We start from the raw sequence: 144,179 nt of genomic DNA, 5'->3' as shown, positions 1-144,179 counted from the left end.
CAGCTATCGGGGCATTATACTGTATGGGCAAAGCTATAGCGGCATTATACTGTATGGGGCAGCTGTCGGGGCATTATACTGTATGTGACAGCTATGGGCCTTTATTCTGTATGGGGCAGCTATGGGGGCATTATGCTGTATGGGGCATTATACTGTATGGTGGCAGCTAGAGGGCATTATACTGTGTGGGGGCAGCTATGAATGCATGATACTGTGTGGGCTGAACCGGGTGTTTTTTGGGGGCGGGGATTGGGTGGGATTAAAGGCATGGCTTAAAAGGAAACAATGTATGTATATTTACTGAGACTATGGGGCGGGGGTAAAAGAATACCATCTGAAATTCTGTGTATTTTAAATGATGTGAAATGAATGGAACCAGATCTGCATATCATTCCCTATTAAACAAGGCCCTTACATTTTATAAGCAAAACTTTATAGCTCCAATGTTATGGCTGGTTGCTAGTGGGTGGGTGGCAGTTCACAGGTGACTTCGGGCCCCTTCTTTGCCTGGGCTCCTAAAAGTGCTGTCCCGATGGTGCCCTAGTAGCAGATTCACCAGCCTTTTCTGCGCCCCTTCTGCTCACTCTTCTCCAGCCAAACAGACATCTCCCTCCTGTGCCATTTTCCAATGTTGCTGACTGGCTGCTTGCATTTCTGCTGTTGACTGGCTGCTTACATTTCTGCTGCTGACTGGCTGCTTGCATTTCTGTTGCTGACTGGCTGCTTGCATTTCTGCTGCTGACTGGCTGCTTACATTTCTGCTGCTGACTGGCTGCTCGCATTTCTGTTGCTGACTGGCTGCTTGCATTTCTGTTGCTGACTGGCTGCTTACATTTCTGTAGCGGACTGGCTGCTTACATTTCTGCGGCTGACTGGCTGCTCGCATTTCTGTTGCTGACTGGCTGCTTACATTTCTGTAGCGGAATGGCTGCTTACATTTCTGCTGCTGACTGGCTGCTTGCATTTCTTTTGCTGACTGGCTTCTTGCATTTTTGTTGCCGACTGGCTGCTTACATTTCTGTTGCTGACTGGCTGCTTGCATTTCTGTTGCTGACTGGCTGCTTACATTTCTGCGGCTGACTGGCTGCTCGCATTTCTGCTGCTGACTGGTTGCTTACATTTCTGTAGCGGACTGGCTGCTTACATTTCTGCTGCTGACTGGCTGCTGGCATTTCTTTTGCTGACTGGCTTCTTGCATTTCTGTTGCCGACTGGCTGCTTGCATTTCTGTTGCTGACTGGCTGCTTGCATTTCTGTTGCTGACTGGCTGCTTACATTTCTGTTGCTGACTGGTTGTTGCATCTCTGTTGCTGACTGGCTGCTTACATTTCTGTTGCTGACTGGCTGCTTGCATTTCTGTTGGTGACTGGCTGCTTACATTTCTGTTGCTGACTGGCTGCTTACATTTCTGTTGCTGACTGGCTGCTTGCATTTCTGTTGTTGACTGGCTGCTTACATTTCTGTTGCTGACTGGCTGCTTGCATTTCTGTTGCTGACTGGTTGCTTGCATTTCTGTTGCTGACTATCTGCTCGCATTTCTATTGCTGACTAGCTGCTCGCATTTCTGTTGCGGACTAGCTGCTCGCATTTCTGTTGCCGACTGGCTGCTTGCATTTCTGTTGCTGACTGGCTGCTTGCATTTCTGTTGCTGACTGGTTGCTTGCATTTCTGTTGCTGACTGGCTGCCTGCATTTCTGTTGCTGAGTGGCTGCTTGCATTTCTGTTGCTGACTGGTTGCTTGCATTTCTGTTGCTGACTAGCTGCTCGCATTTCTGTTGCTGACTGGCTGCTTACATTTCTGCTGCTGACTGGCTTCTCGCATTTCTGTTGCTGACTGGCTGCTTGCATTTCTGTTGCTGACTGGCTGCTTACATTTCTGTAGCGGACTGGCTGCTTACATTTCTGCGGCTGACTGGCTGCTCGCATTTCTGTTGCTGACTGGCTGCTTACATTTCTGTAGCGGACTGGCTGCTTACATTTCTGTTGCTGACTGGTTGCTTACATTTCTGTTGCTGACTGGTTGTTGCATCTCTGTTGCTGACTGGCTGCTTACATTTCTGTTGCTGACTGGCTGCTTGCATTTCTGTTGGTGACTGGCTGCTTACATTTCTGTTGCTGACTGGCTGCTTACATTTCTGTTGCTGACTGGCTGCTTGCATTTCTGTTGTTGACTGGCTGCTTACATTTCTGTTGCTGACTGGCTGCTTGCATTTCTGTTGCTGACTGGTTGCTTGCATTTCTGTTGCTGACTAGCTGCTCGCATTTCTGTTGCGGACTAGCCGCTCGCATTTCTGTTGCCGACTGGCTGCTTGCATTTCTGTTGCTGACTGGTTGCTTGCATTTCTGTTGCTGACTGGCTGCCTGCATTTCTGTTGCTGAGTGGCTGCTTGCATTTCTGTTGCTGACTGGTTGCTTGCATTTCTGTTGCTGACTAGCTGCTCGCATTTCTGTTGCGGACTAGCTGCTCGCATTTCTGTTGCCGACTGGCTGCTTGCATTTCTGTTGCTGACTGGCTGCTTGCATTTCTGTTGCTGACTGGTTGCTTGCATTTCTGTTGCTGACTGGCTGCCTGCATTTCTGTTGCTGAGTGGCTGCTTGCATTTCTGTTGCTGACTGGTTGCTTGCATTTCTGTTGCTGACTGGCTGCTTGCATTTCTGCTGCTGACTGGCTGCTTACATTTCTGCTGCTGACTGGCTGCTCGCATTTCTGTTGCTGACTGGCTGCTTGCATTTCTGTTGCTGACTGGCTGCTTACATTTCTGTAGCGGACTGGCTGCTTACATTTTTGCGGCTGACTGGCTGCTCGCATTTCTGTTGCTGACTGGCTGCTTACATTTCTGTAGCGGACTGGCTGCTTACATTTCTGCTGCTGACTGGCTGCTTGCATTTCTTTTGCTGACTGGCTTCTTGCATTTTTGTTGCCGACTGGCTGCTTACATTTCTGTTGCTGACTGGCTGCTTGCATTTCTGTTGCTGACTGGCTGCTTACATTTCTGCGGCTGACTGGCTGCTCGCATTTCTGCTGCTGACTGGTTGCTTACATTTCTGTAGCGGACTGGCTGCTTACATTTCTGCTGCTGACTGGCTGCTGGCATTTCTTTTGCTGACTGGCTTCTTGCATTTCTGTTGCCGACTGGCTGCTTGCATTTCTGTTGCTGACTGGCTGCTTGCATTTCTGTTGCTGACTGGCTGCTTACATTTCTGTTGCTGACTGGTTGTTGCATCTCTGTTGCTGACTGGCTGCTTACATTTCTTTTGCTGACTGGCTGTTTGCATTTCTGTTGGTGACTGGCTGCTTACATTTCTGTTGCTGACTGGCTGCTTACATTTCTGTTGCTGACTGGCTGCTTGCATTTCTGTTGTTGACTGGCTGCTTACATTTCTGTTGCTGACTGGCTGCTTGCATTTCTGTTGCTGACTGGTTGCTTGCATTTCTGTTGCTGACTAGCTGCTCGCATTTCTGTTGCGGACTAGCCGCTCGCATTTCTGTTGCCGACTGGCTGCTTGCATTTCTGTTGCTGACTGGCTGCTTGCATTTCTGTTGCTGACCGACTGCCTGCATTTCTGTTGCTGAGTGGCTGCTTGCATTTCTGTTGCTGACTGGTTGCTTGCATTTCTGTTGCTGACTAGCTGCTCGCATTTCTGTTGCGGACTAGCTGCTCGCATTTCTGTTGCCGACTGGCTGCTTGCATTTCTGTTGCTGACTGGCTGCTTGCATTTCTGTTGCTGACTGGTTGCTTGCATTTCTGTTGCTGACTGGCTGCCTGCATTTCTGTTGCTGAGTGGCTGCTTGCATTTCTGTTGCTGACTGGTTGCTTGCATTTCTGTTGCTGACTAGCTGCTCGCATTTCTGTTGCCGACTGGCTGCTTGCATTTCTGTTGCTGACTGGTTGCTTGCATTTCTGTTGCTGACTGGCTGCTTGCATTTCTGTTGCTGAGTGGCTGCTTGCATTTCTGTTGCTAACTGGTTGCTTGCATTTCTGTTGCTGACTAGCTGCTCGCATTTCTGTTGCGGACTAGCTGCTCGCATTTCTGTTGCCGACTGGCTGCTTGCATTTCTGTTGCTGACTGGCTGCTTGCATTTCTGTTGCTGACTGGCTGCTTGCATTTCTGTTGCTGACTGGCTGCTTACATTTATATGCTGACTGGCTGCTTACATTTCTGTTGCTGACTGGTTGTTGCATCTCTGTTGCTGACTGGCTGCTTACATTTCTGTTGCTGACTGGCTGCTTGCATTTCTGTTGGTGACTGGCTGCTTACATTTCTGTTGCTAACTGGCTGCTTACATTTCTGTTGCTGACTGGCTGCTTGCATTTCTGTTGCTGACTGGCTGCTTGCATTTCTGTTGCTGACTACTTGCAGTGAATCTGTGAGAAGATGCTGATAGTTTATCCTTTGGTTTGAAGCTGGCATTATTGGCTCTCCTATGATATTTACCTATGGTCTCTACTGTGCGGCGGACATCATTAACCTCTTCCCGCGCTGCTCCGCAATAGTACGTCCTGCAGAGGGGTTAGTTCCCGCATCCAGACGTACTATTGCGGAGTAGTTCCCGGCGCACACTGTCCTAACGGACAGTGTCCGAGAACCGGGAGGTCAGCTGACACTCCAGCCTTGCCGGTCAGCGGACCACCGCCGCTGATTTCGGCAATTAACCCTATAAATGCGGCAACGGATTGCCGTCGCCGCATTTAAGTGGTTTGAAGCACATCGGCAGCCCCCACGAAGTGATCGTGGGGGCTACCGATGCTTGTCGTGGCAATCGGAGGTCAGACAATGACCTCCGGGTTGCCATGTACGGAAGCCTCGGAGGAGCAGCCTCCTGCCGCTCCTCCGAGACTTCCTGTCAGTGTGACTGTCACGTCACAATGACAGAGTACATTACACTACGTAAAAAAGATAATAAAAATGTTTTAAAAAAGTGTAAAAATAAAAGTTATAAGTTATATAAACAAACACTTCATTTTTTTCCTATAATAAGTCTTTCATTATAGGAAAAAAATGAACACGTTAAAAAAAGTACACATATCTGGTATCACCGCGTTCGTAACGACCCCAACTATAAAACTATAATGTTATTTTTCCCGCACGATTAACACCCCAAAAAAAATCAATAAAAAACTAAACCAGAATCGCTATTTTTTGGTCACCACCCCTCCCAAAATAGAGAATAAGAAGTGATCAAAAAGTCGCATGTACCCGAAAATAATACCGATAAAAACTACAACCCGTCCCGCAAAAAACAAGCCCTTACACCGCTTTTTTAACTGAAAAATAAAAAAGTTACGGCTCTCAGAATATGGAGACACAGAAAAGAAATTATTTTATAAAAAAGAGAGTTTATTGCGCAAACGCTGCAAAACATAAAAAAAACCTATATACATATGGTATCGCCGTAATCGTACCGACCCGCAGAATAAAATATAATGGTCATTTATAGTTCTCGGTGAACGCCGCAAAAAAATAAACTAAAAAACATTGTCAGAATTGCTTGTTTTTGGTCACCCGGCTTGCAAAAAACTTTAATAAAAAGTGATCAAAAAAAATCGCATGTATCCCAAAATGGTACCAATGAAAAGTACAGATTGTCCCGCAACAAATAAGCCCTCACGCAGCTCCGGTGGTGAAAAAATAAAGACGTTCTGGCTCCCAGGAATATGGCGATGCAAAATGTGCAGAGCGTTCTAAAAGCGGGTAACATCCGACACCATTTATCAGTGCGACACTGGCCACACATCTATGAATTATTATTTACCGCATTATTATACCCTCTTATTATGCCCTGATGTTCTCCGCACAGATTACACATGCCCCCCACATTATAAACTGAAATACCAGCGAAACCCAAAACAGAAAAACTACCAAGCAAAATCTGCGCTCCAAAAGCAAAATGGCGCTCCCTCCCTTCTGAGCCTTGCAGCGTCCCCAAACAGCAGTTTGCGCCCACATATATGGCATCGCCATACCCGGGAGAAACCGCTTAACATTTTATGAGGTATTTGTCTTCAGTGGCACAAACTGGGCACAACATATTATGCACTAAAATGACACATCAGTGCAAAATTGCAATATTCACACCATCCGCTGTGCATTAACCCCTTTGAGCACTATGACTTAATAGCACGTCATGGTGCGGGGGTGATGTATGGAGCGGGCTCACGTGCTGAGCCCGCTCCATATGCTGCGGGTGTCAGCTGTGTATTACAGCTGACACCCGAGACTAACGGACAGGAACAGCGATCGTACGGTTACAGAAGCCTGTAAGAATAACAATATACTGCAATACATTAGTATCGCAGCATATTGTACCCGCGATCCAATGATCGCTGGTACAAGTCCCCTAAGGGGACTAATAAAATGTGTAGAAGAATTAAAGTTATTAGTAGTGACAAAGAAAAAAAAAGTTAAAAAAAACACCTTTTCTCATTTTTCTTCAAAAGTAATGTAAAAAAATAAACAGAATTGATATCGCTACGTCTGTAGAAGGTCGAAATATTACAATATACCATTATTTAACTCACACGGTGAACACCGTAAAAAACGTAAATAATTTAAACCCCCAAAATCGCTGTAGTTTTCGTATTTACCGCACGGCGAAAGCTGTAAAAACTAAAACCCCAAAAAATGGAATCAGATTTTTTTCCTATAAGTCAGAACGACGGGCCGTGGCCATAGATGTTACACCTACCCGTTTCCAGATCCTTCATTAGCAGGGTTTTGAACAAGGCACCCGAATCGGTCATCAGAGAATTCAGTGACATCAAACAAGAGGTCCGCCAGATTGGCAATAGAGTTGAGCAGCTGGAGTCTGCTCAAACCCATCTCATCAATTACACTGAGGCTTCTACGTCATCTTTTCTCGCCTGAACTCTGTCATTGACTGGTTGGAAGACCAAGATAACAGAGGGCGACGCAATAACTTACACTTGAAAGGCGTATCCAAATCAATACCTGATGAGTCCCTGTATACCTCGATCAAACGAATTTTCACTCAAATACTCGGAGATAACTACCGGGATTAAATCTGCATGGAGAGGGTCCACAGGGCTCTGAGAGCCAAACCTAAGCCCCAAGAACAACAGCCACAGGGCTGTGTGCACACGATCGTGAGTTTACACTCTCTGAAGTGCCGCCGTAATTAGTCTATACGGCGGACTTCAGAGACCCTGACCGCTGGCCGTAAAAACACAGCCAGCGGTCGGGAACCTGCTAAACATAAAGATATTATGGACCAATAGATACATAAGAGCAGAAACAATAAATTCCTTGAAATCAACAGTATAGCTGCTGTACGTGTCTAAAAACCAAAGCAAAGCACAGTTGGCAAGATAATGTGGGATTCAGGGGCGTAGCTAAAGGCTCATGGGCCCTGGTGCAAAAGTTCTTCTTGGGCCCCCCCAATTTCTTCTCATGGTCGACGGTCCGCAGCTTTTAGCTGCATCAATGGGTCTCCTAAGTGACTCAATGATGCAACACTAGCAGCCAGGGGCGTCACTAAGGTCTTAAAATATCAGGGGCAATATATATATATATATATATATATATATATATATATGTATATATATGAGACAGCATATCTATAGCACTACGACCCTATAGATATTGATAGGATTAGATACATTGGCTCAGCAGACAGTATCACACATGATAGGCTTAGATACAGGGCCCGTTCGCTGACATTGCGGTTCCAGCGCTGGACCCCGGAAACGTAAGTATAAGAATTGTTTTGCTTTTTTATGTGTTACAAATTCTTTTTGGGTTTGTGTTTTTTTACAGATTCGGATGTTGGACTACTTCAGATGTTGGACTACTTTGATGGCGCCGTTTTTTTATTCTCAATAAAATGGTTAATGAGGGTTCTGTGTTTTTTTTTATTTCAATAAAATATTTTTTCTGTATATTTGTATTTTTTTTAAACTTTATTACTACTGCCTTCGTAATTGTCGCCCCCACACAACCCTCATTAACCATTTTATTCAAAATAAAAAAAGCTGTCATCGAAGTAGTCCTTGAATCCGACGTAGTCCAATGACCGAACCTGCAAAAAAACACAAGCAAACAAAAAAAACATTAGTAACACACATTGTGGGCTTAGATACAGGGTCCAGCAGACAGGATCACACATGGGCCATGTATCTAAGCCTACCATGTGGTTGGCTTAGATACAGTGCCTAGCAGACACCCGCCGGGACTCCCGCTAATCAGCTATTTTGAAGGGGGAGCAGTGCTTGTACGAGCATTGCTTCCCCTTCATTCCGGTCACTTGTTCACTCTGAGATAGATAGATATGAGATAGATAGATAGATAGATAGATAGATAGATAGATAGATAGATAGATAGATAGATAGATAGATAGATATATCCTTTATAATCAGCAGCTGGAATATTCAAGGCCTCAACGCCTCAGCCTTTGGATGCAAAACTAACGATCCAGACTTCAACCAAAGACTGAAAAATATCGATATACAAATCCTCCTGGAAACATGGACTAGGACAGAGAATGAGTCCCTGGTGCCCACTGGATACAGGGAAATCTCTGTCCCCGCCCTGAAAAATAAACACATCAAGCAGGGCCGGTGTTCAGGAGGAATATTAGTCTGGTACAAAGAGGAGCTCCATGAGCAGATCAAAGCCGTGAAGCGAGGAGACAGCCACATCTGGATAAGAATAGGCAGCTCCATCCTCACCTCTCAGTCTGACATATATCTCTGCGCAACGTACATCACACCGCCAGAGTCCCCGTACTCCAACCCAGACAGCTTTGAGATTATACAAAGGGAAGCCACCCATTTCCAGACCCTGGGCAGCGTTCTCATCTACGGAGACCTCAATGCAAGAACGGGGAGAGATAAAGACTACCTGACCAATGATGGAAACATCTTCATTTTTGGAGCAGAGGCCGACTGTCAGAACTCCCTACAGAAAGAGAGAAACAGCTATGACAGCACCGTCAACAAAAGCGGGAAAAAACTATTGAATCTATGTCGAAGCTTAGGACTCCACATACTGAATGGCCGCACCAAGGGAGACTCTTTAGGAAGGTATACACTAAACTCCCATGTAGGCAGCAGTGTAATAGACTATGCCATCACGAACATGGACCCCGCAAACATTGGCGCACTCATAGTCACTCCACAAACGCACCTGTCAGATCACAACCAATTACTTCTATACATCAAATCCACAACCAAACCATCTGCACAAAAACCACATCAAACCGGCCTCTTCAACCTGCCCCCATCTTATAAATGGTCCAAAACGTCAACTATAAAATATAAAGAGACAATGAACAGACCAGAAGTGCAGGAGATGCTTCACAACCTCTACAACAAGGTGTATGAGACAAGCCCAGGAGGGGTAAATCAGGCCGTAAATGACCTCAATAATATATTTTATACCATGGCAGAGAAGTCTGACCTGAAAAGATGTGACTACAAGAGGCCACAAGAAATACATCCTAACGGTTGGTTTGACCGTGAGTGCAAAGAAGTACGGAAGACCCTAAGAAATGCCTCAAATAAGAAACACCGAGACCCAAACAACAGCGGTCTGAAGGAGGCCTACAGCAACATACAGAGGCAATACAAGACCATCCTCCGAAAGAAAAAACAAAGGCACATCTCCACCAAACTTACCCAACTCCAAGATGCCCTCCATGACAACTCGTTCTGGGAATCATGGAAACACATGGGCAAAAATTGCAAGAAAAACAACCTTCATATTCAAAATGGCAACATCTGGCTCCAATATTTCAGGGACCTCTACAAAGATATCCCGAAAGACGGACAAAGCCAAGAACAAAAACAAATAATATCAAAATTGAAGGCGATGGAGGAAACACTTAAAGATTCTCAAAACCCCCTGGATACACCAATAACACTGCAAGAAGTAACAGAGAGAACCTCAGACATAAGGTGTAAAAAATCCAGCGGTCTAGACGGAATCTCACCAGAAATGATAAAACACAGCCCGCCAGAAATACAGGCCGCAATAGTAAAACTATTTAATATGGTGCTGAGTGCCGGCTACTTCCCGCAAATCTGGAACCAAGGCCTTATAACACCAATCCACAAGAGTGGGGACAGGTACGACCCAGCCAACTACCGAGGGATATGTGTCAGCAGCAACCTGGGGAAACTGTTCAACAGCATCCTGAATAAGAGAATCCTCAGCTTCCTCACCCAGCACAATGTCCTCCACCAAAGCCAAGCTGGGTTCATGCCAAACCACCGCACCACTGACCACATATTCACCCTGCGCAGCCTCATCAAGAGCCACGTCCACAATACAAAGCATGGGAAGATTTACGCCTGTTTTGTGGACTTTAAGAAGGCCTTTGACTCAGTGTGGCACCCGGGCCTATTCCTGAAACTGCTGGAGAGCGGAATAGGAGGTAAAACCTATGACGTCATCAGAAGCTCCTACACAGAGAACAGATGCAGCGTGAAGGTGAACGGGAGAAGAACGGCTGATTTCCAGCAGAGCCGAGGAGTCAGACAGGGCTGCAGCCTCAGTCCAACACTCTTCAACATCTACATCAATGAACTGGCCACAGCTCTGGAATCCTCCTCAGCACCAGGTCTCGCCCTCCATGACACCCAGGTGAAATTCCTGTTGTATGCAGATGACCTTCTGTTACTATCACCAACCGAGAAAGGTCTCCAAGACAACCTGCAAATCCTAGAAAAATTCAGCTCCACGTGGGCACTACCCATCAATGCAAAGAAAACCAACATCATGGTGTTCCAGAAGAAAAACTCAAAATCCCCCAGGCACCCGACCTTCACACTAAATAACGCCACAATCACAGCGACCGACAGGTACACTTACCTGGGCCTAGAAATCAACCAATCAGGAAGCTTTAAACAAGCCATAGAGATACTGAAAGACAAGGCGTGCAAAACGTTCTATGCCATCAGAAGAAAACTCTATCACCTCAAACCACCAGTGACGGTCTGGCTGAAAATCTTTGACTCCATCATCTCCCCAATCCTCCTGTATGCCAGTGAAGTCTGGGGTCCGGACACATACCCAGACTGGTCAAGGTGGGATTCCAGCCCAACCGAAATCTTCCACCTAGAATTCTGCAAACACCTTCTCCAAGTCCATCGGAGCACCACAAATAGTGCCTGTCGGGCAGAACTGGGCAGATTCCCACTACACCTCACAATCCAGAAGAGGGCGCTATCATTCTGGGCCCATCTACACAGCAGCAGGCAAAGTTCCTATCACCATAAAGCCCTGCTACACCAAGGGGTCCCAGGTAAACCAGGCCCCCCAGAACATCTCACCCTGACCCGGCCTGAAGAAAATGTCACTCAGCGCGGCCTCACAAAAGCCGAAATCAAGGAGACAATAAACAAAGGCCAAGAGGAGTATATCAGTGACTGGAGGAACGACATAAAGACATCCCAGAAACTGACAATATACCGGAGTCTACAGCGGGAATATAAACTGGCGCCATATCTGGAGAAACTGCCAAACCCCAGAGACAGACAGATCCTGAGCGGCTACAGACTGAGCGCCCACAACCTGCTCATCGAATCCGGGCGCCACAGACAAACCTACCAGCCCAGGGAGAGCCGACTGTGCCAACAGTGCGACCAGGAGGCCGTGGAGGATGAGGCCCACTTCCTGCTACACTGCTCCAAAGACTCAGCAGTGAGGGACACTCACTTCAGGAGACTCTCCGATCTCTTACCGGACTTCAGCTCCATGGAAGAGGAAGAGAAACTCTACATCCTGCTGGGTGAAGAGGAAACCACAGTGGGCACAGCGGCACAATATGTCACTGCATGCCATAGACTGAGAGAGACATGATATGCCATGGACTTGTATAACCCCGACCCTAGATGTGTCCCTATCCCCAAGCCCTCAGTCCCTATCCCTCATTCCCTTACTTCTTACTTGCTTTGGCAATGCTAATATGTATTTGGTCCTGCCAATAAAGCTTCTTTGAATTGAATTGAATTGAATTGATATGAGATAGATAGATAGATAGATAGATAGATAGATAGATAGATAGATAGATAGATAGATAGATAGATAGATAGATGATAGATAGATAGATAGATAGATATGAGATAGATAGATAGATAAATAGATAGATAGATAGATAGATAGATAGATAGATGATAGATAGATAGATAGATAGATAGATAGATAGATAGATATGAGATAGATAGATAGATAGATAGATAGATAGATAGATAAAGTCCAAATACAATGTCAGCCGCACAGCCTTGTAAATCGTAGGTGGGTGCTGATTCTTTATATATACACATAGATATTTAACATTCTAGTACATATTGTCTTCCTGTATTAAATAGGAGTGATAAAGGTTTTTCCCCTTCACTCGTAAAATTCCATTTCTCATTGTGGATTTTCTTCGCATGTCTATGATTGGCATTTGCCCTCTTCGGGTATGGATAAATGGCGTTCCCTTCGTGACTGCGCATGCGTGACATGCGCAGCACGAATACTAATGCTTCTGACAGCTCGACAATGGTGATTGCAGCACATGTTTTGTGTTTACGTTGGAGCCGGATCCTTACTCTCGGTGAGTCCCTCAAGTGTAGTGATATCTACACATGTGCACGATCCTATCTAATTATATACAATTAAAAGATTGTTAGACTATATAACTTTCTGTAATGTATTATGTTATGTATTACAGTCCTGTTGTGATAGCATCTTTATAGCACATTCCTCACTCATTTAATTTTGCATATATGCATTCACTATATACCTTTTGGCAACCTTATATGTGTTGTTGCATTTTATTGACACTGCTTTTTTATAATATTGGTTCTCTTCTAAATGTGTGGTCATGACATGAATCTGTTCACTTGAGAAAGGCTCCTGTGTTGAGCTGAAACGTCGTGTGTATATGGACCAATAAAGCACCTTTTTCTACTTCGCTTATACCTTGGAGTGCTGCCTGATTTTTGGATCCTAGATAGATAGATAGATAGATAGATAGATAGATAGATAGATGATAGATAGATAGATAGATATGAGATAGATGATAGATAGATAGATAGATAGATAGATAAAGTCCAAATACAATGTCAGCCGCACAGCCTTGTAAATCGTAGGTGGGTGCTGATTCTTTATATATACACATAGATATTTAACATTCTAGTACATATTGTCTTCCTGTATTAAATAGGAGTGATAAAGGTTTTTCCCCTTCACTCGTAAAATTCCATTTCTCATTGTGGATTTTCTTCGCATGTCTATGATTGGCATTTGCCCTCTTCGGGTATGGATAAATGGCGTTCCCTTCGTGACTGCGCATGCGTGACATGCGCAGCACGAATACTAATGCTTCTGACAGCTCCACAATGGTGATTGCAGCACATGTTTTGTGTTTACGTTGGAGCCGGATCCTTACTCTCGGTGAGTCCCTCAAGTGTAGTGATATCTACACATGTGCACGATCCTATCTAATTATATACAATTAAAAGATTGTTAGACTATATAACTTTCTGTAATGTATTATGTTATGTATTACAGTCCTGTTGTGATAGTATCTTTATAACACATTCCTCACTCATTTAATTTTGCATATATGCATTCACTATATACCTTTTGGCAACCTTATATGTGTTGTTGCATTTTATTGGCACTACTTTTTTATAATATTGGTTCTCTTCTAAATGTGTGGTCATGACATGAATCTGTTCACTTGAGAAAGGCTCCTGTGTTGAGCTGAAACGTCGTGTGTATATGGACCAATAAAGCACCTTTTTCTACTTTGCTTATACCTTGGAGTGCTGCCTGATTTTTGGATCCTAGATAGATAGATAGATAGATAGATAGATAGATCGATCGATAGATAGATAGATAGATAGATAGATGATAGATAGATAGATAGATAGATATGCGATAGATAGATAGATAGATAGATAGATAGATAGATAGATAGATGATAGATAGATAGATAGATAGATAGATAGATATGAGATAGATAGATAGATAGATATGAGATAGATTTGAGATAGATAGATAGATAGATAGATAGATAGATAGATAGATATGAGATAGATAGATAGATAGATATACTTTGTCTGTTATGCTAAACAGTCAGGCCTGAAGTGTGATCTTCTATTCCTTTCCCTCTGCACAGGCCACGAGGAAGAGGGAAACAGCTAGAAGCGAGCTGATTGGCTGGACAGCACAGTGGGCGGGCAAGAGTCTTCCCCCTCCGTGCAATGACTATTTCACCGCCGAGCTGCCACCAATGCTTTAAAATACATTGCTGGGTCTCTTTTGTACCATTGTACTACTGTGCTACTGTGGTGGGGGGGCCTGCGGGCCCCCCCTAGCTGGGGGCCCGGTCGCAGTTGCGACCGCTGCGACCCCTTTAGCTACGCCACTGGTGGGATTACATCAGCTGTGACCCAAGAAAAATGCGGTTGCCAAACTATTTTGCTGAGCACATGCAGGACCCCTTGATAAAGCTACAGGCGAAACGCGCGTCGGGGCGCTACTTCACATCTTGGGTCATACTAACACTCTCCTAAATATGGGTAAGTGCATCAGCTAGGCTTAATTAGGTCTTATGTCATATATCTAATGCACTAGTCACTTTGAGTAAACATAAGCTTTTACACTGAGCTTCCTACACTTCGCTTCCGTGCTATCCTTATTTAAGCCTACCTATACTGATGTATCTCGTATTGGAGTTTACATTAATCTAACCTCTCACGCTATATACAAAATTTATGTACATACTTTTGATTAACGTATATATTGGTGATCCAGATACAGATTTGTTTTAGATTCTCTGCTTTTGTTGTTTTGTCGTTATTAATAAAGATTGTCTATTTTTCATACTCGATAAACATGGACTCTTTTGTTCTCTAGTTTATATATATATATATATATATTGCTTCCTGTGTGATTTGTTTGCTATGCTAAGACTAAGGGCCACTTGGGCCTGAAACCGGTCAGTTTCTGTTCTATATGTTGTCCCTGATTTTATGGAACCTCAATAAAAGCTGCATTTTGTTGAAGATATTGATGCTGAAACCTTCTTGCCTTTTCTGCTACAATTTGGTGCAGTCCTGCACCCTCCGCGAGTCAACTTGGTTGGTGAGCTGGATAAAAATGAACTTATTAAGATTCTCAAGTCGGTTTACAAGAAGTGCACATTCACTTGTCTTTTGGAGAAGACGACATTGGGGGAGTTTAGCAAATTTATTACATGGACATCCAATGGGAATAAAGACACGGACACAAAGATGTAAGGGGCAAAAAGAAGATTTTATTTGTAGTTCTAGGAAGTGGTTGATTTTATGTGTTCACAAGGTTATTACTTCTATTTGTGGGGAATGTTATGGCTGAGTTGATCCAGAGGAAGGCGAAAACCCCTAAGAGGAAAGAGCCAATTGTCCTCATGTAAGGGGGGAAAATTCCTTCCTGACCCCAAATATGGCGATCAGAATAAATCCCAGGATCAAAGCCAATGTGTACATCTATCTGTTCTATGTGTCTGTGTCTATACTTGTGTCTATGTGTATATATATATATGTGCTGTTTCTATCTATGTGTGTGTTATCTCAATGTAGGTGCGATGTGTGATACTTACCTGGCCTGTGTCTTACTAGAAATCAGTGAGTTCAGGGATAATAGCCGCTCTGGTAAGATCACTGGTACTCAGCAGGCCCCAGGACTACAATATACGGCTATTTTTCCTGAACTCACCAGGTCTCAGATGGAAAAAAAAAGCACAGGCCACTCCTGGGGGTGTAGAGGGTCTTCAGGAGGTAGTGATGTCTGATGCCAGCCAGAGGTTAGAGGATGGAAAGCCAAGGTCCTGGGGCAATAACATGATGGAAAATGCGGCATATAGATGGTATAGAGAGAGGATGTTATAGGCAAGCCGAGGTCATACACAGCAGAGGCATGGGTCAGGAGGCACAAAGTTCTGGGCAGTAGGCACGGGCTGATCCTGCAAGATGGAACATCACTTCTAGAGATGGAGGATCTTACCGGGCCCAGCTTGGTGATGTGAAGGAGAATCCGGCCACGGGGTAAAGGTGTTTTTTATCCTCCGGCCACTGCAGGTGTTGGTTCTCCAGAACTGCCTTGAATGGTATAAATGGAGGCTGTGCTCTCCTCCCCTCCAGTTCCTCCCAGCCGATGGTGTTAAAGAATGGATGGTCTCTGATGTTCTTATACACACCCAGCCGCTTCTCAGGATTCTTACGCAGCAGTTTTGTTAGCAGATGTTTTAGGTCAGCATTCAGCCAAGATGGAAATGTAGGCTTTGCGGTGGTGATGGATTTGTAAGCCTTTTTAATGCTGGAGCCATCGTAAAATGGGGAGCATCCTGCTGACATCCAAGACACAACAATCCCCAGGCTCCACCAGTCAACTGCCACGTCATAATCCTTTTCCAGAAGCACCTCAGGGGCCATATAATCGTATGTTCCCGTCACTCCATTGATCTTAGTGGAGGAGGTGACGCCATCTTGGGCAAGCCCCAGGTCTATGATGCGGATGTGTCCATCTTTATCCAGCATGATGTTATCTGGCTTTATATCTCTGTAATGAAATAAGACAGATGACACATAAAAAAAGAGAATGGAAAATCAACCCAGTGAGGCAATAATACAGGAGACATGGGATGTACCGCTGCAAAACCAGGCACAATGCAGGACTCTGGGAAAGCTGGGTGCATTATTTACAGCATAGAAGAAAACCAAGAGATGTGGGGAAGTTCTGCTTACCGGTGGACGATGTTGTGTCCATGGAGGAACTGGAGGCCACATACTATCTCTGCTGTGTAGAATCTGATGGGGAGAACACAGTGTAGTATCAATGACATAAAATCATTCTCTGGCAGTTCCCTAATATCATGTTATTATCAGTGTCTGTCGCCACCAGCAGAGAAGAGGCGCTGTTTATGGCAGCCTGTACACCCTTCGTTCTCTGCATTGTTCTTTGTCTGACCTGTCATGTCCTCGTTTTTCCACCCTTTAGTCGGCCTCATGCACACGACCGTAAAAACTCCCGTTATTACGGGTCGTAATTACGACCCATAATAACGGGCTCATAGACTTCTATTGGCCACGGGTACCTTCCCGTTTTCTTACGGGAAGGTGCCCGTGCCGTTGAAAAAGATAGAACATGTCCTATTTCAGGCCGTAATAACGGCACGGACAGTCCATAGAAGTCTATGGAGCTCCCGTAATGACGGGTGGCTACATGTGTGCACCCGTCATTACGGCAGCGTTGCTAAGCGACGTCAGTAAATAGTCACTGTCCAGGGAGCTGAAAGAGTTAACTGATCGGCAGTAACTCTTTCAGCACCCTGGACAGTGACTACCGATCAGAATAAAGAGCAACCTGTAAAAAATAAAAACAAAAGACGTTCATACTTACCGAGAACTTCCTGCTTCCTCCAGTCCGGTCTCCCGGCCGTTGCCTTGGTGACGCGTCCCTCTCGACATCCGGCCCGACGTCCTGGCCGTCCCTGGATGACGTTTCAGCCCATGTGACCGCTGCAGCCAATCACAGGTCAATCACAGGCTGCAGCAGTCACATGGACTGCCGCGTCATCCAGGGATGTCGGGCTGGATGTGAAGAGAGGGACGCGTCACCAAGACAACGGCTGGGTAAGTATGAATTTCATTAACTTTTATTACAGAAAGGGCTGTCCCTTCTCTCTATCCTGCACTGATAGAGAGAAGAGGCTGCCGATTAGTGCAGTGCTATTTTGCCGCCAAAAACGTGCCCGTAAATATGTGTGGAATACGGGTGACACCGGACCCATATTTACGGGCACGGGTCCGTAAATACTGGTGCAAAACGGGTCGAATACGTGTGACACCGGACCCGTATTTACGCCAGTATTTACGGGTGGGAAAAAATACGGTCGTGTGCATGAGGCCTTAGTCCACTATCTTTTCTGTATTGTTCCCTCTGTCTCCTGATCAGTCATTTACTTACCTTACATTGCCGATGTCCAGGCAGCCGCACATTTTGATTAAATCCTCCAGGCTGCCGCCAGACAGATACTCGGTGATGAAATAGGCTCGGTCCTGAGACTGATGTGCGGCATAGAGGTGGCATAAAAATGGGCAGTCTCGGGCCTGCAGGAGTATCCGTCGCTCTCTCATTAAAGTTGCCGCATTGTCCCCTCTTTTGTTGATAACCTTGATGGCCATGTAGGTGTTTTGGCTGGGGACTGATGCCAGGACCACCTGAAGAAAAGAGATGACAAATTATAATTGGAAGTGGTCACAGATGAAATTCTTATACCTTTAGTACATGGGTGATTTATCTGCTGGGGTCTCTGGTTTGTTCTATTGCCTAAGAGAGGGGGCTGGATGGACTGTGTGGTGGTTAGTTAGGTAGTGGCCAGGACACTACAGCTGAGCAAAAGTAAGCAAACATAATGTAGTGTCTGTTCTTGGGTACTTTATGGGGACCACTTTTAGGATTATTTAACCTTACCCATACGACATCGGTATAACTGGAGCAAACTGTATATAGGACTGTGGGGTCAGTGTTCTTTTATAGACCCACATTGGATGTAGTAGGGTTGTAATAAAGGAATAATGGTAATTGAGGGACCCTAATAAAGAATTTACATTGGGACACAGGAGCTATAAGTTACATCCCTGACAATGCACCTTTCCCAAACTCTTCATTCCCTGAGATCATCTCTCCAGCACAGTAAAATACCTCGTTCTAGCAGATGGGACCTAATGTGGAGGCTTATTACAGCGCAGCACTATAGACGGAGTGATAGCCTAAAATGGCAGATAACAGAAAACAATAGATTGCATTCAATTGCACAGCTGAAGTTAGGTACACTGCCCCTTTGACAGGAATTAGGGAGTTGAACACCTATAGAGACATGAGTGCTAAACCTAAAATGCAATAAAAATTACATAATAACAAAAAGAACAAGTTACAGACCACATAAAACAGAGAATGGACAAATATCTGGTCACATAAGTAAGGAAGATGAATGATCCACCAGACCTGTAGCTCAAGTTATAATAGTAGGGGCAGGATGGTACAGCTGACAGTAAAAAAAGAAGAGTAAAAGTAATACATTGTAAATCACTGCATACAAAACCTGCAACCCTATCAGCAATACAATAGTTTGTAGGGAAAGAGCCTCAGAGCAGTAGCCATGAATACCCAGAACACCTAGGAATTAAGGAGTCGTAAAACTTACTTCGCCAAAGCTGCCCCTACCCAACACCTGATGAAAGGTGAAGCGGCTGATGTTAATTTTGGGGTAGGGGCTGGATGTTACAGGGTCCCGGCTGCCACCTGGTCCTGGCTCCTCATCCTCTAATGCTCTGGCTTTCTCTCCTCTCTTCTTCTTTATCTCTATAAATCCACTGCCGTCCTCTTCCCTCTTCCTCTTGTCATCTTCTCTCTTTTTCTCGCCGTCTCCACCTTGTCCAATGCACGCCATTTAATAATATCTCGCAGAAAACAAAGATGTCCGTCCAATCACTGCCGTTGACAGTTGAAAGTAGATGGCAGTTGGCCGTGTGCAGGTCACATGATGTCACAGCAGAACCATGAAACATCAGGTGGCACTTGCCTGCCAGTGGGCCATGTACCTGCTCTGCCATATGCACTGTGATATGGGCATCATGAGTGATAGTCCAGTGTCCAGAGCAATGGAGAAATTCATGGCTGGTTCTTCTAGTGTTGTATCATTAGTAGATGGGGCAGGTGATATGACTTTAGTGGTGCTCATAGTTCATCAGAAACTCTGCTGGAATTTTAGAATAAGTGCAGTTGTGTGGAAATAGAAATGAAGCGTTTGGAGCAATAAACCATAAATTATTCTTGCTGCTAATGACAGAAATAACAAATCCTTGTGAGGAGCCGGAGCCGGCCCACAAACAGCAGCCAGGAACATTGTGGCCTATTAGGCCTTATTGCCAGACCAACACCTGTAAATGGAAGGGTTGCCCTTGGCCCTTTCTGTGATATTGTACAGCAAGTCAGCCATCATCGCCTACCTGAGTCGTATCTTATCCTGTGCCTCCCATATTGGGTAGAACTGAGTATACCTGTAGCTGTGGCATCTTCAGTGCCGGCCTGAAATTAACATTTGAGTTTGCAAATATCTCCTGTCTCCATATCATCTATTCCATGACACAACCTCCACCAGACCCCATACCATCCAGGGCCCCACCTTACATTTCCATGACTGTTAATGGTCAGTACCCGCAGTGCAGATCTGGGTGTACAGGGAGGAGATTTCTGCTTTTTTGGAAGGGAGAAATTTGTTGAAGGAAAGGATTCTATAAAGATTAAAGTTGAATTTATCCACAATGATGTTTTATTCTGAGGTGTGAAATGTTAGAAAGGCTTCATGTAGAAATGTTAGGAGTGATCTTTTTCTACATAACCGGTCATGGTTTGGGTCAATGTTGGGGGTTTTACTAATATATATATTACTGGGGGTTGGAGCTCTGTTCTGCTTGTTGAGAGCTCTGATGCTCCATCTGGCTTCACTACTAACTAGAAGAAATCTGTTGGCCAAGCATGGATGTTATACCATATGATAAACATAAGGGGGAGGGGTGATTGGTGGCGGCACTGCCCTGTATGGCAATAAATATGCATCCAGGTGCTCCGGACAGGTAAACATGTCTCATCCACAGCATTTTCTTGCTCTTTTATCACTTTCTTCAGTTCAGCTAATCGTCTGAGCTTCAGGAATCAGCAAGTCACACAGTGGCAGAAGTTCTAGTAGTAAAATACAGTTTCAGCTCTGTTACTAACACTTTTATAGAGACACTGTGGCTGGTATATGTAAGGGCACTTATGGGCGCAGTTGGTAAAGCTTATGGGGGCTCTAGCTGGCATTTTCAGAAACTCCTACTATATTACGATGGGTAACACAATGGGGTTACTGCTGCCTGGTGAAATATAGTCAGACAGTCCTGCGGTCCGTAAATGGACCGTGGGCTGTCTGCTTATATAAGGTATGTCCCTCGATCGTGTTACAGGGATTCTCTGTGACATGATCAAAGGGAGGACCCCCTCAATCTATCCCTTTGAATGCCGCGATCAGAAATACTATTTAGTGTAGGGACCCATTTGTGAGAGGCACCTTGTCATAGTAGGTGAGTTCACACAATTTGATCAACATGTGCGCTAAGAATCTCACATTTATAAGTATAGTAAATATAGCAGTAATGCAATTTAACCCCTTCCCGACAGCCATTTTTTAATTTAATTTTTTCCACCCCATCTTCCAAAAGCCATTACATTTTTATTTTTGGTCGATATAGTCATATGAGGGCTTGATTTTTGCGAGACGAGTTGTAGTTTTTCATGGCACCATTTATTGTACAATATAATGCAGTAGGGAACAAAAAAACAAATATTTGAGGGGTAGAAAATGAAATAAACTGTGATTCCTGCATTGTTTTTTGTGCTTCGTTTTTACGACATTCACCGTGCAATTAAAACAACATGTCAACTTTATTCTGCGGGTCAATACGATTACGGTGATACCAAATTTATATGTATTTTTCTATACTTTGCTTCTTTTACAAGGAAAAAACAAACTGAAAAATAAAATGTATATTGTTTCGCTAAATTCGGATATTTTTTTTATTTTTCCATCGATTTACCCCTTCAGGACCAAGCTCATTTTGGCCTTCAGGCCCAGCCCAATTTTTTTTAAATCTGACATGTGTCACTTTATGTGGTAATAACTTTGGAATGCTTTTACCTATCCAAGCGATTCTGAGATTGTTTTCTCGTGACATATTGGACTTTATGTTAGTGGAAAAATGTGGTCGATAAATTCATTGCTTCTTTGTGAAAAACCCCAAAATTATGAGAAAATTTGCAAAAATTATGATTTTTCTAAATTTAAATGTATCTGCTTGTAAAACAGATAGTAATACCGCCCAAAATAGTTACTAGTTTAAATTTCCCATATGTCTACTTTATGTTCGCATTGTTTTTTGGACGTGCATTTATTTTTCTAGGACGTTACAAGGCTTAGAACATTAGTAGCAATTTCTCACATTTACAAGAAAATTTAAAAATGCTATTTTTTCAGGGACCAGTTCAGTTGTCAAGTGGCTTTGAGGGGCCCATATATTGGAAACCCTTATAAAAAACCCCATTTAAAAAACGGCACCCCTCAAAGTATTTAAAATAGCATTCAGGAAGTGTTTTAACCCTTCAGGCGTTTCACAGGAATTTAAGCAAAGTAGAGGTAAAATGTAGAAATGTAATTTATTTTGCTGAAATTCATTTGTAATAAAAAAACTTCTGTAACACAGAAAGTTTTACCAGAGAAACGCAACTGAATATTTATTGCCCAGATTCTGCAGTGTTTAGAAATATCCCACATGTGGCCCTAGTGTGGTAATGGACTGAAGCACAGACCTCAGAAGCACCGAGTGGATTTTGGGGCCTCCTCTTTTTTTTAGAATATATTTTAGGCACCATGTCGGGTTTGCAGAGGTCTTGTGGTGCCAAAACAGTGGGAACCCCCCAAAAGTGACCCCATTTTGAAAACAACACCCCTCAAGGAATGTATCTAGGGCTATAGTTAGCATTTTGAACCCACGTTTTTTTTGCTAAATTTATTTGAATTAGTCTGTAAAAATTAACATTTATTTTTTTTCTGAAAAAACATAGAATTTTCTAATTCTTACAAAGAATAAAGGAGAAAAACCACACCAACATTTGTAAAGCAATTTCTCCTGATTACAGCAATACTCCATATGTGGTCATAAACTGCTATTTAGAACCACGGCAGAGCTCAAAAGGGAAGGAGCGCCATTTGGATTTTGGTGCGCAGATGTTGCTGGAATGGTTTTCGATGCCATGTCGCGTTCGCAACGCACTGGAGGGACCAAAACAGTGGAAACCCCCCAAAAGTGACCACCATTGTGAAAACTACACTTCTCAAGGAATTTTTCTAGGGGGTATAGTCAGGGCCGGCCTTAGGGTAGATGGCGCCCCGTGCGAAATTATCTTTCGGCGCCCCACGCCATTATAACAAATGCCCCATAAAAAAGCATAATTCCTCCCCACAGTATAATGCCCTATATAGTGCCCCCACACAGTGTAATGCCCCTTTAGTGCCCCACACACAGTATAATAATAATATTTAATAATGTAATATATTATAACGCCTTCAAGGACACAGTATTTTGTCCTCTAATTGTGCCCACACAGTGTTATGCCCCCTAAGTGCCACGCACATTATATTGCCCCCTGTAGTGCCCCTACACAGTACGATGTCCTCCACAGAGTATAATGCCCCCACAGCCCCCCTAGTAGAAAGTGCTCCCTGTAGACAGTGCCATAATCCCCCACCTCCTAATTGTAGACAGTGCCATACAGCCATCTGCCCCTTGTAGTGCCATACAGCCCCCCATCTGCCCCTTGTAGTGTCATACAGCCCCACCTCTTTCTTGTACACAGTGCCCCCCACCGCCCCCTTGTAGACAGTGTCATACAGCACCCACCTCCCCATTGTAGAAAGTGACATACAGCCCCCACCTCCCCCTTGTAGAAAGTGCCATACTGCCCCCCACCTCCACCTGACAGGATCCTTGCGTAGGCCGGCTTGATCCAGAGATGTCATCACGCCGACTGCGCAGGGATCCTGTCCCTGCGCCTCATAGGCTGCAGGTGCCGCTGTAGCCTGCTACAGAGTTTCCCAACCTTTTCGGACTTGAGCCACCCCTGGAAAAAAATAATTCCTCAGGGCCCCCCTACCAAAAATTGTTTCGAGAAAGACAGAAAATAGCTTAAAATAAGCACTACATTCTTAGGGTATGTTCACACAGCGTTTTTTGTAAGGCAGAAAAAATCTGCTTTTGAATTGACAGCGTTATTTGATGGCGTTTTTTTAGCGTTTTTTTTAAGCCGTTGAAGCGAATGCAAAAGACGCAGCAAAAAAATCTCCAAACGAGCACCACAGCTATTTTCTTCCTACTATTAATTTCAATTGGAGGTCAGAGGTGGAAACCACTTGAAGACCATCAGCCCCCCACTCACAGTAAAATAACCATCAGTCCCCCCATTCACAGTAAGGCTGGGTTCACACACACTATTTACGGACGTAATTCGGGCGTTTTAGCCCCGAATTACGTCCAAAAATGCGGCTCAAAAGCATCGGCAAACATCTGCCCATTCATTTGAATGGGTCTTACGATATTCTGTGCCGACGGTCATTTTTTTTACGCGCCGCTGTCAAAAGACGGCGTGTAAAAGAGACGCACCCGCGTCAAAGAAAAGCCTGTCACTTCTTGAGACGTAATTGGAGCCGTTTTTCCCTTGACTCCATGGAAAAACAGCTCCAATTACGTCCGTAATGGACGCAGCGAAAAGCGCCTGCACATGCCATTACGTCTGAAATTCCGGAGCCGTTTTCTCCTGAAAACAGCTCTGTAATTTCAGCCGTAACGGAGGCTGCCGTGTGAACATACCCTAAAATGACCATTAGCCCGTCCACTCACAGTAAAATGACCATTAGCCCCCCACTCACAGTAAAACTACCATCAGCCCCCCACTCACAGTAAAATGACCATAAGCCCGCCACTCACAGATGCCCCCTGTAGATAGTACCACACAGCCCCCTGTAGATAGTGTCAGACAGCCCCCTTGTAGGTCGTGCCACACAGCCCCCTTGTAGGTCGTGCCACACAGCCCCCTTGCTGCACAGCCCCCTTGTAGGTCGTGCCACACAGCCCCCTTGTAGGTCGTGCCACACAGCCCCCTTGCTGCACAGCCCCCTTGTAGGTCGTGTCACACAGCCCTCTTGTAGGTCGTGCCACACAGCCCCCTTGTAGGTCGTACCACAGTCCCCTGTAGATAGTGTCACACAGCCCCCTTGTAGGTCGTGCCACACAGCCCTCTTGTAGGTCGTGCCACACAGCCCTCTTGTAGGTCGTGCCACACAGCCCCCTGTAGGTCGTGCCACACAGGCCCCTATTGGTCGTGCAACACAGCCCCTTTGTAGGTAGTAGGGATGTCACGATACCTGAATTTGGACTTCGATACCAATACTTCGTGTAGTATTGCAATTTCGATACCAAAACGATACTTTGCCAACAGTAATTAAAAAAAGTTCTTCCATTTTCTGATGTGAAGCGCGTGGTGTGATAAATTTAACCTCCATGTGCCTCAAATTAATAGTAATTAACCCCATCATGTTTCTCAGTCATAATGGGTTAATGTGTGAGGTACATGATGGGGTTAATTACTATTAATTTGAGGCACATGAAGGTTAAATTCATCACACCTCGGGCCTCACATTAATAAGTGAAAAGTTTTTTTTTATTCTTTTTTTACAGCGTACACATCATAAATGACGCCAAAAAATTGTTGTGCAGGTTATTACGGCCGCGCCAATACCGAATGTGTGTATATTTTATGTATTGAGACTTATTTTAAGGTTTATTGTAGAAAAAAGGTGTATGTGTATTTTTGAAAATTTAACATTACTTTATGTTTTTACTTTATTTTTAAACTTTAATATACTGGCATATATCAGAGATATGCCAGTACATTAGCCTGTGTATGTATAGTACACAGGCAGTTGTTAGGACATACCTAAGAATGCCCTAACAACAGGAAATATGGTAAGACGGCCCTGGGGTCCTTCAATGGACCCTGGGCTGTCTGCCCATATATGGTATGGCCCTCAATCGCGTCACAGGAATTCCCTGTGACGCGATCCAAGGGTAATCCCACCTCGTCACTTTCCCCTGTATGCTGCAGTCAGCTTTGATCGCAGCATTCAGGAGAATAGCGGCGGAGATGAGCGGTTTCTGTGATCTCCGCCGTTATAGAGCGGGGCTGCGGCTGTGTAATACAGTCATTGCCCCGCTCCTGACAGAAGTGCGTGCGCGGTCAGCATGAGGTAATGCGGCCGGCGCTGCACTAATGAGACAGACACCGAAGACAGAACACTGGGGTGTTTTGCAGTATGTCCGCCATGTTCTGTTTTCAGTGCCTCCGCTCATTAGTGCAGCGCTGGCCGCATCGCATCATCCTCGCGGCGCGCTTTTGTCACGACTCAGGAGCGGGGCAATGGCTGTATTACACAGCCGCAGCCCCGCTCTCATTCATCATGTATTACTATACTTACCGGTGTGGCTCGAACCATTTGGGGATGCACAGTATCGAAGTTTCGATGCATTGTGCATCCCTAGTAAGTAGTGCCACAAATCCCCCCCTTGCCGCACAGCCCCCTTGTAGGTAGTGCCACACAGATCCCTTGTAGTGCCACACACACCCTTGTAGGTAGTGCCACACAGATCCCTTGTAGTGCCACACACACCCTTGTAGGTAGTGCCACATAGCCCCCGTGTAGGTAGCACTCCCTTCCTGTAGATAGCGCCACTGTAGCTCCCTGTGGCTGGGGATTCCGCTCCTTGACGGAGTGCTTGATGTCTCTCTACATATTTGAACAGTGACATCGGGCAACTAACTCCTGAAGCGGAATCCCTGTCCTCAGCATTGCAGACGCTGTGACCGGGGATTCCACTCCAGGAGAAGCCCCTGACGTCTCTGTCCATTTAGTCGGGGGTGCCATCTACAGGGGTTCTGCAAAAAAATCTCCTCCTCCTCCTCACATCCACTTTGCGCTATGAGGAGGAGGAGGAGAGAAAGCAGTTCCATGGCATTTGTCCAGAGGAGTGTCGCGGCCCCCCTGGAGGGTTCTCATGGGAACCTCATGCTGGGAACCACCAGCCTAGTAGATCACAGAGCAGGGAGATACCTCCCTGCTCTGCTATAGTGTTGAATAGTATCTGCGTCCTTAGCAGGGCCGTATTTACAACTCACGCTGCCCTAGGCACTAAGCCTGAATAGACCCCCATTACAGGCCTATTTAGTTTAGCCAATTATCATGATTCGCAAGTTTCTGACCAATTATAATGATATTTGGTCAGTGTTAACAAAGGAGAAGATCAATTAAAAAAAGGTAATACACCCGGCCGTAGTCATAGCGATGCGTATTCTGTTCTGAGCGTAGCCCGGCCTCCAGGGATGACGAGGCATCCAATGTGACCGCTGCAGCCAATCAAAGGCCAATCAAAGGCTGCAGCGGTCACATGGACTACAGCGTCATCGCAGGAGGCCGGGCTACGCTCAGAGAGAGAGAGAGGGACTACGGCCGGGAGTATTAGCTTTTTTTAAAATTTATTTCTGCAGTCTTTCCGCCAAAAAAACTGCACCAAAATTTGGTGCTGTTTTTCAGGTGAAATTCCCTGCGGTTCTCAGGACGTATACACTGTGTGGTTTTACGTATCCGCCCTGTGTGTTCCTACCCTTATAATCAAGTTGTTCTCCCCCACAAATATTATCACTAAGGGCTTATTCAGACGGATGGGATATATGTCCGTGCAACGCGCGTGATTTTCACGCGCGTCGCACGGACCTATATTAGTGTATGGGGCCGTGCAGACATGTGCGTGATTTTTACGCAGCGTTGGTCCTCTGCGTAAAAGTCACGACATGTCCGTTCTTTGAGCGTTTTTCGCGCATCACGCACCCATTGAAGTCAATGGGTGTGTGAAAACCACGCATGCCACACGGAAGCACTTCCATGTGAACAGCGTGATTCGCGCAACAGCTGTGAAAAGGATGAATGAAAACAGAAAAGCACCACGTGCTACAAACATCCAAATGGAGTGTCATAATGATGGCGGCTGCGCGAAAATCACGCAGCTGCGCATCATACGGGGCTGACACACGCAGCTGTCAAATGCATTTTGCACAGGCAAAACGCCGCATTTTTTGCGTGCGCAAAAGGCACACGCTCGTGTGAATCCAGCCTAAGGGTAAGGCCACACGGAGCGGCCCTGACGCGGTCGCAACGCAGCTAACAACCACGCCGGCACCATGTAGGAGCGGCTGTCCAATACCTCGTTAAGGGGTATTCCGGTTACATTCGCATGCGCACTGCCGCTCCATTCATTCTCTATGGGAGCGCCGAAGATAGCCGAGTGCAGTGTTCTGCTTTTTCCGGCGCTCCCATAGAGAAGGGATAGGAGGTAAGTTGTTGTAATTTGCAAAATCATGCGTCCATAAAGGGTGTATTAATTCATGGCCGCACGATTTTGCAGATAAAGGGACGGTTTACCAGCGTTAACGTGCGGTCATGAATTAATATACCCTTTATGGACGCACGATTTTGCAAATTACAACAACTTACCCCCTATTCATTCTCTATGGGAGCGGCGGAAAAAGCAGAACACTGCACTCGGCTATCGTCGGCGCTCCCATAGAGAATGAATGGAGCGGCAGTGCGCACGCGAGTGTAACCGGAATACCCCTTAACGAGGTATTGGACAGCCGCTCCTACATAGTGCCAGCGCGGTTGTTGGCCGCGTTGCGACAGTGTGAGGGCCGCTCCGTGTGGCCGTACCCTAAAGAATCCTTTCTCCCCATACATAACGCTAAGTTCCCCTCCCCCATGATTCATAATAAGCTCCTACACCACAAAATAAACTATACAGAAGTCCCCCTCCCCACAAAATACATGTATAAAGAATCCCCCCACACTCCTATAGCATTTAGAGCAATGTCCCCTCCCCCACAAAATCGATCTGTAAAAAATACACACAAAGTACCTCTAACCTAGTCTCCCCTCCCCCACAAAATCGATCTTTTAAAAAAAAAAAAACATCCTGTTACACATCACATAAAGCCCCCTCTCCCCCTCCCTCACACAGCACATAAATAAACATATATTAAGCTAAAGCTGTTGCTCTTACCTGACTCCGGAGCTCCGTGGAGGAGTCTTCACTGTGGCAGCAAGCACAGCAGGAAGGAGCTGCGTGAGGTGCTGAGTGTCTGTGAGTACAGGCTGTGCCGATTGGTGGAGCAGACAGAAGCACCTGCTGCTGCTCCTCCAATCAGCGCTCACTTCACGCAGCAGTGCAGAGGGAGGAACATTTCTCCTCTCTTCTGCTCGTACCCACTGGCGCCCCCCTTACAGCATGGCGGCCGGCGCCCTGTGCGACCGCACGTGTCGCACATAGCTAAGGCCGGCCATGGGAAAATCTACTTCTTTTATAAAACAACATAGAATTTTCACATTTTTACAAGAAATAAAGGAGAAAAAGCACCCCAATGTTTGTAAAGCAATTTCTCCCGATTAAGGCAATACCCCATATGTGGTAATAAACTACTGTTTGGACCCATGGCAGGTTTCAGAAGGGAATGAGTGCAATTTGGATTTTGGAGCGCAGATTTTGCTGGAATGGTTTTCGGTGCAATGTCGCGTTTGCAACGCACTGGAGGGACCAAAACATTGTAAACTCCCCAAAAGTGACACCATTTTGAAAACTACACCCCTCAAGGAATTTTTCTAAGGATATAGTTAGCATTTTGAACTCACAGTTTGTTTGCTAAATTTATTGGAATTAGTCTGTGAAGATGAAAATCTACTTTTTTTCTGAAAAAGCATAGAATTTTCAAATTTTTACAAGGAATAAAGGAGAAAAAGCACCCCAACATTTGTAAAGCAATTTCTCCAGAGTACGTAAATACCCCATATGTGGTCATAAACTTTTGTTTGGACACACAGCAGGGTGTAGAATGGCAGGAGCGCTACTTGGCATGCAGACTTTGCTTTTATTAGAATTAGTTAGTGAAAATGAAAAATGTAATTTTTTTCAAAAATATGTTGTTTTAGCTAAAAATGTTTTATTTTCACAAGGGGTAATTGGAGAAAAAACACCACACAATTTGTTACTCAATTTCTCCCGAGTATGACAATACCTTATATGTGGCCCTAAACTGCTGTTTGGGCACATGGCAGAGCTCAAAATTGAAGGAGCGCCATTTTGGCTTTTAGAGCGCAGATTTTGCTGGATTGGTGTACAGGCGCCTTGTCGCATTTGCAGAGCTTCGAGGTACCAGAGTACTTTAGACACTACTGGGAAGTGACCCCATTTTGGAAACTAAATTTGCATGGACATACGACAGGGCTTAGGAGTGAAAGAGCACAATGCGCATTTGAGGCCTATTTTGGTGATTTTCGCAGCATTGGCCCACAATTGCAGGACTCTGAGGTCAAACAGTAAAACAATCCCCCAAGTAGTGACCTCTATTTTGTAAACTGCACCCCTCACGGCAAAGGGGTGTAGCGAGCATTTTGACCCCACTGGGTTTTTATTTATTAGAAATGAACGAACAGCGGATGGTGCAAAGTGAAAATTACAATTTTCCACTGATATGCCATTTTAGTGTCCAATATGTGGTGCCCAGTTTGTGCCACTGTAGACTAATATCTTATAAACTGTTAAGCGGGTTCTCCCGGGTATGGCGATGCCATATATGTGGACGTAAACTGCTGTTTGGGCACACTGTAGGGTTCAGAAGGGAGGGAACTCCATTTGGCTTTTGGAGCGCAGATTTAGCTTGGAAATAGTGCTGTTTGGGGTTTTGCTGGTATTTCAGTTTATAATGTGGGGGCATATGTAATTTGTGCGGGGTAGATCAGGGCATAATAAGAGGGTATAATAATGTGGTAAATAAATAATATTTCACAGATGTGTGGCCGGTGTTGCACTGATAAATGGTGCCCAATCTTATCGTCTTTTGGAACACTTTGCACATTTCCCATCACAATATTCTGAGAGCCAGAACTTTTTATTTTTTCTCTACCGGAGCTGGGTTAGGGCTTATTTGTTGCGGGACAATCTCTAGTTTTTTATTGGTACCATTTTGGGGTACATGCGATTTTTTTATCCCTTTTTATTCCATTTTGTGGCAAGCAAGGTGACGAAAAACAAGCAATTCTGACAATGATTTTTATACTTGTTTTTTTTTACGGCATTCACCGTGCACTATAAATGACATATTTACTTTATTCTGCAGGTCGATATGATTATGGCGATACCATATATATATGTATATATATATATATATATATATATATATATATATATAGGTTTTTTATATATTTTACAGCGTTTGCACAATAAAATCATTTTTTTTTAAAAATCATTTATTTTTTGTATCACCAAAAAAGCTGTGGGAGGGCTTGTTTTTCGCAGGATGGATTGTAGTTTTTATGGGTACAATTTTGGCGTACATGCAAGGTTTTGATCACTAATGTATTGCAGTATATCGTCTTTCTGACAGGCTTTTATTGAGCCCTGCCAGAGGCAGGGCTTAACAGAAGAACCAAGATGACAGACCTGGGTGCCTTCATTAGGCCCCCAGGCTGCCATAGCAATCATCGGCAATCTGTGATCGCATCGCGGAGGGCACCTATGGGGGCATTACACTGTATGGGGGCAGCTATGGGGGCATTACACTGTATGGGGGCAGCTATGGGGGCATTACACTGTATGGGGGCAGCTATGGGGGCATTACACTGTATGGTGGCAGCTAAGGGGGCATAATATTGTATGGGGTCAGCTATCGGGGTATTATACTGTATGGGCAAAGTTATAGGGGCATTATACTGTATGTGACATCTATGGGCCTTTATACTGTATGGGGCAGCTATGGGGGCATTATGCTGTATGGGGCATTATACTGTATGGTGGCAGCTAGAGGGCATTATACTGTGTGGGGGCAGCTATGAATTCATGATAATGTGTGGGCTGAATCGGGTGTTTTTTGGGGGGCGGGGATTGGGTGGGATTAAAGGCATGGCTTAAAAGGAAACAATGTATGTATATTTACTGAGACTATGGGGCGGGGGTAAAAGAATACCATCTGAAATTCTGTGTATTTTAAATGATGTGAAATGAATGGAACCAGATCTGCATATCATTCCCTATTAAACAAGGCCCTTACATTTTATAAGCAAAACTTTATAGCTCCAATGTTATGGCTGGTTGCTAGTGGGTGGGTGGCAGTTCACAGGTGACTTCGGGCCCCTTCTTTGCCTGGGCTCCTAAAAGTGCTGTCCCGATGGTGCCCTAGTAGCAGATTCACCAGCCTTTTCTGCGCCCCTTCTGCTCACTCTTCTCCAGCCAAACAGACATCTCCCTCCTGTGCCATTTTTCAATGTTGCTGACTGGCTGCTTGCATTTCTGCTGTTGACTGGCTGCTTACATTTCTGCTGCTGACTGGCTGCTTACATTTCTGCTGCTGACTTGCTGCTTGCATTTCTGCTGCTGACTGGCTGCTTACATTTCTGCTGCTGACTGGCTGCTCGCATTTCTGTTGCTGACTGGCTGCTTGCATTTCTGTTGCTGACTGGCTGCTTACATTTCTGTAGCGGACTGGCTGCTTACATTTCTGTGTCTGACTGGCTGCTCGCATTTCTGTTGCTGACTGGCTGCTTGCATTTCTTTTGCTGACTGGCTTCTTGCATTTCTGTTGCCGACTGGCTGCTTACATTTCTGTTGCTGACTGGTTGCTTGCATCTCTGTTGCTGACTAGCTGCTCGCATTTCTGTTGCTGACCTGGCTGCTTGCATTTCTGTTGCTGACTGGCTGCTTACATTTCTGCGGCTGACTGGCTGCTCGCATTTCTGTTGCTGACTGGCTGCTTACATTTCTGTTTCTGACTGGCTGCTTGCATTTCTGTTGTTGACTGGCTGCTTACATTTCTGTTGCTGACTGTCTGCTTGCTTTTCTGTTGTTGACTGGCTGCTTACATTTCTGTTGCTGACTGGCTGCTTGCATTTCTGTTGTTGACTGGCTGCTTACATTTCTGTTGCTGATTGGCTGCTTACATTTCTGTTGCTGACTGGCTGCTTGTATTTCTGTTGCTGACTAGCTGCGCGCATTTCTGTTGCTGACTGGCTGCTTGCATTTCTGTTGCTGACTGGCTGCTTGCATTTCTGTTGCTGACTGGTTGCTTGCATCTCTGTTGCTGACTAGCTGCTCGCATTTCTGTTGCTGACCTGGCTGCTTGCATTTCTGTTGCTGACTGGCTGCTTACATTTCTGCGGCTGACTGGCTGCTCGCATTTCTGTTGCTGACTGGCTGCTTACATTTCTGTTTCTGACTGGCTGCTTGCATTTCTGTTGTTGACTGGCTGCTTACATTTCTGTTTCTGACTGTCTGCTTGCTTTTCTGTTGTTGACTGGCTGCTTACATTTCTGTTGCTGACTGGCTGCTTGCATTTCTGTTGTTGACTGGCTGCTTACATTTCTGTTGCTGATTGGCTGCTTACATTTCTGTTGCTGACTGGCTGCTTGTATTTCTGTTGCTGACTAGCTGCTCGCATTTCTGTTGCTGACTGGATGCTTGCATTTCTGTTGCTGACTGGCTGCTTGCATTTCTGTTGCTGACTGGTTGCTTGCATCTCTGTTGCTGACTAGCTGCTCGCATTTCTGTTGCTGACCTGGCTGCTTGCATTTCTGTTGCTGACTGGCTGCTCGCATTTCTGTTGGTGACCTGGCCGCTTGCATTTCTTTTGCTGACTGGCTGCTTGCATTTCTGTTGCTGACCTGGCTGCTTACATTTCTGTTGCTGACCAGCTGCTAGCATTTCTGTTGCTGACCTGGCTGCTTACATTTCTGTTGCTGACTGGCTGCCTGCATTTCTGTTGCTGACTGGCTGCTTGCATTTCTGTTGCTGACTCGCTGCTTGCATTTCTGTGTCTGACTGTCTGCTTGCATTTCTGTTGCTGACTGGCTGCTTGCATTTCTGTTGCTGACTACTTGCAGTGAATCTGTTAGAAGATGCTGATACTTTATCCTTTGGTTTGAAGCTGGCATTATTGGCTCTCCTACGAGATTTATCTATGGTCTCTACTTTGAGGCGGACATCATTAATAAACATTAGTATACAACTAGTACCGGTAATAGGGCATTACTATGAGACTTCAGGAAAAAAAGGTGACCATAGTGTGTGTGTGTGTGTGTATATATATATATATATATATATATATATATATATATATATATATATATATATATATACGTACATACATACATACTATTCCTGTTAATTTAGTAACTGCTCCCTTTAATATCTGGGGAGACATGGGACATTCAGATTACCAGGGGATTATTTGACAGCCCATCAGCAGACACATGATAAATTTTGACAGCCTGTGTTTGCTGCTCCAAATGCAGAATATAGCCTGCAGTAAATACCAGCCTATATTCTGCTGACAGTTTCACAATGAGGGTATATGATGTCTCCACCACTGCTTGCTCCATTATCTGATTGCTTCCTGCTCTTAAAGGGAGAGGTCCAAATAATAGATATATATTATAGAATTGCTCTATATACAATCCTCTAACAGGTGAAGGTTCTCAAGTAGAAATGGCAAGAAGGTTTCAGCATCAATATCTTGAACAAAATGTGGCTCTTATTGAGGTTCCATAAAATCAGGGACAACATATAGAACAGAAACTGACCGGATTCAGGCCCAAGTGGCCCTTAGTCTTAGCATAGCAAACAAATCACACAGGAAGTAATATATATATATATATAATATATATATATATATATATATATATATATATATATATATATACAGCCAATCATGAACAGAGAAATAATCACATGTTCTAAAATCAGGTGTGTGCTAAAAGCAGTTGATTAGAGAAAAATACATATATCAATGTTACAAATTTCCTAGGGAACTAACAGTAAATGTGAGGGACTGTGTTAGAGAAAACAATCTTAATAGAAAAGGATGAGATCTAGTCGGCGGTTTAACCTATTAGGTGCACAGTTGCCAAGTAGAAACATCCAGAAAGCCTCTCTATTCCTGAGTTGTTTCAAATGGTCTCCACCCCTGGAAGAGCAATTAACGCTTTCTATGCCTTGTACAATAAGGGTATGTGCACACGCTAGCTGGCTTTTACGTCTGAAATTACAGACTGTTTTCAGGAGAAAACAGCTGCGTCGTTTCAGACGTAAATGCTCCTCCTTGCATTATGCGAGGAGTCATTGACGCCCGTAAGTTTGAGCTGTTCTTCATTGAATTCAATGAAAAACGGCTCAAATTACGTCCAAAGAAGTGTCCTGCACTTCTTTGTCGAGGCAGTAATTTTACGCGTCGTCGTTTGACAGCTGTCAAACGACGACGCGTAAATGACAGGTCGTCGGCACAGTACGTCGGCAAACCCATTCAAATGAATGGGCAGATTTTTGCCGACGTATTGTAGCCCTATTTTCAGGCGGAAATCGAGGCATATTACGCCTCGTTTACGCCTGAAAATAGGTCGTGTGAACCCAGCCTAAGGGAAGATACATCTCCATTATGACATGATGCGCAATGAAAAGACAAAGCTTAAATGTTGCGGTTCTTAATCAATGCGCCTGATAGATGGCGGCGGATGCGCATTTTGAGACTGCAGGACGTGCTCCCAATATACTGTAGTTTACATTTAGTGCACATGATTGAATAAACCACATATGTCGCGTCACATTTAAACCCTTCCCGACATTTGACGTATACATACGCCAAAGTTGGGTAGGGGAAGTATGGAACTGGCTCACGGAGTGAACCAGGCTCCATACGATGCCGATGTCGGCTGTTTGTTACAGACGACACTTCAGAGTAACGAGCGGCATCGCGCTCGAGCGCGATCCCGCTCGTTTAACTCGTTAAATACCGCGGTCAATAACGACCGCAGAATTTAAACAGTTAGAAAGAGGGGTCGACCCCCTCTGACAGCTCATCGCACCCCCCGCAACACAATCGTGGGGGGACGATGGTTGCTATGGCTGCCTGGGGACCTGTCAGAATCACAATATACTGCAATACATTAGTGTTGCAGTATATCGTGCAAGCGATCCAACGATCGCTAGTTGAAGTCCCCTAGGGAAACTAATAAAAAAAGTAAAAATTAGTTAAATAAAGGTGTTTTTTTATTAGGTAAAATTTTTTTTTACGATAAATAAACATAATTGGTATCACCGCGTCCGTAAAAGTCTGAACTATTACAATATATCATTATTTAACCGACACGGGGAACCCCGTAAAAAAGCAACTATAAAATGGTATTATTAAAAACTACTGCTTATCCCGCAAAAAATAAGCCCTCATACAACTTAATCAACCGAAAAATAAAAAAGTTATGGTCTCGGAATTTGGCGACACAAAATAAATTTTCGTTTTTACTTATAAAAGTAGTAAAATATAGAAAAAACTATATATCTTTGGTATCGCCGTAATCGTATTGACCCACAGAATAAAGTTAACATGTTGTTTTAATTGCGCAGTGAATTCCGTAAAAACGACGCGCAAAAAAACATGGAGGAATCACAGTTCTTTTCATTTTCTACCCCACAAATAACTTTTTTGCCCGTTTCCTAGTACATTATATAAATAATCACTAATTGCCAATAGGCAGAAAACCCTGTTTCCGAACTACCATGAAAGAAGAAAATAAATAGAAATAAAATAAATTCTTTAATGTGCAATATGTAGCAAAAAGGACAGACCACACATGAAGTTAAAATGATCACTGCTTAGGTGCCAGGCTAACGTATGAGAGGTTACTGCACATGCAACAGTGCGACACACCCATAGACCGACGTGAAAACCGCTATCCTAGCAGTCAATGATTAGAGTGTGTACCACAGTATGCCTGGCAAACAGCAGGAATTAAAATATGAGGAGCCCCCCCGACATGTTTCGCTACTGCTGTAGCGTCCTCAGGGGAAATGGGGCTAATGGCGGCGCGCCGAGAAATCTCCTCCTCTTGTAAAAACCTCCTGTGACGCAAACTGAGGTACGTCAGTGTAAACAGCCAATCACAGGAGGCAAACGAGAACCGGCCCCCGGAAGAAGTAAATTGACAAATGGGAGACCATTAGACGAGCCAATCACCTAGGGTAGATTGCGCAAGCGCACATGTACCAATTACGGACATAGTGCAAAATGTCCATGGGCAGTAAATGCATGCTCAGTGGATGCATAAAGGCAGATGCAGATCGCACGTGCGCAGATAGGCGATAACAGGGCTTATAACAAATCAAGCGCAAGGGTCAGGCAGGCAGCGCATGCGCATCAATAAAATATCGGACTTAGCGTCACTGCACAAAAGCCATTGCAAGACACTACAGGTAAGTATTGTAGAATAGATATAGATAGATAGAGTCCACGCATGCGTAAATGTTATTTAACAGGACATAGAGTGGATGGGTTATAGATTCTGCGGACCTGTCCAAATAAGTAAGGATCAATTACAAACTGACTGGATAGTCAGATCAATAAATGTAAAGGCCAGGCAAGCATACCATGCGCTTCCCCACTAATTGCTGTGGAAAACCAATTCTGTTTTTGCGCATGGTACCACATGCCCCAGTCCTTGCAGCATACAAATGCCTAAACAAGGGCACACTGGAATAAAAATTATCTCAGTACAGGCGGTACCCCTAGTGAAGCAAGGGCTGCATTATCTCCCACACAATCTTACTGCTGGTGGAAAGATCAGGGGGGCATCCAGGAACATTTATTATGCGGTCCTGCCCTTCATAAATTCTGAAGGCGGTGGTATATCCTGACCCGCTTTCACACAATTTGTAAAGCTTAATGCCATATCTTGCCCTTTTGGAAGGTAGATATTGGCGAAAGCTAAGTCTTCCATGAAAGTTGAGGAGGGATTCGTCCACGCTTACATTCTGCTCAGGGGTTTAAAGTTGCAGAAATAAATTATTCAGGGAATTTATCAGTAGACTTATTTTGAACAACCGATCACATTTTGCATCGGTACTTGGGGGGGGGGGCTGTGCGTTGTCATTGAAGTGGAGGAACCTCATTATTGTCTCATAACGAGACCTGGGTATTACTGCAGAATACACTGGGGTGGCTTGGGCGGGTCTTGTTGACCAGTAAGACCTAATGGAGGGCTTTTTGACAATACCCATATTTAGGATGAGCCCCCAAAATATTTTTAATTCCTGCAAATTGGTGGGCGTCCAATCTCTGGCATAGGTGGATGAAGGTTTCTGCCTTATATACTGAGCGGCATATAAATTAGTTTTGTGGACAATCATATTTAGGAGGTCGTCAGTAATAAATAAATGGAAGTAATCCATTTGGATAAAATTTGTATTGTCCACAGTTATGCCAGGAGTGGCAGTAAATCCATTGGTTCTAGGGCCAAAAGATGGAGCAGGTGCCCATACGAGAGCCTGAACTGGAGGGACCAGGCTGTCCTGTGCTATAGCGCTACTAGGCCCTGCGCTTCCATGTTCTGCAATTTCAACTGTGTCAGGGATAACGTCCCCTGAAGATGAACCTGAAGTGACGCTGTCATCGTCACTGCCTACAACAGGTTCTATCTCTGACACCATCTCTGATGCGGTCTGGCGTATGCCTCCTCAACACTCAAAAACTTCCTGGCCATAATGTCACTAGCACTAAGGGTATGTTCACATGGAGTTTTTTGCAGGCAGAATTTCTGCGTCAAAATTCCGTTTGGAAGTTTGAGGCAGATTTTCCTCTCCCTGCACGCAGATTTTCGTGGCGTTTTTCACCCGTGGCTATTGAGCGCCTCGGGTATAAAACTCTGCAAAATACGCTTTCTCTGCCTCCCATTGATGTAAATTGGAGGTCAGAGGCGTAAACACATGTCCCTTATTTCAATGGGAGGCATTTTTGGCCCGTTTTTGATGAGTTTTGCGGCGCGGTTACTGTGCCAAATAACTCCGTGTGAACATAGCCTAACTAAACAAACAATTATTTTTTATTCTTTTTTGTATTTTTTTTTTATAAACAAACACAAATTAACTGGTATATATACCTACACTACCGCTAACAAAAAAATACACCGCTATTGCTATATATTATATATATTTATGTGGATATATATACAGTGAAGGAAATAAGTATTTGATCCCTTGCTGATTTTGTAAGTTTGACCACTGTCAAAGACATGAGCAGTCTAGAATTTTTAGGCTAGGTTAATTTTACCAGTGAGAGATAGATTATAGAAAAAAAAAAAAAAAAAAATCACATTGGCAAAATTATATATATTTATTTGCATTGTGCACAGAGAAATAAGTATTTGATCCCTTTGGCAAACAAGACTTAATACTTGGTGGCAAAACCCTTCTTGGCAAGCACAGCAGTCAGACGTTTTTTGTAGTTGATGATGAGGTTTGCACACATGTTAGATGGAATTTTGGCCCACTCCTCTTTGCAGATCATGTGTAAATCATTACGATTTCGAGGCTGTCGCTTGGCAACTCGGATCTTCAGCTCCCTCCATAAGTTTTCGATCGGATTAAGGTCAGGAGACTGGCTAGGCCACTCCATGACCTTAATGTTCTTCTTTTTGAGCCACTCCTTTGTTGCCTTGGCTGTATGTTTCGGGTCATTGTCGTGCTGGAAGACCCAGCCACGAGCCATTTTTAATGTCCTGGTGGAGGGAAGGAGGTTGTCACTGAGGATTTGACGGTACATGGCTCCATCTATTCTCCCATTGATGCGGTGAAGTAGTCCTGTGCCCTTAGCAGAGAAACACCTCCAAAACATAATGTTTCCACCTCCATGCTTGACAGTGGGGACGGTGTTCTTTGGGTCATAGGCAGCATTTCTCTTCCTCCAAACACGGCGAGTTGAGTTAATGCCAAAGAGCTCAATTTTAGTCTCATCTGACCACAGCACCTTCTCCCAATCACTCTCAGAATCATCCAGATGTTCATTTGAAAACTTCAGACGGGCCTGTACATGCGCCTTCTTGAGCAGGGGGACCTTGCGGGCACTGCAGGATTTGAATCCATTACTGCGTAATGTGTTACCAATGGTTTTCTTGGTGACTGTGGTCCCAGCTGCCTTGAGATCATTAACAAGTTCCCCCCGTATAGTTTTCGGCAGCTCTCACCTTCCTCAGGATCAAGGATACCCCACGAGGTGAGATTTTGCATGGAGCCCCAGATCGATGTCGATTGACAGTCATTTTGTATGTCTTACATTTTCTTACTATTGCACCAACAGTTGTCTCCTTCTCACCCAGCGTCTTACTTATGGTTTTGTAGCCCATTCCAGCCTTGTGCAGGTCTATGATCTTGTCCCTGACATCCTTAGAAAGCTCTTTGGTCTTGCCCATGTTGTAGAGGTTAGAGTCAGACTGATTAATTGAGTCTGTGGACAGGAGTCTTTTATACAGGTGACCATGTAAGACAGCTGTCTTTAATGCAGGCACCAAGTTGATTTGGAGCGTGTAAGGCTGGGTTCACACGACCTATTTTCAGACGTAAACGAGGCGTATTATGCCTCGTTTTACGTCTGAAAATAGGGCTCCAATACGTCGGCAAACATCTGCCCATTCATTTGAATGGGTTTGCCGACGTATTGTGCAGACGACCTGTAATTTACGCGTCGTCGTTTGACAGCTGTCAAACGACGACGCGTAAATGGACTGCCTCGGCAAAGAAGTGCAGGACACTTCTTTGCCACGTAATTTGAGCTGTTCTTCATTGAACTCAATGAAGCACAGCTCAAGATTTACGAGCGTCTCAGACGGCTCGCAAAAAGCGAGGAGGAGCATTTACGTGTGAAATGAGGCAGCTGTTTTCTCCTGAAAACAGTCTGCCTTTTCACACGTAAATGACAGCTAGCATGTGCACATACCCTAACTGGGGAGGCTGAACTCTTAATGGTTGGTAGGGGATCAAATTTCTCTGTGCACAATGCAAATAAATATATATAATTTTGACTATGTGATTTTCTGTTTTTTTTTTATATAATCTATCTCTCACTGGTAAAATTAACCTAGCCTAAAAATTCTAGACTGTTTATGTCTTTGACAGTGGGCAAACTTACAAAATCAGCAAGGGATCAAATACTTATTTCCTTCACTGTATAATTACATATTCCCTACTTGCCTATTCTAATATAATAACAGATAGAAAGGTAGATGGATAGATAGAAAAAAATATAGATGGATAGATTGTATAGATAGATAGAAATCTATCTATACAGAGAATGTTTTACAGTGTGACACTTTTTATTCACTGTATTCTTCTGGCAGCAATTCTCTCGAGTCTCTTCTTCTCGTCACACTGAAACAATGTGTGTGGAGAAGAAAAGAGGCAGGAGATTTACTGCCAGAAATGTCAAAATAAAAACAAATGTGATCGCTGTGATTGGTTGTCACAGCGGTCACATGTTCAGGGACCAAAAGATTGGCCCCTGACACTCTGCCCAGTGCCCAGGGCTGTTAGCAACAGCCAGGGCACAGGGCTGTGTGCACGCGATCGCGTGTGCACATTCTCTGAGGTGTCGCCGTAATTAGTCTATACAGCGGACTTCAGAGACCCTGACCGCTGGCCGTAAAAACACAGCTAGTGGTCGGGAATCTGTTAACTCCATCAAATGTCTATTCTCTAGATTTCTCTGGAACTCTAGAAAGCCACGACTAGCACATAGGCACTTAATTCTCAAATCCCACTCTGGCGGAATGGGCCTCCCAGACATTTTGACTTACTATCAGGCTATACACCTTAGCAGGTGGGTTTCCTTAAATAGAATCAGAGACTCGTCCCCGAACCTGGAATCTGAGAGAGCTTTACTTCCTCCAGGTTTACAAGCCCGACTTTGATGTCCCTCTCTAAAAACTGGTCTTGCAAACTCCATGAGCCCTATGATTAAAGGTACCATTTTAGTGTCTCAGAAATTTTTCTACGGCTGTACCCCAATTACAAAAATACTGGCACTTACACCTCTCCACCTACTCCCTATACTCACAAATTGCACTGCTAACCACTAAGCTTTCTGGTCTTCTTTAAAATACAATACTGTAGCTGACACTTTTGGAGATGGTAAAATCCCCGCCTTACAATACCTTTTACCTAAAGATACACACTTGACTTTTCCTTTCTTACACTCCCTGGGTTTCAGAGAAATGAACAGTCTCTTTATGAAGATGTTCTAGGATATCTCAGAACCCTGCTGGCTGGAGACATATTTGTTATTACCTGCTCTTCCTAAAGGCCTAGTCTCTAAGATATACTCTGGCTTGATTTTAGATGGCTCTCCTTCCAAGCCTAGTATAACGGTTCTCACCGGTTTGTTCGTGGATCCTCGGTGTCGTCTGGGAGATGGTGCTTGGAACCCAGGCAACGCTTGGCACAGCGGGTAGAGGCAGTCGGATGGATAAGCAGAAGTCAGGACAGGCAGAAGACGTCGTAACGGGTATGGCAGCAATAGGTCAAGGCAGGCGGCAGACGTCGTAACGGGTATGGCAGCAATAGGTCAAGGCAGGCGGCAGACAAGGATAGTCAACTTCAAGCAGAGGTCAGTATGGGAAATCCAGACAAAAGGCAGAAGGAACGGAAACAGGGAACTAGGGCACAGGGAACTCACGAGGAACTTTGTTGAACAAGCAGGGATGGAAGGGTGGAGGAACCTTAAATAGGAAGTTCTAGGAATTAAGGTGCGACGAGTCAGCGCGCGCGCCCTCTAGTGACTGCAGCCGCACATCGAGGATGCCGACCGAGGAGGTAATGGATGCACTCACCTGACGCCGTCCAGGGCCAGCAGAGCATCCGGACCGGGTAAGTGGAGCTTGGGACGAGCAGCTGATGAGGGAGGGCGCCGGAACCGGAGCAGAGGCCGTGGGAACGGCGGGGAATGGCGTGGCAGCCGTTACACCTCGTTTTATACTAGCCTGGGAGAAGGAACTAGACGTCACCTTTAAGACAATAACCAGGTGGTACAGAACTCCTGATTTTCTGTACAAAATTAATTTGATCCCATCCAACAAGTGTTGGAGATGTAATTCTGACGTTGGTAACATATCCCATATCTGGTGGGACTGCCCCTTGATCAGGCCCTTTTGGGATAAAGTAGCCTACACAATTCAGAGAGTTACGAAACAAACCATCCCCCTTGGAGCTCCGCTTGTCCTCCTCTGGGCTTCATCACAAAACTTCTGGCCGAAACGCAATGATCTGATTACTCAAATGATTACGGTGACCAAACTACTGATTCCACTCCACTGGAAATCGACCGAACCTCCAACTTTCCGTGAATGGTTAGATAAGATGGACTCCATTTGCAGGATGGAGGAGCTCTTCAGCTGGGAACTCAGAAAGCATGTTCTTTATCTGAAGGTGTGGACACCATGGCTAACTTTCCGTGCCTCTATCCCTTCCCCTCCCTGAGCTGCCCCTCATGATCTTTAGTTGGTAGCTAAAATTGAACACCTAATGACTACACGAGTTCCCTCCAAATATGAAGACCCTAATATTATTCCTCTTACTCTCAAACCATGTATTTCATTAGATTTCTCTCATACATTATCTTATGGATTTAATTTTCTCATACTGTAACACGGGTACATTGTATATAGTTACTAATGTTTATATTCTAATGCTTCTCGTCCTGTATTATCATTCTTGCAAGGAACTTCAGCCTGCGTGCCGTAAGCTTCCCCTCCTGTTCCCCATGATCTGTGTAAGGATGTTCTTTTGTTATTCATCTTCAATATAGCAAAGATTTGAGAAAGGCTAGCAGTAAATGGTAGGTAGAGGAGCGTAACTGCAGTAAATAGAATGAGTGCAACTAAGCACTGATATGGCAAACAGCGGCAGTGATACGCTGTGCCAATGACAGTTCACTGAACCATTTCAATACAATTGCTAGCCTAAGGCCTCATGCACACAAACGTATTTTTGTCCTCCCGTAAATACTGATGTAAATACGGGTCCTTGGTCACACGTATTCGACCCGTATTGCACCAGTATTTACAGACCCGTGCCCGTAAATACGGGTCCGGTGTCACCTGTATTCCACCCGTATTTACGGGCATGTTTTCGCTGCAAAATTACACTGAACTAATCGGCAGCCCTTCTCTCTATCAGTGCAGGATAGAGAGAAGGGACAGCCCTTTCCGCAGAAAAAGTAAAAGAAATTCATACTTACCCGGCCGTTGTCTTGGTGACGCGTCCCTCTCTTGACATCCAGTCCGACCTCCCTGGATGATGCGGCAGTCCATGTGAGCGCTGCAGCCAGTGATTGGCCTGTGATTGGCTGCAGCGGTCACATGGGCTGAAACGTCATCCCAGGAGGCCGGACTGGAGGAAGAAGCAGGGAGTTCTGGGTAAGTAGGAACTTCTATTTTTTTACAGGTTGCTCTATATTGTGATCAGAAGTCACTGTCCAGGGTGCTGAAACAGTTACTGCCGATCGTTTAACTCTTTCAGCACTCTGGACAGTGACTATTTACTGACGTCGCCTAGCAACGCTCCCGTAATTACGGGTGCACACACGTAGTCACCCGTAATTACGGGAGCCCCATAGACTTCTATGGGCCTGCCCATGCCGTAATTACGGCCTGAAATAGGACATGTTCTATATTTTTCAACGGCACGGGCACCTTCCTGTAAGCATACGGGGAGGTACCCGTGGCCAATAGAAGTCCATGGGCCCGTAAAAACGTGCTGTAATTACGGCCCGTAATTACGGTCGTTTTTACGTTCGTGTGCATGGGGCCTAACAATGAGGTATTAAAAGCACTCAAGCCCCATCCGTGCCAAAGCCTCTGCTACTGTCTGGACTACCTCAGGTACACTTGTGTTACGAACTTTGTATAGACTTTGCCTAGACTGAGACTTGGCCAGCTGCCACTCCGCTACAGTAGAGCGGTCTAGTGGGTCCACATATCCCTAGATCGTGACGGTAGTGATCCGAATACGTGACATAGGTGCATGAATACAAAAAGAAATATAACAATAACAAATAAACTTCTTTGCAGTATGCAGGTATAGATACTTGCACTGATCTGCAGTGCTATAGTAGTCAGTTGTAGGCTGACTATCAATGCGGTGGGGTGGCGGGGGAAGACTATTGAGAGCTTGGTCATGTTGCCCCTTCAACTGCAATGGTTTGTCAAAATGGCGCTAGTACAGTTTACCGTCAATGGGGTTGCTTTGAGGCGTATGCAGGTGCCGTCTGAGTGTTGCGGTAGGTAGATGGGGGGAGGTTTTAGAAGTTGGATGGGCTCAGGGTGCTATTCCCCACCTCAAAGTTTGTTCGCTGTAAGAGGCAAGGGACATCCTTCAGAACGTCCCTAGGTAGAGAATGAGAGTCCGGTCAAGAGAGTGGGAGACAATGTGTAGGGCTGCAGTGGGGGAGGAGGGGTTCATCAGAGCCTGACAGTCAATAGCCACAAGATGGCCTCCAGTTCCCTAGGTGGCAACTGTGTTATATCCCCTTCAAGCCTTATTTAGTAGTGAGGGGGAACCAGGGACTGAGCCAGCAGATTTTCTGCAATTTGTGTGGCAGATGGTCCTCCACTTACCCCCAGGATGTGCAGACCCAGAGGATCAGCGTTCACTCTGGGGAGAGTCCGGCATGAGGGGAGGCCAGCCAGCCAGAAGGCGTCGCTTTGGTGAGTGCTTCTCGGTGGGTGTCGCGGGACGTATCGTTGGTGCAACTGCTCCAACCCAGTGTCCGCCGTTCGTACGAGCTGGAGTGAGCCTTAGCAGGCGCCCGCGGCACACTTCTGTAAAATCAAGGTCGCCTCGCTAGGCCTCAACGTATCGGACGCTCCGATGCGGGTCAGTTTGGAGTCCACCTGTTACCCATGTCAAAGGGAGTATAGCGGTGTAGGGTATATCACCCCGCAATGCACGGGGGGGGGGGGGGGGGGTGGCAGCAGATTGCTGCTTTTTATGCCTGAGCCACGTTGAAGCACATCCACTCCCGCCAGTGTCATAGCCACATCCCCTGGTTGCTCTTAGTTTTTAACCATGGGGACATATGCAGAGATCAGCTATATACAATAGACCTATTAACCAGGAAAAGCAGCCACCTGCCTAGAAGCAAGCAGTATAACCAACACATATTGCTCGCTCCCAGAAGGTACTATGCCGATTTGTATACAGGGTATAATATTCAACTTAAGGCCTCATACACACGACCGTAGCCATGTGCACGGGCGTGATTTTCGGGTCGGCTGGCCAGCAGCGGAGTGTCATCCGCGAGCCGCCCGTAAATCACGGGCCGTGCACATGGCCGCGGCCATGATTTACTATGAGCCTGGACCGCAGAACACAGCCGTAATAAGACATGTCCGTTCTCCTGGACCATGCACGGACCGTGGAAACCACGGTCGTGTGCATGGCCCCAAAGGAATGAATGGGGCCGCAATTCTCCAGTGGATTTTCGGGGGAATTGCGGCCGCAAAAGCACATTCATGTGCATGGGGCCTTACTCTTCCTGCTGTTAGTTGGCCATTGTTGAATTAAAGAGGCTCTGTCACCACATTATAAGTGCCCCATCTCCTACATAAGGAGATCGGCGCTATAATGTAGGTGACAGTGACGCTTTTTATTTAGAAAAACGATCTATTTTAAACCACTTTATTAGCGATTTTTAGCTTTATGCTAATGACTTTAATGCCCAAGTGGGCATGTTTTTACTTTCGACCAAGTGGGCGTTGTACAGAGGAGTGTATGACGCTGACCAATCAGCGTCATGCACTCCTCTCCATTCATTTACACAGCAGCATCGCGTTCTTACTCGAACACAATGTGCAGCCACATACACAGACATTAACGTTAATCAAGTGTCCTGATAATGAATACACATGAAATCCAGCCTGGACGTCATGTGTATTCAGAATCCTGACACTTCTGGATCTTTTCTGTGAGATTTCCAGCAAGGGAAACGAAATCTCGTTTACATCGTAATCTCGCGAGATTACGCGTGGCTTGCTGGAAATCTCACAGAAAAGATTCAGAAGTGTCAGGATTCTGAATACACATGACGTCCAGGCTGGAGGTCATGTATATTCATTAACAGGACACTTGATTAACGTTAATGTCTGTGTGTGGCTGCACATCGTGTTCTAGTAAGAACGCGATGCTGCTGTTTAAATGAATGGAGAGGAGTGTATGACGCTGATTGGTCAGCGTCATACACTCCTCTGTACAATGCTCACTTGGTCGAAAGTAAAAACACGCCCACTTGGGCATTAAGAAACTCATTAGCATAAAGCTAAAAATCGCTAGTGGTTTAAAATAATTGTTTTTCTAAATAAAAAGCATTACTGTCACCTACATTATAGCGACGATCTCCTTATGTAGGAGACAGGGCACTTATAATGTGGTGACAGAGTCTCTTTAAGTAGAAGGGTTTTCCAGTTTGGATATTCTAGGAGCCTCAGTGATCAACTGTTATCCTTAGGGCAAGTTCAGATGGTGCAAATTTTAATCCTTTGCATTAAACTCCATGGCATGTCTGCAACATAATAGACAAATGCTACAGATATGAAAAACCGCACCATGTCCTGAATTCCAGGAAGATTTTTTCTGCTACATGTGGATTGGGCCTTGAAAATTCTATGCACATGTATTGTACTGCAATTTGCCGTGGACGTCAGAACGTGGCCTTATGGAAACCTGTTGGAATGTGTTATATGGCAGGATGTCTGCTGAAATCAATAAGCATTCACTGATCACTATTGCAGATCCTCGGTAACAAAGGGGTGTCCTGATTGTACAACCACCCTAACTTTATCCTTACGGTTAGAATCCTCTTTTGGTTTTCCACCAAAACATGAACATTCTACTTTGAGTGATAATTGAGAAGTTTTACATCTTCCATCTATTCTTTCTTCTCATCCATCAAATGAGTCATCCTTCATTTGTATGGGGTGAGAAAATAGGGTAATAAAAAACTGCAGCAACACAATACAGGACGTCCTTTACAATGTCCTGTACTCTTTCAATGCACTCCTAAGCGGTCATTACAAAGTTTTCCCAATTATTCAAGTGACTCTGATTAAAAAACAACAACATTTTATTATGAATGAAAACCATAATTTCATAATGGTTGATATCAGAGAGTTGTCCGGATCTGGGGCTCTTCTCTGGTGCAGTTTCCCTATGAACATCAGAAAGCAAATGGTAAAGAACTACCATTCTTCTGAGGAGCACAGACCTGCCAGCAGAGGGAGCTGTGCAGTATACGCGATCCGCTACGGAAGACTATAGGTGTCTCACATTAATCCCCCCCAGCATATTAACCCCTGACGCACTAGAAATCTCTCCATGTACCCACTAGTACGAGGCAACAAAGAGCGGAATAACCTCTAAACTTTAGTCGTGCTAAACACTGCAAACCCGTCGGGTACGGAACAAACGTAAGCGGCAGAGTAGAATCACGTAACAGGCCGATACCACATGACTTCTACGTCATCGTAGCGCCCTTCTAGACCCTGCTGTAGCCCTAAACGAGGCCTGGTGGTCACCCTAAGCGGTTGCAGAGACGTTACACACCACCCTAATCTACGTTATATACGCCGGCCGCAGTTTTATTGCGTCAATCGTTGCACAGCTGGACAGGGAACGCGCGTCCATCGCGTTCTGTTTCCGGTCGGCACATTTTCAATGTAGCACAGCAGCGGGCGGAACGCTTTCCCGGTGACCCTGCTGCGGCTGTCAAGGGCCGAGCTCCGGTTCATCATGGCGACGGTGGAGGAGGGCGGATGGACGTACTGATGACCGTCCGTAAGATCGCCTCGATCTGTACGATGGTGAGTGCCTGAGGCTGGGCAGGGCAGTGAGGTATGCGGGAACTGGTATGTTGGATGTGAGTGAAAACTGTCAGGGGTTTGGGGGCGAGGTACAGGGATGTGCAGAGTAATATGTTGTGAGCTGGCATGTCAGGCACTTGTATACAGGAGATGGAGCGGTCCGGCCGACACCCTCATGTATACAGATGTATCCAGCTGCATAGCACTATATTACTGCAGTTCTCTGCAATCTGGGGCTGTCCAGCTGTTATACAACTACAGCTCCCAGCATGCCCGGGTCTGCCGGAGATGCGTCAGGTTGCAGCCCACTGCCTCTCTATACAGAGTGCGGAGGACTGCGCTGTGAAGTGCGGACCGCACCGTGTGACTAGGTCTCGTCTTGTGTGTCTAATATAAGAAATGTCATATCACGTGACTAACCACGCCCCTTTATGGTTACAAATATGATTAAAGCTTCAGGTGTCATAGTAAAAATGCCAGGTATGTACTGAGGACCTATTTCCAGTAGTAGTTACCCCATTTTTCTGCAGGTCCTGTCACAGTTGGTGGGGGGCATGTGCTCAGGGTGGGCATAAGGTAGGTAATATGAAGGCCTCTCTGGCTGGTCACTCCTGCATCTTGGGTTATGGGCACACCTGCTTCATACTGGCACACTGTGACTGTCCATCCATAATCTGTCCTCTATTAGTGGGGTAGGAACAGTCCATGCTGCCCTGTCCATGTGCTATGAGAGGGCACTATGCATGTACCGGATATCTGCTCCCCATACCGATTTATCAACTGCGGTCGTAGATTTTCAGTTTTTTTTGTGATCTTTTCAAACAACCCCAGGAACGTGTAGCAAAGGGGGAGGGGGGGGGATAACTTTATAAAACACAGGGCTTCATTTATCAAAGCTGTCTAACAGAAAAATGTTATTGCCCGGTGCAACCAATCAGAGCACAGCTTTATTTTCTTTAACTACTCTGAAAAAAAAGTTGCGCTCCTATTGGTTTCTATGGGCAACAATGACCGTTTAGATAAATGAGGACCCCACTGTATGCCTCCATCTATTGGGATGACTAGATGGTCGTAAATTTGTGTAAGATATTCAATGGCCGCCACAGAAGTGACCCCCCGTTGCTGCATTCTCATAGTACTATCGGGAGAAAACATACGGGAATAGTAATATGGATATTATGACGCACATCCTGGAGTCTTACATAATGGGTATATTAATGTTGTGAAAGTATACAGGAATATAATTAATGGAACGCTATAATTGGCGCCTTTTAGGGTACGTTCACACAGTTTTTTGACAGGCAAACAAAATGTACCTCAAAATTCCCTCAGGTTTTGAATTGCCGGGGGTCTGTTTATTTTTGACTTGGGTTTACTGGTGGTCTCTATTCAATGTCGGCTGCAAATTCTCCTAAAGTGACTGTCCGGTGAAGCAGTAAATGTAGATATAGTCGGGGCTGGATAGCTGTATTTAGATCTGACGACCTTACCTCAAAAGTAATCACGGGCACGGTCAGCTGCGGACAGTCGTCCACATCTGCGGGCGGTGCTTTCATTATAAAGTATGCTAGCACGGTCCGTAAAAAGCAAAAGATAGGATATGTCCTATCTTTTGCAGAATGTTTCTACGGCATGGCCACCTTCTCGTAAATATACGGGAAGGTGTCCGTGGACAATAGAAGTGAATGGGTGCGTAATTGCGGACCGTAATTATGGTCCGCAATTACAGATAATTGTTACGGCCGTGTGCATGGGGCCTTAAACTGTCCATACACAAGAAAAGTCAGTAGTTTCTGGTGATTTGCTGACTATCTTGTGGCTTCCCGACTTTTTTTTTTTTTTTGATGGCCGATCTAAACATGGATTTAGATATGCCTGATCCTTTGTTTGGCTGGGTTTGAATGTCGCGGACAAATTGTATTTTTTAGCCGCAAACTGTGGCAAAACTGCCCATTATTCCGCATTTTTGCGAAAATTAGGGCAAAAAAAGCACGATTTTGCCGCAGTCTATGGCAAAAAGAGCATTTTGACCACGACCGCCTTGCGGCAGAACCCAGCCTTGCTACGGCAGATAAACCATTCATTCTTAGGCTGCATTCACACAAGCACATTACGTCTGTAATGGACGGAACGTATTTCGGCCGCTAATCCCGGATCGAATACACTGGAGGGAGCCGGGCTCCTAGCATCATAGTTATGTACGACGCTAGGAGTCCCTGCCTCGCTGCAGGACAACTGTCCCATACTGTAATCATGTTTTCACCACGGGGCAGTAGTTCCACGGAGAGGCAGGGACTCCTAGCGTCGTACATAAGTATGATGCTAGGAGCCCGGCTCCCTGCAGTGTGTTCGGTCCGGGACTTGCGGCCGAAATACGTTCCGTCCATTACGGACGTAATGTGCTCGTGTGAATCCAGCCTTAATGCTGTGAATTGTCAGTCTTTAATTGTGCAGCAATTGTAAACCAAAGTGATTTTTGTCTAAATCTCATCAGTCTAAGATCTTGTTCGGATGTGGTCAATTTGTGTGGAATCTGTGCTAAAAATCTGTCGCGGAGTACAGTAAAATACATGTGAATGGGGTTCTCAGAACCCCATTTACATGTAGCAGATTTTTGTGCTTCCGATTTGCCAATTATTTCATACTCTTCATGTAAATTTTTGGTCCTCTATCGATCTGTGATCTATGTATCAATCTATAGTATTATTTGACAGCCGCTGTATGCTCTCGTCTCTCTGGAGGATCGGTTAGTGACCGCCTCTGCCGTCACCAATGTTGCTGGATACTAACCATTCTATCATCCAGCTCTATGCGTGGTTGAAGCTGCTGAATGCATGTCGTCCAGGAAGGAACACTTGGTTGTAGGTCGCGATGTTTTTTTTTTTTTTTTCTTCCAGTATTTTTATAACAAATTTTAGATTTTTTTTTTTTCTTCTTTACGTTTTATGAAGTGTAGAATACCCTATTAAATAAAATATCCTGCTGCTTCCTACTTTTCAGCTACTGACTCTTGAATTTCTCTTTCTCCCCCCCCCCTTCTCTCATGTAGAAACCTGATCTTGCTCTCATTTACTATTTGTTATTCTATGTCTACACTTTGTTCTCTTGTTTTATACCATACTGTTATCGCCATATTCAAAGTGTTTGGTAATGTGCGATGTCGGAGTAGATTCTCATTTCCGTATTTTTACTGTTTACTTTACAGAATCATTTCATTACGTTTATTAGATTTCATATGTATTTGATCTCATTTTTGTTTTCAGCCTTTACTCTATATCACCCGGTGCAAATAAGAGTAGTCTGGCCAGTTACGTGCCTGTTTGAGGCGATGACTGGTCCACCCCTAAAATAATCACGTATTATGCAGGTTCAGTACGTGAAATTGGAATTTAATGGATGATTGAACATTGTGGGCAATGTGCGCGATATGTGACTGGTTCACTGTAATGGGTTTGTTCACATATCAAAACTTTCTTTGAGTACGGGCCAATATCGTGACGGTCGAAACCCTGCTTGCTCGCGGTGGCCAATGACCACACAATTCTGCCATGTATTAATGGTAAAATCGTACGACCACTGGTAACCACGTATTAGTGGTGTTTCGGCCACATGCTAACACAACTAGTGGGGTTGTACCCTTTGGGTTGTGGATCCCTAGTCTAATAAGTAGATCGCACTGCTGGGAACCACTTCTCCTCTAATTGACTTCCATGCCTTGCATTGCTTATAGTGCAATCCCACAGTCCGCAAGTACTGAGAACGTTCTCAATTTTAGGTATAAGGCCTTATGCACACGACCGTTGCAATTGATCGGGCCGCAAACTACTGATCCTAGTGTCCGTATTTGCCTCTGATTCTCTTCCGCAGCCATTTCGTACGGCAAAATGCTGATATTTTTGCAGAGCCATAGATTTGAAAGGCAGCATGGGTATGCAAAAACTAGTAATTATGGAACATGTTCTATAACATGGAAAACGGAACAACGGATCCGCAAAAAACACTGATGTGTACATGGCCCAATAAATGGGTCAGTGTGCTGTCCGGAAAAAAATGCGTCTAGCACACTGAAGAAGAACACAGTTGTGTGCATGAGCCATTATTATGTTCTTCTTTTTTGGTAAAGCAAACTATTTACTTGCTGCGCCTTGAGGAGACTAGACACAGAGAAGAAATGGAGAAGAGCTAGAACTCATAAGGGAGACATTCAAGGACGAGAGGATGAAAATCGGGTTAGAACAGTATTATTTGAAACAGTCGGCTGCGCTATTGGTTCGGTAAAAAAAACGGATCCCTTTCACAACGGAGACAATCGGAAACAATTAGCAAAGTATCCGTCACCATTGAGATCAATGGTGATGCAAACGTAGGCTATGGTTGACGTTTGCCTTTCCGTTGAGAATTCCCCTGACTGAAAGCTCAGACGGAACCCCTCAACGGAAAGGCAACGCTAATGTGAACAGGCACTTAGAAGTAAGGAGATCAGATGGACTAACCATTAAACTTAACCCCTTGTCGGCATGCCACGTACTATTAGGTTGCTGTCATCTAGGGGAAGTATGGAGCGCGCTCACGGCTGGGCACGCTCCGTTCTCTGCCTGTGACGGCTGTGTTACACAGCCGATGCCTCACTCCAGCGACCGGAATCAAAGTTCGCTATGATTCCACCTGTTTAACGCCTTAAGGGCTTATTTAGACGAACGTGATATACGTCCGTGCAACGCGCGTGATTTTCACGCGCCTCGAACGGACCTATGTTAGTCTTTGAGGCCGTGCAGACTGTCCGTGAGTTTCACGCAGTGTCCGCTGCGTAAAACTCACGACATGTCCGATATTTGTGCGTTGTTCGCGCATCACGCACCCATTGAAGTCAATGGGTGCATGAAAATCATGCGCAGCACACGGAAGCACTTCCGTGTGACACGCGTGATTTGCGCAACAGCAGTAAAAAGTATGAATGAAAACAGAAAAGCGCCACATGCTTTTCTGTTTACAAACATACAAACAGTGTCATAATGATGGCGGCTGCGCGAAAATCACGCAGCCACGCATCATACGAGGGCGACACAGTACCTTTTGCGCGTGCAAAACGCTGCATTTTTTTGGACGCGCAAAATGCACACGCTCGTGTAAATCAGGCCTAAAGAGGCTCTGTCACCAGTTTATAAGTGCCCTACCTCCTATCTAATCTGATAGTCGCTGTAATTTAGATAACTTTTTTTTGTTTTTTTTAAGAAACTTTTATTTTTGACGGAGTTATGACTATTTCGTTTTTATGACAATGTCTTCTAAAAGCCCAAGTTGGCGTTTTTTTACTTTTGACCAAGTGGGCGTAGTAAAGAGAAGTGTTTGATGCTGACAAATCAGCGTCATACATTTCTCTTCATTCATGTTCAGCTGTACTTGCAGCACAGCGTGGTCTCGCGAGATCACGCTGTGCTGTCACTTACTCCCTCATTAACTTTACTGGAGTGTCAGGAGAATGAAAAGACATCACATCCTGGCGGAAGGTGATGTCTGGTCATTCTCCCGATACTCTGGTAAAGTTAATGAGGGAGTAACTGACAGCACAGCGTGATCTCGCGAGACCACGCTGTGCTGCAAGTACAGCTGAACATGAATGAAGAGAAGTGTATGACGCTGATTTGTCAGCGTCATACACTTCTCTTTACTACGCCCACTTGGTCAAAAGTAAAAAAACGCCCACTCGGGCTTTAAGAAGAAATTGTCATAAAACGAAAAATAGTCATAACTCCGTCAAAAAGAAAAGTTAAAAAAAAAAAAAAAAAAGCAAACAAAACTTCTCTACGTTACAGCGACTATCAGATTAGGTAGGAGAGAGGGCACTTATAAACTGGTGACAGAGCCTCTTTAAATGCCGCGGTCAATAGTAATAAAGGCCCCCAGGTCTGCCATCTCTGTACTCATTTGAAGCTCTGTCTCTGGCAGGGCTTCAAAGGAGACTGTCAGTATCACGATATACTGCAATACATTAGTACTGCAGTATACCATGCAAGCGATCCAACGATTGCTGCTTCAAATCTCCTAGGGGGACTAATAAAAAAAATAATTTTTAAAAAAAGCGTTCTAACCCATACACACGACCGTATTTTTCATCAGTAAATACCGTAATTACGGACCCATTTATTTATATTGGCCACGGACACCTTTCAGTTTTTTTACGGATGGGTGTCCGTGCTGAAAAAATTATAGAACCTGTCCTTTTCTTGTCAATAATCACGGCAAGGACTCTCCCATAGCCTTTGGGAGCTTCCGTAAATACGGATGTGCATCCATATACCGTTTTTATTTACGGAAGCGTTGCTATGCAACATGCTGATGACCTTATTTGCATGTTTTTACGGATCCGTATGTACGAATGCAATACGGACGTATTTACGTATGCCCTTCCGTATATACGGATGAAATACAAATGCCAACGGATCCATATTTACGGACAGTATTTCGGGATAGACGAAAATACGGTCGTGTGCATGGACTTTAAAGTTTTTTTTTTTTTTGTTTTTTTTTTTTTATGTTTAAAAAAATTAAGTTAAAATAAAACAATTTTTTTTCCCCTAAAGTAATATTTAAAAAAAATTTGTTAACACAACTGGTATCACAGTGTCTGTAAAAGTCAGAACTATCACAACATAGCGTTGTTTAACTGGCTCGGTGAACGCCGTAAAAAAAATAAAACATGCAAATTGCTGTTTGGTCACCTTAACTCTCAAAAAAATCCCATTTCACCCCACAATTTTTTTACAGCTTCCCAGTACATTATGTGGTACAAGCAATGGGGCCATGACAAACTATAACTTGTCCCGCAAAAATCAAGCCCTCATACGGCTATGTCCACAAAAAAACTAAAGGTTATGGCTTTTGGAAGGCGGGGAGGAAAAAACAAAAAAGAAAAAACTGAAATTGGCCATGTCTCCAAGGGGTTGAAGGAACATTTTGTTAACTTGCAGACAGTACAAGAGGGGCAGATTGATTTGGCGGCAGTACCAGACCATCCGTACAACCCTTATAAAGCATCATTTCAGATCTGACTAAGGCCCCATGCACACGGCCGTAAAAAATCTCCGTAATATGGTCCGCAATTACGAACCCATTCAGTTCTATTGGCCGCGGACGCCTTTCCGTATCGCTACGGATAGGTGTCCGTGCCGTAGAACTGTACCGCAGAAGATACAACATGTCCTATCTTTTGCGTTTTACAGGCCGTACTCCCATACTTTGTATGGGAGAACGGGCTAAAAATACGGGCACGGCAGTGTGCATGAGGCCTCACTTCTTCAGTGGGACTATACACAAACCCTGACTGTTAAAATGAAGCGTGCGTGGCGCTCGACAGTGTCCCACACATTTTGGGTCCAACAGTCGCTCTTTGCTTCACTTGGAGGTCCGAATGCATTACAGTTTATGGCTTTGTCTCTCTCTGACAGACCGTTGGAAATCAATGACAACTTTTACATGTGTCTGATGGTAGAAGTAAGTGGTGTTTGGAATTGGTTACATGTAGGGAGTTCTTGTGAAACTGATTTGTTCTCTCCTCACGCCGATGGTACTTGGCTTAGCACTTGAGGAAACCACCGTCACAAAGTGGAACCGTTCAATATTGAGGCTGATACTGCAATGATTTGCTGGATGGAACCAGACGATCTGTTAATCATAGAGGCCTGTACGTCCCAGCGTTTGAGCTAAATTGCTATGCATTTACTTCAGAGAGGCATGTGAAGGGCACTTGAGTAAGCATTGCTGTTTTCACACATACATTATCCTTAATCCCTAAAGTAATTCTTTCCTTTGGGTTGTGTAGCGAATGACTCGCTGACACGGCATGAACGGCTCTGCAGCGTGATTGTCGGGTACCTCTGTCGTCTCCTTGTTACTGGATCCCCTCACGCCGCTGTCTGCGCTCCAATTGCTTTCATTGGGAGCCACCTAGTGGATTTACTTACTCCTGAAGTACATAATATTGTATTCTTTTGAACATAATGTAACCAACAAATAATGGGTACTGTAAATATTTCAGAAGCAGAATTTTTTTAAATTGCTTTCTTTACACGACTTGGGGCCTGTTCACATCACCGTTCGCTTTCCGTTCCAGGGTTTCCGTCGGGTGAACCCCGCAACGGAAAGTGAAAGTGAAACCACAGCTTCCGTTTCAGTCACCATTGATAGCAATGGTGACGGAAACCTCTCTAATGGTTTCCGTTCGTCCTCATTCCGGCAGGTTTACGGTTTTCCGACGGAGTCAATAGCGCAGTCGACTCCGCTATTGATTCCGGTGTTAAAACGGAAACCTGCCGGAATGGTGACGAACAGAAACCATTAGCGATGTTTCCGTCACCATTGAGATCAATGGTGACTGAAACGGAACCTGTAGTTTCACTTTCCGTTGCGGCGTTCACCCGACGGAAACCTCAGACGGAACCCCGGAACGGAAAGCGAACGCTGTTGTGAACAGGCCCTTAGCGACAATCCCTGTTCATAAGCACATTTGAGTAAGAATAGCTTCAACTCAGGCGGTCTCCTCCAAATAGATACCCATTCATTTGAATCGGAGCCATTTAATACTACTTTGGAATGTATGGCTGGCCGATACCTCTCCCAATCGTATCGGATAAACGCCAGGGGTTTTAAGAGAGGCAGAGTTAGGCCCAGTTTTTTGACGCGTAAATGCGTCTGAATCCGCTCCACAAAACGGCTGAAACCTGCCTGCCATTGATTTGAATGGGAGGCGGAGGCGTTTGTTTTTCCAAAATGACTTCTAGCCACTCGCAGGAAAAATATAGCGGCATGTTTTTCTTGCAGCATTTACGCCTCTGACCTCCCATTGAAATCGATGGGAGGCAGAGAAAGCGTTTTACGTGGCTTTTTTTGCCAGGCAGGTCCAAATTTTGAGGCAGTTTTTTTTTTTTTTTTTTTGCCTGCAAAATCCTCAGTGTAAACAGGGCCTTTAAACGTAGAAGCTATTGTTTCTGCTAAAAAAAACAGAAACCTTACGGAACGGAGACAAACAGAACCATTTGTAACGGAAGCATTACCATTGAAATCAATGGTAATGCAGACGCTGTGACCGGGGATTCCACTCCAGGAGAAGCCAATGGCGTCACTGTCCATATATGGACAGACATTAAGGAGCACTCCAGGAGTGGAATCCCTCCTACAGTTGCGCTCCCGACCAGGGGGCTGTGTGGCGCTCCCGACCAGGGGGAATCTGTGTGGTGGGTTGATGGTCATTTTACTGTGGGTGGGGGGCTGATGGTCTTCAAGTGGTTTCCGCCTCTGACCTCCAATTGAAATTAATAGGAGGCAGAAAATACCTGCGGTGCCCGTTTGGAGCTTTTTTTGTCTGCGTCTTTTGCATTAGCTTCAACGGCTTAAGAAATAACACAGAAAAAAAAAGTCACAACGCTGTCAATTCAAAATTCCTGAAGGAATTTTAAGGCAGATTATTATTTTTTTTTTTAAGGTGTTTTCTGTCTTTCGCAAAACAATTCTTGGTAGGGGGGCCTTGAGGAAGTTTTATTTTTCCAGTGCTGCCTCGAGTCCGAAAAGGTTGGGAACTTTGTACTAGGCTACAGGACCCAGTCGTGGAGCATCTCCGTTCGCCGTGGGAACGGGGCATAGGTGAGTACAGTTTTTGTTTGGGGGCACTGTCTACAAGGGAGAGGTGGAGGACTGTATGGCACGGTCTACAAGGGAGAGGTGGGGGCCCGTATGGCACGGTCTACAAGGGAGAGGTGGGGGCCCGTATGGCACGGTCTACAAGGGAGAGGTGGGGGCCCGTATGGCACGGTCTACAAGGGAGAGGTGGGGGCCCGTATGGCACGGTCTACAAGGGAGAGGTGGGGGCCCGTATGGCACGGTCTACAAGGGAGAGGTGGGGGCCCGTATGGCACGGTCTACAAGGGAGAGGTGGGGGCCCGTATGGCACGGTCTACAAGGGAGAGGTGGGGGCCCGTATGGCACGGTCTACAAGGGAGAGGTGGGGGCCCGTATGGCACGGTCTACAAGGGAGAGGTGGGGGCCCGTATGGCACGGTCTACAAGGGAGAGGTGGGGGCCCGTATGGCACGGTCTACAAGGGAGAGGTGGGGGCCCGTATGGCACGGTCTACAAGGGAGAGGTGGGGGCCCGTATGGCACGGTCTACAAGGGAGAGGTGGGGGCCCGTATGGCACGGTCTACAAGGGAGAGGTGGGGGCCCGTATGGCACGGTCTACAAGGGAGAGGTGGGGGCCCGTATGGCACGGTCTACAAGGGAGAGGTGGGGGCCCGTATGGCACGGTCTACAAGGGAGAGGTGGGGGCCCGTATGGCACGGTCTACAAGGGAGAGGTGGGGGCCCGTATGGCACGGTCTACAAGGGAGAGGTGGGGGCCCGTATGGCACGGTCTACAAGGGAGAGGTGGGGGCCCGTATGGCACGGTCTACAAGGGAGAGGTGGGGGCCCGTATGGCACGGTCTACAAGGGAGAGGTGGGGGCCCGTATGGCACGGTCTACAAGGGAGAGGTGGGGGCCCGTATGGCACGGTCTACAAGGGAGAGGTGGGGGCCCGTATGGCACGGTCTACAAGGGAGAGGTGGGGGCCCGTATGGCACGGTCTACAAGGGAGAGGTGGGGGCCCGTATGGCACGGTCTACAAGGGAGAGGTGGGGGCCCGTATGGCACGGTCTACAAGGGAGAGGTGGGGGCCCGTATGGCACGGTCTACAAGGGAGAGGTGGGGGCCCGTATGGCACGGTCTACAAGGGAGAGGTGGGGGCCCGTATGGCACGGTCTACAAGGGAGGGGTGGGGGCCCGTATGGCACGGTCTACAAGGGAGGGGTGGGGGCCCGTATGGCACGGTCTACAAGGGAGGGGTGGGGGCCCGTATGGCACGGTCTACAAGGGAGGGGTGGGGGCCCGTATGGCACGGTCTACAAGGGAGGGGTGGGGGCCCGTATGGCACGGTCTACAAGGGAGGGGTGGGGGCCCGTATGGCACGGTCTACAAGGGAGGGGTGGGGGCCCGTATGGCACGGTCTACAGGGGAGGGGTGGGGGCCCGTATGGCACGGTCTACAGGGGAGGGGTGGGGGCCCGTATGGCACGGTCTACAGGGGAGGGGTGGGGGCCCGTATGGCACGGTCTACAGGGGAGGGGTGGGGGCCCGTATGGCACGGTCTACAGGGGAGGGGTGGGGGCCCGTATGGCACGGTCTACAGGGGAGGGGTGGGGGCCCGTATGGCACGGTCTACAGGGGAGGGGTGGGGGCCCGTATGGCACGGTCTACAGGGGAGGGGTGGGGGCCCGTATGGCACGGTCTACAGGGGAGGGGTGGGGGCCCGTATGGCACGGTCTACAGGGGAGGGGTGGGGGCCCGTATGGCACGGTCTACAGGGGAGGGGTGGGGGCCCGTATGGCACGGTCTACAGGGGAGGGGTGGGGGCCCGTATGGCACGGTCTACAGGGGAGGGGTGGGGGCCCGTATGGCACGGTCTACAGGGGAGGGGTGGGGGCCCGTATGGCACGGTCTACAGGGGAGGGGTGGGGGCCCGTATGGCACGGTCTACAGAGGAGGGCTGGGGGCCCGTATGGCACGGTCTACAAGGAGGAGGTGGGGGCCCGTATGGCACGGTCTACAGGGAGGCTGTATGTCAAAATCTACTGTGGGCATTATACTGTGTAGGGCACTACAGATGGCATAATACTGTTGCCACAATTAGAGGACAAAATACTGTGTCCTTGAAGGGGTTGTAATATATTAGATTACTATTATACTGTATGGGGCACTAAAGGGGCATTATCATTTTTTTTTTTTTTTTTTTTTTTATGGGGCATTTTTTTTTTTAATGATCGGGTAGGGCGCCGAAAGATCACTTCGCATGGGGTGCCATCCTAAGGCCGGCCCTGCTCCTGAAACCCCTCCTACCTTGTACTGCTGTCACTGCTTTATGGCCACTGAGTTATGAGGTAGCTGGGAAGACTGAAACATCGGAGCTACGTGTTTTCCGAAACTCCCATATAAGGCCCAGTTCACACAGTTTCATTTTTAAAAAAAATTTACGCTGATTTTAACGCAGAAACCGCGTCTGAATCCGCAGCAAAGAAAAGTCCAAAACCGCCTCCCATTGATTTCTATGGGAGGCGTTTTTTCAAACAGCATTTTTTAGCCGCTCGCAGTAAAAAAAAAAAAACAGCATTCTTGCCTTGGTTCCTCCTCTGACCTCCCATTTGAAATCGATGGGAGGCAGAAAAAGCGTTTTTTTTGGCCGCGTGTGAAAAATACAGTGAATATCGCAGCAAGAGATTTTTTTTCTGTCTGCTTCAACAACCCCATTCAGCAATGGAGTTTTGTCGCTGATACAAGTAAATATTGCTCTTTGGTTCCAAATGAAAAAAAACAGCAATTTTTGGGTAATTCCATTACATGAGAATTTCTAAAAGGCCTAATAGCAGATATTTACGCTGTAAATGACTCTTTATGCTGGAGCAATTATTTTCCCAGTGTCATTTTACATATAATTTCCATCCTATGAGCGGCTGTGAGACTGGCACACTTTACCATTGTGAAAGCGATTTACTTTCCTGCATTACAGTAATCTCTCCGTCCTAATGTAACATACAAATCCTTCAACTGCGGGAATGCTCTTGCTGTGTTGAAAGCAAGCGTCAGGCTGGCAGACTTTTCCTATTGAGTTTTTGTAAATAACACGTTGCCGCCTGTCACAATTACTGCATGAATGATGTCATTTGTGGCGTGAGGGCAGGGTGTTTTGAATTGGTAATGGGTGAAATCAGTCAGTTCCTTTTATATCTGAACTCATCAGCCTACATATATCGACTTGCCCACCACTGCTCTCTTCTCAGGCCAGAAACTTGTCAGCAGCCCATCTTTCTGGCTCTTTGGCAAGGTTTATTGTATTCTGCACGCAGTTTGTTTGCTATTTTAAAATAAACCCAAAAAACAAACCCTAAAAAAAACACTTGAGGGATCTTGTTCATCTTTTTATTTGCTTATTTTGACTGCAAATTAAAATCTGTTCTTTAGGCCTAATTTACACGAGCGTGTGCGTTTTGCGTGCGCAAAAGGCACTTGACATCTCCGTGTGTCATCAGTGTATGATGCGCGGCTGCGGCAGAGATGAGGCTAGTCGACGTCAGTCACTGTCCAGGGTTCTGAAAGAGTTAACTGATCGGCAGTAACTCTTTCAGCACCCTCGACAGTGAATTCCGATCACCATATCGAGTAACCTGTTTAAAAAAAAAAGAGGTTCGTACTTATCGAGAACTTCCCGGCCGTTGCCTTGGTGACACGTCCTTGGTGACGCGCCTCTCTTGACATCTGGCCCCACCTCCCTGGATGACGCGGCAGTCCATGTGACCGCTGCAGCCTGTGCTTGGCTTGTGATTGGCTGCAGCTGTCACTTAGACTGAATTGTCATCCTGGGAGGTCAGACTGGAGGAAGAAGCCGGGAGTTATCGGTAAGTCAGAACCTTTTTTTTTTTTTTACGTGTTCAAGTATATTGAGATCGGAAGTCACTGTCCAGGGTGCTGAACCAGTTTAACTCTTTCAGCACCCTGGACAGTGACTGTCTCCTGCCGGGTTCGGTCAAAACGAGTTCGGCCGAACCCGGTGAAGTTCGGTTCGGTCATCTCGAAGACACTCCGTTCGGATGTTTGTAAACAGAAAAGCACGTGGTGCTTTTCTGTTTACATTCAGTTTGACAGCTCTTGTGCGAATCACGCAGTTCGAACGGAAGTGCTTCCGTGCGACCTTCGTGGTTTTCACGCACCCATTGACTTCAATGGGTGCGTGATGCGCGAAAAACGCAGATTTTTAGAACATGTCGTGAGTTTTTTTTCAGCGCACTCACGCTGAGCAAAACTCACGGACTGTCTGTATGCCCCTATAGACTTGTATAGGTCCGTGCGACCCGCGTGAAAAGCACGCGAGTCGCACGGACGTATATCACGTTCGTGTAAATGAGGGCTTACAGAAATCGCAGTTGGATGTGAATTGTACACAACTGAATGGATTTCTATGATTGACGTATGGCATCCGTTAAACGTAGACATTATGGGCTTTAGGTGACATATCCATAAAATGTAATGCCATATTAGCCAATGGGTGACAATTTCATGTGATGGATGCCCAACAGTGGCATCTGTTACTCATAGACCATTCTGGGATCCGTTTAACAGATACGTCATGAAAAGGTCAATAGGGTTCATGGTGTATCCATTAAAATGGATCCCATAATAGTTTATGGGTGACAGATGCCGCTGCTGGGCATCCGTCACAGCCTGCGTTTTTAATATATACATTGGGAGCTTTTCCCGGTGTAGATGTAAAAAAGAGACCATAAACGCTGTGTGTACGGTGCCTTATAAATAATGTTCTGCATCTGGTAGGTCACATTTTATTAAGTCTTCTATATATTCTAGAGCATTACCAACCAAATCTTAGTTTACGAACAGATGACCATTTTATAGAAGTGTGAGTGATATGTATTATTATACTTGGCAGCTGTCATTTTGGTAGCTTGTTGTGGCAATAACAAAGTGAGATCTGATCCAATTGGTTTCTGAGAAGCGAATTGAAAGTTGGCATATGACAATATGGACTTCACAATTGAGGATACCAGATGTAGTGGGAACAGTCACATGACAGATGGTGTCGTCCGACAAATCCCATTGACCAGCAATGGGGTCCAACGTATTTCATCACTGTTTCCATAGTTTTTATTAAGAGAAAAGCGCTGCATGAAGCTCTATTCTTCCCAACAAGACTGCTGGGACTGCTGACGGCAGTGTGAACCTTAAAATATGGATGTTGGGGTGACAGCAGTTCCTTATACCTTATGTTTTCTATTAAACTAAATGGAAGGATGCCTCTTATGACTTCTACTTCATTAAAGTATAACTAACGCTGGTAATATCCATCCTTGTGTTTATCATACATGTGTAATTTAGATTCCACTAACCTCATGAGGTCTCTATTGGTTTAGTTTGGGCTAATAGGGTTTTATTGAGCATCCTTTCCGTTGACTACGGAAGCTGTTTAAGATCAGAATGTTAATGTGGAAAAATGCCTCCGTGGAGCTGACTAGTTGAAGCCGGGGTGCTGTCTGCTCTATATCTACTTGGTGTCACATTGTATTGGTGAGATCAAGTATTCATATATTCTGAACATTATATTCCCTACAACAGATCTTAAATTGCTGGCAGATACTTTCTTGAAATAAATAAAAAATAATGTCATTGTGTAAGAACTCTGTAAATGTATGCTAGAATTCAGACATAAATTGTATTAAAAGGTGACTAAACCTTGAAAAAACTTCTGACATGTCATAGTGACATATATAACCTAAAGGAAATAGATGCTCACAAAGCACAAGGAATAATGAAAAGAGAAAAATACTTTATTGAAATACATGAGGAGCAATTAACAATAGATTAAAATGAGGAGTCCATAAACCGCAGTTAAAAGCGGGACAGTTTAGATGCTTTGTGGTGTACACCCTTTAATCAGCCCATATAGATTATAATATGTCTACTTCTTATACTTTATATGTTTGGGCCATATTGATTCATGCTGCTTTTTCGGTTAGGTTATGACATAGTGACATGTCAGAAGTTTTGATCAGGGGGTCCGAGCAGTGAGATACTCAACGATCACTAAAACTCAATAGGTCTATGAACCCGTACACCAATTCTGAGAAAAAAACGAAGCGGCCCAGCGCTCACCCGAGCATATATACCGCTTTGTTTTGGTGAATGGTGGGGGTCGCTGAGCTACTCTGTTTCTGGAACTCCAATAGTAGTCAATGGCCGTTATGGAAGCAAGGTAGCATGTGAGCTACGCTGGTTTTGTAACTACTATTCACTTCTATGGGAGTTACGGAAACCGCGTAGCTCAGGGAGTTACACTGTTTCCTTAACTCCCAACTATATATTCAGTAGGTGGCCGGGAGGCAGTGTGAGCGCAAAAAGCTAGAACAGGGTTTAGTTCCTCCATGGAACTACTGTCCCGTACTGAAAACATGATTACGTATGGGATAGTTTTCCGCAGTGTGGCGAGGATGCCCAGTGTCATACATAACTATGATTCTAGGAGCCCGGCTCCCTCAGTGTGTTTGGTCCGGGAAATGCAGCCGACATACGGTCCGTATTTTATAGACCGAACATGCTTGTGTGAACCCGGCTTAACACTCACTAGAAGCAGCAGCGTTGGTGTGTCTGTGTCTCCCTGCCTCGTTCTCAGTCAGTTTCCTTTTTTTATTTATTTTTTTGCACTAGGAAAGAAAACGTACACCTTATAGATATAAATATACATAAAGGTCACATTCAACGTAATGAGCACAAATCTTGTATGCATTCATGCGAACACTGTCTACTGTCTGTGTTTATATCCGTTTAGAAACATAAAATTTGATTGCGTAATGACAAATTGCAAACCCAGACAGATCTATTATTATGCCTATGGATATTATCCAAATTTTTCTTTACTCCTGTTTCCAGGCAAGGAAGGAGGTAATAATTCTCTTTAAAGGTTATGGACACTGTAATGATCACCACTCGCTGCACACGTGACTTGAACGTGACTGTAAAGAGTTACTCCGCTTTCCAGTCTCCCTCTCAAATGCTCCTATCACATTAGCCTAGCAATGAGTTAAGTGCCCCCCAAAACCCATCCACACCAAATGCTTCCACCACTTGCTGTATTGAGCTGACAACAGCTCCTGGTAATACAGAAGTGCACACAGACACTGAATCTGTCTAGCCTAAAACCGGTTAACTTCCAGGATACTAGCATTCAGGGGGTTAACACCGCTAAGAAATAATTATCCTCTTCGAGGTTGTGGGAAAGTTAGAGCAGCAAAGAATAAACGTATTAATTTTAAGAAAGTACATTGCTTAAAAAGGTTACAAAATAGCTAGGACGTACATATAAGCAAAAACTGTTATAAAAATAAAAATAATAAAATCAAGAATAACCGACCTCTAACTCATATTGGTGCGAGGTCCTGCTGAGGAGAACAGAGTCTGGACAGAACTGGAATCCTGGGCTGCATCTCCTGTGGTCTGATGCCATGGTCTCTTTAGGTCTGAGAATTTTAAAGGGTCTCGTTTGGACCCCTTCACCCCCCCCCCCCCTTCCGTGCCTAGTGAGAGTTGGAGTGCTAATTACATGCACGACAGGAAGATTGCCGGACATAGTTCTAATTTCTCATGGGAGTCTGCTAGTGATATGTGACCAGAAAGTTCTAAAGCACATTTTTACCACTCTGCTTACCAAACAAGGACCAGAGATCATAATTTGAGCCAATATGTAATTCTGTGGGTTCCTAAGGCCAAAAATCTCCCTGATCATACATGCATAGCTGGGTTGTTTAAAACCTGAATTATGACCGTGATGGCATTGAAGTATTAACTCCTTAAGGACGCAGCCTAGTTTGGGCCATAACGCTCAGAGCCCATATTTCCAATCGGATATATTTCACTTTATGTGGTAATAACTTTGGAATGCTTATACCTATCCAAGCGATTCTGAGATTGTTTTCTCGTGACACATTGGGCTTTATGTTAGTGGTATAATTTGTTCGATATATTCATTGTTTATTTGTGCAAAATTTAGAGAAAACATTAGCAAAAATTTGCGTTTTTCTCAATTTAAATGTATCTAATTGTATAACAAATAGGAATACCACACAAAATAGTTAACATCCCCCATATGTCTACTTTGTTTGCATCGTTTTTGAACATTCTTTTATTTTTTCAGGACGTTGCAAGGCTTAGAACTTTAGCAGCAATTTCTCATATTTTCAAGAACGTCTCATAAGTCTATTTTATTTTTTTTCAGGTACCAGTTCGGTTCTGAAGTGGCTTTGAGGGCCTCCTATATTAGAAACCCCCTATAAAACACCCGATTTTAAAAACTAAACTACACCGCTCAAAGTATTCGGAACCACATTTAGAAAGTTTCTTAACTCTTTTGGTGTTTCACAGGAATTAAAGCCAAGTGGAGGTGAAATTTACAAATTACATATTTTTTTTTGTTGCAGAAAATCTGTTTTAAGTCACTTTTTTCTGTAACAGAAGGTTTTAACAGAGAAACGCAACTTCATGTTTCCCAGATTCTGCAGTATTTAGAAATATTCCACACGTGGCTTTAGTGTGCTAATAGACTGAAACACAGGGCTCAAAAGCAAAGGAGCACCTAGTGGATTTTATTAGAATATATTTTAGGCACCATGTCCGGTTTGAAGAGGCTTCGTAGTGCCAAAACAGTGGAAAGACACCATTTGGCAAACTACATCCCTCAAGGAATTTATCAAGTGGTATAGTGAGCATTTTAACCCCACAGGTTTTTTTGATTAACTTAGTGGAGGCATGAAGGAGAGAAACTAGCCCATCATTTGAAAAGCATTTTTCTATGCATTTTTAAATTTACGTTCACTGTGTGACAAACATGTTGCCTTTACTCTGAGTCGGTACATGGCGATACCACATATGTATAGGTTTTTTTATGTTTTACGACTTTTGCACAATAAAAATACTTTTGAATTAAAATGATTTGTTTTTGCATCGTCTCTTTCCAAGAGCCGTAACTTTTTTGTTTTTCCGTCAGTGTTATGAGGGCTTTTTTTTTTTTTTTTACGGGACGTACTTTTCATTGGTACAATTTTTTTTTTTATTTTTTTTTGGGTTCCTCTTTGTCATGAAGTTACATGAAGATGGACATTGGTTATAAACAGCAAGTCAAGGCTCCTGCCGAATATGCAAATGAGGCCTTGCCTGTTAAGTGTGCGGTTGACACTGCTCACTTGACTAGGGGTAACTACTACTTGGCGGTTAAAGCCCTCATTTGCATATAGGGCACCAAACGAATGCTGCAGTATATTGGGCAGATGACAGGAACTCTTTAATACCAAATTTTGGTCTCTTTAATTCTGGAGATTTCATGAAGGTCTGTGTCTGTGTCCCTCTCCTGGTCGCTAAAGGGTTTTTTAAATGGGGGTGTGAACACTCCCAACCAGATCGTTTACTTTAATTTATCCAGAAACTGGTAATGTTCAAATTAGAGGGAGGAGAACTATTCAACAGCTAACTAAAACGGCTTTTAGATGTTTCTTAACATGGAAGAGTACAGATGCATGACATATTGGATTGAGGTTAAAAAATGTCTAAAATTCCTCATTTGGTAAAGATCAAATTTTTTTATTTTTTTTTAACCGGTTCAGGACCAGGCTATTTTGAGCCTTCAGGACCAGACCATTTAGCAGTTTTTAGCACACGTGAGTCTTTGTTCACATCTGCGTCGGGATTCCCTCAGGGGAAACCATGAACGGAAACCATAGCTTTCCGTTTGCATTACCATGGGTTCCCCTGATGGAAAAGTCTGACGGAATCCCGATGCAGATGTGATCGAAGCCTTCGTTAAACGGCTATAACTTTTTTTTATTTGTTCGGTTAGCGGCGTGATTTTTGCGTAAACAATGCAGGTTTCTTTCTCATTTTTATACATACACTTTTTGCTATTTTAGATTTTCGAGGCTTACGCCTCGTGCACATGATCGTGTTCGCCGGCCGAGTCCCGTCAGTGATCCGAGGAAAGATAGAACATGTCCTATCTTTCCTCGGATCAGAGACTCTCTAATTTTTCACGGACCCGATTCACCCGCTAAAGTGAGTGGGTCCGTGAAGACTATCAGATGCCGTCAAAAACGGCCCAAGTGGCACAACGGTCGCGTGCATGAGGTGTTCGAGGCTCTGTCACCACATTATAAGTGCCCCATCTCCTACATAAGGAGATCGGTGCTATAATGTAGGTGACAGCAGTGCTTTTTATTTAGAAAAACGATCTATTTTAAACCACTTTATTAGCGATTTTTAACTTTATGCTAATGAGTTTCTTAATGCCCAAGTGGGCGTGTTTTTACTTTCGACCAAGTGGGCGTTGTACAGTTGAGTGTATGACGCTGACCAATCGGCGTCATAAACTTCTCCCCATTCGTTTACACAGCAGCATTGCGTTATTACTAGAACACGATGTGCAGCCACATACAGACATTAATGTTAATCAAGTGTCCTGATAATGAATATACATTACCTCCAGCCTGGATGTCATGTGTATTCAGAATCCTGACACTTCTGAATCTTTTCTGTGAGATTTCCAGCAAGGGAAACTAAATCTTGTTTACATTGTAATCTCGCGAGATTATGCGTGGCTTGCTGGAATCTCACAGAAAATATTCAGAAGTGTCAGGATTCTGAATACACATGACGTCCAGGCTGGAGTTCATATATATATTCATTATCAGGACACTTGATTAACATTAATGTCTGTGTATGTGGCTGCACATCGTGTTCTAGTAAGAACGCGATGCTGCTGTGTAAATAAATGGAGAGGAGTGTATGACGCTGATTGGTCACTGATTGGTCAGCGTCATACACTCCTCTGTACAACGCCCACTTGGTCGAAAGTAAAAACACGCCCACTTGGGCATTAAGAAACTCATTAGCATAAAGCTAAAAATCGCTCATAAAGTGGTAAAAATAGATTGTTTTTCTAAATAAAAAGCATTACTGTCACCTACATTACAGCCCCGATCTCCTTATATAGGCGATATGGCACTTATAATGTGGTGACAGAGCCACTTTAAAGTTTGAAAATAATGGTAAAAAAATATATGCATTTTTACTTTTCAGCTAAATTTATTCTGGTAATATAGTTTTACCCTATAATATACCTTTTTATTTGTGATAGTCATTGTCTACTGTAAGTTTTGATATTACATGTATTTTTTTTTTTAGAGTATTTGGGTCAGGGCTAACGTTATGACAATGATCGGTGGGGGAACGTTTATTTTGGGTGCGTATTTTATTTGTATTACGTTTTTGTGTTTTTTTACTTTTGCTTTACATTTTTTAATGTTATGGCCTGTCCCTCAAAGATCAGAAAAGACCTTAGGGGGGCTTTATTTTTTTGTTTTTATTCTTTTGAACCTTGTATTTCCACTGTAACTGGGGCTACACAGCAGCCCCAGTTACAGGGGAAATCAGCCCTTTTAGGCCTTATTCATACAGACGTGTCTGTTCTGCGTGTGTAAAAAACACAGCGTTTTTCTTGCGGTGCAGTTACATGTGAAATCCGCGTCTGCAGTTTTTATACGTGTATTTCATCTGTCATGCGTTTTCCCCCCATTTTTTAGCAACTTTTGCGTGAAACAGCACACGGTTGTGAAATATGCTCATGTGAATAAGGCCTTATAGTGACTATTGTCACTAATAGGGCTATGCTGGGTCTAGTTAGACCCAGCAGCAGCCTCTCACTGACTGCATCCTGGCAATCGTGCTTCTATTGTATTCTCATTGAGCACTGTGTACAAGTAATCAGAGAAGATAGAATAAGCTTTCGCTGTGTCTATCTTCTCCTCTAGCTCCCTAACAGTCACGGACGTTCAGGCAGCAATCTAAAACTCGCACAATAAATACACTATGGTGCAGGTATTAACCCCTTCCCTCTTTAGCCACTTTTGACCTTCCTGACCGAGCCTCATTTTTCAAATCTGACATGTGTCACTTTATGTGGTAATAACTCCGGAATGCTTTCACCTATCCAAGCGATTCTGAGATTGTTTTCTCGTGACATATTGGACTTTAAGTTACTGGCAAAATTTGCTCGATATGTTCAGTATTTAATTGTGAAAAACACCAAAATTTAGCGAAAAATTGCAAAAATTTGCATTTTTCTCAATTTAAATGTATCTGCTTGTAAGACAGGCAGTTATACCACACAAAATTTTTGCTAATTAACATCCCCCATATGTCTACTTTAGATTGGTATAGTTTTTTTGAACATCCTTTTATTTTTCTATGACGTCACAAGGCTTAGAACTTTAGCAGCAATTTCTCACATTTTCAAGAAAATTTCAAAAGGCCATTTTTACAGGGGCCAGTTCAGTTGTGAAGTGGCTTTGAGGGCCTTATATATTAGAAACCCCCAAAAAGTCACCCCATTTTAAAAACTTCACCCCTCAAAGTATTCAAAACAGCATTTAGAAAATGTCTTAACCCTTTACACATTTCACAGGAATTAAAGCAAAGTAGAGGTGAAATTTAAAAATTTCATATTTCTTTGCAGAAATAAATTTTTAATACAATTTTTTTTATAACACAGAAGGTTTTACCAGAGAAATGCAACTCAATATTTGTTGCCCAGTTTCTGCAGTTTTAGGGAATATCCCACATGTGGCCGTAGCGTGCTACTGGACTGAAGCACCGGCCTCAGAAGCAAAGGAGCACCTAGTGGATTTTGGGGCCTTATTTTTGTTAGAATAAATTTTAGGCATCATGTCATGTTTGAAGGGCTCTTGCTGTGCCAAAACAGTCAAAATCCCCCAAAAGTGACCCCATCTGGGAAACTACACACCTCAAGGAAATTATCTAGGGGTACAGTGAGCATTTTGACCGCACAGGTTTTTTACATAAATTATTGGAAGTAGGCCATGAAAATTAAAATCAAAATTTTTTTCAAAGAAAATGTAGGTTTAGCGATTTTTATTTATTTTTTATTTTTATTTTTTCTCATTTCCACAAGGACTAAAGGAGAAAAAGCACCGTAAAATTTGTAAAGCAATTTCTCCCGAGTAAAACAATACCCCACATGTGGTAATAAACGGTTGTTTGCAGACACGGCAGGGCTTAGAAGGGAAAGAGCGCTATTTGGCTTTTGGAGCTCAAATTTAGCAGGAATGGTTTGCGGAGGCCTTGTCACATTTACAAAGCCCCTGAGGGGACAAAACAGTGGAAACCCCCCACAAGTGACCCCATTTCGGAAACTACACCCATTGAGGAAATTATCTAGGGGTATAGTGAGTGTTTTGACCCCACAGGTTTTTTGCATAAATTATTGGAAGTAGGCCCTGAAAATGACAATCTAAATTATTTCAAAGAAAATGTAGGTTTAGCTATTTTTTTCTCATTTCCACAAAGACTGAAGGAGAAAAAGCACCGTAAAATTTGTAAAGCAATTTCTCCCGAGTAAAACAATGCCCTACATGTGGTAATAAACGGCTGTTTGAAGACACGGCGTGGCTTAGAAGGGAAAGAGCGCTATTTGGCTTTTGGAGATCACATTGAGCAGGAATGGTTTGCGGAGGTCATGTGACATTTACAAAGCCCCTGAGGGGAAAAAACAATGAAAACGCCCAAAAAGTGACACCATTTAGGAAACTACACCTCTTGAGGAATTCATCTAGGGGTGTAGTGAGCATTTTGACCCCACAGATGTTTCATAGAATTTATTAGAATTGGGCAGTGAAAATAAAAACAATCCTTTTTCTTCAATAAGACGTAGCTTTAGCTCAAATTTTTTCATTTTCGCAACAAATAAAGGAAAAAAAGAACCCAACATTTGTAAAGCAATTTCTCCCGAGTACGACAATACCCCATATGTGGTCATAAACTGCTGTTTGGGCACACGGCAGGGCTCAGAGGGGAAGGACCGCCATTTGGAGTGCAGATGATGCTGGATTGGTTTCTGGGCGCCTGGGGGCCCAAAACAGTGGAAACCCCCCAGAAGTGACCCCATTTTGGAAACTACACCCCTCAATGCATTTACCTAGGGGTGTAGTAAGCATTTTAACCCTGCAGGTGATTGGCAGAAATTGGTGTGCACTCGATGTTGCAGAGTGAAAATGGGATTTTTTTCCATAGATATGCCAATATGTGGTGCCCAGCTTGTGCCACCATAACAAGACAGCTCTCTAATTATTATGCTGGGTTTCCTGGTTTTAGAAACACCCTACATGTGGCCCTAATCTCTTGCCTGGACAGCCGACCAGGCTCAGGAGTGAAAGCGTACCATGTAAAATTGAGGCCTAATTTGGCGATTTACAAAGTATTGGTTCACAACTGCAGAGGCTCAGATGTGAAATAATAAAAATAAACCCCTGGGAAGTGACCCCATTATGGAAACTGCACCCCTCAAGGCATTTATTAAGGGGTGTAGTGAGCATTTTCACCCCACAGGTCTTTTCCATAAATGAATGCGCTGTGGATGGTGCAAATTAAAAAATTATATTTTTCCCTAGATATGCCATTCAGTGGCAAATATGTCGTGCCCAGCTTATGCCACTGGAGACACACACCCCAAAAATTGCTAAAAGGGTTCTCCCGGGTATGACGGTGCCATATATGTGGAAGGAAACTGCTGTTTGGGGACGCTGTAGGGTTCAGATGGGAGGAAACGCCATTTGGCTTTTGGAGCGTGGATTTTGCTTGGTAGTAGTTTTGTTTGGAGTCTTACTGGTGTTTCCGTTTATAATGTAGGGCATATGTAAGCCGGGCGGAGTATATAAGGGGCATAGTCAGGTGGTATAATAATGGGGTAAAAAAAAAACAATGAAATGATCCATAGATGTGTGTTACGCTGTGACACAATCATTTCTGCACAGGCCGGTGTCGCACTGATATATGGCGTCCTTTATTATCCCCCTTTTGATCCACACTCCGCGCCTTTGTAGTTTGGGGAATTTTGCTAGGAAGTGTTGTCCTGGTATAATACGGGCACCGTCGCTTCCAGCGGATATGTTTGGGCCCTCCCTTTCCTGGTTCCCTAATTTTAGGTCCTTGATAAATCGCCTCTTCAAACAGAAGAAATGTTCCCCTTGGGCACAACTGCATATTTTTTTATTTCCTGACTTATTGGAGCCATAACTAATTTTTTTTTTCATAGACGTAGCGGTATGAGGGCTGGTTTGTTGCGGGACGAGCTGTAGTTATTATTGGTACCATTTTGGGGTACATGCAACTTTTTGATCACCTTTTATCCTATTTTTTGGGATGCCAGGTAAACAAAAAAACGCAATTCTGGCACAGCTTTTTTCGTTTTTTTTTATACAGCGTTCACCATGCGGTATAAATTACATGTTAACTTTATTCTGCGGGTCAGTACGATTCCGGCGATACCTATTTTATAGGACTTTTTTTTATGTTTTACAACTTTTTGCACAATAAAATTACTTTTGTAAAAAATGTATTTTTTCTGTCGCCAAGTTGTGAGAACCATAACTTTTTAATTTTTTTGTCGACGGAGGTGTATGAGGGCTTGTTTTTTGCGGGACGAGCTATAGTTTTTATAGGTACCATTTTTGGATACGTGCGACTTTTTGATCACTTTTTATTCTAACATTTGTAGGGCAAAGTGACTAAAAAACCGAAACTCTGGTAACGTTTTTTACGTGTTTTTTTTACGCTGTTCACTGCGTGCAATAAATAATATAATATTTTGATACCTCAGGTCGTTACGATCGCGGCGATACCAAATACATATGGTTTATTATTTTTCAATAATAAAGGACTTGATAAGCGTAAAAGGGGGATTGTGTTTTATTTGATTACTTGAAACTTTTATTGTTTTCAAACTTTTATTATTTGCACTTTTTTTTACACTTTTTTGACACTTTTTCTCAAGTCCCACTAGGGGACTTGAAGGTCCAACGGTCAGATTTTTTTTTCCTAATACATTGCACTACCTATGTAGTGCAATGTATTACATCTGTCAGTCATTCACTGACAGCAAGCCGATTAGGCTTCGCCTCCCGGCGGGGTCTAATCGGCTTCCGTAATGGCAGAGCAGGAGACCATTGTGTCTCCTGTTGCCATAACAGCAGTCGCCAGTCCTGATTGCCTGTCAGGGCTGGCGATCTGCTAGTATCTGCTACGATGAAGCAATCGCTTTCGATTGCTGCATCGAAGGGATTAATGGCAGGGATCGGAGCTAGCTCCGGTTCCTGCCGTTACAGGTGGATGTCAGCTGTACAGTACAACTGACTTCCACCGCTGATGACGCCGGATCAGCTCCTGACCCGGCGCCATCTTGCCGGCAGCTACGGAAGCCGATCAGGCTCCGCCGCCGGGCGGATCTTGACTGGCTTCGGTGCTAGGCAGACCGGGAGGCCAGTATTAGGCCTCCGGTTGCCATTGCAGCCACCGGAACCCCGGCGATTTCATTACTGGGGTTCCGATGAGCTGCAAACACCTTAAGTGCAGCGATCGCATTTGAGCGCTGCACTTAAGGGGTTAATGGCGGGGATCGAAGCTAATTTCGGTCCCCGCCATTACAGCCGGATGTCAGCTGTAAGATACAGCTGAGATCCGGTGATGATGGCACCGGCTCAGCTTCTGAGCCGGTCCCAAACATTCGGTGTAAATGTACGGCAAGATGCGGGAAGTCAATGCTTTCCATGACGTACATTTACGGCAAATGTCGGGAAGGGGTTAAGGACTCTGAACCGCCGGATGTTTATCTGAGGCCAGCGGTCGGGAACCGGTGAAAGGGGTTGTAGCAGATTTTAAAATCACCTATCCACAGGATAGGTGATAATTTTCTGGTCACTAGCGACCCACCGATGGGGCTACCACCAATTGTGAGAACAGGAGTCTGGAGCCCCCTGTTTTTCCTCACTGTTGGACCGCAGTGAGGAGGACATTGAATGGAGCGGCGGTTGAGCATGCGTTCTGCCGCCCCATTCAAAGTCTATGGGAATGACGGAAATAGCAGAGTACAGCTCTCAGCTGTTTCCGTCATTCTCATAGACGTTGTATGGAGAAGTGGACGCATGCTTGACCGCTGCTTTATTCAAGCTTCTCTCTGTGGAGAGGAAGATCTGGGGGTTCGGGTCTGTTGTTCTTGCGATCAGTGGGATTACCAATGGTGGGACCCCCAGCAATCCTAGAATGATCACCTATCCTGTGAGTCGGTGATCATTTTTGGTTTGGGAACACCTCTTCAACTACTAGATACAGCAGTCTGACCTGATCAATAGCAACGTGTATCTAGCTGGTCATTTATTTCTGCTGGCAGCTAACCTAAGTGTTGGCACACACGAAGACCTATCATATACAACATAGATGCCTAGGTCTGAACAATGGCATTCACACACTTGAATAACTCAAGCAGGAGGATAAGTTATGATTAGGAAGAATCTCATTCTTGCCAACTTATATCTACTCTACAGTTTACTGTTTATGTTCCGATGTATGCCTTGTGTACAGTCACACTTCTAATCATTTTGCTCAAGAGAATTTTTTTAATTTTATTTTTTTGTTCCCATAGGGCACCAATGCCTCAACATTGGAAAAAGAAATCGGCCCGGAGCAATTTCCTGTAAATGAACATTATTTTGGATTGGTCAATGTAAGTTTTAATTGTCTGTTGCATTGCTACTTAGAGTAGAAGTATAATTCCTTTCTCTCATCTATAAGTAAGACACATACTGGTATTACAATGCTGTGTTTTCTAGTTTGAGGACCTTTCAATTAGAAGAGACTTCACCGTTACTACAAATAATGGCTGATTCAGACGTGCGTGGCGGTTTTGCCTGCGCAAAAGTCACCTGCTCCGTGAGGCAGCATCATATGATGCGCGGCTGCGTGCTTCTCGCGCAGCTGCCATCGTTATGACACGCCATTCGGATGTTTGTAAACGGAAAAGCACGTGGTGCTTTTCTGTTTACATTCATCCTTTTGACAGCTGGTGCGCGAAACAGGCAGTTCGCACGGAAGTGCTTCCGTTCGATCTGCGTGGTATTCACGCACCCATTGACTTCAATGCGTGCGTGATGCGCAAAATACGCCGAGATATTGACCATGTCTGTTTTTTTGCGCAGCGGACAAACACTGCGCAAAAAGCACGCACTGTCTGTACTGCCCCATAGACTTGTATTGGTCTGTGCGTGGCGCGTGAAAACCACGCGGCACGCATGGACGCAATACACGTTCGTGTGAATCCAGCCTAAATCTGCAATCTTAGTTGGGCGTACACAGAAATTTTCTTGCAGGAGAACCTCTATGGTCACTATAAACTTTATGCCCATATACAAAAGTTGTGTTTGTTTTTAAACCGCCAAGCATTGGTTTAAGAAGTATTATCCTTCTCTCTCCGAAAATCGGCCTTCCCCCGTACACGTTAGAGTATACATTTCATGTAAACTTATGGGTCTTTCATTCTAAATTTCAATGTAAAGATAGACTGCCAGTGTGGCAGCATTACTTTGAGAAGAAAGCAGTTTATTAGATTAAAGGGGTTGTTCAAGATTACAAGAACATGGTTGCATTCTTCAAAAAAAAAATATTGCCACACCTGTCCACAGGTTGTGTGTGGTATTGAGCTATTTACTTCAAAGGAGCTGAGCTGCTGTACCATACATACATCTTGTAATCTTCTGCGATGCCTTTAAGAGGAGTAGCAGGTGACCCCAATTTTTCTTAAATTCACGTAATACTTTTTTTAACACGCCATGCTGCCCAACTGTTTTAACATCCTCATTATTATGTTCTTGATCAAACTACAGCAAACCGTGTTTTGTTTTTTGTCAGTTCGGGTCATACCAGGGCAAGGTGTACATACCGGTAACCAGAAAAAAAAACATTTAAAAAAAGCCCACTTGAAAATTATGCACAGAAATAAACTTACTGTTATATATGTGCACAAGGAAATTACCGTCGCAGGTCAATTTGCGAACGTTCTTGCTGCGTTTTTTTTCTTCAGAATCTCATCCACTTTGCTGCTACTGTAAATGCTGTGAAATTTCCGCACAGAATTCCGTAGCGAAAATTCCGCAGCGTTTGCGCTACGGGGGAACCCGGCTTTAAGCTCTGCATCCTGACAGCAGATATGAACCCTGCACATGCCTAATTATTTTTATTGGTTTGTTAAAGAAGTGCATAGTGTGGATGTCACGCACTAAATATCTTCAATACTCTGGATCTCATGTTCACTATCTGCAGAGAAAATAAGTGGGCACCATTGCACAGATTAGCAGCAGCACCACCAAGAGGGAAACGGGCAACCAGAAAAAAGTTACACAAATAAAACCACGAAATGACTTTTTTAAATTGCTTATACCTACGTTTGTGGACTTCTAGTATGAAAATGATCCATTAATCCCTTAGCGCACCAGGACGCACCGGTACGTCCTGCATTGAAGTGCTTTAAGGCACAGGGACGTACCGGCGCGTCCTGGCTAAAAACAGTCACCCTGTCAAAGGACAAGGTGACAGAACTGTGCCGACAACGGTTTATGACAGTTGACCAGCACAGTAAGACGGCAGGGGACCATTCACAGCGGTCTCCTGCCGGCGATCTCTGTGATTGGTCAGTCAAAGCAGGCTGACCAATCACAGCACCATGATGTGTGTATGTGATGGCGCTGGCTCAGAAGCTGAGCCAGCGCTATCACTGCCGGGAATCAGATGTCCGACGACCCTCTGCAACGGCCAGGACCGGAGCTAGGCTCCGATCCGGCCGATTAACCCCTTCGATGCATCGATCAACGTGATCGATGCATCGAAGTGTCTTGTAGCCTGTCGGCAACCACGATGACCAGCTGACATCGTGCCCTAATGGCCAGGACCGGAGCAAGGCTCCGATCCGGCCGATTAACCCCTTAGATGCAGCTATCGCTGCATCTAAGTGATTAGATCGTACCCTATGGTTGCTAATGACAACCATCGGCACCCGCGGGTGTTCTGATGGTTGCTATGGCAACCATAGCCTAACAATGGCTTCCTAGTACGGAAGCCTATTAGGCCCAGCCGGGAGGCGAAGCCTAATAGGCTTGCTGTCAGTGAATAGCTGACAGCTCTAATACACTGCACTATGTAGGTAGTGCAGTGTATTAGAATAGCGATCAGGGCTTCATGCCTTCAAGTTCCCTAGTGGGACAAAAAAAAAAGTTAAAACAAGTTAATAAAAATGTTGTAAAAAAGTTAAAAAAAATAAATTTCATGTTAAAAAACACTAAAACAGCCTTTTTTCCTATAAGTTTTTTATTATAGGAAAAACCAAAAACATAAAAAAAAGTACACATATGTGGTATCCCCGCGTCCGTAACGACACAAACTATAAAAATATCATGCTATTTTACCCGTACGGTGAACACCATAAAAAATTAAATAAAAAACTATTCCAGAATCGCTGTTTGTTATTCGCTACCCCTCGCAAAACGGAAGAAAAAAAGGGATCTAAAAGTTGCATGTACCGCAAAATTATACCATTAAAAAACGCAGCCCGTCCCGCAAAAAACAAGCTCTCCCACCGCTTTTTGGACGGAAAAATAAGTTATGGCTCTCAGAATATGGTGACACCAAAAATAAATTATTTGAAACAAAAGTGATTTTATCGTGCAGACGCTTCAAAGCATAAGAAAAACTATATACATCTGGTATCACCGTAATCGTACCGACCCGCAGAATAACGTAAAATTGTCATTCATAGCGCATGGCGAACGCCGAAAAAAATAAATAATAAAAAACATCAGAATTGCAGGTTTTTGGTCACCTTGCTTGCAAAAAAAATGAAATACAAAGTGATCAAAAAATCGCATGTACCCCAAAATGGTACCAATGAAATCTACAGATTGTCCCGCAACAAATAAGCCCTCACCCAGCTCCGGTGGAGAAAAAATAGACGTTTTGGCTCTCAGAATATGGCGATGCAAAGTGTCCAAAAGCGGATAAGATCGGGCGCCATTTATCAGTGCGACACTGGCCACACATCTGTGGATAATTATTTATTTACCCCATTATTATACTCTCTTATACCCCTGATGTTCTCCGCACAGCTTACATATGCCCCCACATCATAACTGAAATACCAGCAAAACCCCAAACAAAACAACTAGCGAGCAAAATCCATGCTCCAAAAGCCAAATGGCGCGCCCTGCAGCGTGCCCAAGCAGCAGTGTACGTCCACATATATGGCATCGCCATTTTGTGGAGAACCCGCTTAACAGTTTGAGGTATTTGTCTTCAGTTGCACGAACTGGGCACAAAATATTGTGCACTAAAATGGCACATACCTGTGGAAATTTGCAATTTTCACTTAGCACCATCCACTGAGCATTCATTTCTAATAGAAAGAAAAAAACCTGTGTGGTCAAAATGCCTTGAGGGGTGCAGTTTCCAAAACGGGGGTCACTACTTGGGGGTTTGGTTTTACTATTTGACCTCAGAGCCCTGCCGTTGTGGGCTAATGCTGCGAAAATCACCAAAATAGGTCTCACATGCGCCTTTCACTCCTAAGCCCTGTCATATGTCCAGGCAAATGATAAATGCCTTGAGGGGTGTAGTTTACAAAATGGGGTCACTTCTCATGGTTTTACACTCTACTCTGGTACCTAAGAGCGCTCTGCAAATGCGACATGGCGCCCCTACACCAGTCCAGCAAAATCTGTGCTCTAAAAGCCACATGGCACTCCTTCCATTTTGAGCTCTGCCATGTGCCCATACAGCAGTTTAGGGCCACACAAGGGGGTATTGCCGTACTCGGGAGAAATTGGGTAACACATTATGTGTTGTTTTTTTCTCCTATTACCCCTTGTGGGAAAAAAAATTGGGTGAAAAACTACATATTTTTGTGAAAAAAAATAATTTTTCATTCTCACTGCCTCATTCTAAAACAATCTATGAAACACCTGTGGGATCAAAATGCTCAGTACACCCCTAGATAATTACCCTGAGTGGTAAAGTTTGCAAAATGGAGTCACTTCTCAGGGGTTTCTACTGTACAGGTACTTCAGGGGCTCTGCAAATGCGACATGGCGCCCAAAAAACAATCAACCAAAATCTACATGCCAAGTAGCACTCCTGCCATTCTGAGCCCTGCGGTGTATCCAAGCAGCAGTTTATAACCACATATGGGGTATTGCCGTACTCGGGAGAAATTGCTTTACAATTGTTGGGGCGCTTTTTCTCCTTTTTATTCCTTGTGAAAATGAAAACAATTCAACATTTTAGTGGAAAGAATGTAGATTTTCATTTTCACTGCATAATCCCAATAATTCAGCAAAAAAACTGTTGGGTCAAAATGCTCACTATACCGCTAGATAAATTCCACGAGGGGTATAGTTTCCCAAATGGGGTCACTTTTGCCGGGTTTGCACTATTTTGGCCCCTCAGTGGCTTTGCAGATGTGACATGGGGCCGCAAACCATTCCAGCAAAACTTGAGCTCCAAAAGTCAAATGGCGCTCCGTCCTTTCTAACTTCCGCCATGTGTCCAAACAGCAGTTTATTACCACATATGGGGTATTGCTGTGCTCAGAAGAGTTTGCCTTACAAATATTGGGGTGTTTTTTCTCCTTTATCTGTTGTAAAAATGAAAAAATCTGAGCTAAAACTACATTTTATTAGAAAAAATTTAGATTTTCAATTTCACGGCATAATTCCCATAAATTCAGCAAAAACCGTGTAGGGTCAAAATGCACTCTCTACCCCTAGAAAAATTCCTTGAGGGGTGTAGTTTCCAAAATGGGGTCACTATTGGGGAGTTTCCACTGTTATGGTCCCTCCAGGGCTTTGCAAACACGACATGGCACCGAAAACCATTCCAGCAAAATCTGCGCTCCAAAATCCAAATGGCCCTCGTTCCCTTCTGAGCCCTGCCGTGGGTCCAAACAGCAGTTTATTACCACATGTGGGGTATTGCCGTTATCGGGAGACATTGCTTTACAAATGTTGGGGTGCTTTTTCTCCTTTATTCCTTGTAAAAACTAAAACATCGTATGTTTTTTCAGAAAAAAAGTAGATTTTCATTTTCACAGACCAGTTCCAATAAATTTAGCAAAAAACCTGTGGGCTAAAAATGCTAACTATACCTCTTGGAAAATTCCTTGTGGGGTGTAGTTTCCAAAATGGGGTAACTTTTGGGGGGTTTCCACTGTTTTGGCACCACAAGACCTCTTCAAACCTGACATGGTGCCTAAAATATATTCTAATAAAATAGAGGCCCCAAAATCCACTAGTTGCTCCTTTTGCTTCTGAGGCCGGTATTTCAGTCCATTACCGCACATGTGGGATATTTCCTAAAATTGCAGAATCTGGGCAATAAATATGGAGTTGCATTTCTCTGGTAAAACCTTCTGTGTTACAGAAAAAACTGTATTACAAATGAATTTCGTAAAAAAAAAAATAGAAATTTGTAAATTTCACCTCTACTTTGCTTTATTTCCTGTGAAATGCCTAAAGGGTTAAAATAATTTCTGAATGTGGTTTTGAATACTTTGAGGGGTGCAGTTTTTAAAATGGGGTGTTTTATAGGGGGTTTCTAATATATAAGGCCCTCAAAGCCTTTTCAGAACTGAACTGGTCCCTGATCAAATAGCCTTTTGAAATTTTCTTGAAAATGCGAGAAATTGCAGCTAAAGTTCTAAGCCTTGTGAGGTCATAGAAAAATAAAAGCACGTTCAAAAAAACGATGCAAACATAAAGTAGACATATGGGAAATGTTAACTAGTAAATATTTTGTGTGGTATTACCATCTGTTTTACAAGCAAATACATTACAATTTAGAAAAATGCAGATTTTTGCAAATTTTCTCTAAATCTTGGTGTTTTTTACAAATAAATATTGAATTTAACGACTAAATTTTTTCAGTATCATAAAGTACAATATGTCAAGAGAAAACAATCTCAGAATCGCTTGGATAGGCAAAAGCATTCTGGAGTTATTACCACATAAAGTGATACATGTCAGATTTGCAAAAATCGGCTGTGTCCACAAGGCCAAAATATCCTTAAGGGGTTAAGTAACGCCTTTAAAATCTTGAGACTGCAATTAGGGAGTGAACGTTCTCACCGGACTATGAATAGGAATGCTAAAAATAACACCGCCCACGTTCTATTTCCTCTACGTATTATTTAGTTGACACTTCGATGCCCTTTTTCCAATTGTAAGAATATTTCCTTGCTATTTAATTGGAACCCCTTTTTTTTTTTTTTGCTTTTCCCAGGCTAAGGCCGTATTCACACGAGCGTGTGCGTTTTGCGCGCGCAAAAAACCTTGGCATTTTGCGTGCGCAAAAGGTCTGCAAAAGCTCCGTGTGTCATCAGCATATGATGCGCGGCTGCGTGATTTTCGTGCAGCCGCCATCATTTATGACACTCTGTTTTTATGTTTGTAAACAGAAAAGCACGTGGTGCTTTTCTGTTTTCATTCATTTATTTGACTGCTGTTGCGCGAATCAAGCGCGGCACCCGGAAGTACTTCTGTGTGCCGAGCGCGATTTTCACGCACCCATTGACTTCAATGGGTGCGTGCAGCGCGAAACACGGGCAAATATAGGACATGTCATGAGTTTCACGCAGCGGACATACGCTACGTGAAATTCACTGACAGTCTGAACGGCCCCATTCAGTAACATAGGTCCGTGCGACGCGCGTGATTTCCACGCGCATAGCACGGACGTATCTTTCGTTTGTTTGAATAAGCCCTAATGCTCATATTTATTTAATGCATTACCCAGTGTACCATTTATTTTTTAGCAATGCATTGATAGTTTTTGAATCACAAGTTTATCGAAAGTTTCTACTATAGTATCTCATTCACGGCCGCTGTCCATAAAAGAACCGTAACCAGAATTTTTTTATCTCTCATTGTGACCTGTATCTCGAAGAGCAGCTTTATTTATGCACACTCATCCATTGATGACCTTGAAGAAAATATTATTTTGTTGTTGCTTGTTTTAACCCCTTAGCGCACCAGGCCGCACCGGTACGTCCTGCATTGAAGTGCTTTAAGGCACATGGACGTACCGGTACGTCCTGGCTAAAAACGGTCATCCTGTCAAAGGACAAGGGGACAGAACTGTGCCGTCAACTGTTTGACAGTTGATCGGCACAGTAAGACGGCAGGGGACCATTCACAGCGGTCTCCTGCCGGCGATCGCTGTGATTGGTCCGTCAAAGCAGACTGACCAATCACAGCTCCATGACGTAGTGTATGTGATGGCGCTGGCTCAGAAGCTGAGCCAGCGCGATCACCGCCAGGTATCGGCTGTGCAACACCCCGCTGTAACGGCCAGGACCGGAGCTAGGCTCCAATCCGGCCGATTAACCCCTTTGATGCATCGATCAACGCGATCGATGCATCAAAGTGTCTTGTAGCCTGTCGGCAACCACGATGGTTGCCAAGGGCGCGGGTGTCAGCTGTTTGTCACAGCTGACATCGTGCCCTAACGGCCAGGACCGGAGCTAGGCTCCGAACCGGCCGATTAACCCCTTAGATGCAGCTTTTGCTGCATCTAAGTGACTAGATCGTACCCTATGGTTGCTAATGACAACCATCGGCACCCGCGGGTGTTCCGATGGTTGCTATGGCAACCGTAGCCTAACAATCGCTTCCTAGTACGGAAGACTATTAGGCCCCGCCGGGAGGCGAAGCCTAATAGGCTTGCTGTCAGTGAATAGCTGACAGCGCTAATACACTGCACTATGTAGGTAGTGCAGTGTATTAGAATAGCGATCAGGGCTTCATGCCTTCAAGTTCCCTAGTGGGACAAAAAAAGTTAAAACAAGTTAATAAAAATGTTGTAAAAAAGTTAAAAAAAATAAGTTTCATGTTAAAAAACACTAAAACAGCCTTTTTTCCTATAATAAGTTTTTTATTATAGGAAAAACCAAAAACATAAAAAAAAGTACATATGTGGAATCCCCGCGTCCGTAACGACCCAAACTATAAAAATATCATGCTATTTTACCTGTACGGTGAACACCGTAAAAAAATAAAATAAAAAACTATTCCAGAATCGCTGTTTTGTTAGTCACTACCCCTCGCAAAACAGAATTTAAAAAAGGATCTAAAAGTTGCATGTACCATTAAGAACTGCAGCCCCTCCCGCAAAAAACAAGCCATCCGACCGCTTTTTTGACGGAAAAATAAAAAAAGTTATGGCTGTCAGAATATGGTGACACAAAAAATAAATTATTTGAAACAAGAGTGATTTTATCATGTAGATGCTGCAAAGCATAAGAGAAACTATATACATCTGGTATCGCCGTAATCGTACCGAGCCGCAGAATAAATTTAAATTGTCATTAATAGCGCATGGCGAACGGCGTAAAAAAATAATAATAAAAAACATCAGAATTGCAGGTTTTTGGTCACCTTGCTTGCCAAAAAAATGAAATACAAAGTGATCAAAAAATCGCATGTACCCCAAAATGGTACCAATGAAATCTACAGATTGTCCCGCAACAAATAAGCCCTCACACGGCTTCGGTGGAGAAAAAATAAAGAAGTTCTGGCTCTCAGAATATGGTGATGCAAAATGTGCAGAGTGTCCAAAAGCGGATAAGATCGGGCACCATTTATCAGTGCGACACCGGCCACATATCTGCGGATTATTATTATGCCCTGATATTCTCCGCACAGATTACATGTACCCCCACATCATAAACTGAAATACCAGTAATACCCCAAACAGAACAACTAGCAAGCAAAATCCACGCTCCAAAAGCCAAATTGCGCTCCCTCCCTTCTGAGCCCTGCAGCGTGCCCAAGCAGCAGTGTACGTCCACATATATGGCATCGCCACACCCGGGAGAACCCGCTTAACATGTTGAGGTATTTTGTCTTCAGTGGCACGAACTGGGCACAAAATATTGTGCACTAAAACATACCTGTGGAAATTTGCAATTTTCACTTTGTACCATCCACTGAGCATTCATTTCTAATAGAAAAAAACCTGTGTGGTCAAAATGCCTTCAGGGGTGCAGTTTCCAAAATGGGGGTCACTACTTGGGGGTGTGTTTTACTATTTGACCCCAGAGCCCTGCCGGTGTGGGCTAATGCTGCGAAAATCGCCAAAATAGGCCTCACATGCGCCTTTCACTCCTAAGCCCTGTCATATTTCCAGGCAAATGATAAATGCCTTGAGGGGTGTAGTTTACAAAATAGGGTCACTTCTCGGGGTTTTGCACTCTACTGTGGTACCTAAGGGAGCTCTGCAAATGCGACATGGCGCCCATACACCAGTCCAGCAAAATCTGTGCTCTAAAAGCCACATGGCACTCCTTCCATTTTGAGCTCTGCCATGTGCCCAAACAGCAGTTTAGGGCCACACATGGGGTATTGCCGTACTCGGGAGAAATTGGGTAACAAATTATGTGTTGTTTTTTCGCCTATTACCCCGTGTGGGGAAAAAAATGGGTGCAAAACTACATATTTTTGGGAAAAAAATAATTTTTCATTTTCACTGCCTCATTCTAATACAATCTATGAAACACCTGTGGGATCAAAATGCTCAGTACACCCCTAGATGATTACCCTAAGGGGTAAAGTTTCCTAAATGGAGACACTTCTCAGGGGTTTCTACTGTACGGGTACTTCAGGGGCTCTGCAAATGCGACATGGCGCCCAAAAAACAATCAACCAAAATCTACATGCCAAGTAGCACTCCTGCCATTCTGAGCCCTGCGGTGTATCCAAGCAGCAGTTTATAACCACATATGGGGTATTGCCGTACTCGGGAGAAATTGCTTTACAATTGTTGGGGCGCTTTTTCTCCTTTATTCCTTGTGAAAATGATAACAATTCAACATTTTAGTGGAAAGAATGTAGATTTTCATTTTCACTGCATAATCCCAATAATTCAGCAAAAAAACTGTGGGGTCAAAATGCTCACTATACAGCTAGATAAATTCCACGAGGGGTATAGTTTCCCAAATGGAATCACTTTTGCCGGTTTTGCACTATTTTGGCCCCTCAAATGTGGCCGCAAACCATTCCAGCAAAACTTGAGCTCCAAAAGTCAAATGGCGCTCCGTCCTTTCTAACTTCCGCCGTGTGTCCAAACAGCAGTTTATTACCACACATGGGGTATTGCTGTGCTCAGAAGAGTTTGCTTTACAAATATTGGGGTGTTTTTTCTCCTTTATCTGTTGTAAAAATGAAAAAATCTGAGCTAAAACGACATTTTATTAGAAAAAATTTAGATTTTCAATTTCACGGCATAATTCCCATAAATTCAGCAAAAACCGTGTAGGGTCAAAATGCACTCTCTACCCCTAGAAAATTTCCTTGAGGGGTGTAGTTTCCAAAATGGGGTCACTTTTGGGGAGTTTCCACTGTTATGGTCCCTCCAGGGCGTTGCAAACGCGACATGGCACCGAAAACCATTCCAGCAAAATCTGTGCTCCAGAATCCAAATAGCCCTCGTTCCCTTCTGAGCCCTGCCGTGGGTCCAAGCAGCAGTTTATTACCACATATGGGGTATTGCTGTAATCAGGAGACATTGCTTTACAAATGTTGGGGTGCTTTTTCTCCTTTATTCCTTGTAAAAACTAAAACATCGTATGTTTTTTCAAAAAAAAGTAGATTTTCATTTTCACAGACCAGTTCCAATAAATTTAGCAAAAAACCTGTGGGCTAAAAATGCTAACTATACCTCTTGGAAAATTCCTTGTGGGGTGTAGTTTCCAAAATGGGGTCACTTTTGTGGGGTTTCCACTGTTTTGGCACGACTAGAGCTCTTCAAACCTGACATGGTGCCTAAAATATATTCTAATAAAATAGAGGCCCCAAAATCCACTAGGTGCTCCTTTGCTTCTGAGGCCGGTGTTTCCAGTCCATTATCACACTAGGGCCACATGTGGGATATTTCTAAAAATTGCAGAATCTGGGCAATAAATATTGTGTTGTGTTTCTCTCGTAAAACCTTCTGTGTTACAGAAAAAACTGTATTACAAATGAATTTCGTAAAAAAAAAAAATTAATTTGTCAATTTCCCCTCTACTTTGTTTTATTTCATGTGAAATTCCTAAAGGGTTTAAAATAATTTCTGAATGTGGTTTTGAATACTTTGAGGTGTGCAGTTTTTAAAATGGGGTGTTTTATAGGGGGTTTCTGATATATAAGGCCATCAAAACCACTTCAGAACTGAACTGGTCCCTGAAAAAAAATAGCCTTTTGAAATTTTCTTGAAAATGCGAGAAATTGCAGCTAAATTTCTAAGCCTTGTAACGTCCTAGAAAAATAAAAGCACGTGAAAAAAACTATGCAAACCTAAAGTAGACTTATAGGAAATGGTAACTAGTAAATATTTTGTGTGGTATTACGATCTGTTTTACAAGCAGATACATTACAGTTTAGAAAAATGCAGATTTTCTCAAAACTTTGGTGTTTTTTTACAAATAAATATTGAATTTAACGACGAAATTTTTTCCAGTATCATAAAGTACAACATGTCAAGAGAAAACTATCTCAGAATCGATTGGATAGGCAAAAGCATTCTGGCGTTATTACCACATAAAGTGACACGTCAGATTTGCGAAAATCGGCTGTGTCCACAAGGCCAAAATAGGCTGTGTCCTTAAGGGGTTAAAGGCTATGTACAACTTCGAAATTTATTTACTTTTTAAGTAAAAATGTGTATCAGTGTGTTTGGTGCAGCTTTCTACTTAGTTTTTATTAAACATTTTTTGCTACAGCTGCTTTGTATCCTGTATACAGAGCAGCTGCATCGTGCACTGATAACTGAATCCGTCAGGTCAGTGGGACTGACGGGTTCAGTGTCAGCGAGTCCTGCGGGTCTCTGACATGCAGGATCGAGCTGTTACAGATCACATCTAACGTCATAACTTAGATGTGATCGATTACAAGTGGATCCTGTATGTCAGACACACGCTGACACTGAACCCGTTTGAAGTTAGATGTGATCTGTAACGGCTCGATCCTGCGTGTCAGAGGCAGGACCCGCTAACACTGAACCAGTCAGTCCCGCTGACCTAATTCAGTTCTCAGCGCACGGTACAGCTGCTTTGTATACAGGATGCAAAGCAGCTGTAGCTCAAAAAGTTCAATAAAAATGAATTAAAAGTTGCACCAAACACACTGATACACTTTTATTTAAAAAATAAATAAAAAATCACTTTCAAAGGTGTACATAGCCTTTTATAAACCTGTGTGTGTGAACATGTCAAGGCATTTATCCAGCTATGTTGAATCCACCACATTATTTTAAGGACTAGTTAAACAGAATGTCTCAAGTATTTTTTAGTTTCATTAACCCCTTAACAACCGCCGTATAGTGTTTTTACGGCGGCCGTTCAGGGTAGTTCTTCTGAAGGCCCGCCGGGCCTCAGGCTTCAGGGCAATTAGCAGTGGTCTCCGATTATGTATAACCCCTCAGATTACATAGGTAGTGTAATGTATTCAAGCAGCCATGAGCGTCCCAGTGGGACGGAAAAGAAATGTTAATAGAAATGTTTTATAAAAGTGTAAAAATAAGTTATGTCAATAAAGCAAACTGCTTTTTTTTTTCCTATATCTCTTATTATAGGAATTAAAGAAAACGTTAAAAAAAAAAAAAGGGTACACATTTGGTTTCACCGCGTTCGTAACGACCCAAACTATGTTTGTTCCGCACGGTGAACAACGCAAAAAAAACAATGGCAGAATCGCAGGTGCCCCAAAATAGTACCAATAAAAACTACAACCCGTCCCACAAAAAACAAGCCATTACACATGGCTCTCAGAATATGGTGACACAAAATAAATTTATTACAAAATATATATATATATATATATATATATATATATATATTATTGTGCAAACGCTGCAAAACATGAAAAAAACTATGGTGTTGCCGTAATCGTATCACCCCCCAGAATAAAGTCATTTATAGTGAACACTATATATATATATATATATATATATATATATATATATATATATATATATATATATATTCATATTCATTCTTTTTTTAAATAAATATAAACACAACGGAATTGCTGGTTTTTGGTCACCTTGCTTGCCAAAAAATTAAATAGCAAGTGATCAAAAAATCGCGTGTACTCCAAAATGGTACCAATGAAAACGACAGATTGTCCCGCAACAAATAAGCACTCACACAGCTCCGTTGGAGAAACAATAAAAAAAATTCTGGCTCTCCGAACATGGCTACACAAAACGTGCAGAGCTTTCCAAAAGCGGATAAGATTGGGCACCATTTATCAGTGCGACACTGGCCACCTATCTGCGGATTATTATTTATTTACTGCATTATTATACCCTCTTTATGCCCTGATGTACTCCTCACAGCTTGCATATGCCCCCACATTATCAACTGAAATACCCCAAACAGAACTACCAAGCAAAATCTGCACTCCAAAAGCCAAATGGTGCTGCCTCTCCTCTGAACCCTACAGTGTGCCCAAACAGCAGTGTATGTCCACATAAATAGCATCGCCAATACCGGGAGAACCCGCTTAACGTTTTGAGGTATCCAATTTTAGTGCACAATATGTTGTGCCACTGAAGACAAATATCAGTGGAAAATTGCAATTTTCACTTTGCACCATCCGCTGCGCCTTAACCCCTTCACGCACCATGACTTAATAGCACATCGTGGTGCATGGAGCGGGCTCATGCGTTGAGCCCGCTCCAAAAGCTGCGGGTGTCAGCGGTGTATTACAGCTGACACCCGGGACTAACTGACGGGAACAGCGGTCGCGCTGTTACAGAAACCTGTAAAATGTTTAAATATACTGTATCAGCGATACGACGATAGCTGGTTCAAGCACCCTAGCAGGACTAATTAACATGTGTGAAAAAAAGTTTATTAGTAGTGGAACAAATCTAGGTATTAAAAGTTCAAAAAAATAACCTTTTTCCCCATTTTTTTTTTTTTTTTCTCCAACCTGACAAGCCTCCGAAACAAAGGAGCACCTAGAGGCCCTAAAATCCTCTAGGTGCTCCTTTGCTTCTGAGGCCTGTGCTCCGCTCCATTACCGCACTAGGACCACATGTGGGATATTTCTAAAAACTGCAGAATCTGGGCAATAAATATTGAGTTGTGTTTCTCTGGTAAAACCTTCTGTGTTACAGATAAAAATGTATTACAAATTAATTTCGGCAAAAAACAATTGAATCGAAATTTGTACGTTTCACCTCCTACTTTATTTCCTGTGAAATGCCTAAAGGGTTAAGGGACTTTCGAAATGCTGCTTTGAATACTTTGAGGGTACAGTTTTTAAAATGGGGTAATCTATGGGGTCTTTATAATATGTCACCTCAAAGCCACTTCACAACTGAACTGGTCTCTGAAAAAATAGGCTTTTGAAGTTTTCTTGAAAATGTGAGAAATTGCTGCTAAAGTTCTAAGCCTTGTAACGTCCTAGAAAAATAAAATAAAAAAACGTTAAAAAACGAAGCAAACAAGACATATGGGAGATGTTCACTAGTAAATATTTTGTGTTTTTTTACTTGTCTTACAAACACATTTAACCCTTTCATGCCGACAATCTGTAGATTCACGTCCTAGCCGCATATGCCCCGTGCAGCCTGGGCGTGAATCTACAGTCCTCTTCTGCCGGCATAGCGCTGAGGAGAGCGCTCGGACGCCGGCGATGTGAGTGTCCCCGGCTCCCCAGTAACCTGCTCCCTGATAGCCGAACCAATTGGTTCGGCTTTTGAATATGTAATCACCATGATTAACTAAATATGGTGATCTCTGGAAAGTTTGTTTGTAAACCAACATTTCACGCTTGTCCTTTCCTCTCAGCTTCCTTCACTTTGTCACAGTGTTTCAGAGAGAAGGAGACTGACTGAGGGAAGGCAAGATATATGAAAGTGTAATAAATGTGTATATATGTATTATATTGTGTGTGTGTGATCTCTCTCTCTATATATACACGCACGCCTGTGTGTGATATATATATATATATCACACACATTTACAAAGTATATACTTTGTATTACCTGTGCCTTTTAGTGTTAGAGCAGGCAGGCATAGTAGATAAGGCGGTGTTCACACCTGCATTGTTATTCTATTGTTGAGGAGCAGAACAAGGGAATAACTGTACCAACGGACGCCGCCGGTTGCCGATGAAACCCACTGACTTTACTAGGTTCCGTTGTGGTGTCCGTGATTTTACCGGACACAATAGCGCAGCATGCTGCCCTATTTTCTCCGGTAAACCTTGTCGGATCTGCAATAGAGGTCCCAACGGAGCCTCTGATGCAAATGTGAATAGAGTCTTCGTTAACCAAAAAAAAAAAATGGTTACCGTATTTTTTGGACTATAAGACACACCTGACCATAAGATGCACCCAGGTTTTAGGCAACAGAAAATAGGGAAAAAAAATGTGAGCCCGCTCCATACATCATCCCCCCCCCCCCCCACTCCATGATGTGCCAGGAACCTCATGGGTCAGGAAGGGGTTAAGTATTGAAGCGGACTATAAGACGCAGGGACTTTTTAGCAAGATTTAATCTTCCTAAAAACTGCATCTTATAGTCCGAAAAATACGGTAAGTAATCCAACATAGTTCAAAAGTTATAACGTGGTAGAAGAATGTATGCCAAAATGTTACATTTAGGCCTGGTCATTGAGGCATTGATGACCCTTGCTCCTGAAAGGGTTAAATATTAGAAAAATGTAAAAACAATTTCTCTAAATATAGATGGTTTCCACAAATAAATATTGTATTTATCTACTAAATTTTTCCCCTAACAAAGTACGACATGTCATGTCGCGAGAAAACAATCTCCGAATCGCTTGGATAGGTAAGTATTCCAAAGTTATTACCACATAAAGTGACACGTGTCAGATTTGAAAAAATCGGCTGCGTCCACAAGGCCAAAACGGGCTGTCGTGAAGGGGTTAATAAATCTGTCACATCTTACTCTAGTGGAGCAGATAGATAAGTCCTCGTTTACATCTGTTCCGTATTGCTCTGCTCCGTCATAGGGGCAGAACAACGAAAATACCAGAAGCATTGTGTACGTTGCGTGATGGACACCATCTGAGCCCAATGGAACACATTGACTTTAATGGGTTTCTACCGCGAGGTTTTAATTTTACCGGACAAAATAGCGCAGCATGCTACCCCTATTTTGTTAGTCATAGATTCAGTGAAGAATGACTGAGAACCCTTCCGGCGCTTCCAACACATATGTGAACAAAGCCTAATGCTTAGTAAATCTGCTCCACTGTCACAGCTGACAAGTGAGCTACTGAAAACCGGAAACGTCAACCCATTTATACTGCTCTAGTGGCCATTGTAAAAACTGGAATATTCAAGGTTTATTTTTTTTTATGTAGAGTCCCATTTAAAAAAAAATATGTATTTACATTTTTGGAATAAAAACTTGATTTAAACAATATGTAATTTTGTGACGATACTGCAGTTCTCTAATGTGGAGTTACCAGAATTTCTTCCTTTAGTTGCAGGAACATTACCATAACACCTTCTATTGTATGCTGCTATTTACACCAGTCTAGAACTTATCAATGTAAAATAACATGTAGGCGGTCATTAAACAGGCAGTGGTTGGCTAGTGGTTAAGGGTCTGTTCACGTTTTCATGTATGTCAGAAAGCCACCGCCGTACCCGTTAGACGTGTCCAGAGGGCTCCATTTTCAGACAGAGGTCAATAGTGTCCGTTAAACATAATTATTTTTTTTACATGGTTGCCTATGGTTGACCAATGCCACTGTATGGAATTTGTCATATGCATCTGTAAATCAGATACGTCATGAGCTTCTCCACCGCTTTTCATGACTTATCCATTAAACGGATGCCATTATAAGCTTATGGGTAAACGGATGACTAATAGTTGCGTCAGTCACCCATAGGCTTTAATGGCATTCATGTGACGGACACTTTGTGAAAAGGGTCATGAGCGTTTGACTTAGGTGTTAAACAGATACCATTAAAGGCTATAGGGCATTCACCAAGGTTTACATTTCCCAGCGCATATGTCAAACGTAGGCAAAAAAACGAGATGTGAACATAGCCGAACAGGAAAGCGCATACTTTTAAGTTTTAAGGCATTAATATTAGTAGGTACTAAAAGATAATTGACGTTGCCTAGCAACAGGAGCTGCAGTCATTGGGTGACTATGCTGGCTCTTGTGGAGACCGGTGTAGTCGACTGATGGTCTGCAGACGTCTCTGTAGCATGTTTGATGTCTACTCCTGGACGGACGGGAGAGAGGAATAGCAGGTAAGTATTCTATGGTTACTGAGAGATTGAATTGCCAAATATAAAGTGATCAGAACTTGACACGCTTTCTTCATTTGTACATGAGTAATAGAAAGTGAAAGCTAGAATGTCTCTTCCAGTCTGCAACATCTACTATTTTTATCTTTTTACTTTGGTGTTCTCTCTTCATGCAGAATGTCGTATATTCCTATAGATCGGTGTACACTTTAATATGTTGCTTTTATCATTTACTTCTATATTTTTCTGTTTCTTCACCTTCTAGTTCGGCAACACCTGCTACTGCAACTCTGTTCTACAAGCACTTTATTTTTGTCGTCCGTTTCGGGAAAAAGTTCTGGCATACAAGGTCCAGCCACGGAAGAAGGAAAGCTTACTCACATGCTTGGCAGACCTGTTTAACAGCATTGCCACGCAAAAGAAGAAAGTGGGGGTTATACCACCCAAGAAATTCATCTCCAGATTGAGGAAAGAAAATGGTAGGATAATAAATCCAAACTGTGTTCAGGTCCGCGTCACTCATAAAGGGGGAGCTTCTCCTGTGATCACTAGTCCCCAAATGTTTTTCATAGACTCTCTAAATATGGAAAGCGATTAAGAGTCCCTAACACAAATAATACAGTCGGTAATCCTACATTAATAATTCAGGGCTTTACAAAAATAACAGTTTGCTCATTTAGACCTATTATCTGAAGTGCTGCCTCTTATCAGTGCGGATGTGACAATAATAAAAGATTTTGGGCAACAGAGAATAAATTCTCTGGACATCTAGCTTTCCTGTGTGCAGGTTTTACAGCTATCCGTTCTTTTCATTGGGTCCTGCGTTTGAGAACTGGGACAACCAGCTGTTATCACTGGGAGAACTGGACACTAAATGCTACTTATAATAGACGTACATCCAGCGGGCATCCATTGGTTTGTGTGGACTGCTGCGTTCCAGCAGAGCGAGTGATAGATGGTATTCTGCAGCAGCTCTCTGCTATGGTTTATAGTAGAGATTCCCTCTAGTCATTCAAAATGCCCTAATAGGGCTGAAAGTGAATGTCCGTCTTTTATCAGCATGTTGTTTTTAGGTCCAACATTTTGTGATTTGTTTCTTAATATATCTTTATATCGGTCAGAAGTCTGTTTTTCTAATAGAAAACTATAAGATATCTGTATAGACATAGATTTAAAAAATAACATTCGGACTGCCTGCAGTCACCACTAGAGGGGGCATACTTCTTATTTCGTTTAATGCATAAACCATATTCAGTAAGGTCCCCCTAGTGGTGACTGCAGGTAGTCAGCATGTTCCCTTTAAAACGATTTATGCAGGGGTTTTGGAGCTTTTGTTTATATAACGATATATTCCGAAAAAAATTGGCATGGAATTTTAATCCAGTTTATATTGAAACAAAGACAAACCATATGGATGTTGTCTTCATCCAGCCACCTGACAAGTGTGGCACTTTTTCATGACTCACTCGCTGTTCCTACTACATTATCACCGGCTCCTAACTCCCCATGCAGTAATTGGCAACGTTTTACTTGAACGCTCTCGTTTCAGAATTGCTTCCTTGCCATTCACCTGTAAATTACTATAAACACTTTTGAGGAGCCATTAACCACCTCTGTATTCTTTCTTCCCGATTTATGACTGTCACAGTATATAGTAAACCTACAAAAGGACCTCAAAATAAGGTACAACAGGACAGAGGAGAAACCCCAAGCCAACTAGGAAAACAACCTATAAGCGCACGAGCGCCAGGGACATAACATCCCAGTAGAATCTGAAAGTGAATACCATGGATAATAAGAAAATATATACTTTTATTAATTTATCACAATACATGGTATAACAATATCAAGTGTATTAAAAAACTGTATATGGCGGATCATATATCAAAAAGAGTAACAAAGCGGTAAGTATGACAAAATACCATGGGAAGCACAGAAAACATAACCAAAAAATCCCCACAACTCAATGCGACCATACCAAAAGCACAGATGATAAGAATGACAGAGACAGAAAGACTCTATATCGATGTGAATGAAATACCCACATGGAGAGAGTACATGTCATAAATCTGCAAGGAATAACTAGCATGCTATACATATCGACATATTAGGTGAACATAATATTGAGAACATAACTCATGTAAATACCTGTCGACATGATGGAAGCAAGAGATGAGGGGAGATGGCACAGGAACGCCTCGACGCGCGTTTCGCCCACGACCGGCTTCGTCAGGAGGCTACCGTATATACAGAACCGGGGGTTTATATACCGCCATATGTAAACCGATCATTAATTAATTCATTGGTGGCATCTGTGGGGTGCACGCATGGACGGCGCTCGCAGGCCATGATGCGAGCACTGCATCATCAGAAAGCGCCATGCTGTCTGCGGTGTGACGATGCGTCTCACGGCATGAGACGCACGTCGCCATAGTAACGCAGACAAACAGAGTGAGGCACCCTGAGATACAGCGCCCGCAGCGCATGCGCCGAGAGCGTCTGGTACACATATACCAGCAGAGACCATCAGGGAATACAGGAAAGAGAATATTTTATAGCGTTCATACAAACATTGGCAAAAAAAGAAATAATGAATAAATAGATAAATAACTATGTGATGAGCAAGCCCAAGAGGAGAATTTTAACAAATATTATAAGTGACCTAAATCGGTACAAGTATACAATAAACCTCTATATAGTATATGTATCACTAAATGGTATTTTGATACAGAGTTAATCACAGACATAAACCAATTACATAAATACATAGATACATGGAATATGAAAATAAGACAAATAATTTTAATAAATAAAATAAATATGAATAAATATATAAATTAAAAAATGAAAAATAATAATAAATGAAAGATAATAAATAAAAAATAAATAAAAGAAATAAAAAATACAAATAAAAAGTAAATAAAACATAGAAATAAAAAATATAATAAATAATAATTAATAAATAATAAATAATAAAAAATAAAATATAAAAATTATAAAAATTAAAAAATAAAAAATAATAAATAAATTAACTGAAAACAAGTATGTCCCTACAAATAAAAACAAAGAATAAAGTGAAGCATAGAAACAGAAATATATATGTTGTGAGTGAAGTACAAGACAGTGCTATATATGAAAAAATATAAATATAGTAATTAATTATAGTGAAAAAATGTGTATAAATATGTACAGAAGTATATATCATATATATTACAGCAAAAAGTCTAAATACAGAAATAAGGAAATAAATCAAAATGATCAAAAAATAATAAAAATAAAGAAAATAAAAAAATATAAAAATATAAATAAAAAATATAAAATATATATAAATAATATGTTATGAACAAATATTATTGAAGAAAAATATATAATGGAAGTTATAGTACACAAAAACAAAAAAATTAGAAAAGTGAATAAGCAGGATGATAACGCAACACAAAAAGGCGTTAATATGTGAAAAAAACAACCCTACATACGTAATATACAATGAATGCATAGTAAAAAGGTGAAAATACACAAATGTGAACAATAAATATGAAGTGAAAAATATAATAAAAAACAAAAAAGATATTCATATAAAATAAAAATAATAAAATAGTAATAATAATAAAAGCAGAACAGAATTAAATATACAAAACAAAAAAGCCAGACGTATGGACAGCAAGCCCAGCAGATGGTCATTCAAGGTCCATACGATGAAAGATGTATTGCCCACATGATGGTAGATGTCACCAGTAGAAACAGCAGCACTAAAATATAACACAGCTGAAATTAATAACATATCACAGAAACAAAAAGGCAGAATAGCGGTCCCCCAAAACTTAAATTAAAATTCGCGCTAACTATGATGGTTTATAAAAAAGGTTTGAAGCTAGTGGCCTCATTGAGACCAAATGGTGTGGTAGTGTTAAGCAGGGTAATCCATTTCATTTCTTTCTTTAGGAGAGCCTTGCGTACATCTCCACCTCGACATCCCAATTTAACCCTATCGATCCCTCGAAATCTTATACCGCTAGGGTCACAAGAGTGGTGTCGATAGAAATGTCTGGGAATCGGTTGAAGTTGGTCAATGTCTTTAGTGCTACATGCCGTGCGAATCTTACTGACATGTTCAAGTACACGTGTCTTGAAGGATCTACTCGTCATGCCTATATAGATAAGATCACAAGGGCATGTTGCAAAATAGATCACAGCCTCAGTTTTACATGAAATGTTATACACGATCTTGTACTCCTGAGCTTTTTTGGAGTAATGAAAGGTAGATGACCGTAAAATAAATTTGCAGGCCATACAATTACCACAATTGAATGATCCCCATGGTGGGCCACGGCCACCGAAAGGGCTCGTTGGAATCTTGGAGATATAGTGACTGGATGTCAAAAGATCCCGCAAATTTTTGGATCTCCTCCAAGTAATAGAGGGATGCCTTGACAGGCAAGTAGATAAATCCAGATCCGTGAGTAGTACATTCCAGTGTTTCTGCATAATACTACGGATCTGGACCCATTGGGAGTTGAAAGTTGTAATAAACCTAACATTAGGATCAAACATCACCTTAGACTTAGGTTTACTCACCAATAATCCCTCACGGGATGTATGTTTAGCCCTCAGATATCCACGTCTAATGTCCCTCCGGTTGTATCCACGATCACGAAAGCGTGCTGACATATCTGAGGCCTGATTTTCAAATCTACTCATATTAGAACAGATACGCCGAGCTCTTAAAAATTGGCCTGTAGGGATAGCACTCTTGACCTTTGAGTAATGGGAAGATGTGGCATGGAGGAGTGCGTTGGTCGCGGTCTCCTTCCTGAAAATGTCTGTAGAGACAGTATTGTCAGCATCCTTGGATATCAAGACATCAAGAAATTCCACCGACGACCTACTACATTTCCATGCAAGCCTGATGTTTAGATCGTTGGTGTTAAGGGAGGATAGAAATAGAATTTTTGTTTTTGTGTACTATAACTTCTATTATATATTTTTCTTCAATAATATTTGTTCATAACATATTATTTATATATATTTTATATTTTTTTATTTTCTTTATTTTTATTATTTTTTGATCATTTTGATTTATTTCCTTATTTCTGTATTTAGACTTTTTGCTGTAATATATATGATATATACTTCTGTACATATTTATACACATTTTTTCACTATAATTAATTACTATATTTATATTTTTTCATATATAGCACTGTCTTGTACTTCACTCACAACATATATATTTCTGTTTCTATGCTTCACTTTATTCTTTGTTTTTATTTGTAGGGACATACTTGTTTTCAGTTAATTTATTTATTTTTTATTTTTTAATTTTTATAATTTTTATATTTTATATTTTATTTTTTATTATTTATTAATTATTATTATTTATTTATTTTTTATTTCTTATATTTTTTATTTCTATGTTTTATTTACTTTTTATTTGTATTTTTTATTTCTTTTATTTATTTTTTATTTATTATCTTTCATTTATTATTATTTTTCATTTTTTAATTTATATATTTATTCATATTTATTTTATTTATTAAAATTATTTGTCTTATTTTCATATTCCATGTATCTATGTATTTATGTAATTGGTTTATGTCTGTGATGAACTCTGTATCAAAATACCATTTAGTGATACATATACTATATAGAGGTTTATTGTATACTTGTACCGATTTAGGTCACTTATAATATTTTGTTAAAATTCTCCTCTTGGGTTGCTCATCACATAGTTATTTATCTATTTATTCATTATTTCTTTTTTTGCCAATGTTTGTATGAACGCTATAAAATATTTCCTTTCCTGTATTCCCTGATGGTCTCTGCTGGTATATGTGTACCAGACGCTCTCGGGCGCATGCGCTGCGGGCGCTGTATCTCAGGGTGCCTCACTCTGTTTGTCTGCGTTACTATGGTGACGTGCGTCTCATGCCGTGAGACGCATCGTCACACCGCAGACAGCATGGCGCTTTCTGATGATGCAGTGCTCGCATCATGGCCTGCGAGCGCCGTCCATGCGTGCACCCCACAGATGCCACCAATTAATTAATGATCGGTTTACATATGGCGGTATATAAACCCCCGGTTCTGTATATACGGTAGCCTCCTGACGAAGCCGGTCGTGGGCGAAACGCGCGTCGAGGCGTTCCTGTGCCATCTCCCCTCATCTCTTGCTTCCATCATGTCGACAGGTATTTACATGAGTTATGTTCTCAATATTATGTTCACCTAATATGTCGATATGTATAGCACGCTAGTTATTCCTTGCAGATTTATGACATGTACTCTCTCCATGTGGGTATTTCATTCACATCGATATAGAGTCTTTCTGTCTCTGTCATTCTTATCATCTGTGCTTTTGGTATGGTCGCATTGAGTTGTGGGGATTTTTTGGTTGTTTTCTGTGCTTCCCATGGTATTTTGTCATACTTACCGCTTTGTTACTCTTTTTGATATATGATCCGCCATATACAGTTTTTTAATACACTTGATATTGTTATACCATGTATTGTGATAAATTAATAAAAGTATATATTTTCTTATTATCCATGGTATTCACTTTCAGATTCTACTGGGATGTTATGTCCCTGGCGCTCGTGAGTTTGTCACAGTATATAGGATATACAGTGAAGGAAATAAGTATTTGATCCCTTGCTGATTTTGTAAGTTTGCCCACTGTCAAAGACATGAACAGTCTAGAATTTTTAGGCTAGGTTAATTTTACCAGTGAGAGAGATTATATTTAAAAAAAAAACAGAAAATCACAGTCAAAATTATATATATTTATTTGCTTTGTGCACAGAGAAATAAGTATTTGATCCCTTTGGCAAACAAGACTAAATACTTGGTGGCAAAACCCTTTTTGGCAAGCACAGCAGTCAGACGTTTTTTGTAGTTGATGATGAGGTTTGCACACATGTTAGATGGAATTTTGGCCCACTCCTCTTTGCAGATCATCTGTAAATCATTAAGATTTCGAGGCTGTCGCTTGGCAACTCTGATCTTCAGCTCCCTCCATAAGTTTTCGATGGGATTAAGGTCTGGAGACTGGCTAGGCCACTCAATGACCTTAATGTGCTTCTTTTTGAGCCACTCCTTTGTTGCCTTGGCTGTATGTTTCGGGTCATTGTCGTGCTGAAAGACCCAGCCACGAGCCATTTTTAATGTCCTGGTGGAGGGAAGGAGGTTGTCACTCAGGATTTGACGGTACATGGCTCCATCCATTCTCCCATTGATGCGGTGAAGTAGTCCTGTGCCCTTAGCAGAGAAACACCCAAAACATAATGTTTCCACCTCCATGCTTGACAGTGGGGACGGTGTTCTTTGGGTCATAGGCAGCATTTCTCTTCCTCCAAACACGGCGAGTAGAGTTAATGCCAAAGAGCTCAATTTTAGTCTCATCTGACCACAGCACCTTCTCCCAATCACTCTCAGAATCATCCAGATGTTCATTTGCAAACTTCAGACGGGCCTGTACATGTGCCTTCTTGAGCAGGGGGACCTTGCGGGCACTGCAGGATTTTAATCCATTACGGCGTAATGTGTTACCAATGGTTTTCTTGGTGACTGTGGTCCCAGCTGCCTTGAGATCATTAACAAGTTCCCCCCGTGTAGTTTTCGGCTGAGCTCTCACCTTTCTCAGGATCAAGGATACCCCACGAGGTGAGATTTTGGATGGAGCCCCAGATCGATGTCGATTTGACAGTCATTTTGTATGTCTTCCATTTTCTTACTATTGCACCAACAGTTGTCTCCTTCTCACCCAGCGTCTTACTTATGGTTTTGTAGCCCATTCCAGCCTTGTGCAGGTCTATGATCTTGTCCCTGACATGCTTAGAAAGCTCTTTGGTCTTGCCCATGTTGTAGAGGTTAGAGTCAGACTGATTAATTGAGTCTGTGGACAGGAGTCTTTTATACAGGTGACCATGTAAGACAGCTGTCTGTAATGCAGGCACCAAGTTGATTTGGAGCGTGTAACTGGTCTGGAGGAGGCTGAACTCTTAATGGTTGGTAGGGGATCAAATACTTATTTCTCTGTGCACAATGCAAATAAATATATATAATTTTGACAATGTGATTTTCTTTTTTTTTTTTTTATATAATCTATCTCTCACTGGTAAAATTAACCTAGCCTAAAAATTCTAGACTGTTCATCACTTTGACAGTGGGAAAACTTACAAAATCAGCAAGGGATCAAATACTTATTTCCTTCACTGTACAAGGGCTTTCACCGAAGTTATCTGGTGTGATCAGAAAAATAATTTAAGGGGAATTAGTTTCAGCAAATAAAGGTTATTCTTTGTATAATGCAAAGTTACACAATTTCTGTATCCGTTCCTCACGTTGTAGGTGCATCGTTCGTTACCATACAGTTTACATGGCCGTGTCATTGTTTTGGCAGAACTGCCAAGTCGTACATAGCATATTGCTCTTTTTCCAAAAGTTAGGGATAAGCACTCCCCCCAACCCCCCTGTCATTCATTTTTTTTTTTTCCTCACCTATAACTGATATGGCTAATGAAATAACAAGGTGCTTACTGCCCCCAACAATGGCATCAGTTAGGGTCCTACTACACTACCCGATATGGGCCGGGAAAACAAGCACCAATAGACAAGACCGCTCCTTTCACAAGGGGCAATGCTTAGTTATGTATGAGGACAAGTGATCGCTACTACGACCGTTCATTTCCACCATGTCGGCAGCACGTCTCCCTGTTTACACAGAGATTCCTGCCCACCGTGATAATATTTAGTGCTGCAGAAATGAGCAGATCAGCTGATGAACAAGCATTTGCCCGATAATTGGCCTGTGTAAAAGGGTCTTTAATGATAGAAACAATGCTGCATTTAAAGAGAACCTTTCACCTGCCGATACATGTGCAGCGTGCAATAGGCAGGGCTGTACAAACCCTGTCTCACTGTAAAAAAAATAATTCCTATCTTTCTCTGTTATTTAGCTATCTGTGCCTTTTTTATATTTGGCGCCCAATATTTAAATAACCCCCTGGACTGTCAATGGGGCGTGTAAATGGCAAGGGGGCATGTAACATCGGTGTGAGGGTATGTTCACATGGCAGCCTCCGTTACGGCTGAAATTACGGAGCTGTTTTCAGGAGAAAACAGCTCCGGAATTTCAGACGTAAAGGCAAGTGCAGGCGTTTTTCGCAGCGTCCATTACGGACGTAATTGGAGCTGGTTTTTCTATGGAGTCAATGGAAAACGGCTCCAATTACGTCCCAAGAAGTGACATGCACTTCTTTGACACGGGTGTCTTTTTTACGCGCCGTCTTTTGACAGCGGCGCGTAAAAAAAATGACTGTCAGCACGGAACATCGTAAAGCCCATTCAAATGAATGGGCAGATGTTTGCCGGCGCATTGGAGCCGTATTTTCGGACGTAATTCGAGGTTAAAACGCCCGAATGTCGTCCGTAAATAGGGTGTGTGAACCCAGCCTAACGCTGTCCAATCCGCTACGGACCGTGTTATCGGGCGCCAAATATAACGGCATTGTTCTCTAAATAACGGAGGAGGATAGGAAAATTTGCCCCAGGGTTTGTGCAGCCCTGCCTATTACATGCTGCACATGTCTGGGCAGGTGAAAGGTTCTATTTAATGGGATTTCCATCGCAGAACGTGATTTCATATCACTAGGATGTGCTATCCCTTTCTGATCGATAGGGGTCCAACTTCTGGGACCCCCATAGATCATAAGAATAAAACTTTGATTTAGCACAGCAGGTGGCCAGGAGAGCCCATGTGCAGGAAAATACCTTGAATAGGCCGCAGCACTAAACCAGCGCTGTAGCCCCTTTATTCTTAAGATCGTGGGGGTTCCTCCCAAAAATTGTACTCCTGTTAATGCGATAGTGATAACATATAATTTTGGTTATGGCATCATGATCTTATTACATACTGCGATAGAAAATCCCAATTAATAGCTACAATATGATGTCAGTACAGCAATTTTTTTTTAAATTATGACCAAATGTGGCCTTAGGGGGCTTGGTTCAAATTTCATTGACTAGAAGTTTGTAGCAGAGAACAAGCATTTGATTCCCTGGATGAGGAACACTGCCATCTTGTGGATAAATGTGTACAGTTCTATTAAGCAATATGTAAAACCACTTATACGTTTTTTATTTTTCAGTTGAGAGCGCTGTATTAGCGCTTGTTTTTATGCAAAATGAGTTGTAGTTTTTAATGGCCCCATATAATGTAGTGGGAAACGGGGAAAAATAAGTCTCTTTGGGATGGTATTGGGGAAAAAAAGAGTGATACCTCTGTTTTTTTTTGGATTTCTTTGTTACGGCATTCACAGTGTGGTAAAATCATGTTGAACTTTAGTTTGTAGGTGAATATGATTACAGCAGTACTAAATTTATAAAAAAAAAAATTCCTATGATTTACTACTTTTAGGCCCCATGCACACGAACGCGCTTTTGCAGCCGCAATTCCCCCGAAAATCCACGGGTGAATTGAGGTCCCAATCATTTCTATGGGCCCATGCACACGACCGTGGTTTCCGCGGTCCGTGCATTGCGGTCCAGGCTGATTGAAATGAATGCGCACGGCCCGTGATTTGCAGGTGACATTCCGCGGTCGTCCGACCCGAAAATCACTGCCGTGCACATGGCTACGGTCGTGTGCGTGAGGCCTTACAAAGAGAAAATAATTTGGTAAAAAAATATATATATATTTTCTGTCGCCATATTCTGAAACCCATAACTTTTTTTTTTATTTTTCGGTCGATGGAGCGGTGTGAGGGCTTGTTTTTTGTGGGGCGAGCTGTAGTTATTAATTTTTGGGAAGTTCATATGACTTTTTGATCACACTTTGTTCCATTATTTTGAGGGGAAAGCGAGGTGATCAAAAAAATTTAAACTGTGACTTTTTCTTTCCTGCATCGTTCATCCAGTGGAAATAACGTGATATTTTAAATAGTTTGGGCTTTTACGCATGCTGCGATACAAATTGTTTAACTTTTTATTTTTTGTCGTTTTTTTTTTTTTTTTTTTTTTTAAGCTCTTAATATGTTGTGTTTTTTTTGTACATTATTAAAAGCTATTTTACATTTTCTTTTCTTTATTTTTTTACTTAAAGGGATCGGAACAAGCGATCATATGATCACCGGTACAATACACTACCTATGTCTTGCTGTGCATTGAGCTATTTACCTTCTCCTATTAAGCCCTGCCTAGGCTTTATAGAAGCAGAAAGATGGCAGACATGGGGACGTTCATCAGGCCCCCAGTCTGCCATAAGTCATCGGCACCCTGTGCTTTGGGGGTGACTGGCTGATGGCGGATACCCCCCCTTTCGAATGACTTAGATGCCGCAGTCGCTATTGATTGCAGCTTCAAACTGGTTAAACAGCCGGGAATGGAGTTCTCTCCGAACCCGACCGTTGCAGTTAGGTGTCGGCTGTAACATACAGCCAACACCTGCTAAGTATGTAGCGGGCACAGCCCGTTCGCCCACTCCATATTCACCCTTGGTGGCTGTGAGACAGTTAGGTCACATGTCGCCGTGGGGTAAAGTCTGTCTTCACATCTGGGTTTGAAGCTCCATCTAGAATCTCCATCACTGATTCCATCACATTTGACGGAAAAAATTGTGCTGCATGCAGCGTTATTGTTTCCGGCAAGAAGACGGCGGCCGTGACAGAATCCTGTAAGTCCGTTGTGACTGTCAGGCGCTGCTTGAATTCTGTTTCTCTGCTCCTATGATGGAACAAATAAACTATGACCATGAAGTGAAGTTTTTGTTCTTTTAGAAGTGCATTATATAATGTAAAAACCAATCTGCGTAGGTTGCCTCAGTGCAAAGCGAGTGAGATGAACATACGTTTAAGCATACCTTAGCTTTCATAAATGTGTTTATGAAAAAGGGAACACCATGTTTAAACTTGCAGGCAGAAAAATCTAGCCGATTTTGACCTGCCTGCTTTCTTGGCCGCATCTTTCGCAGCATTTTTCGGCTGTGGCGATTGAACGGCTTCCTCTGCCTCCCATTGATGTCAATGGGATGTCCGAGACGGAAACGCCTGAAGAAAGGGCATGACTCTCCTTTTTTTTTTTTTTTTTTTTTTCTTCCCGCGAGCATTTTTTCTTGCTTGATTTCATTGGAAGGCGATTTTGGCGTTTTTTTGGCGTGGTTTCCGAGTCAAAAGCCGCATCAAAAAACTCTGCACAAAGGCCCAGTTCACACAGTTTTTGTTTTTGTTCTTTTTTTGTTTTTTTTGTTTTTTTTTTTAAAAGAAACCTTTCACCCACGCTTATCACTGAAAAAACTTTAGGCCAGCTTCGCACAGAGCAATTTTTGTAGCAGATTCAGATTAATCCGGTCTTTGGTACTTGCTTTTCTGGATCCACTCCTGGCCTGTGTGAAACTATAGTTCCAACCCCCCCCCCCCCTCACACTTCGTGTAGGGGGATGTATATCTAAAGACAGATTCCCTTTAAACCGTCACCATAGTGCTATACAGGATGGTAATAGGTTTCTAAAGATATTACTGTAAAATGTCCCTTGCAGCATAAAGGAAAAAATAGTTATAGAGTAGTGCGCGTTAACTATGCAGAGTTATGGGACAGTCCTTGCTTGCTTGATGTCCCACAAGCCGGGATACATTATTGCAAGTCCGCTACTGTGGCATCCAGCCCATGCGCAGATGAAGCACAGACCAGCGCACCTCTCTTCACTGAGCAACCGCCGGATTCTGCTGGAGATGGCTAGTAATGACGTATCCTGGCCTGTGGAATGTCCATCAAGTCGGGACTGCATGACTCCTGAGGAGACTGGGACCGCCCCCACGACTCGTCACCGTTAAGTGCGCTACTTTATTTTCCTTTATGCTGCAAGGGACGTTTCAGAGTGTGACCTCTATAGAAACCTTTATTTAGAAAAAGTATTCGGCACACAAAGTCATGGGCTTTATTATTCTTTGAATTTATTGTATTAGATGCCAGGGGTATAGTGCGTGCAACGTTTCGGTCAAAGGACCTTCGTCAGGCGATCGTTCCCACTGGTCGCTGGTGTGTCCAGATGATCGGTGCTGTCATCAGTATGGCGGATTTCCGCTTATTTTGGCGCTCTATAGAAACCTATTACTATCCTGTATAAAGCTATGGTGACAGTTTAGGGGCTATATATCTAATGACTGGTTCCCTTAAAATTGTGTGCTGCATTTACTAAATATGCAAAAAAAATGTAAGTGTTGCTAAACGTTTGACAAACTTCTCACAGGTCAGTGACATGTCAGAAGTTTGGATTGGTGGGGGTCCGAGCACTGAGACCCCCACCGATCGCTAGAACGAAGCAGCTGAAGTGCTCAAGTGAGCGCTCAGCCGCTTCGTGTCCAGCTTTTTCCAGAAAGCCGATGTATTGGCGTACGGGCTCATAGGCTTTCTATTCAGTCCGTACACAGATATATTTATTTCCGGAAAAAGCCGAACACACACGAAGCGGCTGAGCGCTCACTTGAACACCTCAGCTGCTTCGTTCTAGTGATTGGTGGGGGGTCTCAGTGCTCGGACACCCCCCAATCCAAACTTTTGACATGTCAGAAGTTTGTCAAACGTTTAGCTACGCTTTAAGTATTTAAGAACCGTGTACGGTGTGGAATGTAAGACAGAAATTAAAGCGTTGAATTGTTGCATAACCTGGATTAAAGGGTACCAACACTTCATTTATTTATTTTTGCCCATAAATCAATAGTACAAGCAAAGATGAGAAGCTTTGTAATGCATCTTATTTACTGAAAAAAAATCTGTGCACAGGAATCCGTACACTAAGGGATCAGGTTACAGCTGCTGCCCATAGAAGTCTATGGAGAGGGGAGGGGGAGCTGCTGGAGGGAGACAGAAAAAAAGAGACAGACGCTGCTGCAGCTTCTAGTAAGCGTTCTATCTCACCGCAGATCTGGATTCTCAGCTGCACTGCACAGTACGTGTCCTCCATGCTGCTGCATCGAAATATGTGATAGGAGAGCAGGATTTTCCTCCCTTTTTTTTTTTTTTTTTTTTTTTTTCTTTCTGTTTGGGTATGGCAGATGTGATAGCAGCTAGACTTCATTTTATTCTAATAAGTTATCTGAAAGGTTAGGTACACTTTAAGTCAGTATGATCATAAGGTATTTGGATATGTATGGATTTAATTGGTTGCAATGTTTTGCTTCAGTTCATCTTGTATCATTGGATCGTTTTGTGTGTTAATGTGTGTTCAGATTTTTCATTAGAAGGGTTCATACTCCAACATATAGGTTGGCTTCCTTATAAATAAAAAAATGTCCTACTCATGGGAGGCAGAGTTGTTTGGTTGGGGTCCTGATCGTGCTTTATGTTGCAGACAGCCGCTGGGACAGCGATAGCACCTCTCTAGTATCTAAGAACAACTTCCCATACTATAGTACTTTAAATGTGACAAAGGAGAGTGGATTTAACCTATTTCATGTAATTCTGTGTCATTGTCATTTGCAGAACTTTTCGACAACTACATGCAACAGGATGCCCACGAATTCCTAAACTACCTTCTCAACACTATTGCTGACCTGCTACAGGAAGAAAAGAAACAGGAGAGCCAGAACGGCAAGCTTCAAAATGGGAGTTTAGAGCTTCAGGAACCTGATAAGCCCGACCTCACCTGGGTTCACGAGATCTTCCAGGGAACTTTAACCAATGAAACCAGATGTCTTAACTGTGAAACTGTGAGTTACATGTACTAGGGCAAAAATGAGGTCTAAAGACACAGACTTCAGGTTCCTAATGCTCCTGCTGTAATAATGCATATTCTAGTCCTCTGGTATCTCAGGAAAAAAATCAACTTCATGAGTATTTACTTCCCTTGTAGCGTCGTTGAATAAAGCCTTCTAGAGTGCCCACTGAGATCGGTGGATGGCCATGGTCCCTTAGAGCAAGAGCTACCCATTTTAGCGGCTCTCCGGTTTAAAGATGAGGGACCGGATAAGGGGACTTTGTCACGTTGAACAGGCTGCTCTATCTGCGGGCAGCAGGAGGAGCTGAGCAGATTGATACTTAGATTTGAGGAATATGATTCAGTTTAACCATTAATCCATGTTTATTCTGGGTACATGAGCCCAGTGGGCAGTCTCCCTCTATAATTGACATCTTTCCCTAGGAAATACATACAGATAAAGTTTTCAATCACTCTGGACTTGACTTTAGATCAATATATTCCAAGTTCTACTGCATCTCACCAACTAAACGATGTATCACTGCTCCTGCTGTAGAACATGCTTCCCACGGATAGAACAGTATGTGCAACGTGATAGGTTCTCTTTAAATGCTCTAGTCGAGCATATGCAACGGGGTTGTCTATATTATACATACTATGCCACCGTGCTTCATTGAGATTAGTGTTTTTCTAGATGGTTTCTCATCTATTTGTGTCTTCGAGCTTCTTAATGGCATGATCGCCCCAAAATGCACACACTGCATACTTAACTTTGTGTGATTTAATAATCTTGTGTAATGTGTTTTTTTTATTATAGCCGATATATCTGTATTTACAAATCTACTGGGCTCTGAGAATTGTCATCCAGATTGTGGTGAGGTATAGAACAATGCATTATAGTAGTTAAATCTATAGGTGCATCTGGAGACTTACTCAACTAGTACTGATGGTAGAATTGAAAGTTGATCACTTGACTATAATACAGGCTGTAACTCGGGATCAGAGTAAGAAATAGAACTGTATTCAGTTACCCACCTCTTTTTTTTTTTTATTTTATTTTTTTTAATTTTTTTTTATGTATATCATATATGGAATAAAGCACCGCCTTCTGTAAATTTATAGAAAATATTAGAGGTCACCACCATTTAAAGGTCTGTCTTCCCCCTCTCACTCTGTCATTAACAGTCTTCTCTATATGAGTGTGAGAAAAGCAGGGCTAATCACTTGAGTGAGTGCGAGGTAAACTGGGCTTCAGACTAGCTGCAGAAGTGAATGGCAGTTACGTAAACCTCATAGCTCACGTGCTGCCTGTTTACATGGTTGGAAATTACGAAGTGGCCCGGAACCGAGAAAGATAGAACGGGTTTTAGTGAGCCCCGTTCTAGAGATAGGTGCGGGATCCAGAGATGGGACCCGCATCTGACATTTATCTTGTGGATATGCCATAGATGTCCCTGATGGGAAAATCCCTTAACATGTCATGTACTAACTAATACATGACATCCGTTAAGGGGAAGTATGGAACGGGCTGTACTCGCTTCATACTCAGCGCGTGACGGCTGTGTTACACAGCCGACCCCTCGCTGCAACGGGCGGAATCAAGGATCACTTTGATTCCACCCGTTTAACACCTTAAATGACACGGTCAATCGTGGCCGCGGCATTTAAATTGTTAGAATCAGAAGGGCGCCCCCTCCAACACGCCATCGAGGCTGTCCGTATCACGATATACTGCAATACATTAGTATTCGCTGCTTCAAGTCTCCTGGGGGGACTAATAAAAAAAAGAAAGTAAAAGACAACAGTTAAATAAAGTTTAGTTTTTTTTTTTGGAACATAAAAAAAAAAAACAACAAACATTTTTCCCCTAAAGCAATGTTAAAAAAATAAATTAGCATAACTCGTATAACCGCATCTGTAGAAGTCCGAACTATCACAATATAACATTGTTTAACCCACTAGGTGAACGCTGTAAAAAAACAAAAAAAAACACTTAATCTATAAAACATGCAAATTGCTGTTTTTTGGTCACCTTAGGTCTCCAAAAAAATAGAATAAAAAGTGATCGTCGCATGTACCCCAAAATGGTATCGGTGAAAACTACAGCTCGCCCCGCAAAATGTAAGCCCTCACACCTCTAAATTGATGGTAAAAAAAATATTTTATTTTTTATTTTTTTTGAAGCAAATGGCTTTTTATTTTTTTAAAGTGGTAAAACCTAAAACAAAACACACAAATTTGGTATTGCCGTAATCGTATCAACCTGTAGAATAAGGTGAATATGTCGTTTTTACCACCAGATGGACTTCATAAAAACAAAACCCCCCAAAAAATGGCGTAATCGCTATTTTTTTGCCCATTTCACCCCACAAATTTTTTTTTCAGCTCCCTAGTAAATTATGCGGCACAATAAATGGTGCCGTGAAAAACTACAACTTGTCCCGCAATAAGACCAGCCCTCATGGCTATGTCGACATAGAAATATAAAAAAGTTATGGCATTTGGAATGCGGGGTGGAAAAATCAAAATAAAAAAACTCAAATTGGCCGTGTCATTAAGGGGTTAAAGCATGCCTCCATTTATACTGTTATTTAGTAAAGTTATTATAGTGCAGGAGTGTACACAATAATCGTTTTTCTAAATCACTCGTATTACCGATTCTGTTTCTAGCAGCAGAACGGACTGCGTAAAGTCTGCGCTGCTGGCGGCTCATAACTCTCCCGGAGACGACAAAACGTCATGCTCATCTCCATGGCTCCTGTATCCAAAACGGCCGCCAGCACTGTAGAATGTAATGTGATCTTACAGTGCTGGCAGCCGTTCTGGATACGGGAGCCATGGAGATGAGCAGGACGCTCTGTCTCCTAAGGCAGTTATGAGCCGCCGGCAGCACAGAGTTTACACAGTCCGTGTTGTAGAAGTAATAATGGTAATGGAAAAACTATTATTGTGCACACTCCTACACTATAATAGTTTTTTCTAAAAAACGGCCGTATAATTGGAGGTAATATTTAACCCCTTCCCGACATCTGCCGTATATATACACAGTTCTGTCGGGAAGCAGTTCCCGCAAAGCGCAGTAAAAGTAACTTCACGGTGATAGCCCGCACCATCACCACTGGGTGTCGGCTGTATGTTGCAGCAGACACCCTGCTGTAACGGCCAGGACCGGAGCTAGTCTCCGATCCGGCTGATTTTCAACCCCACAGATGCTGCGCTCAATAGAGATTGCAGCGTCTAAGGGAGTTTTAACCACCGGTACGCTGGGGTGCCGATGGCTGCAATGGCAACCGGAGGCCTAATACTGGCTTCCCAGTCTGTCGGCTATGGAAGTCTCCTAGTCCCCACCCAGAAGTGGGGCCTTAAAGGCTTCCGTAGCCGACACAAGACATCCGTGGTGGGTGTCCGCTGTATGTTACAGCTGACACCCTGCTGTAATAGCTCAGATCCCGGCCATTAACCCCGTAGATGCAGTGATCTAAAGTGATTTCTGCATCTTAGTGATTTGTAGCAAATCGGCAGCTCTGCGATGAGATCGCAGGGCTGCCGACGGCTACTATGACAACAGGAGGCCTAACCATGGCCCCCTGCTCTGCCGATTACAGAAGCGGATTAGGCCCTGCCCAGAGGCGGAGCCTAATTTGCTTGCTATCAGTGAACGACTGACAGGTCTAATACATTGCACTACATAGGTAGTGCAATGTATTAGAACATAAATCAAGCAGCTGAAACTTCAAGTCCCCTAGTGGGACTAAAAAAAAAAAAAACTAAAAAGAAGTTGTAGAAAAAAAAAGTCAAGTAATAAAATAACAAACGCCCTTTTTTGCCTTTATCAAGTGCTTTTTATTATTGAAAAAAATAAATAAACCATACATATTTGGTATCGCTGCGGCCATAACGGCCTGAACTACAAAAATATTATGTTATTTATCCCGCGCGGTGAACACTGTAAAAAAGAACCCTAAAAAACCATGCCAGCTTAGCTGTTTTTAGGTCACTTTGGAATAGAAGTTATCAAATTAGAATAAAAAGTGATCAAAATGTTGCATGTATCCAAAAATACCTATAAAAACTATAGCTTGTCTCGCAAAAAACAAGCCCTCATACAGCTCCATCGACAAAAAATTAAACATGGCTCTCAGAACATGGCGATGGAAGAAATACATTATTTTTACAAAAGTTATTTTATTGTGCAAAAATTTGTAAAAGTGCTACAAAATCTAGTATCGCCAGAATCGTACTGACCTGCAGAATAAAGTTAACATGTAATTTATAACGCATGCTGAATGCTGTATAAAAAAAAAACTAAAACTATGGCAGAATTGCGTTTTTTTAATCACCTTGCTTCCCAAAAAAATAGGATAAAAAGTGATCAAAAAGTCATAAGCAACCCGAATTGGTACCAATAGCAACTACAGCCCCTCATACCATTATGTCTATGAAAAAATTAAATAAGTTAATGCTCCGATAAGTCAGGAAAGAAAAATATGCCCTTGTGCAGGCTTGAGAGGAAGGTTTTTTTCTGTTAAAAGAGGTGCTCCTTTGCTTCTGAGGCCGGTGCTTCAGTCCATTACCGCACTAGGGCAACATGTGGGATATTTCCAAAAACTGCAGAATCTGGGCAATAAATATTGAGTTGCGTTTTTCTGGTAAAACCTTCTGTATTACAGAAAAAAACGTAATTAAAAAAATAAATGTAATTAGTACATTTCACCTCTACTATGCTTTAATTCTTGTGAAACGCCTAAAGGGTTAAGAAACTTTCTAAATGCTGTTTTGAATACATGGAGTGGTACAGTTTTTAAAAATTGGCCGCAGCAGGAAAGGGTTAAAGGGGTCATTCGCCTTTCAAATAATAAAAAAAATATATAATTTGTAATCCTAATAATCTTACCCGACTAATCATCCTGAGTCTTGTTCAATGTTGTTTTTATGTTAGAATCTCTGTATTTCGCGGTGCCTATACGCTCCGTTACTTTCAGCAGTCGTCTCTTGCTTTTGGGTGGTCCCTCCACACAGCGCTTTCCCTGAAAACGACAAATTCCATAATTCCTTGTGGTCTCTCTCTTGCTGACTAACCTACCTCCCCGTCGTTTGCTTACGCTCCATTTCATTCTTGGTGCGTTTTTTTGTTTTTTTACTGAGCAGTAAAAGTCGTGACATGAGTACATGTCGCTTGTTCAGTGACGAATCATTCAATTGGGATCATGGAAAAGCGTTGTATGATCAAAATATAATTAGTCACTGATCAGGCCGGAGGACAGCGGAGGCAGTCACGTTATCGGGTGACAGCAGACTTTAAATGAGTAAATGAAGCAACTTTGGATGTGCATGTCAGTGGCAGATAATTTCTAGAAAGTGAATAACCCCTTTTACAGCTGCGTTACAATTTAGTACAGAACTGAACCTCCAGGAAGTCACTTGCTTTACTTATATGATCAGCTGTGACAGTCACTCTTGATTACCCGGCAGAAGTATGGAGGAGTAAATTACATTTTATTACTGGTTCATGGAGGTCAGTGGAACTTGTAGTTACCGTCTGTTCCAAATTGCAATATTAGTCATACGCCTTCTATAAACCAAATGCTGTGGATTTACAGCTTGAGTCAAAGTGTACCGTTACAATTTTGTGGCGCTTGTGTATACTTTTGTTCTGTCACTTATTAGTTCAGTACATTATCGTTTCAATACCTAAACATTGCGTCTCATATGAAAAATCATTTCACCATCTTTTATTAGAGATCTTTCTTGGCTGCAATTGTCTACTAATTTTCCTCTAGCAAGTATCTGCTCTCTAAGGCCTCATTTAGACGACAGGGTCCGAGTGTCAGCCGATAAAATCGGCCGTTTTATCCCGGCCGGTTTGCATCCGTTCCGGGCCGTGTTGCCGATTTTTGCATCCGTTTTTTTCCCTGTCCGTTTTAAAATTGGATAAATTTCATTTGTAAATTTTTGCCACACTTTGCTCTGTAGGTACTGGCACACAGCCCCCTGTAGGGAGTGGCACACAGCCCCCTGTTGGTAGTGGCACACAGCACACCCCCCCCCCACCTTTCTGTAGATAGCGCCACCGTTCCTGAAGTCCCTGACTTCAATGTCCATATATGAAGACAGTGAAGTCAGGGACTTCTTCTGGAGCGAAGACACCGGCCACAGGGTCGGGGATTCCGCTTCAGAAGTGCCTGACGTCACTGTGTCCATATATGGACAGTGAAGCCAGGGACTTCTCCTGGAGGGGAATGCCCGGCACTATGGCGTTATTTCAGGGGGGACCCCCCTGATTCTAACAATTTAAGTGCCGCGGTCACTATTGACCATGGCATTTAAGGTGTTAAGCGGGTGGAATCAAAGTGAACTTTGATTCCGCCCGCTGGAGTGAGGTGTCGGCTGTGTAATACAGCCGTCACCTGCCGAGTGTGGAGAGCGCTCTATACTTTCCCTTGGCGACAATTCAATAATAGTATGTCGTATGTCGCCAAAGCGTTAAGGCTGTATGGAAATAGAAGGGGATTTCTGCAATTGGGGGTCTCTCTCTATTAGACATAGTGGAGAGCTACTACGAACAGGAGGTATGTGAGAAATAGAAGGGGTTTGTTGAGTTAAATCTATTCTGGAATTTTATCAGTTTTTGGAAAAGCCAGTAATTCTGCTATTAGTCTGTCATCCAGTTGTCATTTCGCTTTACTTGGCTCCTGAATAGAACATTTGCCAAGTTATTCCGTGAGCCTGAAGAAGAATGTAACCTGAAATAAGACATAAGCTTGAAAAAAGTCATAAGTCCATCTAGTTCATCCTATACTCATATACTCCTGTGTTATTTCATACCTACTCCATATGTCATTCCGGAATCTGGGAAAGCTGAATGACAAACCGTGTTGAAAACTGCAATAGTGACCATATTGCTTGTGGTAAATTAAATGAAATAGGATTGGCGATCATCAGCTGATCGCTGAGGGTCCAGCTTCTCTGAAGATGCGGCCAGCCATACATTTCCCCTGCAGTGGCTGCTACAGGAAAAATGTAGTATTACATGATGGTCATTAAAATTAATTGGTGTCCATGTAATACGTGATACTTAGCAGCTCTCTGCTCTGGCTCATAAAGGGGGGTGGGGGGTAGAGTTGTCTATATGTCCTAATAGAGCTTATGCAAGGGGGTTGATTTTAGATAAACAACCCATTTAACAAAAAAGTAAGTAGCTGCTTAGACATGCAAAAAATAATAATTAATTTAATTATTTTTTTAGCAAGAAATGCATTTCATGTTTTCTTTTTATGCTCTCGTATTTGATAAAGCTGACCTGATTTTGAGGTACTCTTGTAGACCGTGTATTTTTCGTAGACACTGTTATGTAAGCCTCTATGCAAACTAAATGTAATGATATATGTAGAGCAATGCGGCTCTGTGGTTAACCTTATTTTAACAGCCGCATAAATTGTTTTTTAGAAGTGTAAATGCCATTAACCTTCCATTTCTCTACAATTACGTTGTTTTATTTGTATGTTTTTTTCAAGGTTAGTAGCAAAGATGAAGATTTCTTGGATCTCTCAGTGGATGTGGAACAAAATACTTCCATTACACACTGCTTAAGGTGAGTGCCACGAGCCATAAAAAAAACATTTCTAACATCTTTAGGTTTTGTGTTTTTTTTATTTACTTTTTTTGCATGCAATAAGTAAAGGTTTTAGTTTTACCTGTAAAATGTAAATTTTGGATAAGTTAGATGTTTACGATAAGGAAAGGTTTCGTTTTGCACTTTAAAATTTTAAGTACTTGGGCTTTTTTTAGCTTGCAGGTAGTAGTTCTGAGCACACAAGACTAAGATAGGTGCAAGAATAGGGTCCCAACCCAATCGTATAATAAAGAAGTATTCGACACACAAGTTAGTTTCTTCAAGATTTTTCAATTTTATTTCATCAAAAATTGATGCCAGAGACTTAGTGCGTGCGACGTTTCGGTCGTAACTTAGACCTTCATCAGGCACTATGTCCTTCTGGTATATCCAGTTATTGGCGCTAAGTTTTCAATGGCGGCTGACTGCTGCATATGGCGCCATATGCAGCGGTCAGCCGCCATTGATAACTTAGCGGCAAGACTTTTCAAGAAACTTTTAACTTGTGTGCCGAATACTTATTTTTTAGCTTGCATTAGTTTTTTTTCTTTGCAATCTTGAACTTTTCATGTTCCAGTCACTCATTTCAGTTGTGCATGCCGCCGAACGTTGCCCTGCTGTGTGATTATGGTCTCATCACAACAAACTAATTTTTGATTTTGGAAAAAACCCATTTAATGTATATTGTAAAGTGGCATGTTTATATTTTATATCTAATGGTCCCAACTTGTCTAAAGATTTAAAGGGGGTTTCCAAGTTAAAACTTTTGTGTCCGTGGTTTTAACCTCGGAATGTGATTGCATTTGTAATGCACTTTATCAAAATTGGCCCCGTTTCCCGATGCGGCCATGGAGAACATGACTGGTGACGTCACTCTTTGCCCGCTGCGTTTACCAGCCGTATACCGATGACGTGGTCAAATTGTTAAAAGCTTCTGCCTGGTATATGGCACGTCACTAGTGACGTGCCGTGTATGGGCTGGTCTGTTATACAGCCAGGAACGCACATGCGTGGTCCTTTCTGTTCTCTCGCTTTACATGTGCGTTCCTGGCTGTATTTTCTAAAAGCGGATAAGATCCGACACCATTTATCAGTGCGACGCCGGCCACACATCTATGAATTATTATTTATTTACCGCATTTTTATACCCTCTTATTATGCCCTGATGTACTCCGCACAGATTACATATGCCCCCACATTATAAACTGAAATACCAGCGAAACCCAAAACAGAAAAACTACCAAGCAAAATCTGCGCTCCAAAAGCAAAATGGCGTCCCTCACTTCTGAGCCCTGCAGCGTGCCCAAACAGCAGTTTGTGCCCACATATATGGCATCGCCATACCCGGGAGAACCCGCTTAACGCTTTATGAGGTATTTGTCTTCAGGGGCACAAACTGGGCACGACATATTATGCACTAAAATGGCATATCAGTGGAAAATTGCAATATTCACACCATCCGCTGTGCATTAACCCCTTTGAGTACTATGACTTAATAGCACGTCATGGTGCGGGGGTGATGTATGGAGCGGGCTCACGTGCTGAGCCCGCTCCATACGCTGCGGGTGTCAGCTGTGTATTACAGCTGACACCCGGGACTAACGGACAGGAACAGCGATCGCGCTGTTACAGGAGTCTGTAAAAATAACAATACACTGCAATACATTAGTATTGCAGCATATTGTACCCGCGGATCCAATGATCGCTGGTACAAGTCCCCTAAGGGGACTAATAAAATGTGTAGTGAGAAAGAAAAAAGTTAAAAAAAAAAAACCTTTTCCCATTTTTCTTCAAAAGTAATGTAAAAAAATAAACAGAATTGCTACATTATCGCTACGTCCGTAAAAGGCCGAACTATTACAATATACCATTATTTAACTCGCGCGGTGAACACCGTAAAAAACTGAAATTATTTAAACCGCCAAAATCGCTGTAGTTTTCGTTTTTACCGCACGGTGAAAGCTGTAAAAACGAAAACCCAAAAAAATGGAATCAGATTTTTTTCCTATATTCCTATATTTTCCTATTTTTTTTTTCAGTTTCCCAGTACTTTTTATGGCACTTTAAATGGTATCAATAGAAACTACAATTCCTCCCTCAATAAATAAGCCCTCACAACACTCTACTGACGGAAAAAGAAAAAAGTTATGGCTCTTGGAAGGCGGGGAGTGAAAAACGAAAATAAGAAAGCAAAAAATGGATCAGTCCTGAAAGGGTTAATTCATTTCTAGTGAAAAAAATGTATGACCCCATGTGGGGTATTTCCGTACCCGGGAGAAATAGCTTTACAAAAATTGGTTGTTTATTTCTCCTTTATCCCTTGTGAAAATGAGAAAATTCATCATTTTAGTGGGAAAAAATTGTCATATTAATTTTCTCTGCCTAATTCTAATAAATTTTGCAAAAGACCCGTGGAGTCTAAATGCTAACTATACCCCAAGAAAAATTCCTTGAGGGGTGTTTCCAAAATGGGGTAACTTGGGGGGCTTCCACTATTTTGGTCCCTCCAGGGCGTTGCAAAGGCGGCATGGCACCGAAAAACAATCCAGCAAAATCCGTGCTCCAAATGGCGCTACTTCCCTTCTGAGCGCTGCCATGGGTCCAATCAGCAGTTTATTACCACATATGGGGTATTGCCGTAATAAGGAGAAAATGCTTTACAAATGTTGTGGTTCTTTTTCTTTTATTCCTTGTAAAAATTTAAAATTTCTATTTTTTTTCAGAAAAAAAGTTGATTTTCATTTTCACTGCCTAATTCCACTAAATTCTGCAAAAAACCTGTGTGGTCAAAATGCTAACTATACCCCTAGATAAATTCCTTGAGAGGTGTAGTTTCCAAAATGGGGTCACTTTTGGGGGGTTTCCCCTGTTTTGGTCTCTCCAGGGCATTGCAAACGCGACATGGCACCGAAAACCAATCCAGCAAAATCTGTGCTCCAAAATCCAAATGGCACTCCTTCCCTTCTGAGCCTTGCTGTGGGTCCAAACAGCAGTTTATTACCACATATGGGATATTGCCGTAATCGGGAGACATTGCTTTACATATGTTGGGGTGCATTTTCTTATCTCTAAATTTCTATGTTTTTTCAGAAAAAAGTAGATTTTCATTTTTACAGACTAATTCTGATAAATTTAGTGAAAAACCTGTGCGGTCAAAATGCTAACTATACACCTAGATAAATTCCTTGACGGGTGTAGTTTCCAAAATGGGGTAACTTTTGGGGTGTTTCCACTGTTTTGGCACCACCTGACACGGTGCCTAAAATATATTCTAAAAAAAAAAGAGGCCCAAAATCCACTAGGTGCTCCTTTGCTTCTGAGGCCAGTGCTTCAGTCCTTTATCACACTAGGGCCACATGTGGGATATTTCTAAAAACTGCAGAATCTGGGCAATAAATATTGAGTTGCATTTCTCTGGTAAAACCTTCTGTGTTACAAAAAAAAATGTATTAGAAATGAATTTCGGCAAAAAAAATAAAATTTTGTAAATTTCACCTCTACCTTGCTTTAATTCCTGTGAAACGCCTAAAGGGTTAAAACACTTTGTGAATGCTGATTCGAATACCCTGAGGGGTGCAGTTTTCAAAATGGGCTGACTTCTGGGGATTTTCTAATATATAAGGCCCTCAAAGCCACTTCAGAACTGAACTGGTCCCTGAAAAAATAGCCTTTTGAAATTTTCTTTAAAATATGAGAAATTGCTGCTAAAGTTCTAAGCCTTGTAACGTCCTAGAAAAATAAAATTACGTTCAAAAAACGATGCAGACATAAAGTAGACATATGGGGGATGTTAACTAGTAACTATTTTGTGTGGTATTACTATCTGTTTTACAAGCAGATACGTTTAAATTTAGAAAAATGCTAAATTTTGCAAATTTTTTCTAAATTGTGGTGTTTTTCAGAAATAAATACCAAAATTATCGACAATTTTTTCACTAACGTAGTACAACATGTCACGAGAAAACAATCTCAATCGCTTGGATAGGTAAAAGCATTCCAACGTTATTACCACATAAATTAGCACGTCAGATTTTTAAAAATTGGCTTCGTCCTGAAGGGGTTAAACATGGCCGATATGAGCTCTGAAAAACAAGTGCCGATCAGCAAGATAGCTCATTGATCGGCGTTCGTTTTGCTCCTTTCACAACGAACAATGATTTGGTTATGGAGACGGGCGATCGTTAATCCCCATACATGTCTATTATGTCGGCAGCACATCTACCTGTTAACACAAACGAGCCGATCAGCTGAAGAATGAGCATTTGTGTTCATTGGCTGATTGTTGCCCTGATTACATAGGACAATGATCGGGAACGAATGTTTATATGAACACTTTTTTTTCCGATCATTGGCCAGACTAAAAGGACATTTATGTTCTTTCTCAGCCAGTGTCTTAGCCTCCATCTTGGTGGATAAAAAGCCTGTAACTTCTTTGATCTTCGGACCACTATCAATCATTAGAGGCATACAGAGGTACAGTACGGACCTATACTCTTGTATGGGCGCCGCAATACGGCTCTGTGCAACTCAAGGGTGTGCAAAGCCAAAATGCTGCCGTGTACATGTAATCTTATAGTGGCTATGCTAATTTTAATGAAACCCAAGCATATGTTATGCCTCTTCCAGTTTCAGATTTTGTGCCAATGACTTGTATAACTTGATCATTCGCAATGTGATAATGAGTCTTAGGGCCAGTTCACACTGAGTTTTTTTTACGCGGAAACCGCGTTGGAACCAGCACCAAAAAACATGCAAAACCACATCCCATTGGTTTTAGCTTCTAGACGCTATGGGGGAAAAAAGCAGCATGTTCTTTATTGCCGCGGTTCCACCTCTGACCTCCCATTGAAATCAATGGGAGGCAGAGAAAGTGTTTTTCGCTACGTTTTTTTGGCCGCGGTCCTCAATTTTGTTTTTGTTTTTTTTGGGTTTTTTTAAGCAAAATTGAATTTATTAAGATGTACATATACGATTAAATAACATCATTCATAACATGCAAAAAATAGTATGTATTCTGATTATTTGTCAATAGAATTATGAATCTATACAAACTGTTTTTGATCGTGACAAACAAAGCTTGGGTATCACGGCAATATAGTTAAAGACCTGCAAATAAACTGAGTGTTCATGTGGAATTAATTGGGCCTCATTTCTGAAAATTGTCTAAGAGGAACTGGCCTTGTTGCCTCTAGCAACCAATCAGAGCTCAACATTCAGTGATCCATGCAGTTTAAGAAATGAAAGCTGAGTGCTGATTGGTAGCTATAAACAACAAGGCCAGTTTTTCTCTTAGTGTTTTATATATGATTTTTATTTTATTATTCTAACTTGCGGTAAATTCCTCTAACCGGCACGAGGAACAAAATCTCCAAAAACATGAGATCCCTACTTTTCAATAGCCACTCAATTTAACAGCAAATGTCAAGTATATAACGGCATTCTTATAATGAAAGCTATACAGAGCTTTATTTTATTTTTTTTAATTTGTATTACTGTATTTTCCATTGTCTGTGCAAATGTGTTTACTATAGTGTTAGTAGTAGACTTCATATTGCCGCCTTTGTGTTCCTTCAGGGGGTTCAGCAATACAGAAACACTATGCAGCGAATACAAATATTATTGTGAGCAGTGTCGAAGCAAACAGGAAGGACAGAAGAGGTGAGTGAGGACCTCCTATTAACTCCGAATCCCCAAAAAGGGTTTTTCTAACCAGACAAACCCAGTTCTCAACATGTATCACTGGAAGCAAATGAATTACAATCATGCACACGAACGTATTTTTTTCCTCCCGTAAATACGGGTCCTTGGTCACACGTTTTCGACCCGTATTGCACCAGTATTTACGGACCCGTGCCGGTAAAAACGAGTCCGGTGTCACCCGTATTCCACCCATATTTACGGACACGTTATCGCTGCAAAATTGCACTGCAGTAATCGGCAGCCCCCTTTCTCTATCAGTGCAGGATAACGAGAAGGGGCAGCTCTTTCCGTAGTAAAAATAAAAAAATAAGCAGCCATTTCGCCATTGTTTTTTTCATTTATTATTTCGTTTTTGTACTCAGTTTAGCGAATAGTAAAAATAAAGAGTACAATTTATTCTACGTGTCATTATGATTGCGGTGATGCCAAACATGTATTTTGTGTATGGTGAACTATTTAAAAAAAAAAAGCAATAATGATGATTTTATTTTTCATTCGGAGGGCTTTTAGGAAAACTTATTTAACATGGCTAATAGGCAGATACTTATGGATGCTAGGACCCTGACCTCCAAAGTAAGCATCGGACCCACGTGATGCTCTGTCAAACACCTTCAATTTTGCGGTTACTATTGACCAATTGTTTACCCCCTTCGATGCAGGGGAGACTAGCTTTGTCTCCGATCAGTGCCATGATGCCCAAGGTTGTTAGCAACAGCTTGGGCACCAGGATTGTACAGTCCCTGCCAAAAGTTTTGAGACTGACACAAATTTTGGTTTTCACAATGTTAGCTGCTTCAGTTTTTATAGTGGCAATTTGCATTAACTCTAGCTTGTTAGGAAGAGTGATCAGATGAATTGCAATTCATTGCAAAGTTATTCCTTGTCATGGAAATTAAGCACAAAAACCCAATTTCCTTCATTTCAGCCCTGCCACAACATGACCTGCTAACATAATTTCAGTGATCTTCTCGCTAGCTCAGAAGAGTGTTAATGAGGACAAGGCAGCTGATATTACTGTAATTATAAGAGCAGACTTGTTGCATTAAATGGTGATGGTGCTTGATATCAGTGTCTTCTGTTAACCATGGTTACCTCCAAGGAAAAACATGCAGTCATCACTGCTTTGCATCAAAAGTGCTTTACAGGCAAGGATATTGCTGCTTGTAAGATTGCCCCTAAATCAACCATTTATCGGTTCATCAAGAACTCCAAAGAAAGAGGTTCAATTGCTGGGAAGAAAGCTTCAGGGTGCCCTAGAAAGTCCAGCAAGTGCCAAGACGGTCTCCTAAAGAGGATTCCGCTACGGGATCAGTTCAATACTAGTACAGAGCATGCTCCGGAATGGCAGCAGGCACGTGTCGGTGCGTTTTCACGCGCAGTCATCCAAAGGCTTTTCTAGGCTTTAAAGACAGACTGACATTCTTCGGGAAGTACATGGATTGGACTGCAGATGACACGGGTAAATTTATTTTATCTGATATAACTCCCTTTAGACTGTATGGGACTTCTGGAAGAATGGTTATCCAGAGAAGAAAAGGTAAGCACTACCATGAGTCCTATGTCGTACCAACAGTAAAGCATCCTAAGACCATTCATGTGTGGGGTTGCTCACAATTTTGCCTAAGAACACTTCCATGACTAAAGAATGGTATCTAAACTTCCTCCAAGAGCAATTTTTACCCTTTCACCTATGACAGGCACCCCTGGAGAGACATCCCATTCGATGGACCGGAAGCCTGATGATCTAAAAAAGGACACACCTCTCCAGACACACAGTCAGGTGTCCTGTCCTCCGGATGGGATTGTCCTGTGGATCAAGACGCTCTCCAGGATTGAAGACCCTCCAGCAGGTACTCATCTGTGTTCCTGGAGGTATTCTGAAGGTGTAAGTCTCTGAGGGCGCAACCTAAAGCCTGGGGCTGGTATTCCCCCCCCCCCCCCCTCCTCTTCCCGGTCACCGCTTCCCTCTACGGAGAAAGCTCCCGACGCGGGTGGGGTCTCCTCTGGGGGGCGAAGCTTCTCCTGGGGTCAGGCCTGGCTCCAGTTTACAGAGCGAGCCAGGACTCGTGGCTCAGCATTCGGCCGCTTTTGGCTCATTACAGTGACCACTTCCAGTCATGGCGCGCGTCCCTTCCGGCAGGAATGACCTGTGGACGTCCTAGGAAAGTGTTCCGGTGGCCCAGTTGGGGAGGAGGGGCTACAGCGCGTCATAGCCTGGGAGCCTCCACAGCCAATACTAGGCCTATCTTAGGCCTGAACCAAGATGGCTCCTTTTTCAACCATGCAACCAGTATGGAAGCTCCAGGAGAAGCAGCAGGAAACGCTGAACGACCTGAGCGATCAGACCCAGCAAGATCCTCCAGTCTGGTACTTTAAACGGCATGGGATCTTCCAAGAAGCATGGTAGGAAAAACTTTTTTTTTTTTGTTTGTTAAATTGGTCCTTCCTTGTATATTACATGTTTCCTAGGTCAGAGAGGGTCACAGGAAAAAGTTGGACAAGGCTCGCAACAGGGCTATGAGTTGTAGGAAGCTAGCAGCCTCTTATCAGAAACGTTTATGCCAGTTATATTTAGATAAGATCTTGTCAGAGGAATCCACCAGCCCTGCCGCAAGCATAAAAGGTATGGTGCCAACAGAGGTTAAGAATTTCCTTAGATCCCTAAGAAAGAAGCATGATCTTCCTAGCACCTCGTCTGACAAGACCGGGCATAGGGGTTTCTAATTCTAGTGAGGAGGAGATATTTGAAGAAGAGGGGGAGCTATGCTCCTCTGAGTATTTCTCTGACCGAGATGGAGGGGGGAAAAAAACAACTATTTCCAGCTGAGGATGTGGACCAACTTCTTAAAGCAGTCCGGGCAGCTATGAATAATATTGACCCCAAGGAACCCTGGTCCATCCAGTACATTGTTTGAGGGCCTGGGTCCTTGGAAACAGGACTTTTCCTCTTCACAACAATGTGGCCAGCCTCAGAAGGGAATGGAAGAACCCTGACAAAATTTTGAAAAGAAAATATCCATTTGAGGATGAATTAAGGACTGGGACATTTTTCCCAGACTGTATGCCCCAGTAGCTAAAATATCCAGGAAAAGTGCATTACCTTTTTGAAGATCTGGGTGCCCTCCCCGATCCTATGGATAGAAAGACGGACTATTACTTAAAGAGGACATGGGAAGCTTCTGCAGGGGCCTTTAAACCTGGTATTGCGGCCACATGTGTAGCCAGGTCACTTAAAATCTGGATAGCTTAAAGAGGCTCTGTCACCAGATTTTCAAACCCCTATCCCTGTTGCAGCAGATCGGCGCCGCAATGTAGATAACAGTAACGTTTTTTTTTTTTCAGAAACGAGCATTTTTGGCCAAGTTATGAGCATTTTTAGATTTATGCAAATGAGCCTTTAAGTACAACTGGGCGTGTTTAAAGTTATGTACAAGTGGGTGTGTATTGTGTATGTACATCTGGGCGTTTTTGCGTGTTTTACTAGCTGGGCGTTGTGAATAGAAGTGTATGATGCTGACGAATCAGCATCATCCACTTCTCTTCGTTAACACCCAGCTTCTGGCAGTGCACAGACACACCGCGTGTTCTCGAGAGATCACGCTGTGACGTCACTTCCTGCCCCAGGTCCTGCATCGTGTCGGACGAGCGAGGACACATCAGCACCAGGCGACAGAGGCTACATCGACTTACCTGCAAACGCCGATGCTGCTGCAGAATCAACTGTAGCCTCTGGCGCCTCATACACTTCTATTCACAACGCCCAGCTAGTAAAACAAGTAAACGCCCACGTGTACACACAATACACGCCCACTTGTACATAACTTTAAACAGCCCAGTTGTACTTAAGAAAGGCTCATTTGCATAAATATAAAAATGCTCATAACTTGGCCAAAAATGCTCGTTTTTGAAAAAAAAAAGTTACTGTAATCTACATTTCAGCGCCGATCTGCTGCAATACGAGATAGGGGTTTGAAAATCTGGTGACAGAGCCTCTTTAACTGGAGCTTCATCTACTAGACAAAACCCCTAGTGATTAGATACTGGCTACCCTCCTGGTTTTGTCTAAAGCCGCAGACATTTTAGCTGATGCCTCAGTGGACTCGGTTAGTCTGTCAGCTAGACAGTGGACAGTGTATGGGCAGTCAAATATGGCTTATGGTGGGTGAGGTCCTGTGACATATGGTTCTAGGTATTCCTTGTAAAACTACCTGTACTGATCTTGCAATGGTGTAACTGGTTTGACTATTGGAATAATTATTATTATTGGAATAATTACTATTTACACAGTGTTTGAATATATAGTATTCTTTGATATTTGTAAACATTGACCTGAGCTGCCACCATTTATGCCCTGCCGTATTATATACACTGTCCCTCTGTTGTACTTTATGTACATATTTTTTAAAAACGCCCATAAAAACGTATGTACAACTGTTTTTTGTGTCTTAATAAAGATTTTGTATTTTGTCTACATATTGATGGATATGGTCTTATAATGGCAACTAAGGGAAGTTTTTTTCGGTTCATATATCTAATGTGGGTTCCCATATGCAGTGTTTTTATATTGTTTATATGACCTTTAATAATATTCTTTCTCGGCTTAATGAAAGTCTGTCAGCTAAATCTGCAGAACTATCCAACTGCGCAAGAAGAGCTATATGGCTGAAGACATGAAAGGGAGATGCAGGCTCAAAAGGAAAACGTTGTTCTATCCCTTGTTCAGGAGATTTTTTGTTTGGTCCTTCACTGGATGGTCTCCTGGAAGGGTTTCCTACCAAGAACAAACCAGACTCCTTTCCCCAAGGAAGTTTAATAAAAAAAACAATCCTAAGAGACATGAATTTGGATCCTCTAAATTCCCTAAGAACAGGGGCTTCTTGTTTAGGCCTCAGAACGATCCCAAGAATAAAGGATCACCAACAATGATGCCAGAAGCAGTGGGGTTGGTGGTCGCTTATCCCTGTTCTTCCAAGAATGGGAAAAAATCTCATCAAACCAGTGGGTTCCAGATATTGCAAAGGCGGGATACAAACCAGAATTCATGACCCCCCTCCCCCTTCTCCAGACAGATTCTTCTCAACAATGAGGCAGAAAGATTCTGAGAAACAGCTGGCTCTAGAGTCAGAGGATATTTATCTTATCAGCAAGGGGGTTCTAGTACCAGTACTGAAACCAGAGATAGGGAAGGGCTACTATTCCCCCCTTTTTCTAGTAAAGAAACCGGAAGGCAGATTCAGGGTTATAATAAACCTAAAAAAACTGAACTCCTTCCTAGTTTACAAGAGATTTTGGATGGAGAGTATCTTCTCTACAGTAAATCTTCAGGAATTGTATGATGGCATCAATAGATCTGGAGGATGCTGCATCACTCACCAAAAGTATCTGGGGGTGGCAGCAGTTCTGAACGACTCCCTAATCCACCTCCAATACAGGGCCTTCCCTTTTTGCATCTCTCAGGCTCCAAAAGTCTTTACCAAACTTATAGCAGAAATGACCTCATATATACGAATGAAGGACATTATCATTCCCTACCTAGACGATTCGTTAATAGTGGCAGACACCGCCCAGACTTTGACATTCCATCTACAGTCATATTCAAAAATTAGATGTAGTAGGTATACGTTTTGCTTTTCTTAAATTATAATAGCTCTGCCTGTGTAAACGTTTAAAACAAATTTTATTTAGCAAAATTTATCATTAAAAATTGTGTTGGTCAATATTTTGCCAAAGAACTCCGATACAGGCGTTGGCAGGCGAATCCAAATAGCACGCGGAGTGCAAACATGCAATTAGCACCTGAATATAAGTGCCCGACCTGTAACAAACATCCCGCACATTTAATACTGCCTCGTGTGCTGAAAAATATTTAAAAGGATTTTCCCGCCACCAATATAATAGACACACTTCCCAACGCGTTTCTGCACCACATAGGGGAGCGTCCTCAGGGATATATTTAGTCTATTTGTCTTTATTAGTGAACGGCCGGTCAGCATGTACGATGCAGTTCATTTGAATTTCGGCGCGCATGAGACATCTGATGTCAGTCCCAATGCGCGCCGGCGAAATGCTGAAATCTTATACAGATACAGCCCCACCTCCCCAGCCACAAGCATGGTTGAGCACCACCAATCAGATCGTGAGACGTCAAAACAGACGCCCATCCAACCGGCCGGCCCCCTAGTGACCATCTGACCAATGGGAACAATGCATACAGCATTGCTAGTAACGAGGGGGGAGCCAAAGGTGGCTAAGCACGTCAACCCGACACAGTACCGAACCGAACGCTGTGCCGCAGCGAAGGAGGGACTCAGAAAGCAGCAGCCACATAGACCCCACCAACAAAGCCAATAAATAAGCACATAAACGAGACAACAGCAACAATCGTGCCGACGCACGGTATAGCCGGAAACCCAGACACGCCGAATCCAAATTAAACGGGACATACCAGAGTGGGCAATATAATGGGCACCTACATGACCTAGACGGTATCTCCCCAAGCCACAGCACGGTCGGGCACCAGACATAGTCTGAAAGGTAGTAACATAAAGTGCCCCCCCCCCCCGTCAGATATACATAACTGGACAAAGGAAGCCCATATCAATCCCAATCGGACAGCCGCATCACAATGATGCGATGTGGGGCAAAGTGACAGACGTATCATAAAACAGAGCATGACAAAGAGGGGGGGAATGACAAAAAGGGGACGAGGAATAGAAAGACTAGAGGAATGGAACATAGGAGATTGATTCATTGAGGCCATATGGCTTTACAGTTTGCATCCTAAAAATCCACCGTGCCTCCTTCTGTAGAATAAGTTTGTCCCAGTCACCTCCTCTAGTCGGTGCCCTGACGTATTCCATACCCTGGAACATGACCGAGCGCACACAACCAATTCGTTCTAAGGCTGCTCCGGTTTGTACTTGAGCACAATTTCTTTGTTTTGTTTTCGCAGATACGCTGCGTAAAAACTACACACTGTATCCGAACTGGAACCCGCAGCACATTCCGTCCGAAAAACCGCATCACATTGTGGTTCGGCATTTTGACCGGCATTTCCGCTGCGAAAAGCAGGGGTATAAAAAAAATAAACTGTAATGCACAACCCAGCTGGTGTCATGGTGATTGGTGATGTGTCCCTCTTGCCATCCGGTCCTGCCTCTCTGGATGACTATGCAGCCCACGTGACCGCTATAGCGGTCACATGGGATGAAACGTCACCCCAGGAGGCTGGACTGGAGGAAGAAGCAGGGAGTTCTGGGTAAGTATGAATTGAGTTTTTTTCTGAGTTACGATTTTTGCGGCAGAATAGTTTTTTTGTTTTAATGCGAATTATGTATTTTCTTCTGTACCCAATTTACGGTGATCCAGCCACGGAGCGGCATCGAGACAGCCGCACAGGCAACCTGCAAAATCATGCAGCCATCAATGAGTACACCCTTTGTGGCTTTCACAGCACAGTATATTACTGTATTTGGTACTTGAGATTTAAGTTTGGTTTGTCTTAATTTCTATTTATTGACCTTCCCTCTTGAAAAACACTATTATTGAGTAATCCCATGAAGTGCTTGCTGAGTGTGTTCTAATCTGTTGGCAGGATGCGAGTGAAGAAGTTGCCTATGATACTAGCCCTGCACTTGAAAAGGTTTAAATACATGGACCAGCTGCACCGATATACCAAACTTTCCTACCGCGTGGTATTTCCACTTGAACTGCGGCTCTTCAACACTTCCGGGGATGCCACTAACCCTGACCGAATGTATGACCTCGTAGCGGTGGTTGTTCACTGTGGCAGGTGAGTAGATGTCAGGTTATTTCGGTAACTTCTATGGTGAATGGTATTGTATAACCAAAGCTCAATGGCCTTTATTAAGTCTGTAAGTTTTACCCAAGATGAAAAAGTAGTATTAGATGATCCACAAAATCATTGCTTTATCTCCTCTAATTCTTGTCCATAGAGCAATAATTATAGAAACCGTTGAGCTAGTTCTCATATTATTGGCTCATTGTCAGGTCCACAAGCAAACTATATTTCTGCTTAATGAATTTCTAACTTAGAAATAAAAACATCCCAAATAGGTTAAAAGATTTGTTCAGCATTATAGTGCGTATAGAAAAATACAATATCGACCGATGACTGAGGCTCCACACTGTGCATCAGAGCAGTTTATTCCGGCGCTCACCACCCATGAACGCGCGGGGGGGGGGGGGGAGTGAATTTTAGGAGGCACGGGAAATGTTACCCTTTTTTTCCACCAAGTCTGTTTAACAGAGGTTTTCGCCACAGCTGTATGTCGTCCTCCATCACATTGCGTGTCACATCCCTATGTGTTTAGATGAAAAAGCAGAAGATTGTGTAGACCGGTTTCAACAATTCGAATAAGCAATGTTTTTTTTATTCCATATACTCACAAATTATTAAAATAAAAAATGCGTTTCAAATAAAATGTCTCCATTCGAATACACGTCACACTCTGAGTGCAGAAACCCCCCAGCAATTAGAATAAGGCCACGTTCACACGGCAGTGTTTTAATCAGTATTTTGCATTAGTACTTTGAAACCGAAGTGGGTTAGCTTTTTGGAGCAGTTTTTGGGATGCCGTTTGCGTTAAATCTTGAAAACCGTATGTTGGGTACAGATTTGGGACTGGAGGGCGAATTAGAATTAGAATTTTTTTTCTGGCTCGTTGAGTAATTGCCTCAAATTGGAACTCCTCTAAGACCCCATCAGTGGATGCATGGAAGAAATTAATGACATGGGCAGCGGTGTGTTATAGAATGGAAAGTAATAAAACAAGAATTGCAGGTGATCCGTGGACCTATGGAGAGTTTATTTTGGTTTGTGAACATGAATTAACCCGTTAGTGACCGCCCCGTAGTGTTTCTACGTCGGTCACTAACCGGCCTTATTCCGCCGCATCGGAATATGTAAACAGAGCAGGGAGCTGCAGTTTTAAACGGACAGGCAGTAATACACTGCAATACAGAAGTATTGCAGTGTATTATAAATGCGATCGGATAATCGCATAGTGAAGTCCCCTAGTGGGACTAGTAAAAAAAAGTTTAATAAGTGGATTTTTTTTTAAAAAAACGCACTTTTCTCCCCCTTACAAACTGCTTTATTATTAACAAACAAAATAAAGTTAAAAAGTTACACATATTTAGTATCGCCGCGTCCGTAACGACCCCAACTATAAACTTATTACATCATTTAACCCGCACGGTGAACGTCGTAAAAAATAAAATAAAAAAACAATCAAAAATTGCTGTTTTCTATGAATCCAGCCTTAAAAAAAAAAATGTGATAAAAAGTCGCATTTACTCCAAAATGGTACCGATAAAAACTACAAGTCGTCCCGCAAAAAAAAGCCCTCATACAACTGCATCGGCGAAAAAATAAAAATGTTACGGCTCTTCAAATATGGAGACACAAACAAATTTTGAAAAAAGTGTTTTCACTGTGTAAAAGTAGTAAAACATACAAAAACTATACAAATTTGGTATCGTTGCAATCGCTACAACCCGTTGAATAAAGTTATTGTGTTATTTATACCACACGGTAAACGGCGTAAATTTAGGACGCAGAAAAGTGTGACGAAATTGCTGTTTTTTTCCTATTCCCCACCAAAAAAAAGTTAATAACAGTTAATCAATACATTCTATGTACCCCAAAACGGTGTTATTAAAAACTACAACTTGTCCCGCAAAAAACAAGACTTTATACAGCTATGTCGACGCAAAAATGAAAAGGCTATAGCTCTTTGAATGAGACGATGGAAAAAACGTAAAAAATGGCTTGGTCATTAAGGTCTAAATTAGGCCGGTCATTAAGGGGTTAAGTAGTAGTGATTGGTTTGTGTTTTGTTTTTTCCTCCTCCAGGTGGTATGGGAGTTAATATAATGTCATAGATATGTGTAATATGCATATAGGCATGTAATCTATGCTATTGACATGATGTTGGCGTCATGTAATACGTGCTCCCCCCCCCCCCTCCTCCCCTCTGTTTTGGACTCGCTAGAAACTGTTGACTGCTATGAAATTGTAGGGGTTTTTTTGGGGTGGGTTTTTTTTGTATATAAAAAAAAAATGCCTGTACAGTTTACAGAAATAACATTGGGGTTAATATCCCATTTCAGAAAAGCAAAGCAATGTTCCTCGAAATAGAAAGTGATAAAGAAATGTCTCTCAAAGATAGACACTTTTGGAGGAAGAAGAGGAATCCAGAAAAAGGGAGAATAGTGAGCAAAAAGGAAGAATATAGTAAAGAAATAAAGTTCTGCTGCAATTCCTCCAGGATACGAGGGCGTCTTGGAGTCAACAGTGTCTTCTAGAACTAACAAGCAGCCAAGAGGGCAATTTGCATTATGCTCTCTGAAACCCTCCATTGATTTCGCCTGCAGGCTCCTGACTGTACCCCCCTATTTTTGGATGCTTCTTTTTTTGATAGGAAGCCAGTAATCTGGTTCCTCTATGAACAACTCAGTAATGCAGTATTCCCAGAATTTATTGTGCTAAATCTAAACATACGAAGACTGTAAAGAGTTTTAGTCTATGGACACCTTTTGGGGGCCATTTTTGTGTTTGTTTTTTTAAGAACATAAATAAAAAAAACAAAAGAAAAACACGTTTACACTTGTAAGTGTATCTGTCACCCGTTTTTCAGTGTAATCCGTATTAGTTTATGATCTATTCCCTGTTGGACATTGAAGTAAATTATCTTCTTTTTTTATAGTGTCTTTTCGTGCTATTTTTTAAGTAACTTTAAAATGAATGAGACTTAAGGGTAATCTTGTGTCTGAGTCTAAAGGCTTGGCTATGTTAGCTGCTAAGTCTTGTATTCCTATCTATAAAATGGCTCCTATGTACCTTTTTCTATGAACACACTGCTGTTCTGATGGTTTCAGTGTGTGCCAATAAAACTTTTTTAAGGGTATGTTCATACACAGAGTTTTCAGGTGTAATTCGGGCGCGTAAACACCTTGAAATACGCCTGAAAAAGTGGTAGCTGAACGGCTACAAACATCTGCCCATTGAAATCAATGGGAAACAGCGTTCTGTTCAGACGGGGCATGTTTTTACGCCGCAGGTTTAAAAAAAGGCGCGTAAAAAGTAGCATGTCACTTCTTGAGCCATTTTTGGAGCGGTTTTTCATAGTGTCAATAGAGTCCGCTCCAAAAATATCTAGAAAAAATTGACTCAAACATTTTCAGCTTCAAAAACGGCTGATAATGAGCTCCGTAATTTTCAGTGGTCTCTGATTTTGCGTGTGAACATACTAGGGATGCACGATGCATCGAAACATCGATACTGTTTCGATACTCTGCATCCCCAAACGGTTCGATACCGCTATTTCCTGTATTTCGATACTTAGCTGCGCAGCCGCACAGCTCAGTATAGTAACACATGAATGTATGAGAGCGGGGCTGCGGCTGTGTAATAGTCATTGCCGTGCTCCTGAGTCCTGATAACAAGTGTGCGCGCGGTCAAGATGATGCGATGCGGCCGGCGCTGCACTAATGAGCGGCGGCACTTAAGACAGAACATGGAAGGCGCACTACAAAACACCCCCATGTTCTGTCTTCAGTGCCTCATTAGTGCAGCGCCGGTTGCATCTCCTCATGCTGACAGCGCGCGCACTTCATGTCAGGAGCGGGGCCATGGCTGTATTACACAACCGCAGCCCCGCTCTATAACGGCGGAGATCAGAGAAATCTCTCATCTCCACCGCTATTCCCCTGAAAGCTGCGATCAAAGTGGACTGCAGCATTCAGGGAAAATGAGAAGGGGGGATGCCCCTGGATCGCGTGTCAGGGAATTCCTGTGACGCGATCGAGGGCCATACCATATATGGCCAGACAGCCCAGGGTCTATTGACGGACCCCAGGGCTGTCTTACCTTATTTCTTGTTGTTAGGGCAACAACTGCCTGTGTACTATGAGTACACAGGCTAATGTACTGGCATATATCGGATATATGTCAGTACATTAAAGTTTAAAAATAAAGTAAAAACAAAGTAATGTTAAATTTAAAAAAAATACACATTCACCTTTTTTACAATAAACATTAAAATAAGTCTCAATACATAAAATATACACATTCAGTAATGGCGCGCACAACAATTTTTTTGCGTCATTTATGATGTGTGCGCTGTAATAAAATGCTGCTTTCTTTCACTTATTAATGTGAGGCGCGAGGTGCGATGAATTTAACCCCCATGTGCCTCACATTAATAGTAATTAACCCCATCATAACTGAGAAACATGATGGGATTAATTACTATTAATGTGAGGCACATTCAAAATTCATCATCACACCTCGCGCCTCACATCAGAAAACGGAAGAACTTTTTTTTTTTTTTATTACTGTTGGCAAAGTATCGAAATTGGTATCGAAATCGCAATACTAAACGAAGTATCGGTATCGAAGTCCAAATTCTGGTATCGTGACATCCCTAGAACATACCCCCAGAGGGCTGGACAAGGGAGAAACCTCTAATAAATATTCATAAACAGTCATTATGTCAACATACATACATTTAAAATTCAGGACCGCTGCAGCGTAAGTTACTGGAAGAAAATCAGTCACAGAGCACAATATATTTATCACACGTGTCTGTAATGTTTACTCCAGAGCAAACCGACTAAGGCCCCATGCACATGGCCGTAAAAAAATCTCTGTAAATGGGGACCATAATACATTCCGCAATTACGGGCTCATTCAGTTCTATTGGCCGCGGACACCTTTCCGTATCGCTACGGATAGGTGTCCACGCTGTAGAACTATGCCGGGAATTATGGAGCATGTCCTATTTTTCGTATTTTATGGCCCGCCGCATGCCGTGCCCGCAATCGCGGCCCGGGATTACGAGCACGGTCGTGTGCATGAAGCCTAAGAGCGTCACAAAATGCTGTTGGTCAGACAGTCAGGATTAAATGTTCGTGCATGGCATTACGCCTCCTGTAATGTTGGAATTTTTTTTAATGTCTAAATGGGGTGTTCTTGAAATGTATGTTTGTTGTAAAATGAAAAGTTGTGATTTTCCAATATACTTTATTATTTCCTCAAAATTTGTTATTGCTGCCACTCATTAAGAACCGTCATTGTAAATAATATAGGTTCCTATTGAATGACGGCAAGAAGAGATCTTAAAAGTGTGAGGAATTGATACAGAAAATATACTGGAAATAACTTTTCATTAATGACCTGTATTTGCTGAAACTCTAATACCACTTTAATGTGCAGTGCTAAAACCTAGTGAATAACTTCTCAAAATTTCCATTGTACAGTGGCCCAAACCGTGGACACTACATCACCATTGTAAAGAGTCATGGATTCTGGCTGCTGTTTGATGATGACATTGTAGAGGTTGGTTGATTTATGTTTTGGCTTCCCATTTTGTTTTTTTTTAGCAGAGGTTTTCCTATCTCATAAAGTGACTTTCTGATTAGTGGGGGTCCAACTGGCAGGTCCCCCACCAATCCAGAGAATGAAGACGTTGTAGAGCTGATTTAGTGCTACGTCGCTTTCACTGCTTTTCTCTTCACATCGGCTCTCCGTGCCACCCGTTATGCAGGGAAAAGTGTAATCCTACTTCACTCCCATACAGTGTACATACTGTACATTGCAAGCTTTATCTTATTATTACCACACATATTAACTATAAACAAATCAAGACAAACCAGCGATATACAGTGTTCACTATGTGGTATAAAGATGATCTGTCACTAGTTTATTAATTCCCTATCTCCTAACTAATCTCCTAGGCGCTATGATGCTGATAACTACAGTGTAATTTTATTTTCAAAAACTTTATTATTTTAAAGTTATGTGCATTTTCTGCTAATTTGGCTACACTTGCCAAATAGAAGGTGGACTCTTTCTTTTCACTCTGGGCGGTGTAATGTTTTCTGTATGACGCTGTCCAGTCAGCATAAAGCTTCTCCCCTTTCCCAGCCCAGCAACACTGTGTGGGCAACCAAGGACAACATCTGCTTGGAGTTTGTATGTTCTCCCCGTGTTTGCCTGGGATTCCTCCCACAAATTGTGAGGCCCCAATGGGGACCGTATGTAAGGACCTCTGTGGAATATGTTGGCGCTATATAAGTAACACAAATATATAGTATTCCATTCCTGACTGTGATTTCAACTGGTAATCCCTCCAGTTGTTTGACAGCGATTCTGGTGCTATATGCCACTAGAACCACTGTTCTAGGTGGCCCACAGCCGGAGATATGGCTATTTGAAGTGATCCCCCTTTCCTCCAGCCTCCGTCTCCCACACTGTGTGAAGCAGCTTCATGCTGATAGGACGGCGTCAGAGGCTGTGAGGTCGCTCCACCTCAGGAGAATCACAAGACACCCTCTTGTCTAATAAAGGCTCATTTACATATTTAGAAAAAAGCTAATCTTTTAAATAGACTTTTTTTGGACACCATTTTCACTCGCATTATCAGTGTGACAGCGCCTATTAGATTAGCTAGTAATGCTCGATCTCCTAAACTAGTGACAGATCCCCTTTTAACTTTTCTTTTCTGCGGGTTGTTGCCATTACGGTGATACCAAATTTGTATCGTTTTTATTTTGCTGCTTTTGCAGAATAACCGTTTTAAAACCGTTCCAAGAGCCATAACTTATTTTTCCGTCTATGTAGCTTCATGATGGTTGAGACGAGTTGTAGTTTATATTGGTACCTTAGGCGCTCACAAGTGGTGGTAATGTCACAATTTTACTGTGAATCGCCAGTTAGTTTCAGTGTGGTTGATCTCTTGGTGATCACTTTGGTAGCTATATACTAGTATATACTATTTAGACTACCCACATCAAGTCATGGAAAAGAAAAAAAAATCGAAGTTAGTCCCCATTCACATCACTTTTATGGCCTTCGTTTCACGTATACACAGGGAAAATCTCCAAACATTTTTTTCATATTTTTTAACCCCTTTTCATCATCCGCCATACGGATGTAATCTTTATCTGGACTGATATCACACAACAGAAGCAATTGAAAAGTAAAGATAAAAGATCTTGCCACTGTGTATTTAATTAGTTAAAAGTCCAGATAAAGACGGCTACTGCAGTATATCTACAGCTCGCCGCGCCAAAAAAAGCCTTCATGCCGCTCCATTGATATGGAAAAAAAGTTATGGCTCTCAAAATATGGTGACAAAACTCCAATTTTGTTTTTAACAATCCGTTTTTTCTTTGTAAAAGTGGTAAAACACAGACTGGATGAATTTGGTATCACCGTAATTGTATTGACCCGCAGAATAAAGCGAACATGGCGTTTTTACACACGGTGAACGCCCTAAAAATGAACCCCCAAAGATTGAGGAATCATATATTTTTCCCTATTCCACCCCACAAAGAAATTTTTCCGTTTCCCAGTACATTATATGGTACAACAAATGGTGCATGAAAAATCTAAATCTTGCTCCGCAAAAAACAAGCCCTCTTACAGTTATATCAGCGGAAAAATAAAAGTTATGGCGTTTGGAAGGTGGGGAGGAAAAAACAAAAGTGAATATCTGAAAATTAGCTGCAGTGGGAAGGGGTTAAATGATACTGTGATTAATGTCTATTATGGTATCCGTTTACTGTTTACATCATGAGCTTTTCATGGAGCCCTATGGACATGTTTCGTGTGTACGTCTGGAATGTTCCTGGCATACGCGCTTGAACGTACATCAGACGTGATGGGTACAGGGCCATAACGCAAAACGGATTTTTTTTTTTATTTTTTACTTTTATGCTCATTTTAGGGTTAATGCAAGGATTAATAAAAACTATTCATAGAAGTTTTAATTGTATATATTCTTATATAAACTATTTTTAATATCTTTTTTTTTTTCTCCCCTGTTATGACCACAGAAAATTGACGCCCAAGCCATTGAAGAGTTCTACGGATTAACATCAGACATTTCCAAAAACTCAGAGTCTGGATATATCCTGTTCTACCAATCAAGAGACTGAATTCCATGATTGGGTTAAATTTAATTCCCATTTGTGAAAAAGGGTGAATTGTTGGACAGTGAATGAGGGATCAAAGTCCTATCTTGAGTATAGGGGAGATGCTCATTACTGCTGCCGCAAATATCTGCTTTCAGTTCCTGGACGGTCTATTTCACTTTCCGCTCTTATTGCGATCAGCCGTAAGAAGCAGATCTTCTTCTCCAATAACTCGCTTCAGTCCGTTTCCTCGTAACCAGGTGCAGGATTTTCCATCACTTAAAGTCTAAAGCTTCCAAAGTTTTTGTAGGCTAAAAAAAAAAAAAAAAATTATGTTTGGCACCGTTGTATACTCAAGAGACCCTTGGAAGAATTCTGTCCAGGATTGAGTGTAATGAGTCTCCAAGACCCAAGCTAAGAAGATAGCACTTTGTAAGACAGAGGACAGGTGTGGTTTGGTGCTCAGTTTATTTTGAATCAAAGATTTTTGCATTATGAGAGATGTGATGTTCAAAACAAGGATCATTGTTTCATATGACGTATAAACGTGACTGTACCGGCGCCATTTTTGGTGATTCCTACCTTCCGTTTTTTTTGCTTTAACACTCCTTGTAGTGAGTGTTAAGAGGCTGCTGTTCTGCACACTAAATAATGGGATCACATGTTATTTTCTTTTTGTTATTTAATTTTTCTTTCAATATATTTTGGAATTTTAGCACCTTTTTAATGGTTCAAGTTGTCCTCTGAAAATACTACTGCAGAGATAAACAAAGACTGACAGGAGTGCAAAACTGTTTGAGGGTTTCTGCCTGCAATAATGAACGCCTTTCAGGATCCAGTGATATGGGTGTTAAGGTGCGATTATCATGGCGGTTTGTCAGGGAAATGTATCCGGTATTGAGTCAGCTGGACCGGTCACTCGGTCCTGAAAAATGTTTACTGCTGGATTTCAGAGTCTTTGCTCTCTAGGCTTTAATGAAGGTTAATAGTGTAAAATCTGATAAATAAAGCAACCCATTTATCCTTACTTGGAGCAGGGTTTAACCATTGGGCCAGTTTACCGTGTCTTTGCTATGCCTGTTAACTGTTGCTACACAATGAGAAATCCTACTAAGAACAGAAGGTTCACAATAATTTTGTTTTTCTTTGCAATACACATTCTGCAGTAAATTGCACATTAACACTTTTAAAAGTTTTGGCCAAATTTTTGAAGTCTTTCCGATGTACAGAACTGCCTTCTCAAAACGTAATTTTGGCTAAACCTCTGTTTAAATAAAATCATTTTTTATTTAAAAAAAAAAAAATGCACTAAACCACGTATCGAGCAAATGTAGGTTAACAATCAGAACTTGAATTGTACTTTTAGGAACAAATTTAAGGAGAACATTCCAAAAACACCAAATAAAATGATTCCTCATAGTTGTGTATACAATTAATTGACACAGGATCATTTGTATGTAAAAATAAACTAAATATAAAAACAATAGACAAGCTGCTTACTTTGAATTAGTTTGAAAGGCCTGTGAGCCCTAGAAAACCAGAGACCTTGTATGTATGACCATAGTGGCATTCGTTTCACTGGAATAACCTTCGTGGGCAGGACGTAACAATCTAGAATACAGTATGGTGCGATCTTGTCTCAAAGGCGGCCAAAACATTAGTAGCCTATTACGTGCTGCCACTAAACTATATAAGGCCCCCTGCGCACAACCGTAATTACGGACCCATTCATTTCTATGGGCTACGGACACCTTTCCATATTTTTACAGATGGATGTCCGTTCCGTAAAAAAAATGATCTGTAAAATATAGAACATGTCCGTAATTACGGCATGGATTTCCCATAGAAGTCTATGGGCGCTTCTATAATTCCGGACGGCTACGGATGTGCACCCGTAGCCTTCCGTAATTACGGAACCGTTGCTAGGCGATGCCAGAATGCATCATTTGTGGTTTTCTTTTTGTAGATCAGTAAATACAGATGAACTACGGACTGTATTTACGGACACCGTTCCATATATGTGGATGATTTACGGATGACTATACGTGACTACGGATCCGTATTTATAGACAGTATTTACGGATGGATGAAATCTACGGTCGTGTGCATGGGCCTAAATGGTATTTTCTACTGTGTACCAACACAAATGTTTGTTTTATAATAAATCTGATCTTGATTCCGGTTTACACAGACCCCCACATAAGGCTCTATATGTCGCTCATAGACCGCCATTGTAAGAAAACGCAGGCTGTGCTTTTCTATTCAGCAAAACAAAAGGTATACCAGCCTGGCAGATGCCATAGGGACACTCTTTTGGCATCTATCCGGCCCATAGGAGTCCACGAAGACGTTCAGTGTATACACTAAACGTAAATCTGCAAATGCAGTGTGAATAGACCCTAGAATACACAAAGTGTAAATTTGTTGTTTTTTTTTCTTCTCATTAGGAAGTTAGAAATTATAGTGAGAGCCACAGGCACTTATTTATGTTGCAATGACCTTAATGATTGTCACATCACTAATGCCCTGTTCACTTCATGTTTTCTTACCCACATTTGACGCTCCCAATATGAGTGGTATTCGTTAAACGTATACGCTGTGAATTGCGGTCCTAAGAGTTCATGACGTATCCATTAAACGGATATAATTCTAGTCCATGGGTGACGGATGCCACTATTAGGCAGAAAAATGGACAAGGAGGCAGCACTTCCAAAATGTAGAAAAACCTTAATTCACCCATGCAAAGTTTCAATCCCTCAGGATCTTTCGCATGCTCACAGTCAACACACTCAAATTATTGCTGACCGTTTGACTGGAGAGGGACAGGCCCCTTTGACAAGGGAGGAGGTCACACACAGTTGTCAATGTATTCATACATTTCTAGGAGGAATAACAGAGGAACAACACAGAGTTCTAAGAAAAGATGCACCAGAATTGTTATTTCATGGAGGATAGAAGTATTCATTAAAAAGTCAAGAGAGCTGACCGCTTCTCTTTAAAGGGAACCTGTCCTTCATGTTGTTCAGCCCTCATTGAGGCCATTCTAATGTAATGACAGATGCTGATTTCACAGATGCTGAACTATGAGGACTTACATTGCCCACTTTCCACCGATTGGCCGATGTGTCATTTCATGAATACGCTGGACTCCCCTCTGGTGGTGCAGCATGGGCTCTGAATGCAAGTTCTTATACAAGGGTTTACATTAGCACGTAAGTGACAGACCACTGAAATCAGCGTCTGTCACTACATTATGCTGCCATCTGTGCGGGCAGCATAATGTGGATGTCCGGTTCCCTTTAAGCTGTCCCTTTAGCTTCCTCTTTACTAGTATACTACCAGTTTTAAGTTTTGTGTGGGGGCTCTTTTTGTGTACGTGGCGGTTTCTGCTACTGGGTTCTGCTCTAGCTCAGTAATGCTGTGCTCTGTCCTGAAACTTTTCCCCTAACAAAATTCTCTTTGTAGTCTGATCTTATGGCTGACTCCTCGGCATGACAAACAATAAAAACATATCTCTAAACACATATGGGGCTGGCTTCATATCACGCTTGGGGGTTACGTTTAGCGTAAACGGCAACCAAATCTGGCGTATGCACTGAATGTAAAGCCTGACCTATGTAATGTAACTGTAATATAGTGGCAAACATTCTCCATAGACCCCTATGTTAAAAAAAAAAAAATAAATTATACTGCATGTTACAGTATACGCTTTCCTTTACAGTGAAAAAAAAAATATATATATATATCGGCCTCTGTCTTTTGTCATTCGCTGGGTCTATAGGCTGATTTAGCAAATTAACATATGCTGAATGTGCATAACCTAAATAAGTATATCAATTATTATCAATACAATGAATGAAGATAGATCGTACCAGGGCCCATGAGACTAAAGGCCTTATTCACACGACAGTGAAAAAAAAATGTCCATTAAAAACTGATCAACTGTCAGTTTTTCATGGCCATTTTGCATCAGTGTGTCTCCAAATTTTCATCCATTTCCAGTCCATCTGTCTGTTTTTAATGGCCGTTTGACATCCATTTTGCATCAGTCTTTCATGGCCGTTAAAAAACTGATGAATTTCATTGGTCCTCCCTGTGTATGATGTCGCACACCTCCCTGTGTATGATGTCGCACACCTCCCTGTGTATGATGTCGCACACCTCCCTGTGTATGATGTCGCACAGCCTCCCTGTCTATGATGCCCCACAGCCTCCCTGTCTATGATGCCCCACAGCCTCCCTGTCCATGATGCCCCACAGCCTCCCTTTATATGATGCCCCACAGCCTCCCTTTATATGATGCCCCACAGCCTCCCTGTATATGATGCCCCACAGCCTCCCTGTATATGATGCCACACAGCCTCCCTGTATATGATGCCACACAGCCTCCCTGTATATGATGCCACACAGCCTCCCTGTATATGATGCCACACAGCCTCCCTGTATATGATGCCACACAGCCTCCCTGTATATGATGCCACACAGCCTCCCTGTATATGATGCCACACAGCTTCCCTGTATATGATGCCACACACCTCCCTGTATATCATGCCACACAGCCGCCCTGTAGATCATGCCACACACCACTGTATATGATGCCACACAGCCTCCCTGTAGACCATGCCACACAGCCGCCCTGTAGACCATGCCACACAGCTGCCCTGTAGATCATGCCACACAGCCTCCCTGTAGATCATGCCACACAGCCTCCCTTAGATCATGCCTCACAGACCCACTTTAGTTGATGCCACACAGCCTCCCTTAAATCATGCCACACAGACCTCCTGTAGTTGATGTCACACTGACCCCCTTTATATGTGACAGACCCCCTATATATGATACCACACAGCCCAATGTAGTTGCTGCCATACACCTCCCTGTATATGATGCCAGACAGCCTCCTTGTAGATCATGCCACACTGACCCCCTGTATATGCGACCCAGACCCCCTGTAGTTGATGCCACACACCTCCCTGTATATGATTGCCTACATACTCAATACAACAATGCCACAAATACTCACGGGTGCAGCGCCGTCTCTTGTCTTCTTCAGGTGTGGTCACTCGTCTGCACGGGATCTGGCAAGGCAGCGCGACGGGGCGATGACGTCATTGAGGCGCCTTCAAACCCGTGAAGACGAGTGACCACACCTGAAGAAGCGCTGCAACAGTGAGTATGCCAACGATAGCCAGCAAGAGAACTAGTAGTTCCCTTGCCAATCCCCATGTAACAGATCCGTTTTTAACGTTTGTTACATGTATTGACAGCCGTTAAAAACTGATCCATTGACTTATATGGGGGCCGTCAGGCCGTTAAAGCGGCCCAAAAATAGGACATGTCCTATTTTTTAACAGCCATTATTCACGGGCTGTTAAAAAAAAGGCCGTGTGAATGCACCCATAGAATATCATTGTTCTGACAACAGCCATGTGAAGGCCGTTAAAAGGACAGCCATCACACGGCCGTTTTTCACTGTCGTGTGCATAAGGCCTTAGGCTATATTCACACGACAGTGAGAAAAAAATAGCCATTAAAAACTGATCAACTGTTCATTGCTGTTTTGCATCTGTGTGTCTCCAAAGTTTCATCCATTTCCAGTCCGTCTGTCCGTTTTTAATGGCCGTTTGACATCCCTTTTGCATCCGTTTTTCATGGCCGTTAAAAAACTGCTGCATTTCATTGGTCAGGCTTTTTTTTTGTCCCAGCCCCCTGAAAACACCCAAAGGAAGGTCACATGTTCACCTAGACCAGGGGTCATCTGCGGCCCGCGGGACACAGAGCCGCAAGTATCGGCTCTGCTCCGAGACTCTGGAATTCCCTGAATCCGCTGTCCACATATGAACAGCGATGTCTGGGGCTTCCCCAGAGCCATAGTCCAGGGCAGAGCACTACTAGCACTCTGCCTGGGACTCCTGCTCTACTCCTGACATCACTGTCCATATATGGATAGTGATGTCCGGAGCAGAGCTGAAGTCCCGGGCAGAGCGCTAGTATAGGCTCTGCTACGGGACTCTGTGGAATTCAATGACATCGCTGCCCATATATGGACAGTGTGTCAGGGTCTTCCCCAGAGCGGAGTCCCGTGCAGAGCGCTATTATCGGCTCTGCTCCGGGACTCTGGGGAAGCCTCTGACCTCGCTGTCCATACATCGACAATGATGTCAGGGGCTTCCCCAGAGCAGGAGTCCCAGTGATGTCAGGAGCACAGCTGGAGTCCCAGGAAGAGCCTACTAGCGCTCTGCCCGGGACTCCAGCTCTGGGGTTGCCCCTGACATATATGGACAGTGATGTCAGGAGCAGAGCTGGAATCCCAGGCAGAGTGCCAGAAGCGGCTCTGCTCCTGGACTCCAGCTTTGGGCAAGCCCTTGAAATCACTGTGGCAGCATCTGCGGAGGGCACCGTGGCAGCATCTACAGAGGGCACCGTGGCAGCATCTAGGGGTGTGTTGCATTATCTACAGAGGACTCTGTGGCAGCATCTACAGAGGACTCTGTGGCAGCATCTACAGAGGACTCTGTGGCAGCATCTACAGAGGACTCTGTGGCAGCATCTACAGAGGACTCTGTGGCACCATCTACAGAGGACTCTGTGGCAGCATCTACAGAGGGCACTGTGGCAGCATCCACAGAGGGCACTGCGGCACTAACTAAAAATGGGCTGCCCAATCTTGACATGTGTGCTAACTGAGCTGCCGGACTGCATTTAGCGACACTTAAATTGGAAAGCTGGATTGTTGAAATAAGCACGTGGAGAAATATCTCAAATTTTAAACCTAGCAGTATTATTATAGTAATGTAGTTTTATTATTATTATTATAGTAATATAGTGTAATAGTAGTTCAAATAACTAATTGATTAACAATAATTTTGTATTGTATCAAATTTGAAAGTAATGCGGCCCGTCAACTTCCCATTTTTTCTATATGAGGCCCACTTACCTGGCCGAGTTTGAGACCCCTGACCTAGACCATATTTTCTCTGGCTTTCACAGCATAGAGACTTTTGTTGATTCCCTAGTTTTTTGTGGATTGCAATATGCACTGCTCC

At 43.0% G+C, this 144,179-nt stretch overlaps 2 protein-coding genes across 4 annotated transcripts; one reads left to right on the top strand and one right to left on the bottom strand.

Annotated features, from left to right (window-relative positions):
- Positions 1-15,250: 15,250 nt before the first annotated feature.
- Positions 15,251-19,598, bottom strand: LOC142658712 (protein kinase C theta type-like). Its single transcript, XM_075834319.1, has 4 exons — positions 19,201-19,598; positions 17,961-18,214; positions 16,739-16,801; positions 15,251-16,553 (listed from the first exon to the last, which is right to left on the bottom strand). Exons 1-4 carry the CDS (start codon positions 19,444-19,446, stop codon positions 15,995-15,997), a joined length of 1,122 nt encoding a protein of 373 aa, XP_075690434.1. The 5' UTR covers positions 19,447-19,598; the 3' UTR covers positions 15,251-15,994.
- A 28,335-nt stretch (positions 19,599-47,933) lies between these two features.
- Positions 47,934-138,281, top strand: LOC142659520 (ubiquitin carboxyl-terminal hydrolase 12-like). Of its 3 annotated transcripts, XM_075835728.1 has the most exons (10): positions 47,939-48,405; positions 75,521-75,601; positions 93,459-93,672; positions 107,666-107,892; positions 108,697-108,753; positions 115,394-115,470; positions 121,066-121,149; positions 128,786-128,983; positions 134,476-134,554; positions 137,056-138,281. In XM_075835728.1, exons 1-10 carry the CDS (start codon positions 48,358-48,360, stop codon positions 137,155-137,157), a joined length of 1,167 nt encoding a protein of 388 aa, XP_075691843.1. In that variant the 5' UTR covers positions 47,939-48,357; the 3' UTR covers positions 137,158-138,281. The 3 variants fall into 3 exon arrangements, with proteins under 3 accessions (XP_075691846.1, XP_075691843.1, XP_075691844.1); XM_075835731.1 differs by lacking the exons at positions 134,476-134,554; positions 137,056-138,281 and adding an exon at positions 131,326-131,860 and having other exon boundaries at positions 47,934-48,405; XM_075835729.1 differs by lacking the exon at positions 108,697-108,753 and having other exon boundaries at positions 47,949-48,405.
- Positions 138,282-144,179: the final 5,898 nt, after the last annotated feature.

This window comes from Rhinoderma darwinii, chromosome 8, assembly GCF_050947455.1.
Source record: "Rhinoderma darwinii isolate aRhiDar2 chromosome 8, aRhiDar2.hap1, whole genome shotgun sequence".
NCBI lineage: Eukaryota > Metazoa > Chordata > Amphibia > Anura > Rhinodermatidae > Rhinoderma > Rhinoderma darwinii.
Note: the sequence above shows the minus strand (reverse complement) of the source record. Positions and strands in the feature narration are given on the sequence as shown.

Excerpts from the sequence above, each read along its gene's own strand:
- LOC142658712 (XM_075834319.1), bottom strand. The coding sequence starts at position 19,446 with ATGGCGTGCATTGGACAAGGTGGAGACGGCGAGAAAAAGAGAGAAGAT. Across the intron at positions 18,215-19,200 it reads GTAGGGGCAGCTTTGGCGAA|GTGGTCCTGGCATCAGTCCC; the intron begins GTAAGTTTTACG and ends TCTTTTCTTCAG. Across the intron at positions 16,802-17,960 it reads CTGGACATCGGCAATGTAAG|ATTCTACACAGCAGAGATAG; the intron begins GTAAGTAAATGA and ends TCTCCCCATCAG.
- LOC142659520 (XM_075835728.1), top strand. The coding sequence starts at position 48,358 with ATGGACGTACTGATGACCGTCCGTAAGATCGCCTCGATCTGTACGATG. Across the intron at positions 48,406-75,520 it reads TCGCCTCGATCTGTACGATG|GGCACCAATGCCTCAACATT; the intron begins GTGAGTGCCTGA and ends TTGTTCCCATAG. Across the intron at positions 134,555-137,055 it reads TTGATGATGACATTGTAGAG|AAAATTGACGCCCAAGCCAT; the intron begins GTTGGTTGATTT and ends TTATGACCACAG.